Raw genomic sequence first — 121896 nt, forward strand, 5'->3', positions numbered from 1 at the left:
TAGCCGCAACATACAATGACGCAGGGTTACTCTAAACACCGGTCCTCTTCAAGCCACGCTGGCTGGGCACCTCACTGGAGGGGATATCTTTAACATAAGCCAACACTTGGCTATACCGCTTGTCTTCTAGAATAACTCGTAGTATCACTAGGGTTGTTCAGTGGGGACATACAACACGCTACTACGCTTATATTTCTGATATAACCCGTAATATACTCTCGTCAGCTTCTATCCCCAGGCCATCAGGCTGCTAAACGAACAATAAACACTATGCAACAACCATCAAATGCACACAGCACACACACCCACACGCACACACTCACTTAAACAAACAACACACTGCAGCACCCACTCTCCACACTTTAGATCACACAAACACACTTTATATTTATTGATAAAGGATTTGCACTACAACTCGTACGCCTACTGTAAATTGTACCTAAATTGCACCTCATCCCATTTCTGCCTTGCACTATATAGTATTGTATATTAGTACACTGCATAGTATTGTATATTATATGGTAACTCAGTTACGTCTATTCTGCATCGAACATTGTACATTATGTCTATACTGAACACTGTGACCTAATTTTTTTACTTCTAATTTACATGCTATACTATGCTATTTTATTTCATACTTATCTTGTCTTGCACAGTCTCTGGAGCGTAACAGTAAGAAGCATTTTGTATAAAAGTATTCTGTACTTCTGTATGACAACTATTAAAGAAACTTGAAACTTGAACTTGAACAAGTTCAATACGTTCACCCGTGTGGTCCACAACGGGGCTCAACGACACGTCCTTCTCGGTTCACGTTCAACGCTGAAGAGGCTGGCCCTCCTCACTTCCGTTCCTGTTGACTTGCTTCCTTCTCCGTCTCTCTCGTACGCTCCGCCTGCCACCGCCGCCCCCTGCTGGTACCGCCAACTAGCCCCACAGGAAGCACTGGGTGGATAGAATATGATTCGGTTTACTGTTTATAATCCATATTCCAGACGGTGAGAGAAGGAGAAACCCGCGTCATTGTTCGAGGGAATATCAATGGAAACTAGTTAATATGTCTTTGTGCACAAAGGGGAGATAAAAGGCTGAATAATAAATTCTGAATAATAGCCACATATTCAGGGTGCTACATTATGTAGTGTGGTAGTAAAAGGGTTAAACCCAATTCGGTTGTTGTCTACATGATAAAGACAAACCAAGTAGATAATTCATCTATGACCACAAAACTGTTTAGCTTTAGCTCATTATCCTCACAACGAAGATATTGTAGAGAAATAGAACAAGGGGCTTCGCGTTTTTCCTTCAAAATGGATGGACATTGAAGGCTAATGTATGCCTTTCTGGCAGTGACAGTGAAAGGGTTAACCTTATGTATTGTCGTGGTGAAAGGGTTAACCCTTTGGTAGTGTGGTAGTGAAAGGGTTTGTAGTATTATTGATATCCATAAATCCTAAAATGTTCCTAAAAGAAAAGGTTTAAGCACAGAAGGTCAGAAGACAGCTGTCCTCTGCAAGTCGTGAAAGATCACTAGGTTGCAAAAACCCTCAAAGCTACATTCTGCCTGAAACTTGTGTTCAAATAGATAAGAGAAAAGGATGTCTGTTACCTTGGGTTAAGGAATTCAGTAACTAATCATTATCATGTGTTTAGTCTTATAGAAACAGTCAAAGTGTAACAGTTGGAGATCAAATAAACCTGATTTGACAAGAGTGACTTAGCTCATAGATTGTGTGTGTTTACAGAGACTTGGGCTCACAACAAGGTAGATTTACATACAACTGTCAACAAGAAGACAATAGGGGGAGAGTCACATATCTGTGGTATCTGTGAAACTGGCCCTGTGAGCACATCATGTTGGAACAGCTGCAGAGGAGGGACTAGGATTCACTATCTCGGTAACTCAAGTACACTTTCAAATGTCTGTTTCTATACTTAAATTAGCTTACAATGAACTGCAAATATTCCTGTTAGGTTGTGGTAATAATCCTGAATCTAATGATATGAAATATGCAATGTTTATGATTAAGAATCACAGAGTTTGAAATTAAGCCACTTCTGAACTACATTGGAAAATACTCAAAGTGCTGTATAATAACTGTATAAAATAGATATTGATTTAAGTTAAAAGAATATGATTAGGAAACAATATACGTGGAATTAATGATAAAAGACTGTGATTCTGGTCAAGTATAAAGCTGTTTTGAGTTTAAAATGGTAGCTATGTGTTCATCTGGTTATCCCTGATTCAAAAATATACATCTTGAATTGTAAAACAAAACTATAAAGTAAATTTAGACAGTAAAGCTATTCTTTGATTGGAAACAAAGGAGAACAGCTATTGGGCTCAAAAGGACAGCCCTTATTTCAAATTCAAACTTAGAGAGCCTGTGATTGGAGGAAAACATCTTCTTGACGTCACTCCTGTGACATCACGCAGACCCGCCAGGCTCATTGATAAAAAGGGGGGTGCTGTGACTGTGAGGGAGACACACTGAAACGGAACCAACACAGGAACACACCCACCTTCACACAGAGGACGGCGCGAGCAGAGGAGAACACGCTTTTGGAGGGAGAAAAGACTTTCTTTGTTTGTCAGCAGAGAACAAAGACAACTCAACAACTACCATTCTTTAATCTACTTTCTTAGGCTAGTTTGGATCGCAGACGGCATAGTGTCTAGTGATCCGACTATAGCGTTCTTTATTTTAATTGAAACAGATCATTTTTGTAACTTTGTGGATTTTATTAAAACCACTACTTTTGAAATAACTACATTCTCCTCTTTTATTCTCCTGCATAGCTGCCGTCGAACAAGGCCAGTTTAATGGTCTTTGAAAGTAGTACAAGGGAAGTAGGACGGACAATTCACAACGCAGAGTGCTGGTTCTGATCTCATCAGAACAGAACATAGAACCCTTGTGTACTTCAGGTTAACATTATGTATTGTCACAGTGAAAGGGTTGACCCTTTGGTCGTGTGGCAGTGAAATGGTTACCCTTCTGTATTGTCGCAGTGAAAGGGTTAACCCTTTGGTAGTGTGGCAGTGAAAGGGTTAAAATGTTTGGTGAGTGGTGTTTGTTGCTCCGGCCCCACGACCCTCCAGAAATGCCAATGCACCACTGTAGCCGGTCTGAGCTTCACTCGCTGTGCTTCCTGCCCCGAAAGGAACCTCCAGTCGCCTTCCTCACCGAGCATCACGACAGGGAGAGAGCGGGACTCAGACCCACGTCCTGGTCCAGACAGAACGGGGGGGGAAGAGGCTGCGGAACACAACTCTCCCTCCGTCACCACCATGCTGCTCCAGTCCTGCCCCCCCCCCTGGTCATGACGTGCCTTCACTAGACATGTCATCTATGTTGGGAGAGACTGTGACGCATAACCCCCCCCCACCCCACCCCACCCTTTCAGTAGCTGGACATAAATCACAGTGGAACCAAATTAGAATCTAAATAAGGAAGAGCGTTAGGGGGGTATTTTGGTTAAGCACCAGACAGTCCCCGGCTGCAGGTGGAACGGTTTAGATGGCATCATATGAAGCTGTCACCGTTAAAGGAACACGCCAACGGGAGTCCGACAAGAAGATAGATACCAATTTGCTCTCTGTGCGTTCAGTAGAAAGCTAGCAAGCTTGCCTAGCTTAGCACAAATGAATGGAAGCGGATATGGACCATCTCCCAGAGTTTTAAGCTAGGCTAGTGGTCCGTATCCACTTCCATTAATTTGTGCTAAGCTAGGCTAGCTTGCAGCCAGATAGCTTTCTACTGAACGCACAGAGAATAAATTGGTACAGTAAGCGCATTTCCCACAATGTTGGCGTGTTCCTTTAATGCAACAACAATTTGATTAAATAATTCAAATTATTTAGGGAGTGATTTGGTGCATCATAAAACAGTGTTGTGTTTGAAATAAATGAAATAGATGAACAACCCTTTAAGCATATCCCACATTTAGCATTAAAGGCCTGACGATTGCACACCCAAAGTAATTTGCGATTTATTATACTTTATACTTATAGCACATGCATGAGTCTGGTCTCGTTTGAAATGTAACATTCTGAAGTTTCTTACACAATAAAAATCACCTTGAGTGCTAATGCAATAGAGAAACAGATGTTTGAACAAACTGAAATAAAATATTTGCTCCTTACTTTTGTGTTGACTGGTTGCCAGATGCCTGTTTTTGGGTTCCAGCTGAGAGGTAGGAGCTGGAAAACATAACGGTTCCATAGAAGTCTTATAGTCATACAGGTCCAAAGGTTTTACAAAGGTTTTTGTAATGTGTGTACCGCAATAATTCAGCGTGATTATCCAAAATGTCCGTCCGCTGCCATTCATTCAGATACACGAGTCAAAACAAAGAGCTTGTTCTCTTCTTCTGCCCCTTTATCTTGCAATCAGTGCTCGTCTGGGATCGCTTTCGGAGCAGACGCTCCTTGGCTACAACGGTGGTCAATCATTTTTGCCATCAGCGGTGACTGGTCAGATCAGGATTGTTCACAACCGGACGTGGTCACTCGTCCAAACGGCTTGTCAAATGACGCTTGCCGGATATTTCGTCTTGTAACTCGAGACCCAAAGCACGCAATAGGTTGAGTGCGTGATGATTGAAAGGCGGCAAATTCAACTTTCCAACAATGTATTGGTTGCACGGCAAAAAATGCAGCCCAGAGCCGACAGACGAGGGCAAAGTGCCATGAAGTGCGCACAAGTGCAAAAACAGTCAGCCATTAGATGTCGCACTAGAGCACCAGCATGTCATTTTGATTTATCCAATCCATTCAGATTCAGATTCCTTTATTTAGCCATTTGTGTAAACACAGGTAATTGTTGCGGCATTTTTTTCACAATAACAACAACAACAACAACAGCAACAATAACAACAGACACAGGACAAAAACAGTGCAGTGGAGGATTAACTCATTCCCCGCCAACGACGAGTATACTTGTTATTGGGCCTCAATCGTTGAACGCCAACAACGAGTATACTCGTTATTTGATCGTTCGATATTTCTATTCATTACAGGTGCGCGGACTCAGGGTTAACATGGGGAATCCTCATGAGAATGTAAAAGTGCAATACTGGCCGCATCACGCTAGACGGCGGTATCGAGCACCCTTTCTACCCTTGTATCTTTCTCTGTGGGACGGCCCCAGGTCTCGGGTTTAATTTTTCCTTGTTGGGCTAGGCGAACGGTTCTCCCGGTTTCATCGAAGCGAGTAAAATATCTCCGATATGTTGTGGTGAATTATGCCGTAGACGAAATGGACATTGGATATACCAGATGGCGATCAAACAATTGGAATATTCTTTTTGGATTACTCCCGGCTACAGGTAAGGGCGATTTGACGTAAATTTTAGCTTGATCCTGCAATGCTTTCATACCGATCGGGCTGATAACCGCTTTTAGTGTTCAATGCGAATGCCGTTACTGACAATCAAATAATCAGAAACGCCCCCCCCCCCCCCCCCCCCCCCCCTTTCATGCATTCATGATAGAACATAATAGCTATGATCTAGATTTTATTTCGGGATAATAGCGTATACAGACAAGACATGGCAACGTCTATAGTGGAATCGACGTATAACGAAGGGGCCTTTAACGAAGGTTATCCTATAACCCTAGTTATATGAGTATAGCGAGCGCTCTGCTCTATTGGAACTGTCCCTTTAATCATAATATGCTATCATGAAAACTTTCAACCACATGCACGCTCCTCACCTGCCTGGCCACGCCCACATCCGCTCACACATAAGCTGGGCCATGGCCATACTACCAGCTCCTTCCCCAGTCTTTCACTGCCGAAACGGAAGACACGTGGGGTCCTCATTGAGTCAGAGCAGAGCGCTCGCTATACTCATATAACTAGGGTTATAGGATAACCTTCGTTATATTTCGTTATAGCTTTGCGCTCTGCTCTATTGGAACACAAGAGTGGAGCAGAGCGGAAAGCCCGACAGATGTACCCGCTGAGGTCCCCTACAACCATCAGAATACCGGGGAGGATCCGGACCCCCCCGCCCCCCCTAGTGAGGGGCGGGAGGGAGACCGGATCCGAACTGTGCAAAGAGGGAACAGTACCTCAAACGCACAGGGTGAGCAGACCGTGGGACTTACCTTCATATAGAAGGGCCCGCAACTACTCGGACACGCATCCCGCACGCCACCAGGGAACGGACGTGAAGCAAAGAAAAAAAACGTCACAGCCCCCAACATTGCGTGGTCGCGGTCAAAAAGCCCCAACCCCGTGGCAAGGCCGTAGCAGCGGGGCGCAGAAGAGGCCCCAGCCCCAGGCCACATCTTGGGGGCCAGGACCCCCTGAAAAAGGGGCCTGGCGAGGTCAACGAGGCCACGGCATCGAGACCCCACCAGACGGTCACTGGTGACACCAGCGTATCGGACAGGGCCTAAAATAGGTGAAGGCCCTTCTCCCCCTGGCACGCCACTCCGAATCGCTCCAAGGAGGCTTCCCCCCCACAATGTCATGGTTGAGGTTGATCCCTCCCCCTGATTGAGGTTGATCCCTCAATCCAGGTCGACAGGTCTTAAGAGCAGAACTCGACCTGCGCCCGGAGCACTGCGGACTAGACAGGCGCCTAAGGGGCTTACTGTAAGAACAGTATCCCGGCGGAAATGGTGTTCGGTATGCCGTGCACCATGCCACAATCTCATGGGGCCACGAACCTCGCGGAGTCAGAGTTAGCCAACTCCGCCAGTGAACAGATTCCACCATGAACCCTAACCCTGCCAATTTATTAATCCCGCGGGTCGAGGTTCAGAGAAAGAGTTTGACACAATTGGCAGACGTCACAAAACATGCGGGGGCATACTCTCGGGCAGCCGGGGTCAGACCCGGGCTCAACCAGAGAGTCGACTCTGCTACCAACACACCGGGGAGACAACCACCCCCCTATGTTTATTAACAGAAAATGGTTGCTCCCTTAACCCATTAAGAAACCCCGGAAACATAACTGCGCATATACACAGGCTATACAATGCAGTTCAAGGCGTTTCAGGTTTAAAAAGGGTTAACCCAGGCCAACAGGTCAATGTGGGCAAGGCCTGGAGGACCGGGACCTACACAGGGATGCATAGAGGAGTTGACAGAAGTAGCCTCCCCGACAGCCCCCTCCCAACCCCGGTTTAGCAGGGAGGGAGGGGTGAAATGAATGGAGAAGGACCAACCCACCTAACATTGTGCAAAACAACATAGTATGGACCAATGCACACCACTGTTAAGGGCAACTCGTAGTGGCATCTATATGACACACACATTCATGACATCAACCCCTGTGACGTCCGGCCCGCCCAGGCATTTTCCCCCCGGAAAAGCTCAGGGTCCTTCGGGGTACCAGAACATGTCTGCGCCCCCCTGCCAATGTTTGATCTACTCCGTCATCTCCCCCCGGAGATGTACGCAAGTCCTTGAGTCTAACCTAGTTCACTGGCACTCGGTAGAGACAAAAATCTCCTTCCCAGCCGACTGCATAAAAAACGCTGTTTTTATGATGTTGGGCAACCAAGGCGCGCCGGTCTCAAAAAGCGGATTCAATCATTGAAAAACACCCTGGGCCAGCGCTGATCGGCCTTGTAAGACCAAACGCTGATTTATGAAACAGCGTGTATGCTCGCAAAGAACCCGAGAACAGTGACGGCGAATTTCTAACAAGAAAGAGCCCCACAATGTTTCCCCTCGCTGTCTGGGATGAGCAGCATGTAGCCGGTACTAGAGACACAGACACAGGCTCTTATATGACGAGCCTGGGAATAACAACCGTGTCAATTCTGCTCTTTATGTAAGAGGGGAAGACAGCGGTTTTCCCAGAGAGACCTCAACGTGAGTAAAACAATTGAAAAAGGTTCATGTAACAATTGGACTAAGTAGACTAAGACTCTCTGAGGAGAAGGCTCCTCTGAGGAGGCTCTTTCACTAAGAGGGAGGCTCTAAAACTCTCTGAGGAGGCTCTGAAACTCTCGGAGGAGGAGGCTCTGAAATTCTCTGAGGAGGCTCTGAAACTCCCTGAGGAGGAGGCTCTGAAACTCTCTGAGGAGGAGGCTCTGAAACTCTCTGATAAGGAGGCTCTGAAACTCTCTGAGGAGGCTCTGAAACTCCCTGAGGAGGAGACTCTGAAACTCTCTGAGGAGGCTCTGAAACTCTGAGGAGGCTCTGAAAACTCAAAACGGCCCAATATACACTACTGGTAGGGAGCAGAGCAGAAAAACCAATAGTCTCGACTGCATTGCATCACCTATCCTACAATGACAGCAGTCTGTAGCACAGGCCCTGTAACTCACGGACATGTCTCTTGGCCAATAAGAAAACACACCTGTGACGTCTTCAAATGGCCGGGGGAATCCCGTGTCCCACCTATCCTAATTTGGTGTGGGAGACAGGGAAATCCCCCTCCCCCTCCCTGTGACGAGAGAGAGAACACCCTCGTCAGGGAGACTGATAGGTAGAAAGGCACAACCTCTCGGCCAATCAGTTTCGTAAAGGATATAACTATATCCGGGGGAGGAGGTTTATTTTGTCCACCCCCCTCAACACCTCACCAAAAAGCGGTAACGTGTCCTACCTGACCCCCGGGCGCAGGACGATTGGCCGCAACAATGGCTGGCCTCTTGCTGGCGGGGCCAGTAGTGGCGACGGCTGGAGTCCTGCTCCGGCGTTTCGCCCACATCCTGCGGCCAGCGGTGGTGCAGGCTGACGACATCCTCTGCCAGAGATGACGCCGAATCAGAATATCCAGGGCCCGCTACCTCCCCATGGCTATCGCTAACGGTTAGATTTGATTTGATTGATTTGACTTTTATTTAGTACATACAATTTATACAAAAGTATAAAAACAAGGGGTACAAGGATAACATGTGAAAGTCTGTCGACTTGTTTCCAACATGGTCCCAAGAAGAATACAATAAATCACAAAGAAAGAGTTAAGAAGATAAGATAGATATAACAAGTAGATAAATTAGACAACACAATTTTCTGAAAGAGCATGTCATTAACATATAGTGAAAAGAGCAATGGAGCAAGGATGCTGCCTTGCGGCACCCCACATGTTATTTCATTATATGAAGATGCGACACCATTTATGTTCACAACCTGGGTCCTCCCAGTCAAGCCTGATGAATTGAAAATGGGGGACCCTGATGTAAACAAGACGAAAGTCTTTCTCTGGTCTGCATCCCCTTAACAATTGTGTGTATTGAGCTGTACTGTATTGTACCCATTCTGCAATCTGTTAATAAAGTTTTCAATCAATCAATCAATCAGCCTCATTACAGCATGTCATGTTCCTGTTCTTCAAGAGTGGTGGCCAAGCACCCACTGCAACCTATTGTTGCAGATGTCGCTTCACACCCCTCTTGAAGACAGCAATAGTTGGGGAGTTTTGGATGGCCCTGGGCAGAGAGTTCCACAGCCGGCAGGCTGTAGACAGAAAGCCATTCTGTGAATAGGAACCCTTTCTAGGCTCATAAACTGAGAGCTGTCCAGACCGTAACTGTCGTCCGTGGACCTGGCCACGCAGGACAATGCGAGAGCATAAATAACTGGGGGCAGATCCATTTAACATTTTATACATATGTCCCAGTTTCAGAAAGGAGACCCTCAAGAGCGGCTAAGTGGCGCAGTGGGCAAGGCGCTCGCCACTAACGCAGGAGATGCTGGTATCGAGCCCAGCTCTCGGCGTTGCTACCGGCTTGGCCGGTCGTCATACTAACACAATTGGCAGTGTTAGGGGTGGGAAAGCCGGTGGGTGGGGATTGGACGTTGTGGACAGCGACTCCTACAGGTCGGTTGGTGCGCCTGTACAGCAGAATCAGGAAGTATCGGGGGCAGCGTGAGCCTCCACCACACGTTACTCCTCGCCACTGAGAGATCGCGCTGTTCAGGTGAAAAGATGCGACAGCTGCCTCCTCGTGTACCGGAGGGGACACGTGATGCAAGGCTTGGTCCTCACTGCAGCCGACCAGTGGGAGGCATAGTCTAGCAACATTCGAGACAGGGGAGGGGAGAATTGAAGGGAGAATTGGCGAGGTGAAATTGGGATGGGAGAAAAATAGAAAATAAGGAGAAAAAGTGGATAAAAAAAAGGGGGGTAGATATTAACAGACAATATCAACACTTACAAAGCAAGTAGGAGTAAAAAGTAAACAAGTGGTTAGAAACTGTAGAGGACATATTGTGAGGTTTGGTTGGTTCCCCGCCACACGCTCTCCTGAGGTATGGTGCTGATTGGTGCATTCCCCGCCACACGCTTTTTGAACGATTGCCACTTTCATCACGCAGCTGTCATAGTTTGTGATTAGCGCCCCAGAGGGCTTTATATACCAGGACCTTCCTTCTATCGTTGTCGGGTCGTTCTGGAATACAACTGCATTTGCCTGCTTTTCCCCGTTGCTGTTCCTGGTCTACTTTCTCTCCAGGACCTTTCTGTGGAGAACCGCTGTGGAGAACCTTGTTCCCCGTTTGGAGCTGCGCCTCGTTTTGCCCGCTTTACGTGTTGCGCTTGGGTGAGTGGAACCAAACCCCTCTGGATTATTCTGATTGTGTGTCTTAGAAGAGACAATGAAGACTTCGTTTTGTTGCACTAACTCGGCTAAATTGTGTGTTGTGGGGAACACTGAGGACTGTCACTGTCAATTGGTTCTGGACCCAGCTAGGGAGGAGGGAACCACACTGCCTCTGTGTTTCGTTGGACTGTTTCTGATATCTCTCTCTCTCTCTCCGTTTTCCACCTTGAGTGAAAGCTGGGAGTATCTGCAGAGCCGCTACAACGTCACATGCCAATTCCCCACCACTATCTGCTGGGAGTATCTGCAGAGCCGCTACAACGTCACATGCCAATTCCCCACCACTATCACCAGGAGGATTCTGCAGAGCGGCAGATGACTCTGCCGAAGGCAGTCTCCCCGTTTGTTTGATTATTGTACTTTATCCTTCTTTTGACTCTGTAAATAAATACGCCCTAGCATTTGGCTAAACTCTGAACTTCCTGTCTGTGCCGTTGCGTTTGAGGTCGGTTACAAACCATAACATTACGACCCGACCATGACGACCTCAGCCGACACAGACAGGGTCAGAACAGCGTTGGCGATTGAGTTAACCAACGACCACAGCCTACAGCTAGGTGCGGCTGCGGCTGCTGTACAGGAGCTCCGAGACCAGGTCCTGCCTATTCAGGAGTCCCTTGGCTCTCTGGCTAGCCTGCAGACAGCCCAGGGTAATCAGCAGACTAATATTCTCCACCAATTACAAGCGCTGAGTGAAGCCGTTAACACCTTGCTTGTAACCCCACCTACTTCAGGAGCCTCGGCCGGAGCATCACCCGCAGCCGTGGCAGGCCCCGGGCCTCCCGATCCCGCACCTCGGGAGCCCCGTCTCTCCGAACCACGGTTGTTCGATGGTAACTTCGAGGATTGTGCCACATTCATCATGCAATGTGAGTTGGTTTTTCGTCATCAACCCAGCCGATTCACTTCAAGGGGAGCCCGAGTGGCTTACATGACTAACCTGCTCTCAGGCCGGGCAGCCCAGTGGGTTACTGCCTCCTGGGCAATGGGGGCTGATTTCTGTTTTTCCTACTGTCATGTACGAAGGTCTAACGACCGCACCGAATGGTGTCTGGAGCAGGCTGTACATGAACAGAAACAGCCTCTCTCAGTAAATGCTTTCAAAATTGTCCCGGGCAGGTAGGTAATAACAAACACAAGACGTTGTTCCAAAAATAGTAAATAATATTTATTATTCCGGGTAGGAATTGAAACCTCCACTGATGGTTAGATCGGCCACAAAGGGAAAAAACAACCCACAAACAATTAACAAACAGGGAGAGGGATAAGGGGAGAACAAACAAGGGAAGTATAATAATAGACAAGTCTGGACAAACAAAGAAACACCACTCTAACCATGCCGCTCACAGTTTAGGATGAACACCACTCTAACCCCTATGTCTGGAGTGTAGGATGAACCACCACTCTAACCATACAGCTCACGGTTTAGGATGAATCTAGGAAGGCCAACAAGATCTACATATATATACTTAAACGTACAAGCTCACCTTCTTAAACAAAGAAACACCACTCTACCCATGCCGCTCACAGTGTAGGATGAATCTAAGGTGGCCAACAATATATCTATCTCCCACAAACATGTAAAGAACAATGGCAACCTCACTCTACTCATGCCACTCTACTCTGTCGTTGGCAATTGACTGAGAATGAGGCGCCCAGACGTGTGTGTGCTGTCAGGTATTTGGCTACCCATCCCTCTCGAGGTGATTGCCAATCAGCTGTCATTCATTAGGCAATCAGCACTCTTCAGTAGGGATGGGCAGCACCTGACAGGGAGAGAAGAGACAGCATTAGCTCTCATGTTCACACACACACACATCATATACAAAACATAACACATTAAATATACTAACCTGATGTTCAGAAGGTGTCATAAATACAGTAATAATGGCAATGACCAACCCACGTACCCAGGTACGTCACACCTACCCAGACTTTGTGGCTGAGCTCTGCAGGGTTTTCCACCACCCAGCCCGTGGCCAGGACCCTGGAGCTCGGTTGGGCACCTTCCGGCAGGGCAGTGGCGGGGTCACCAACTACGTGCTGGAGTTCAGACTGGCGGCAACGGAGAGCGGTTGGAACGATCAAGCGCTTCGTCTCACCTTCATGAGGGGGCTCAATGACGCTGTCAGGGACCAGCTCGCAACCCGTGAGGAACCTGAGTCCCTCGAAGACCTATTCAGCCTCGCCATTCGCATCGACGGACGCCTCCAGGAGAGAAGACGTGAGAGAACCCGACAGGGACCTCCAGAGGTTCCCCAGACCCCCCGTACTCGTGACGGTACTGCGGTCCGCCCTGCTCCCAACACGACTGGTGGTTCCTTCCCCTCCCGTTCGGTGCCAGGGGAGGAACCCATGCAGCTGGGACGTTCACATCTTAGCCAAGCTGAACGGGAGGCGAGGTTCAGGTCCGGCCTTTGCCTCTACTGCGGTCGGGATGGACACCGTATCGCCAACTGCCCCACCCGGCCAAAAGACCAGGCTCGCCGGGACCCCGGGAGATCCTGGTGAGACGTTTTTCTTGTTCCCAGAGCCGTGCACCACCTAGCCGTCTGATGAGCGTCACCCTGGCCTGGGCGGACCAACGGGCCACGGTGGAGGCACTCATTGACTCGGGTGCTGACGAGAGTTTCCTAGACTTCGAGTTTGCTACCCGGGCCAACATTCCACTAGAGGACCTCGTGAGGCCATTGGAGGTGTTCGCATTGGACCAACACCGCCTGGCTGACATCACTCAACGCACCTGTCCTGTCCTGCTCACCATTGCTGGTAACCACGTTGAGAGACTCCAGTTTTTTATCACCAGATCCCCTCTTGTCCTAGTAGTCCTGGGCCAGCCCTGGCTCACGCTGCACAAGCCCCACATCGCCTGGTCCTCCGGTACCATCAGGGGGTGGAGCTCCTCCTGTCATGCCCAGTGTCTTCAGGCGGCGTCCTGTCCCTCGCCCCGGAGATCCGTTTGTGAGCCGCCTCCGGACCTCTCGACCATACCCCCCGAGTACCACGACCTCGAGGAGGTTTTCAGTAAGTCCAGGGCTCAGGCCCTTCCGCCTCACCGGCCTTACGACTGTGCCATCGACCTCCGCTCAGGGGCTCCCCTTCCCGGTAGCCGCCTCTACAGTCTGACCGTCCCTGAGAAGGCAGCGTTGGATCAATATATCTCGGAGTCCTTGGAAGCAGGACTCATTCGGCCTTCCTCCTCCCCTGTGGAGGCCGGTTTCTTCTTTGTTGGGAAGAAGGACGGAGACCTTCGACCCTGCATTGACTATCGCCAGCTCAACGAGATCACCATTAAGAACAAGTACCCTCTTCCTCTCATGAACTCCACCTTCGAGCCTCTCACCCAGGCTACCGTCTTTACCAAGCTGGACCTCCGGAGTGCCTACCATCTGGTCCGTATCCGAGAGGGCGATGAGTGGAAGACCGCCTTCAAGACTCCCAGGGGCCACTACGAGTACCTGGTAATGCCGTTCGGCCTCACCAACGCTCCGGCGGTATTCCAGGCGCTCATGAACGACGTCCTTCGTGACATGCTGGAGGAGTTTGTGGTAGTATACCTAGACGACATCCAGCATGTCCGCCGTGTGCTGGAGCGCCTCCTCCACAATCGGCTCTTCGTCAAGGCAGAGAAGTGCCGATTCCACTCCGACTCCGTCGATTACCTGGGCTTCATCGTGGAGAGAGGCTTGACCTGAGCTGACCCTCGCAAGATCCGGGCCGTGGAGGAGTGGCCGGAACCCACCTCTCGGAAGGAGTTACAGAGCTTCCTCGGGTTCGCCAACTTCTACCGAAGATTCATCCGGAACTACAGTCAGGTGGCGGAACCGCTTACCAGGCTGACCTCTCCCGCCCTGCCGTTCGACTGGTCCCCAGCGGCGTGTGCTGCGTTCCGCTCCCTCAAGAAGAGGTTCACTTCCGCCCCGATCTTGCTCCATCCAGACCCCAAGAGACAGTTCATCGTAGAGGTGGACGCCTCGGATACTGGACTAGGAGCTATCTTAACCCAGCGGTCGGCAACGGACCAGAAGGTACATCCGTGCGCCTTCTACTTGCGTCGTTTCCTCCCTGCCGAGAGGAACTACGACATCGGCAATCGGGAGCTGCTGGCGGTTGTGGCTGCCTTGGAGGAGTGGCGTCATTGGCTAGAGGGGGCCGAGGAGCCATTTACCATTTGGACGGACCACAAGAACCTGACGTACATCCGTGCTTCCAAGCGCCTCAATGGCCGGCAGGCAAGATGGGCCAGCTTCCTCAGTCGGTTCGACTTCTCGCTGATGTTTCGCACTGGTTCCCGCAACACGAAGGCTGACTCCCTGTCCCGGTTACACTCCAAGGGGGCTCCAACCACTGAGGACCCGACTCCCATCCTCCCAGAGGCCAGGGTGGTAGGAGTAGTCACCTTGGGCATCGAGGGGGTGGTAAGGCGTGCCCTACGCTTCCATCGCGCTCCAGGCAATGTACCGGTTCATCGTCTCTTCGTCCCCGACTCAGTCCGGTCCCGGGTCCTCCAGTGGGGCCATACCAGCCGGTTCGCCTGCCACCCAGGCGTTCATTGCACGTTCTCCTTCCTGGCTCGTCGATTCTGGTGGCCCACCATGAGGAACGACGTCAAGGAGTTCGTACTGGCCTGCGCAGTCTGCGCCCGCAGCAAGGCCTCCCACCAGGCACCCTCCGGGCTATTGCAGCCGCTTCCCATTCCGAGCCGCCCTTGGTCCCATGTGGCGTTGGACTTCGTCACGGGTCTTCCTTCTTCCCAGGGGAACACGTGCCTACTGACCGTGGTGGATCGGTTCAGCAAGGGGGTTCACCTCGTGGCCCTTCCCAAGCTTCCCTCGGCGGCCGAGACGGCGGACCTCCTGACACGCCACGTGTTTCGCCTCCATGGGTTTCCCCAGGACGTCGTCTCGGACCGGGGGCCCCAGTTCACTTCCCAGGTATGGCGGGCTTTTTGCAAGGGATTGGGGGCAACGGTCAGTCTTTCCTCTGGTTATCATCCCCAGACTAACGGACAAACGGAGAGGATGAACCAGAGTGTGGAGTCTGCTCTTCGGTGTGTGGCTGCCGAGAAACCCGCTTCTTGGAGCCGTTTCCTTCCCTGGGTCGAGTACTCCATCAACTCCATGGTCAGTTCCGCCACCGGCCTCTCACCCTTTGAGGTATCCCTGGGCTACCAACCCCCTCTTTTCCCTGCACAGGAGTCGGAGGTGGCAGTTCCCTCCGTACAGGACCACCTCAACCGGTGCCGTCGGGTCTGGGAGATCACCAGGACTGCGCTGCTCCGGTCATCGGAGCGCGCCAGTCGTGGGGCTGACCGGCGCCGGGTTCCTGCGCCGACGTACCACCCTGGGCAGAGGGTGTGGCTTTCCGCAAGGGACCTTCCGCTTCGGTCCTCAGCCAAGAAGCTTAACCCCCGGTTCGTCGGTCCTTTTGAGGTTCTGAAGGTACTCAGTCCGGCGGCGGTGAGTCTTAAGCTTCCTGCGTCCATGCACATTCACCCCGTTTTCCATGTGTCCCGGGTTAAGCCTGTCTCTCTCAGTCCCCTGATGCCTCCTGCTCCGGAACCACCTCCTCCCGCGATGGTGGACGGTCACCCCCAGTGGCAGGTCCGCCGGTTGATGGGCGTTCGACGGCGGGGTCGGGGGTTCCAGTACCTGGTGGACTGGGAGGGGTACGGCCCGGAGGAACGGAGCTGGGTCTCCCGCCATCTCATCGTGGATCCCGGCCTAATCACCGACTTCCATCATGCCCATCCGGGCGAGCCGGGTCGGGCTGGTCGCCGGGTGGCTCCCGTGGAGGGGGGGGTACTGTGAGGTTTGGTTGGTTCCCCGCCACACGCTCTCCTGAGGTATGGTGCTGATTGATGCATTCCCCCGCCACACGCTTTTAAAAACGATTGCCACTTTCATCACGCAGCTGTCATAGTTTGTGATTAGCGCCCCAGAGGGCTTTATATACCAGGACCTTCCTTCTATCGTTGTCGGGTCGTTCTGGAATACAACTGCATTTGCCTGCTTTTCCCCGTTGCTGTTCCTGGTCTACTTTCTCTCCAGGACCTTTCTGTGGAGAACCGCTGTGGAGAACCTTGTTCCCCATTTGGAGCTGCGCCTCGTTTTGCCCGCTTTACGCGTTGCGCTTGGGTGAGTGGAACCAAACCCCTCTGGATTATTCTGATTGTGTGTCTTAGAAGAGACACTGAAGACTTCGTTTTGTTGCACTAACTCGGCTAAATTGTGTGTTGTGGGGAACACTGAGGACTGTCACTGTCAATTGGTTCTGGACCCAGCTAGGGAGGAGGGAACCACACTGCCTCTGTGTTTCGTTGGACTGTTTCTGATATCTCTCTCTCTCTCTCCGTTTTCCACCTTGACTCTGTAAATAAATACGCCCTAGCATTTGGCTAAACTCTGAACTTCCTGTCTGTGCCGTTGCGTTTGAGGTCGGTTACAAACCATAACACATATAGTATGGAAAAGGTAACTTACAAAATCAACAACAATGAAAATATGTTGGAAAAAATATGGGGTTTCTTTAAACTATGGAAAGGTATTTGACAACATGGACAGATCAGGCTTTGAGGATTTAAGTAATACATGAAACAGTAATAGAAAACTATAGTAGTAGTAATAGGCAGAGCGTTCTCTTTGATCTACTACTCAACACCCTGCAGACCTACACCTATAATGACAATTCTAATGTTTTGTATTTGTTTTTTCTTCTTTGTAACTATTATTAAAATAAAATGTATTTATAAAATGATTTATTCATCTATCTATTTTTTATTTGATATGTATGTGGGACGGTATGTATGGATATTGGATGTATACTATGGATGGATGGATAGATATTGTTGTGAAGGATCAGATTAAACCGAATATATATGTTTATTTATATATATATATTTAAATAGTATTTGTATATCGTTTGATATCCCCTGTATATTCCTTGTACAATATGCACTGAATATCCCTTTAGTCTGCTAAACAGCCCATAATAGTTTCATTCTACCATTGGACGAGAACCTGGCGCCAGCAGCCATACCCCTAGGTTCAAGTTCAATCGTGCCGCCCAACATGCCGAGGCAAGCCCGGTTCCGCGTAGGAATACGTCTGGCGAAATACGAATGGTACTATTTGTTCACAGCGCATATATATATGGCGCAAGTAAAGTAGAACTTTCTTTTAGTCCAGTTCTTTACCCTCCAACCGAGTAACAGACGCGAAGCCTCACCCACGACGCACGTGTGGTGCAGTAAGGCCTACTTGGCCTCAGAATAGGCATTGAGATATCATGTGGATTAATAGTTGAATAGTCATAGTTTGGCACTATACCGTCGAGTTGGACGTATTTCTATTAAGCTAATAATAGTCTATTATGTATGGTGCATCGTTCGGTTAGAGTTATAAAGTTATCAGTACCCCCATCGTTCCTGACGTTATCTGGAGTCTTAACCAGGCTGGGCAGACCACTAGTGGTGCTTGCATCCGAGGAGCTCCGGGCCAGGGCGACTGGACCTGTATATTGGATTACTCTACCCGGACGACGGCGAGCCTTCCATGGCTTGGATTATGCTTTGGGTGCTTTGATTATTCCATGGATAACGGCCAACACTGCGGAGTGTTGGAACTACCCCCCGGAGAGGAGCAAGGTGAGACGGCGCTCTACACCAGTGAGGTCGCCTCACGTCTCTCCGTTGTGGACCGGCAGCTACCGTCCACCAGAGGGTCCAGCTGTATTCGTCTGCGGACCGAGGTTCTGTGGGCACCGTGTTCAAGACTTTGAATTCTCCCAAGAAATCGTCGGCCAGATGGGATACCGCCAGCGGCTTCTCTAACCCCCCCCCCTCCTACTGTCTTACAACCAGCGGGACCCCCCCCCCCTTAGTGTATCCAGCTATAATCATTTAAGTACCATCGCTATAGTTTCCTAAAGAAACGGGTTGTATACTTACTCCCTGCGTAACCAGAGATTGGACATTCAATGTTGATTTACCTACGAATACTCATTTGCCATACAAGTGCATTTCAAATCATAAGTGGAAACAAGTGAACGTTGTATATACCTTTTGCTATATTAAATATTCGATTTGTACATTTGTGTGGACTTCGTTTCATCAGGTGGGAAAGTGTTCATCATATTTATATCATGTACTGGATGGCCAGAAGTTAAAGTACAAGAGGTAGTGGTTTAATATTACCATACTTAACAATACAGTCAGGGAATTGTACCCCTCAGTTACAGATATACTAGACTTTGCAATCTTCTTTGAGGAAAAAGTGGGAGAACATCCGCAGCTCCTTCTCCCAACTCCCACAATCGAGAACCTCACTCTGTCATCTTTCTCTCCCATTATAGAAGTCGAGATCCTGACACTGGTAACGTCGAACCGTCCGACTACATGCCAGCTGGACCAGCTACCCTCCCCACTCCTCCAGACCATAGCACCAGACATCCTCCCATTCCTAACTGCAACCATCAACTCCTCCCTCAACTCTGGGGTGGTCCCCACCTCCCTAAAATAAGCCAGAGTCACACCGCTCATAAAAAAACCAACCCTGAACCCCACCGTCATAGGCAACTATCGTCCTGTCTCTCTTCTCTCCTTCCTTTCTAAAACACTTGAACATGCTGTATCCAACCAACTTACTGCTTATCTCTTACAGAATGACCTCCTAGACCCTAATCAGTCAGGCTTCCGGACTGGCCACTCCACAGAAACGGCCCTCATTGCGGTCACAGTGGCACTTCACTTAGCAAAAGCGAAAGGCCTCTCCTCTGTCCTGATTCTCCTAGATCTATCTGCAGCCTTCGACACAGTCAACCATCAGATCCTCCTCATGGCCCTCACAGGAATGGGAGTGGCTGGCTCTGTGCTGACATGGCTGACATCATATCTCAATGACCGCTCCTACCAAGTGTCATGTCGGCCACCCGCGCCCTGCAGATGGGTGTCCCCCAGGGCTCGGTCCTAGGACCCCTTCTCTTCTCCCTCTACACTAAATGACTGGGTAACATTATCACGTCTCATGGCTTCTCGTATCATTGTTATGCCGATGATACTCAACTCTTCCTCTCCTTCCCTCCCTCAGATATCCACGTCTCTGAGCGGATCTCGGTCTGTCTGTCCGACATTTCCGCCAGGATGAAGACCAACCACCTCAAACTGAACCTAAGCAAAACAGAATTGCTCCACCTGCCGGCCAAATCCTCCCCCCTAACCGACCTTTCCATCACAGTCGAGAATGCAGCTGTGACCGTGTCCCCGACCGCCAAGAACCTTGGTGTTGTCCTCGACGACCAGTTGAACTTTTCTGCTCACATCGCAGCGACAACCAGAACCTGCAGATTCCTCCTGAGCAACGTCAGAAGGATCCGCCCCTTCCTGACAAAAGAAGCCACCAAACTCATCCGGGAGGATGCAACCCTATCTACGCCGCCCCTTCGCCTCAAATAGATACGCTATCAGCTCTATCTTTAATCTTTCAAAAATGTTCAGTTGCTATCAGCTCTATCTTTCATCTTAATCTTTCAAAATGTTCAGTTGCTATCGCTATCAGCTCTATCTTTAATCTTTCAAAATGTTCAGTTGGTATCGCATGCACTTATCTGTGTTTTACTACACACATGAGTGCATGCCTACCAACTGTTCAACTTCACCTGTTTTATTGCAACACTACTATCACCGACATCTAAGAAGGGAGATCCCCCCTTGAATGGCCCTTCTAAGGTTTCTCTCCTCCACATTGCCTGTGGTGCATTTTTTCCTATTGCTAGGTTTTAGTGAGTTTTTCCATACCTTCGCGTGGGGTATGTCTGGGAGTGTTGCATTTATTTATTTTGCATTTATTAAAAAAAAATTGACTTTATGGTGTTCTTGTTTTGTTCTTGACTTATTGTGATGTTTCTTCTTGACTTGTTTAAAGAAGACGTGTCCGGCCCATGGGGACATTAACGTGTGTTGTCGGGCCTTACAAATTAATTTGATTTGATTTGATTTGATTTGAACTCCTCGTCCAATCAACAGTCATCTCCCGCCTCAACTACTGCAACGCACTGCTTGCTGGCCTCCCGGCCACTGCCACCAAGCCTCTTCAACTCATTCAGAATGCAGCGGCCCGCCTGATCTCAAACCTACTGAAGTCGGCCCATGTCACCCCACTTCTTAGGGACCTGCACTGGCTCCCCATTGCTGCACGAATCCGCTTCAAGGCCCTCGACCTGGCATACCATGCGGCAAAGGGAACCGCTCCCGCCTACCTCCAGTCAATGGTCTCTAACTACACACTCTCAAGACCCCTACGCTCTGCATCTTCTGGCCGCCTCAGACCTACTCCTATCTAAGCTCCGGGAGGGTCATCAAAGAGAAGTCGCCTATTCTCAGTCCTTGCCCCACAATGGTGGAATGAACTACCCACCCCAGTTAGGACAGCCGAAACCCGTCCAATCTTTCATCGTCGACTAAAGACGCACTTCTTCAACCATTATCTGAAAAAATATATATATATATATATTAGGGCTGTCAGTTTATCGCGTTAATTAGATTAATTAATTACACAGCAAATTATCGCGTTATGAGAATTAACTCAAAATTAATTTAATTTTTTTTTTTTTTTTTTTTTTTAATCTCATTCATTCCATAAGAACGTAGAATACACATTTACAGACTTTGTTTTAAATATGGTCCATTTGCATGTTCTTGGTATCTGATTCTAGGGACATCTATGGATCTCAGGGAATGTATTCCCAGTGTCAGAAATACTAAATTGTAATGAACCAAATTAGAATATCAATAAAACATTTGTTATCTTTGACTGAATAACACCAAGCAAAAATTGACCAGACCTGAAAAATCTAAGCAAATTACTAAATGGAAGATGATTAAACAGAAGGTTTTGTAGATAGTACTGAATTCTGCCATCCGGACACATGCAATTTGAAATATGACTATAGAATATCAGGCATAAAATGGTCATGCGATTAAAATGTGATTAATTAATTACAAATTCTGTAATTAATTAGATAAAAAAATGTAATCGCCTGACAGCACTAATATATATATAATCTAACCTTAACTAACCTTACTGTCATGCACTTGTCCTAATAAACTAACCTACACTGTAGCACTCAACACTTTGATGAACATTGTTACTCAGCTGATAGAGTTGTTCCCTTCCTGATGACCTGTCATACAGAACTTGTAAGTCGCTTTGGATAAAAGTGTCAGCTAAATGACTAAATGTAAATGTAGTCCAGGATCAGTAACATCTATACTGGTAGCCTACTGACTTTGTTTTTGTATGGGTGATGGGTACACATATGTACATTTGTGTGTGTATGTATGTGTGTACAGTATGTATGCATACATGCATGGATAAGTGTGTATGTATCTATGTATGTGTGTATGTGGGTACATATACTACACCTAAATGTATAGTGACTTCATTGACACAATAAAGTATAACAAAAACAAAAAAACAAAGCAAGTAGGAGTAAATGCATTTATATATATATATATATATATATATATATATATATATATATATTAAACTAAACTAAATTTGAATAAAAATACAATATAATATAGGACAGGGCTGTACAACTGTGCAAGATTGTTGTAGAATATATACACTAAATTAGAATAGAAATACAGTGGAATAGAATATACAGAATATTACAGAAGGACCCCAGCCCCACTCCACCCCATCACCCTGTGTGACTCCCCAGTGGACACTGGACACTGTGGGGGCCCTTCCGATTCTTGGGAACCACCATCTCCCATGACCTCAAGTGGGAGCTGAACATCAGCTCCCTCATCAAGAAAGCACAGCATTTCTTGATAATTGGACCTACAGTAATAATGTCAATTTAATTAGCTGGAATGTGAAAGGTATTTCAAACAAAACTAAAATATATAAAATTATTACATATGTGAAATCCCTATCATGTGATTTGGCAATGCGTCTAGGAGACCCATCTAAATTAAATAGAATCAGTTAAATTGAGACAAAGATGAATGAATGAATGAATGAATGAAAACTTTATTTAACAGATTGCAGAATGGGTACAATACAGTACGGCTCAATACATACAATTGTTAAGGGGATGCAGACCAGAGAAAGACTTTTGTCTTGTTTCCATCAGGGTCCCCCATTTTCAATTCATATAGACATTTATGACATACACAACATACATGACATTTATGGCATAGGGACATATAGGTATTTAGTACTGATACATTTGTGACATAAACGGTATTCCAATATACAGTACTGTTACCCCTAGATCCTGACAGAGTATATACATATGATGGGGAGGGGACTGTACATTAGGAGGGGGTGGGTGGGTGGGAGAGAAATATACATACGGCGGGGAGGGAATATATACATGCGGTGGGGAGGAGACTGTCTATTAGGAGGTGGTGGGGGTTTTGGGCATTTACGGTGGCCAGTTTCGAATTGCAGCCTCCCGTAGGTGCTCGTTAAGAGCGGTTTTGAATGTGGGCAGGGATTCACATTCCTTTACAGCTTTGGGTAGGGCGTTCCACATTGTTGTGGCATAATTGCGAAACGTGTTTAGTCCCTTGTTTGAGCCGAATCTGGGTTTAACATGATTTGGGTAGGTCAGGTTTTCTCAGCACCAGGCAGTGGAGCTTCTAGAGGGGTAAGTATCCTGATTTCAAAGAGAATATCATTTAAACTTTCAAAACAAATAGTTGATGAAGATGGTAGATATATAATTTTGTCAGGTCAGAATACTTTTTTTTGTCAAAACTGAATCTGGACTGAATCTGGTGCTGGCAGAATTAGTAGATTATCCCATTCTGATGGGTGGGGACCTAAATTTGGTTAGCAATGCTTCGATTGATAGGTCTGGGCGCCCCCTCCCATTAGACGGAGCATTGTCAAGTGCACTTAAAGAAATGCAAAACTCACTTGCATTATCTGATATTTAACGTGTTTTATATTTAACCATGCGGCAAGCTACTATTTTGTTGATTCCAAAACCTGACAAGGACCACTTGCAAATGTGTAATTTTAGGCCTTTGACTATTTTAAATACTGATTATAAGTTGCTTGCGAAGGTCCTTGCAAGGCGATTGGAAAATGTTATAACCTTATTGATTTATATTGATCAGGCTGGCTTTGTACAGGGTTGCCTAGCTTCAAATAACATGAGGAGGCTAATGCATGTTATGTCAAGGGCAGGGACCTCCCAGCATCCAGCGATGGCAGTATCACTGGATGCTGAGAAAGCCTTTGATCGAGTGGAGTGGAAATATCTGTTTTATGTACTTCCTAAATACGGATTTGGACCGGTTCTTATGAACTGGATAAAGGCACTTTACCATGAACCGGTTGCATCAGTCAGAACAAATGGTATAAGGTCTGATCCATTCCATCTCTATCGATCTACCCGCCAAGGTTGTCCGGTTTCAGTGGTATTCGTATTGGTAGTTGTGAGTATAAGGCCAGCCTGTTTGCTGATAACATATTATTAACACTAACAAATCCTAGCCATTCCATCTCTCAAGTGCTAAAGTGTATAGATACATTTGTAAATTTTTCACGCTATAAAGTGAATTATAGTAAAAGTGAAGCTATTCCACTTAACCACCTAACTTTTCAACCACATCTGGGTTCTGCTCCTTTCAATTGGAAGCCAAAAGGAATTAAATATCTGGGAATTAAAATCCGATCTCCCATTGAAAGAAATGGTTGAGGTAAATGCATCAGACTTATTTTTTTTTAACTTAAATTTTTATTTGCAGTTTTAGTTTTAGTTTACAAACATACATCAGACAATACATTCAAATAACAGAAATAATAAAGAAATATCCCCATTTTCCCACCATCCACCCCGAGAGATAGGGCTCCCCCATATCCCAGGACCTCTATACACGGAGCCGGGCTCCAGCGACACGGGTCCCTTGAATCGACTGGGCCTGGCCCAGTAGAGGGGAGTGCAGGGGGCTCCCCCCCACCGAGCCAAGTCCGCCACCTCCCATGTCCCAAAGAACCCCACCCCCCGCACATCGACCCCACAACACACAAGACCCCACTCTCCGGGTAAAAACGATGGTCGCCCCCCCCCCCCCCCCCCGAGCTAAGCCCGTTTGGGACTCTCCTATATCCCAGGTCCGCTACGCGCGGAGCTGAGCCCCCAGCGACACGGGTTCCTTGAATTGTTTGGGCCAGGCTCAATAGAAGAGAGGATAGGGGACTCCCCCCCACCGAGCCCAGCCCATTACCTCCCATGTCCCCAAGAATCCCACCCCACGCACACCGATCCCACAACACACAAGGCCCCCCTGGGCAAAGCTCATCCGCTCTGACCCCCCCAATAGGCCTCCCCAAGAATCAGAGCACCCCCATATCCCAGGCCCACTAGTAGGACTCCCCCATATCCCAGGACCTCTATACACGGAGCCGGGCACCTGCAACACGGGTCCCTTGAATTTGTTGGGCCAGGCCTAGTAGAGGGGAGTGCAGGGGGCTCCCCCCCACCGAGCCCAGCCTGTTACCTCCCATGTCACAGATAACCCCCCCCCGCGCACACCGACCCCGCAACACGCAAGGCCCCCCTCTCCCGGGTCGATCCGCCGATACTATAATGTGTTCACCTTGTCTGTATTCCCAGTGGTCTGTGTGTTATCTGCAGTGTGTCTCGAATCATAACATCCATTCACTATCAAATAATATGTATATATGGTATTGAATCTTGGTCATTGTGTGTGACCTCAGTGCTCGAGTCCTGTTTGGTGTGTGAGATCTCGTTATTTGGATCCTGGCTGGTCTGGTTGATCTCGGTGCTCGGCTCCCGGTTGGTGTGTGTGGCCTCAATGCTCGCATCCTGGCCGGCCTGGGCGACCTCCGTGCCCGAGTCCTGGTTGGTCCGGTTGTATCCAGCGTCTCTTTGTCCCTCTTTTGGAGGTCGTCCGTTCCACTTCTCCATGCTCCTCTGAATATTATGTATTGCATCTAGTCCAGTCTGCGTGTTGGTTTGCACGTTAGCATCGCTAGCCTTCTGTATTGCTTCTAGCCTGATCCGGATGCTAGCTTGCATATTCATCATGTTAGCTTCCATGTTAGCTTGTAGCTTCGTCTCCAGCCTCGCTGTTGTCTAACATTTTTATTTCTTTTGAATTAGCCTCCATGTTCCTCTGAATATTCTGTATTGCATCGAGTCCAGCCTGTGTGTTGATTTGCATGTTAGCATCGTTAGCATTCTGTATTGCTTCTAGCCTGATCCGAATGCTAACTTGCACATTCATCGTGTTAGCTTCCATGTTAGCTTGTAGCTCCGTCTCCAGCCAGACCTTGCTGTGGTCTAACGTTATCGCATCAGACCTTTTAAAGAATATAAAGGAAGACATCAAAAGATGGACAGTCTTGCCTTTATCCCTATGGGTTATCTGATATTATAAAAATGAATTTGTTACCAAGGCTAGCTTAACCACTAAATTTCCCTCCTAGTTGGTTCAAATAAATAAATAAATAAATACATTTCCGGCTTCCTATGGAACAATAAAAAACCTAGAATCAGCCATAAAAGATTTATGAAACCGAGAAGTAGTGGAGGAATAGGACTACCAGATCCAACAGTATTACATAGCATATAACTCAAGATGCCCCTTGCAGTGGGCTTACAATAGTGTGAGACAGATTGGCAGCTGGGAATGGCTTGAAGAACAAATTATAGAAGAACATAACAAAGATCTATCTCTTTCGATGTTGTGGTATAGCCCAAAAATCACTCCCAGACTGACAATCTGTTCGAATTTTCATGTGAAATAGTGAAAATCTTACATAAACGCCTGGCTTTTAGTGGATATTCCTTACCATCATGTCCATTATGGAAAAACCCTTTGTTTTCTGCAGGAGGTAAAACCCTTCAAAATAATGTATGGCAACAACATAATATAACACAGGTGGGGCAAGTGATGGAAAGTGGAAATATTTATATAACACAGTTTGGTACTGAAAGACACTGAATTTTTATCTCATTTAGAAATACAATCTGTTATTAAATAATTTTTGTCTAAAGGCATAGATATAGGAACAAATAGAGTCTTGGAAGAGACATTAAGGGGAATTACAGGCAGGAAAGGCATTGTCTCTGCAATGTATAAGCTATCATGTTCAACCACCCCTGATACCAATACCCAAACTAAAGTCCAATGGGAGTGAGACATGGGTATACCCATATCCGAAACACAATGGGAAGCAGCACTTAGGAATAGTACTAAAATATCTAAATGTGTTAGATATAACATTTTACAATTAAAGATACTACACAGGGCCTATATAACACCCTGTTCATTGAATGCAATTGATCACACACTACCCAAATTGTGCTGGCATGGGTGTGGAGCAGAGGGTACACTCATGCACTTGCTGTGGTACTGCCCACTTGTTAAGCAATTTTGGTTTGACATTGCTGAGGACCTGTCAGTTGCTCTCCAAATTGACATTAATCCTTGCCCTATAACTTATCACTGCTCAAGCAAAGATTGTAAAAAAAAATATTGTAGCATTGGCCTTTTTAGCATCCAAACTGATTATTTTATTGAACTGGAAAGAAGAACGCAAACCGAACTGCTTCAGTTTGGAGAACTGGCGCAAATACTTCCTGGACTTGCTATCAATGGAACAGGCTGCTCTATCACTTCAAGAGTTTGTGTACTACTGAACCTTTGTAACACTCTGCAACCACCATCCCCCCCCCCCCACCCCCCTTATTATTATTATAATAAAAAAAATGTGTTGGTCCTGTCATGTTTGTATTGTCTTGTTTGTGATGAAAAATTTAAATAAAAACTTTAAATGCCAAAAAAAGAAAGCACAGCAGAGGATGTACTTCCTGCAGCAGCTGAAGAAATTCAACCTGCCAAAGACGATGATGGTGGACTTCTACACAGCCATCATCGAGTCCATCCTCACCTCCTCCATCACAGTATGGTACGCTGCAGCCACGGCCAAGGACAAAGGCAGAGTGTCATCCACTCTGCTGAGAAGGTGATCGGCTGCAATCTGCCATCCCTCCAGGACCTGTACGCCTCCAGAACCCTGAAGCGTGCAGCAGGTAAGATGGTGGCCGACCCCTACCACCCCGGTCACAACCTGTTTGAGACACTCGCCTCTGGCAGGAGGCTGCGGTCCATCAGGGCCAAAACCTCACCCCACAAGAACAGTTTCTTCCCCTCTGCAGTGAGCCTCATCAACAAGGCTCGGGACCCTCACTGACACCTTACATTATCACACCCCTACTGGACTATACTTGCATAAACAATCAAAACATACCTGTTCATACTTCGCTGATTCATACTCTTTGCACTTAACTGCCCAAATGCACAGCCCTGCTAATTATCCCATCCCACTGTATTGTTATTTCCTTCTAATTAGTTTATATACTTGACCACATCTTGCCCAGTTGTACAGCCCTGGCCTATTTCTATATATATATTTTTTTTTTATCTACTTTTTCTCCCCATTTTTCTATTTTTCTCCCGTCCCCAATTTTGTATTGTCCAATTTTACCCTCCCCTGTCTCGAACTTTGTTAGACCATGCCTCCCACAGGCTGGCTGCAATGTGGACGAAGCCTTGCATCACGTGTCCCCTCCTGTACTCGAGGAGGCAGCCGTCACATCTTTTCACCTGCACAGCGCGATCTCTCAGCGGCGAGGGTCTGCATGGGAGGGGCACGCCGCCCTCATCGCTTCCTGATTCTACTGCACAGGCGCACCAACCGACCTGTAGGAGTCGCTGTCCACAACGTCCGATCCCCACCCACCAGCTTCCCACCCCCTAATACTGCCAATTGTATTAGTATGAACGACCAGCCAAGCTGGTAGCAACACTGAGAGCTGGGCTCGAACCCAGCATCTCCTGCGTTGGTGGCGAGCGCCTTGCCCACTGCGCCACCTAGCCGCGCCTATTCCTATTTTATTGTTTACTTATAATTGTACTATATTATATTGTGCTATATGTAATTTAGTTTATATCCCATTTAATTTGATTCAACCTCTTTATGTTAAGTTGTACAGCCCTGGCCTATATTTTAACCCTTAACCCTTTCACTGCGACAATACATAAGGTTAACCATTTCACTGCCACATGACAAATGATTAACCCTTTCACTACCACACTACAGAAGGTTAACCGTCTGTAGTGTGGTAGTGAAAGGTTAACCGTCTGTAGTGTGGTAGTGAAAGGTTAACGTTAGGTTATGACTATAACCAAGTTCTGTTAGTATAGCGACGCTCGGCATCGCTCTCTGCACTATCTCGCATACGTGCACGCGCACTGAATAAAGACCACAATGTACCTTTAATCCCAATATTCGTCTGACCACACCCCTATCAGCTTACCCATATAAGCAGGGGTGGGGCCACCCACTCTCCTCCTTCCCAAGCTTTCGCCACAAGGCGAGGTCAAAGGCTGCAGCGGCGTCGGATGCCGAGCGTCGCTATACTAACAGAACTTGGTTATAGTCATAACCTAACGTTCTGTATCGTATCGCTCTCGCTCGGCATCGCTCTCTGCACAAGGGAGGCCGAGCGAGAGCCAACGGCCGACAAATACACCCCGCTGACAGCCCCCCACAAACCATCAGAACAGGGAGGGCCGAGCCCCCCCGACCCACCCTAATGGCGGGCACCCCCCCTATTAGGGGCTTCACGGGAGGGCGACGGACCCGACCGTGCGAAGAGGCACTCAAGCAACTCAACGCACAGGGTGAGCAGACCGTGGCTTGACCCCACGACTACACACACGCACAACCCGCATGCCACCCGGGAACGAACGGAGGAACAACCTCGTTACTGCCCCCAGAATCACAGGGTCAAGGGCAAACCCAACCCCGTGGCAAGGCCGTAGCAGCGGAGCACGAAGGAAGACCCAGACCCACCAAAAGGACTGGACTCCCTAGAATGGGGGCCCGGAGAAGTCCATGATGCCAGCATCAAGACCCCACCAGGTGGGCATGTAGTGCCCCGCCCCCCACATCGCCAGCGTATTCGGACAAAGGCCCCTCAGTTACTGCACCTGGTATTCCCAGGCGGAATCCCATCCAAGTACTAACCAGGCCAGAACCTGCTTAGCTTCCGAGATCGGACGAGATCGGGCGTGTTCAGGTTGGTATGGCCGTAAGCCGAGCGGGCCCTGTCCCCCCAATAGTACACCGCCTGGCACACTGACCCTGCAGAACAGGCAGTCAGCATGGCCGTAAGCACACAAAAAAGGTTAACCAACGGAAGCAGGCAGCGCACCGGGGAAAAACCAGGCAACAGGCTGTTAACCCTAGCCTGGAGACTGCGGACGAGACAGGCGCCAGAGGGGACAGCTGAACACAGCCGCCCCGGCGGAAGGAGCGTAAGCTGGCGGTGTTGCATGACCAAGCCTCCATTTAAAAACCCCCACCCAGAGGGGTCGAGGCAGAGAAGGCTGACACGATTGGCAGACGTCATGAACGTGCAGGGGCACCCTCAAACGGTGAACCCGGGAGTTGACACTGCTCCAACACACCAGGGAATCAACCACCTCGGTGTTACCCAATGCGGTGGTTGTTCCTATAACCCCTCAAGAAAAAACTCCAAAACACACCTGCGGGTATACACCGGCTATACCGCAGTACAAGTGCTTCAGTTTCCAAAAAGGGTTAACCCAGGCCTACGGGTCGCAAACATCACTTCGGACCGGGCCTGGCGGTACGGGAAGCACAGGGTCACCAGAGGAGGTCAAAAAACCACCCCCACAGGCCCCTCTTCGCCATGCGTGAGAGAGGAGCGAAAAATAATGGAGAACCAGCCCCTAAGCACACCGTACCTGGTATTCCCCGGCGGTCTCCCAACCAAGTACTAACCAGGACCAACCTGTGTAGCGGCCGAGATCCGACGAGATCAAGCGCGTACAGAATGGCATGGCTGTAAGCCATGACGACAGTGCTGAGTAAAAACATACCCAACCAGGGTCTCCATAGCGCTTAACCCTGTGACACCCAGACCGACCTGGCATTTTTCCCCCTGAAAAAAGCCCAAGTCCCTCAGGGTACCAGAACAGCAGATCTGCATCCCCGGCGGACAACGGGTTCAACTGATCTGGACCAGCGTGACCAGAACCAGTCCCGTGCCCTAACCACGCCGACATGCCTACTCCAGGAGAAGGGCAGATATGCGTGTTGATCTTAACATGAAAAGAAGGCGCCACCCAGACGTTCGGACGAACCGCGCCTGGTGGCCCACCCCAAGGGCGTGAGACCCCACCACATATGTTCAGATCCATCCCGTCATCATCCCCCAGACATGAACGAGAATCCGTCGACAACCCACCCAGGTCATGGGATGTGGTCGTCGGAAGAGGAAAAACCCCCATCTCAGTTGCTTTATAAAAACGCTGTTTCAACCACAAGCAACCAAGGCGTGCCAGTCAATCGCCTGTTTACAGCGAGCTAGCACTATACGTGCGTCGGGACACACCCCCATCAATGAACAGGCTATTTAGACCTGTCATTGAATCCCCAAGGCGCCCAGGGGAACGACAAGAGGGGTGTGACACTCCCTAACTCCAACACTTCTGGAATAGAAAGAAGGAAGCATCAACAGTATGTATCCCAGTCTACACAGCCGGGGTAAAAAATGTTCACATTTTTACATCCCACCACCCTCCCATAGGAAAGAGACGGGGATACCCAGAGAGACTTCCCACGCGAGCTGTACAGATTGAAAAGAATATATTGCACCTTGAGCCATGTAAAAAACTGGTTTTAGGGCCTCCGGGGAAGAGGCACTGAACCCATACACACTCAATAAACGAATTGAATCGAATATACATACAATAGAAAAGGACCCTTCTAGAGGGTCCACTCACTTTGACAATCTGAGGAGGAAGGCTCTGTACTCTGATGGAGGCTTCCTCACATGGAAGAAGGAGTCCGAACTCACAGAAGGCCTGAATAGGCGCTTGGTGAGGAGGAGCCCTGACCACCCCCCCTGAAAACAGATCCATCACATGGACCTGAACAGCACACGGAAGTCCTACCAACAGAGACGCGCACGGTGACGTACTCTATGGCGGGGGAATTCCTGCGGTGCACACGCCCAATATACCAGGCCGTGGGACCAGGAACTCCCTCCCCCCCCCCCCCCCCCCGTAACGTGCCGAACCGCCACGTGACGGGAACCTTGAAGGACAGGGGGTGTACCCCTGACCGACAGAACAATGGGGAGAGGAAAGGTTACCAGTTCACCCCTTTACGACCCCACACCCATGATACGATGTAACGACAAAAAGAGAATATGACACAGTCATAGTCAGCTCTATGAAGCGTTTCACAGCTCCACACAGCGCATGAGCTAACCTGCTATCTGATTTTTACTAAGGAAAAACACAGAATAGAGAGGGCTCTAAGAACCCCGGTCCAACATACACATGTGCTTCTGTGGCCAGTACAACCCAGTTGTAGGTCACATGACACACACAACCCATCATCACCTACAAAAAATGGCAAAAACACTCAACAGAGGAACGCCGTTTTTTTCACAATGAGAGAATACATCATTCTTGATTAGTATCGACCACAGGCCTTGCTAAGCACACATGACAGCAACCAAACCAATTTCCCTTTAGGAAATAAGTTTCTCCAGCAGATTTAGCACAACCTCAGCAATCAAGCTAAGAGTTACATCGTATCCCTACCACACAAAAGACACAATTAATGCACAACATGTCTGATAGGAGGATGAAAAAGTCCCCAGGGAACCGGGGGGGAAACACAATCCTCCTATTTTACCCTCAAAACGGCCAGTTAAAACAGGAAAACCTGTTAATGTGTGAACACACTGTTCATTGTCATTACAGTCTGAGAAAGAACATTCTTTTACTCACTTGTCACCAAGCATAGCTTCATAGGTTAGTTGCCTTAGTAGTGAGTACACGGTACATATAAACACCATGATGTTTCTCACACAACAACCAGATCATTACATCACGATTTGCACGGAGAAGCTAACTGCCAGTGACAAAAAACAGCTCACACATAACCTGCAACGTATCCTAAATGCATTGCAACAACACACGTTTTGGGAAAAAACACCGTTATTCACAATACATTTAGCAAAGTAAAACCAGAAGACGTGTTATGAGGTCTGGTCAACCCCGTTCCTACCCGGAACGCAGATCAGCGAAGTGCAGTCACAGACACCGTAGGAACACAGCCGTCCTGTGTTGTCCGAACTGGGTAGCGTCACCGCCCCAACCCGTACTACAGTCCCCCGTTGATGCAACCTTGCCGTCCAGGCTCAGGGCAGGGTCGACGAAACATCCCCTGTCAAGGATGACGTCGCGGTCAAGAGTGTAAAACATGTTAAAATCAAAGCACGTTCAACAGAATAGCATCAAGCTAACGGCGATCAGAAGCGAGCTCACGGCGGCGCGCGAGAAGCTAAGCTACCCCGCGCCAGCCATGGCCATAGCAGCAAGCTAACGTTACCTAGCGACCACGACATGCTAGCCCCGCAGCTAACAGCTGACTGGCTAATAGTAGGCCCTAAGCAGGCCATGCAGCGATCCAGCAGGCTAACGCAGCAGTTAACAGCTGACTGGCTAACCGTAAGCTATGAACATGTAAACAATGACATAACACTCACCCAGACAGGCCGCCGTTCTGAACCTCTCCTCACTTTTTAAGAGAAAAGAGAAAACAAGATGTCAACACCGCTTCACAACGGTGACTTTACCACATCCGACGGAATCAGCACAGTACCAACTGGCCTGTGTAGCTGACTTTGAACATGAATCTGCCGCTATCGCACATTACATGCACATATCCCCTCGTGAAGGAATACTCTCATTTGGATATGAAAGATGGGGCCTTAACACGGTGACAGAGAGAATCCACTCGTCCAGAACACACAGGGATCACCAGTGTCAATGGTCGCGGCCCACTAGTTAAAACTATAATGGTCTTCAGACCAAGGCCTCCTGTCGCCTAGGTGGCTGAACAAAGGACCCTAGCCTGGGGCCGGTTTCCATAAACTTTGTCAAGTAGCCCCCATAGCACTAACAGACAAGTGGAGCCCGCCAGCAAACACTACTCACCCAACCTGGAACGCACCGCTTCTCACAACAGCGGCATGTCCGACAGTTCAGCTGTGGCCTGACAGGTTTCACCCCAACAAACACAGCAAGGAACTGCAGTTGAGAAGCATGCAGCGGCGTGCTCCCTATACGAAAACCGGTGGAGGGTTTTTAGAATGATCATCATCTTCCAGACACTCCAGTACGAAGACAATATCGCCGTATTTTCTCGAAAATAGTGAGAGAGAAAATAAAGATATGATGTCAACGTATCCTTGTTTCCCAAAGCTGCTCCTAAACCTTTCTTCCATCATGGTGTCAAGTGTGGGGATCTACCGAGGCACTTCTTCCTTGTGGTGAAAGCGAGAAGGAGGAGAGTGGGTGGCCCCACCCCTGCTTATATGGGTAAGCTGATAGGGGTGTGGTCAGACGAATATTGGGATTAAAGGTACATTGTGGTCTTTATTCAGTGCGCGTGCACGTATGCGAGATAGTGCAGAGAGCGATGCCGAGCGAGAGCGATACGATACAGAACCTTCTGTAGTGTGGTAGTGAAAGGGTTAAAGGGGAACTATACCCATTTTCAGAATTCACATGTTATTCCTATGGTAGAAGATAAGTACAAAAATATTGTATTAGTGAACAAGAACAACTCTCACAATAATCCAAAAACTAGAACTAAAACTCTCAACCTGTGTGATGTCATCAGCTACATAGTTGCAAGCTGCTCCAGACATGAGGGATCGTAAAAGTGACACTGAGAGAACACCCAGGGGAATGTTCTGATGGGTACATTCTGTTTCAGAACTGAGGACACTTCTATAGAATAAAATAAATAAAATACACATTCTGTGGGTCCACACATTCAGTCTCCCATTCATTATCAATGGTACAGGGGTGAGGAAGGGATTTGACATTCACGGGTGTTTACATTTTTATTTGATTTCTTTCATATTTTACATATATAGTTTTAGTTTTGATGATGACACCACAAGTCAGAGGGTCATAAACTCGGCACAGAGAATCATCGGCTGCCCCCTCCCCTCCCTGAAGGACTTGCACAACTCCCGCTGCCTCAACAGAGCAAAAAAACACATTACGAAGGACAGCTCACACCATGGCTTCCACCTGTTCGACCTGTTGCCATCGGGCAGGCGTTACAGATGTATCAGAGGCAGAGCCAGAACAAACGGGCTCAGAGACAGTTTCTTCCCCAGAGCCATCACCACCTTGAACTCTAATATGCACCAATAATTCACCCCTTCCCCCTCCTCCCACACTGTGCAACATCCTACCCCCTCAAGTGCAATATCCACAGAGCAATACCCACCCACTACCGTCTGACACTGTGATTGTTATTTTGTGTATTGTTATTTTGTATATTGTTGTTATTTTGTATATTGTACAGTATTGCCTTATTGTATAGTATTTTATGTTTCTGTATAGTATTTTATGTTTCTTGTATAGTATTTTATGTTTCTTCAAGTCAAGTCAAGAGTTTTAATTGTCACGGCATACAGGTATACAATGAAATGCGGGTGGTCTTGCCCGCAACGATGTGCAATACAGTGGTGTACAACATATAATAGAATCAAAAAATGAAAAAACAACATTGTGCAGTAAACAGGTAACAGGTAACATGGAGTGACATCTCGGTATCTGTACATAGTTATTTACAGAGCATATGGGACATGCTAGTTAGTATAGTATAGTAGTATAGTATTTTATGTTTCTTGTATAGTATTTTATGTTTTTGTATAGTATTTTATGTTCTCTTTTATTACTTGTGTGATTGTATTACTGCACCTTACATTTGAGTCCCAAATCTTGTTGTATGCTAATATAATAACATTAAAGTACAATCTAATTTAATCTAATCTAACAAGTTTGATTATCTCTTCTCTGGGTTTCTGGCTTTGGGAGAGAGCGTAGCTCGTGTTCCAGGCCATGGAAAGAACCTATAATCCAATATAGACTTCCCCCATTTGTTTGTGGTCACTGGGTCAAATTAAACTATGACAACCTTTTCACCATTAGAGGGGTCTAATATCCTTCTGTGAGACAAGCATGCAGAAAATCAAGTCACTTTGCTTTTAAAATTCTTTTTTGGGGAGTAAAACCATGTCAAACTGGAATGCATGGTTTGCTTCAAGCATCAATGTTTACCCACTGCTAATGCTAAAAGAATGGGAAATCATGACAGCTTTCATAATTCTTGGTCAAATCAAATAGAAAAATGTATTCAACGTGGGTTGGATGGAGGGGATGTAGGTTTCTGCTTTATAGGTTAGCATCAAACTTACATACCAAGTAATGTATAATATTTGTAAGGATGTTTGTGTACATGTTTCTTCTGTATGTTGTGAACCCCAGGAGGAGCTGCCGCCACTTGTAGCAGATAATGGGGATCTTAATAAACAATAAATGATAAACAATAAACATCCCACAAAATATCTCCTATATTCTACATGTTTAATATGGCTACAGAAATGTGACTGTCTACTAAATGTTCTTTAAAACGTCTGTGGCAATATGTTACCACCTTGCATTTGCCTCCCTCAGGCCTAAATAAAACAACGGAAACGAATATTGGCAAATTTGAAGGAAAATGTCTATTTTTGCAGAAGTACAAGTCAATTGTGGTGGAATTCCCCTTCAAGAGTGCTTTGAAAAGCAATCTGACAGAGTGTAGTTACGATTGCCGACACTAGAGGGAGGCAACAGTAGGACGGGCAACCATCCAAGTTTATTTTTATTCCTCTAGAATTGTCTGTAAGTCTCAACAAAAGACAGCATCATTATTTATGTATATGCCATAGTAGTAGAGTATGCATGCTTTAATGTACCACTGTATTTTTCCTTCATGAAAACAGATTAGAAATTATACGTATCCCCCCCCCCCCCATGTATTTTTCATTTGTTTGGACTTGCTGAATTAGAAAAAACTTTAAATCTTGTGGTTTCATTCACACTAGGGCCACACAAACTACATATCAACCACCTCCAATGTACAGTCCCCCCCCCCCCCACCCCACCTACCCAACCACCTCCAATGTACAGTTCCCCCCCCACCCCACCTACCCAACCACCTCCAATGTACAGTTTCTACGTCAAATGTATATACTCTCTTTTTTAGACTATTTTTGTATCACAAACAGTAATGTATTTGTAAATCTGGTATGCGACCCGGGTTCGATTCCCGAATCCGTCGTTATTTCCCGAATGTCTTCCCCCCACTCTGTCTCCCATTTATCCTCTGTCTCTCCCTACTGGACTGCCCAGTAGTAATAAAGCGATAAAACGCAAAAAAAAAATAAAAAAATTTGTGTTAGTCCAGAATCCCATAACAAATCCATATGCCTACAGTTGGTGGGGAGGGAGATAACAGTGGAGTGTAAAAACCTCAGAATAGTCATTCATTCATATACATGTTGTCATTGGAGTCTAACATCCAGTCTATGTGTAATGTAAACTATTCCTCATTTTGCTGGGGATCCCCTGGAACCCCCTCAAAGACCCCCGGACCCCTGGTTGACTACCACAGTGTGGTCAGTCGAAACTGGCCCCTGGAAATGTCCTAACCCAACCCCCTCCAATGTACAGTAAATTACCTAGTATGGTTTTGTCAATATTCCAATGTACAGTTTTGCTTGTTTGTACAGTGTTTCCCCCCCCAACCCCCTCCAATGTACAGTAAATTACCTAGTATGGTTGTCAATATTCCAATGTACAGTTTTGCTTGTACAGTTGTACAGTGCCCCTACCCCTCCTACCCAACCCCCCCCCCCCCCCCCCCCCCCCCCCCCAACCCCACACAACCTCCTCCAATGTACAGTTTTTACGTCAAATGTATATACTCCCTTTTCTGGACTATTTTTGTATCACAAACAGTACTGTATTTGCAAATCTGGTATGTCATAAATGTATAGATGTAGCAGTAGGCTACTGTCTATCTGTATGTCATATATGTCCTGATGAATTGAAAATGGGGGACCCTGATGTAAACAAGACGAAAGTCTTTCTCTGGTCTGCATCCCCTTAACAATTGTGTGTATTGAGCTGTACTGTATTGTACCCATTCTGCAATCTGTTAATAAAGTTTTCAATCAATCAATCAATCAATCAAGTAGGCAAACACTGACCTAACAGTTGTTGGAGCCTTTACTCTGGGCTATTATTGTGCCGCTGAAAGGCTACAGGGTCAAAACATCTGTGACATAAACATTTATATCCTAAAGGTATCGTTTGCAACAGGAGGGGTCATGTATCTAGCAGGAATAGAATACCTGATAGGAGCAGGTGGTATAGGCTACATGCTCAAATGACTTATAGTGTGAATTGAGCTTCCTCCTCTAAATATATTACAAATGGCTCATACAAACATGTACATGTGTGTGAGTGTGTGTGAGTGAGTAATCGGAACATGTTATATAACACACAAACTCTCGTGTCGCCCCCCCCCCCACACACACACACACGTAACAGCAATGACAATCAATATTATAGCAGTTTGAATCGTCGTCTTGCATGATCCTCTGTGGCATGAATGAATGAATGAATGAATGATTGATTGATTGAAAACTTTATTTAACAGGTTGCAGAATGGGTACAGTACAGTACAGCTCAATATACACAATTGTTAAGGGGATGCAGACCAGAGAAAGACTTTCGTCTTGTTTACATCAGGGTCCCCCATTTTCATTTCATATTGACATTTATGACATACACAACATACATGACATTTATGGCATAGGGACATACAGGTATTTAGTACTGATACATTTGTGACATATACGGTATTCAAATATACAGTACTGTTACTCATAGATCCTGACAGAGTATATACATATGCTGGGACAAGGAGGGGGTGGGTGGGTGGGAGAGAAATATACATATACGGCGGGGAGATAATATATATACGGTGGGGAGGAGACATGTCTATTAGGACGGGGTGTGTGGGGGGGGGGGGGTTGGACATTTACGGTGGCCAGTTTCGAATTGCAGCCTCCCGTAGGTGCTCTTTAAGAGCGATTTTGAATGTGGGTAGCGATTCACATTCCTTTACAGCTTTGGGTAGGGCGTTCCACATTGATGTGGCATAATTGCGAAACGTGTTTAGTCCCTTGTTTGAGCCGAATCTGGGTTTAACATGATTTGTTGAGCTTCCTCTGGTGTTGAGGCAGCTCTCAAGCACACAACCAGGCGCTTTCCCAGACATAATTAGTTTACAACTGTATATTGATGTACTTGTTTATAGTTTACCACCCACGTCCGGGACGTGCCTCTTGTTTTTCTTTCTCCCGAAGCAGCTGAGAGAAACTTTCCTGTCAGTATGTTGTGTATGTTTTCTTGGTTGCTAGGGGGTGGAGCGAACAAGCAAATTTTTTTTATATATTGAATTGAGCGCCTCCTCTAACATTGAGCATTATTTTCATCCATGCTTATTACAGTACGTCTGGGACGATGGTTCCGCATTCCCTGCTCCCTCCCAGCAGTATTTAAACGGGCTGATGCAACGACCCTTTAGTCCCGAAACCTACATCCGATTCACAACACTCGCTTTTGGACGCATAACAGGTAGGGTTTATTATATGATCTATTGCCAAAATGTACGATTAGAGACTCCCTCTCTCTCTCTCTCACGTTTTTGGTATCGAGTGATCGAGAGTTTGTTTTCATATGTTTGAACTTCACCTCCAGTTTGTCATTACATATTTAGATTTAATAGGCGAAGTTATTATATTTATAGACGAGTTATAATCAGATCAGTCTATGCTATTCGGCCGGGGGGGGGGCAGTGATCGAGTGAGAATGTGTAAGAATAGTTTACCACAGTAATCGATGTACAGTAAAACATTATTTTGGGTTTACTCCTAATACAGCGGGCTTGTTTGTTGCTGTCCGACACTGTTACATTGTTGTTACAACTGTTGGGTCACAACAACTCACGGTTGTTTTACCAAATACAAGAACTGTCTCTCGTGCGAAACCGGGAGGTTAGAATTATGAACGGAATTATGGCTCTTTGTTACAATGTTGCAAAAAGCACGTGAAAGTGTGAGAGAGTTATGTAACCCCATGCACGCACGCAGCAGTGTTGGTTTTCGGGAAAAGTCTAGACGACCAATCGATATGAGTTTATGGCGAACTGGTGGAAACTTCTTTTATTTTTTATTTTTAATACAATCATTATTAGTTATTACTAACAGTATGCGGAATTAAGGCACTGCTTACAACTGCAGAGGCTCGACTGTCCCTTACTTTATGAACTGGTTCAACTGATTAATTGGTTGATTTAGCTAAATGTTAAACTTGAGGTGCACCCTGTGTATGGTACTTACTGATCTAACTCTCCATGGCTCTACAGCGTCCAAACAAAACTGCACCACTGCTAGAAGAGGATTCCCAACTTCTCTCTGAGTAAGTAGGCATGTCATACATCTCTCAGCTGTGTGTGAATGAATGAATGAATGAATGAATGAATGAAAACTTTATTTAACAGATTGCAGAATGGGTACAATACAGTACGGCTCAATACACACAATTGTTAAGGGGATGCAGACCTGAGAAAGACGTTTGTCTTGTTTCCATCAGGGTCCCCCATTTTCAATTCATATAGACATTTATGACATACACAACATACATGACATTTATGGCATAGGGACATATAGGTATTTAGTACTGATACATTTGTGACATAAACGGTATTCAAATATACAGTACTGTTACCCCTAGATCCTGACAGAGTATATACATATGATGGGGAGGGGACTGTACATTAGGAGTGGGTGGGTGGGTGGGAGAGAGATATACATACGGCGGGGAGGGAATATATACATGCAGTGGGGAGGAGACTGTCTATTAGGAGGTGGTGGGGGTTTTGGGCATTTACGGTGGCCAGTTTCGAATTGCAGCCTCCCGTAGGTGCTCTTTAAGAGCGGTTTTGAATGTGGGTAGGGATTCACATTCCTTTACAGCTTTGGGTAGGGCGTTCCACATTGATGTGGCATAATTGCGAAACGTATTTAGTCCCTTGTTTGAGCCGAATCTTGGTTTAACATGATTTGTTGAGCTTCCTCTGGTGTAGTGGTTGTGGTATTCACTGACCTTTGGGAAGTATTTTGACATGTACATGGGTACCTTAGTCGTATAGTGTATCTTGTAGACCAGGCCCATTGCAAGTTGCTGTACTCTGTCGTCTACTCTAAGCCATCCTAGGTTGTCAAAGTGGGCAGGGGTGAGGTGGGTTCTGCGGGTAAGGTCAAGTAGTAGTCTGACCAGTTTGTTTTGTGATGTTTGTAATTTTGTTTTAAGCGCCTTTGAGGTGCTTTGGTACCATGAGGTGCACGCATAGTCGTAGTACCCTTGAATGAGTGCTCCTGCCAGAGTCTTCAGGGTATTCTTGTTTACCAGAGAGGAGATCCGGTACAAGAATCTAGTTCGTTGGTTGACTTTTTTTTATTACATTGGATGCCATTTTGTCACAGGAAAGATTTGCCTCTAGGATGGAACCCAGGTAGGTAATTTCGTCTTTCCTTGTGACAATATTGTCACCCACTGCAACTGAGAAGCCGTCGGTCTTGCTGAGTTTGTTATTTGAACCGAAGAGAATGGACTCTGTTTTGCCCATGTGTAATGATAGTTTGTTATCAGCGAGCCATATGCAGATTTTGCCTAGTTCCGAGCTGAGGGTTTTTTCAACCTGCAACTTGTTCTTGTCAGAGACCAGCAGGGCTGAGTCGTCCGCAAACAGGAACAAGTTGCAGTCACAGGCTGACGACATGTCATTTGCATAAATTAGGAAGAGTAGCGGTCCTAGTATGCTTCCTTGTGGAACACCACAGCTCACTGTGAGGGGGGGGGGGGGTAGAGTACCGTTTACCTCTACCATCTGTTCTCTCCCCTCCAGGTAGGATTGCATCCAGCTCACTGATAAGCTATCAAAACCAATTGCTTTTAGCTTGTCAATCAGAATGGAGTGATTGACAGTGTCGAAGGCCTTTTGTAGGTCCAGAACTTAACTGTGTAACTGTGCATGTTGAATTGTCAAACATAGGGAATAGCCTTGCATTGGTCATCATGCACTGCTGCATTGCAATCTCTTTTATTCTTATTTATCAGATATGCCATTAGCCTCGGGTAGCGTCATTATTTGAACTTAACAGTTGACATAAGGGAACATATTTGGCTCAGTGTGTGAATACAGTTCAGACTTATTGGAGTTGTGCCTAAATTGGCTCAACATTGTTGGTCAACCTATCAGGTTGGTCAACCTGTTGTGGTGCATATCCACAGCAATGGAAAATTAAACTTTATAATAATAATAATAATAATAATAATAATAATAATAATAATAATAATAATAATAATAATAATAATAATATTAGGAAGCAAAGTTGGAAGAGGAAATAGAACTGCGCAAGAACGAGTTGAAAGTGAAAATTAAAAACAATAAAACAAGATCTTTTTAACACTTTGGACGCCAGACCCGATGATAGTCGGGTTAACTCGCCAGCGGTTGAGTATAGTCAGGTTTTCGTCATTAGTTCTTTTATTCGATTTTTTTTTATTCATTTCAGGTTCATGGATCTCTGTGTTACCATAGGAAATCATTCTGAGATTGCTAGAGTGCAATACCGGCCGCATCCTGCTAGGTGGCAATATCGCCCACCCTTTGAAACCTTATTGCACACCGTGTGTTACATCTAAACCCCTCCAGGCGCAGCATTTTGGTTCAGGCAAGTCTAGCGGTTCACCCGATCACATTGAAACAAGTCCAATGCTCCTCGATGCATGTGTTGTGCCGGATTATGTCGGGGACCCAATGGACACCAATACTGGAAATCGCGATCAGACAATTGGAATATTCTTTTTGGAATACCTCCTAGTAAAGGTAAGGACTATATGATCCAACCATGATTTCACATCGATCGCAATGATCAGTAACGTACTCCAAAAAGTATGCCGTTGCTGACGATAAAAGCATAAAAAAATACCCCCCCCCCCCCCTTTCATGCATTCATGATGAAACATAATACCTATTATATACCTTTGAATTGGAAATAATAGCGTGTCCAGGCGAGCAACGCCAACGCTTTTAGAAAATTCACGTATTGCTCCATAGCGCCGTTTTCAGGAATTAGTCAGGATCACTCTGAAACTATACAATATTCACCACGGTATAACACGCAAACGTATACATGAACACATTTATTCTTTTTCACATGTTGATAGTTGATGGATAGTTGATGTCAAATGAGCCATAGTATTGTCTCCATAGCTATAATATAGAATATAGATATAGCCCTGCAAACACCGCCACGCATCCCTATCTCTTAAGGCGAGACACTACAGGTGAATAGGGTAAAAGATTTAACTAATAGATATCACAATGAAACTTCCCCAGTTGATTACTTATATTAAGACAAGACTTTTTTGTATTACACATTTTCTGAAATTGTATGTTTAAATATGCAAATGATGCATTATCTACTTAAATATGCAAATAATTTGCATATAATTCCAGGACAGAAATCTGAACATTGGATAAAGCCATTTTCAAAATTATAGTTTCATTTTGTTGACATATTAGAGCCAAAGGTTATTACAGAGGGGATTTTGGATATCTCTTTTTATCACTCCATAAATCAGAAAATACTCCATTCAGTCAATTTGTATGGTAAAATTCCATATTTCGCCATGTTTTTAGGAATACAATGTGATATAAATCAGGGTATGAATGCGATATCAACAAACCCTTCTGTAAATACCTTCAGAACATAGATATGAATAGAACTGGAAGGTTTGGTGTATGTGAGTGCTAGTGAAGTGGAGATTTCTGGCTCAGAGTATGAGGAAAAACTCTTAAAACTCATTTTTGGGAAAACGCCTTCAAAGTTCTGTATTGTAAAATGCCATACTTATTTTTTAAACAGATATTTACAAACACAATACCTAATCAAACCATTAGTAATAGACAACCTAAACACATGCCTGATAACTGAATAATAATAATAATGATTTTATTGAACTGAACAGAACTACACACAGGCTACAAACAGTGTAGTACAGTGTAGTACCCCCTAATAGGCAAAACATATTTGAATAGATATCACTATGAAACTTTCCCAGTTTGTTATGTACATATAAACTAAGAAAAAATATATTGCAAGTTTTCTGAATTGTATGTTTATATATACAAATGAGGCACTTCCCCATTAAATATGTGCACATTTATGGATGCAATAAGGCAAAATGAAGTAAAATAAACAACTAAATGTGTGTTATTGATGTTTTATTGTCATTAGTTGCATAGAAGACATGTTTAGGAAGCAAAATATAACAAAATCTCAAAATCAACAAAAAAAGTATTTGCCTATTCACCTGGGATGTCTCGCCTTAAAGCGGTGGCCCATTGAGTACAAGGATGGCTTACACCGCTGGCGTCCAAAGTGTTAATAGAGACATTATAAAAATAAAAATCCTTTTACATTTATTTATTTAAAAAAATATAAGTAAATGTTGAAGAGTGATTTAAAAGATGAAACTGATTTGACTAACTGTAGATTTTCAGGCTGGGTGTTCCAGAGACCAGGGGCCCTGATGGCAAAAGTGCGGTCCCCTCTAGTCATTAGCCAGGACTAGAAAGGGTCCTGCCTGATGATCTGAGGCTTCCAGCTCACAAGGGGTTAAAATGTCAGTGATGTAGTTAAGGGCCAGAAGGTGATCAGTGGAATCTAACCAGCAACCAGTGGAGAGAGGCTAGACTAGTGGTAATACGGTCCTGTCTCTTAGAATGACTTAAAGGAACACGTCAACATTATGGGAAATGCGATTACTGTCTTCTCCAGAGTCAGACAAGAAGTTAGATACCAATTTCCTCTCTGTGCGTTCAGTAGAAAGCTATCCGCTGCAAGCTAGCCTAGCTTAGCACAAATTAATATGGACCAGCTAGCCTAGCTGTTCGCCAAAAACACCTCCCAGAGTTTTAAACTAGGCTAGTGGTCCGTATCGGCTTTCATTAATTTGTGCTAAGCTAGGCTAGCTTGCAGCCGGATAGCTTTCTACTGAACGCACAGAGAGGAAATTGGTATCTAACTTCTTGTCTGACTCTGGAGAAGACGGTATAAGCGTATCTCCCATAATGTCGGCGTGTGCCTTTAAACGTCTTGCTTCTGTATTTTGCACCAGTTGCAGTGGACAGGTGAGGGAACAAGTGGTGTGTATGGGAACAAGTTACAGTCTAAACGACATGACAAACAACACCTTATTTTGGAAATGTTCTTCAGTTGGAGAAGTGCTGCACGCAGCACGTCACGTCACAACCCTCTTTAACTTGATCGTCAAAATGGAAGTCCGGATCAAATGTCACACCCAGACGTCTTGGTTGACCTGCGGGGGCCACAGAGTGTGAGCCCTTCTCAGAACGCTACAGCAATGCTTTGTTGTCCTTTGCATATTTTGTATAACTATTAAATAGCCTATCGTGTTAGGTCTGCACCTGGGTCTCTGAAAAGATCTCTACGCTATCCGTTACAGTATCTCTATGTGGGTTAGAGGTAACTTTGGTTGTGTGGCCCAGATCTTGGCCTTGAGAAGAATCATCGAGGAGGTTAAGAAGAACAACCTGACAGCGGTACTGTGCTTTATCGACTTCAAAAAGGCTTTTGACTCGATACACAGAGCCGTGATGATGAGGATACTCAAGGCCTACGGAGTCCCTCCCAATCTACTCCGGGCCATAGGGACCATGCACACGGGTACAAGGGCCAAGGTGGTAACCCCAGACGGCAACAGTGAAGAATTTGACATCCTGGCTGGAGTGATGCAAGGGGACACCCTTGCCCCCTTCCTTTTCGTCATAGTCCTCGACTATGCGCTCAGGAAGGCCATCAATGGACGGGAGCAGGAACTTGGTCTCACAATAACCCCAAGGAGATCGAGACGGCACCCCGCCATAGTCCTAACAGACCTTGACTACGCGGACAACATCAGCCTGCTCTCTGACCAGGTGGAGCAGGCACAGGAACTCCTGTGCAGAGTGGAGACGGAGTGCGCCAAGGTTGGCCTTAGGCTAAATGCCAAGAAAACCGAGGTCATAATGTATAACATCCTCCCGGATCATCCACCTCTAAGGACAACAAGAGGCTCTGCTCTAAAGGAAGTCAGTGATTTCAAGTACCTGGGCTCGTGGGTCAACTCGTCCGAGCAAGACCTTAAAGTGAGGAAGGCACTTGCGTGGAGGGCTCTGAACGGCATGACCAGTGTGTGGAAATCCAACCTCCCCCGTCAAATCAAGCTCAACTTCTTTCATGCAACAGTTGAGTCTGTCCTTTTGTATGGCAGTGAATGCTGGACCTTGAAGCCCACCCTGCAGAAGTCCTTGGATGGGTGCTACACCAGAATGATGCGTGTGGTGCTCAACATCAACAGGGATGAGCATGTCACTAATGCAAACTTGTATGGGGGGGTGCTAAAGGTGAGCGATAAAGTGGCAGTCAGGAGAATGAGGCTGGCAGGTCACTGCCAGAGACACCATGAGATGCCAACCAGCAAACTTGTGCTGTGGGAACCAACACACGGGCATCGATCACGAGGACGTCCCACGTTAACCTACGTGGACGTACTCAGGAGAGATGTGGGAACAGAAAGCACCGGCGAGCTAGCCAGATGCATGGAGGATCGGGATGACTGGAAGCACCGATGGAGGGCCCGTCCGAGGACGACCTAGATAGATAGATTGGTTGTGTGGCCTCAGTGGCCCACAGGCCATAGGCCAGTAATGGGGATGGAGAACATGACGCGCTCATGCCATTAGGGGTGGTGTGTGTGTGTGTGTGTGTGTGTGTGTGTGTGTGTGTGTGTGTGTGTGTGTGTGTGTGTGTGTGTGTGTGTGTGTGGGGTTGTGAATGCCTCCCCCTACACACAGTATATGACCGCACGCACGCTTTCCTGTTGGTGCAATGTTTGTGTGTACAAGCCGAAGTACATGCCATTGCAACGCAGACATTTCTGCATGTTTGTGTGTGTGTGTGTGTGTCTAAGTGATGGAGAGTGTGTTTCGGGGTGGGCGGGGGGGTAAATGCCCCGGTGCCTGTCCGGGCACATCCGTGTGGGATGGTTTCCGCATAAATGGAACGCTGCTGTGGATTAATGGGGAAGGGCTGGGGAGCCGACAGGCAGCGCGCGGGCCGACGGGGCTGAGAGGCTGGACGTGGGCGCACAGGGTTTATTTTAAGTAGAAATGCCTTCCAGTGCGTCTCGGGAGAGCTCTTTGCCAGGCTCGCACCCCCAGCCAACTGAATAGACAGTAGGAGACGCATTGCAGGCAAAGCTAAACCGGCCTTGCGACGGCTAGCTCAGTGGTACTAACACTATAACCGCTGGAGAAACAGTCACTCCTGTGGTGCTCTGCGGCCTATATCACATTGTTGTTTTAAAGTCCCCATAAGCCATATCCATATGGCATGTAAAAACATTGTAGTGTATGGAGGCAGGCTGAATGCATAGGAGTGAACGGCCAGACATCTAATGGGTGTAACCTAGCAGAGAAGAGGGGGGGGGGGGGGGGAAACTGAAAGGACCTTAAAAAATAGAGGGGTGGTGGCTTGAAATAGTTATGACTTCCAGATTTCCTGAATTCCTTTGTTGTTTTGACATTTTAGAAGTGAAACCAATTTGCTCCCCATGCACACACACAATACAAGCGGTTGTCGCGTGGTGTCAGCCTATATTTGGACTCGCTTTGCAACCGCTTTCCTCTCAGAGACAAACAAAAGGATCGCTGATCGGTGGTCGCCTGATCACAGCTAAAACGTCTCCCTGACGTGGAGCAGATGAGGAAATATCGGAAGAGAGACGCTGAATAGCGAAACCGCAGCTCGCTCAATAAGAGTTCTGACTGCTTCGAGACGGGCTGCGTTACATTTATTTCTCTTGACAACATCAAGGATTTCTCAAAATTGGTGAAGGGCTCTGTCATGCGGTAGAAACGCCATACATTCTAAAATGTTTTGTCTGCACTTGTCGTGTAATCCATGATGGAGCCCGAGCCAAATCTATGTCATGCGTAGTCTGGCGTTTGTTTTTTAGAAGTTTGGGAGAAAAAAAAAAAAAAACACACACACACACACTTATACTGTAAATACATATACTGCATATATATATGTAGCCTACAGTGCTTTACCTGGGGTTACAGCTTTAACCACCTTTCAGTCACACAGTGCAGTCATACGATCTCTTACATGTTCTAAAACCCCAAATTGTGATGTCATAAAAAAGTATAAAGTCTGAAGCTGCTCCATAGATAATGAATTGGGAAACATTTTATATAGATGAAACTAAGAGCACCCAGGAGAATGTTTACAGTTCATATACACGTACATTTTGTGTTTCAGAACTGAGAACACTAGTATAGAATAAAGCTCATTTGGATATCAAATTTGCTTTATTCACGGTTCCACAAAATCAGTCTCCCATTCATTGTCTATGGAGCAGCTCCAGAGTTTATGCTTGATGACATCACACATTGGATTCCTACTTCTCAGGTCGCTGGCTTTGGGAGAGAGTAGCTCATGTTCACAAACATTGATTGAACTGAATTTTTTATTTGAGTGGTGTTAACCTTCTGTAGTGTGGTAGTGAAAGGGTTAACCGTCTGTAGTGTGGTAGTGAAAGGGTTAACCTTCTGTAGTGTGGTAGTGAAAGGGTTAACCCTTTGTCGTGTTGCAGTGAAATGTTTAACCCTCTGTATTGTCGCAGGGAAAGGGTTAACCCTTTGGTAGTGTGATAGTGAAAGGTTTAACATGTAGAACATTGCTTGACTGTATGTATGGCTTCTATGGCACAGTCTGAATGAATGAATTAATGAAAACTTTAATTAACAGATTGCAGAATGGGTAAAATACAGTACGGCTCAATACACACAATTGTTAAGGGGATGCAGACCAGAGAAAGACGTTTGTCTTGTTTACATCAGGGTCCCCCATTTTCAATTCATAGTGACATTTATGACATACACAACATACATGACATTTATGGCATAGGGACATACATGACATACAGGTATTTAGTACTGTTACATTTGTGACATATACGATATGCAAATATACAGTACTGTTACCCATAGATCCTGACAGAGTATATACATATGATGGGGAGGGGACTGTACATTAGGAGGGGGTGGGTGGGTGGGTAGGAGAGAAATATACATACGGTGGGGAGAGAATATATACATGCGGTAGGGAGGAGACTGTCTACTAGGAGGGGGTGGGTGGGGGTGGGGGGTTTTGGACATTGATCACATGATAGACGTAGTATTTATTGGCTCGAGTGAAGCATTTTCAACAGTCACTTCTCAATCTCACACTATCTCATTTTACTGTGGGGTGACAGTGGCTCAGGAGTTAGAGTGGTCATCTGGTAATCAGACGGTTCCCGGTTCCCAACTCCTTCCGGCAGCATGTCGGAGTGTCCTTGAGCAAGACACTTAACCCCTAACTGTCACCTTGCATAGTCGCCTCCACCGTCGGTGCGTGAGTGAATGTGAGGCATAAGTTGTAAAGTGCTTTGGGTAAAAGTGCTATATAAATGCAGTCCATTTACCATTCATGTGTACTTAAAATAATGTATATTTAAAAATGCCCATATTGCAGGCTTCATGATATGGATATTGCATTATTTCACATTGCGATATAAGTATATGAATTTGATATATACTTCAGCCATAAAGTACATAATATTTAAACTCCCTGTAAGCTTGAATAATACCATTGGGAACAAATATATGGCACATTCCAACTTATTATTGAAGACCTACAAGCCTAGACTGAGATTCAGTTTAGTAATGACCTACTAGGGGCATAACAATCTCAATATTACAGAGTCAGGCATTTTAAAAGAATGTATGTTCAATACACAGTATATTGAATTTTTAAATAGATTCAACTTTACTTGTTCTCTTCCTTATAGGTCTCTCATTGTTTTCCTCTCAGTTTAGGTATGGTGTGGCTGATCAGCATAACGATCAAGGCTCAGTTTCACTGTTTACATTGCATTTGTCTGAGCCAAACCAAGCTGTGTAGAGTGTGTGTGTATATATATATATATATATATATATATATATATATATATATATATATATATATATATATATATATAATAATAATAATAATAATAATAATAATAATAATAATAATAATAATAATAATAATAATAATAATAATAATAATAATAATAATAATAATAATAATAATAATAATAATAATAATAATAATAATAATAATAATAATAATAATACTACTACTACTACTACTACTACTAATAATAATAATAATAATAATAATAATAATAATAATAATAATAATAATAATAATAATAATAATAATAATAATAATAATAATAACTTTATTTGTATAGCACCTTTCATACTGGGGGGTTCAAAGTGCTTTACATCAGTAAGAAATAAGACATAAAATCAGTGTAAAACAAGCAGCAAGAGCAAAGCATAAAGTGGGATAAAATAATGCAGATATATTAATCTCCAATAGGCTTCTTGAATTTCTGTAATCTGTTACAAAACACGATAAAGGTCATAGTATGCACCCAGTGGATAGTGGGGCGTAGAGATAAAAGTAAAAATAAGTCAAATAATAAGGGTAAACTGAGCAGACATATACAATCACAGTTTTTCACATTAGGATCTAACATCCCAACAGGCCACCTTGTTTATGGTTTGATTCAGTTTTAGTAGAATAGAAAAGACATGAATGATGAAATTAGCACATAAAGTGCAGACATACTATAAAATCACAGTTTATTTTTTACCGTGCAATAAAATAGTTCTGGATTACTGTTTAACAGTTAAAAGTCATCTTTACCTTCTGTTTGGTATCCACAGTTTAAAACCTGACAGTCTTTCCTCTTGTTTGATACCCACTTTGACCCTTCAAACCTCCCACTCAGGGCAAACCTCCCTCTCAGGGCGCAGTTCCCTCTCTCAGGGCGCAGTTCCCTCTCTCAGGGCGTGGTTCTAGGCCTGGGTCTCAGTTTTAAAGCCTGACAGTCTTTCTTGCTTGATACCAACACAGTTTAATACCCAACAGTTTGGAACCTGTAATAAAAGCAATAGACAGAGCATAGACAGTAAAATTGCTAGAGATCAATGATTTGTTTTAGGTTTTTTTTTTATCCACTTTTTCTCCTCCTGTTTTTCTGTATTTTTCTCCCATCCCAATTTAGTCGTCATGCCAATTCCCCCCTCCCCTTCCTGGTCGTTGCTCGCATGTGCCCCCCACTGGTCGGTCTATGGAGGGTTGATAGATACTATCACATGTCCCCTCCGATACATGCAGAGTCAGCCAGCCACTTCTTTTCACCTGCCAGCGCGGACTCTCATTGGTGAGGTGTAACATGTGGGAGGCTCACACTACCCTCACCATCTCCCTTCCCCGCTGTGCAGGTGCCCTGACCGACCTGTAGGAGTCGCTGTTTACAACGACCAGATTACCACCCACCGGCTTCCCTCCCGCTGACTCTGCCAATTGAGCCAGTATGACGGCCGGCCAAGCCGGAAGCAACGCTGACAGCCGGATTCGATACCAGTGTCTCTCGCGTTGGTGACGAGCACTTAGTCCGCCGCGCCACCCAGCCGCCTGATTTGTTTTAGTTTTTATATTGTTTGTTTACATGTTCGAAATAAAGATTTAAAAAAAATTATAATAAAATGAAATAGTGCAGTGCAATAAAAATAATAGTACACCAAGACTTGGTCTGTATAGCCTTTCAGTAATTGACTAATACGGATGTCCAGCCTCGGATATATAAAATAAAATATAATAAAAACATGAACTACACAGCATTTATAGACAAATAAACATCATGGCTCATCTCCTACTCTGGGTATTCAGTAGGTGGTGTCAAAGAGGCAACTACCCATGTGACCTGAGGATACTAGTAAAACATTTAGAAATATTCAATTGCAAATAGAATCAATTGTTGTTGTTCTGGTAAATTAATAAAAATTTATAATCAACTAATCGATAAAATAATCGACAGATTAATCTATAACAAAATAATCGTTAGTTTCAGCCCTAGTTATCACAGCCAGGTAACGCAGCCAGGTACCACAGCCAGGTAGTCAGGTACCACAGCCAGGTAGTCAGGTATCACAGCCAGGTACCACAGCCAGGTAGTCAGGTAACACAGCCAGGGAGCCAGGTAACACAGCCAGGTAACACAGCCAGGTAACACAGCCAGGTAACACAGCCAGGTAGCCAGGTAACACAGCCAGGTAACACAGCCAGGTAACACAGCCAGGTAGCCAGGTAACACAGCCAGGTAACACAGCCAGGTAGCCAGGTAACACAGCCAGGGAGCCAGGTGACACAACCAGGTAACACAGCCAAGTAACACAGCCAGGTAACACAGCCAGGTAACACAGCCAGGTAACACAGCCAGGTAACACAGCCAAGTAACACAGGCAGGTAGTCAGGTAACACAGCCAGGTAACACAGCCAGGGAGCCAGGTAACACAGCCAGGTAACACAGCCAAGTAACACAGGCAGGTAGTCAGGTAACACAGCCAGGTAACACAGCCAAGTAACACAGGCAGGTAGTCAGGTAACACAGCCAGGTAACACAGCCAGGGAGCCAGGTAACACAGCCAGGTAACACAGCCAGGTAACACAGCCAGGTACCACAGCCAGGTAACACAGCCAGGTAACACAGCCAGGAGCCAGGTAACACAGCCAGGTACGTACTATAGCCAGGTAACACAACCAGGTAACACAGCCATGTACCACAGCCAGGTAACACAGCCAGGTAACACAGCCAGGTACCACAGCCAGGGAGCCATGTAACACAGCCAGGTACCACAGCCAGGGAGCCATGTAACACAGCCAGGTAACACAGCCAGGGAGCCAGGTAACACAGCCAGGTAACACAGCCAGGTAACACAGCCAGGAGGAACCTCTCTCAAGTCTTCTGATAACTCAACAATCCCAGCTCCTTCATCTTACAATACTGTCAATGGTGATGATAGATTATTTATGCTATATGTTCAAATGTAATCACCACAGAGCTCTAATTATAGATTATATATGTGAGTGTGTCTACATTATTTATATATACTACTGTATATATGCACTATTCACTAATGAAGTGAAATATTTCAAATGAATAGGAAGCCAGTGTAGGGAGGACAAGGCTGGTGTGATATGATGTTTCTAGTTATATTTCGTATTGCATCGCGTCCCGCTCTGAGCCTTACGAGATACTCATATCTCCTGTGATACCTAATGTATCTCCCACGAACAAAAACACATGCACCCCACCTGTATGGGGCCCCGCCCCTTATGGTGGCCACCGCCCATATAACCATGACCCTGGTCATGAAACACCCTTCCTCTATTTTCGTCCCAGCGTGTTGGATGCGTGCACCATACGAGCTAGCGGAATGAAAAGATTAAGGGAGATTAATAATGTTGGAAGCTTACCGGAGGTTGCTGGCCCCTGGCATCTTCGACGCATGTTTTCGGCGACACGACGGGCCTGTGATGTTCCTCGTTTGATGACTGCACATCGAGGTTCAGCTGTACAAGGCTGGCTGTCGGGCCAGCTTGTACTCAGGTAGGCCCTGTGTCTTCAGGCATGGGTATTAGTGTTAGTAATGCTGGTTTGTGTTGTTAACACAACCTTGTTGTGTGTTGGCGCCAGGGGCAAGATGGTTTGGTGAACGTTCTCTGCAGGGAACGGTTTCCAAGCTGTCTTGGGCGTGCTGCTAAAACATCTAAAGCTATGCTAACATGCTATCGCTACTGCCGCATGCTATCACTACTGCTAATTGCTATGCTGTTTTAATGTCTCCGCCGTGAAATGTTGTCACTCTCCCGCCTCTTGCCCGGTTCATCAATGAAGGTCAGTCGGTAGCTGTTGTGGGGTTTTGAGTTCTATTTACCTTTTTCGGGTAAATGGGTTGACAACGGGGTAGGTCGTGGCTAGGTTCTAGCCAGGTATTACCTTGTGTTCCGGCGGGGTTTGTTGAACGGTGTTCCCATCTGGGTTGGCGTCGGGTAGTGGGGCTATGGGTCCAGCCGACATGGTAAACATGTTGCGTGTCTGTGCACAGGCAATTGTTGTCTTGGGTTCCACATTGCCTGGCGTTAGGCTGCAGTAGTATAAGGGCAGGGCCGCTTGGGAGAAATGTGAGGCCCTGTGCGTTTTTAGACGCGAGGCCCCCCATCTCCTGGGGCGGCCCTGTGTAGGGGGCTATTGTTTCATTTTGTCACTCTGCTATGAGAAGGTCTGTCTTGCTACAGCTTTCTCTCCTCTCAAACCATTCATACTGACGGTCAATCGGTATACTGGGGGAGTAGTGCGGGGGGGGGGCTTTGTTTACCTTTTTTGGTAAATGGGCTAAACTAGGGCTGGTGTTCTGTTGTGAATATTTTGAATGAAGACGGGTCTGGTCCGTCTCCCCTTAAACTTTGTGTGTATGGGTTTGCTCATTCTACAGTTTTTGTGGTTTAGCTCTTTTATTCATTTAACCTTTTCATGGTCCACACCACAGTGGAGGGTGCTGTTTGCAATCACCACTGGTGTTCCATGTTAACGTCAGTCCTTTGTTTTTGATATATTGAAACAATGCCCCGCCCGGCCGACACCATGGGTCGGCCTGGCGAGTGGCTGGTGGGCTGTTAAGGCTTGTACCGCCACGGTATGGAATTGGCAACGATTAGAACTGTGTTCGAATTGGTGTTTTTTCTATTAAAGAAGTGGTGTCTGGTGGAGGGGCCTTGAGGGCCGGCCGACGTCGACACATCGCGCAAGGTTGTTGACGTTATTAGCTTTGACCCAGCCGCAAGCTATAACCGCTCAGGGTTCCCCTCTCCGCAGGGGATTTTGGTCTTCTGCTGGAGCGCGGGCGGTTTTGTCCTAGGCCCTACACCGCCTCACACCGCGCAGCCAGAAGAAGAGAGAGCACGGCCTCGTCAGCGGCGATGACGGGGCCCTCGACAGGCGGCCATGTTTCCCCCGCCAGTGGTGCCCTGGTTGGAGAATCGACAGGGCATCGCGAGGCCGACAGTCTTGGCGGCCGAGGGATCGGCCATTTTGGGTGATTTCGGTGTTGGTAAACCACTCCGTCGTCATTTTGCCGCGAGCAGCCCGCTCCCCGTTCAATCCTCTCTCTGGTATCCCCAGAAGCGGGGCTCTGAGCGTTCTCCTTTGGCTGCGGGCCGCGAACCTTCATTGAAGCGTATGCGGCCCCATTCTTCGCTTCTCATGGAGACAGGGGCTGACACCCAGTTGATGGCTGAGCCTGGGTCTGTCCGTGAGAATGTTGTGCTGTCAAGCGGCTCCCACACCTTGAACTGTGTTGGTTGAGCCTGGTGTTACGTCTGTCAACTTAAGTGTTGTCAGCAGGGGGGCTCGAAACCTTTTGAGGCACACAGTGCGGGCTTCCCCGGCCTCGCCTTCGCCAGGCCAGGTATCATGTTGGTGCTCCCACTCCTGGAATATTGGCAAGTGGTCGCAGCTCACATGGTTTGGGGTGGTAGTGATATCACTGCAGGGCTACGGTGTGTAGGAACCCATGGGGGCCTTACACCTTGCATGTCCGGCTGCAGAACAACTCCTTCAGCATGTTCTGGAGGGGTGTTCAGTGGGGGGGCTTTTTTGATCGGAAGCCCCCCGTATCAGACAGGCCCTTTTCTGTCGGGGTTCCCCCTTGGGTGCGATTGCCTCGTGGGTGGTGTCAGGGTCAGGTGTTCCGACACGGAACGCGCTCCTCGCACGATTCCAGGGTTGTCTTCGCACAGCGGGGGGGACCGGGCCAACTATCTACAGTTCCTGGCGGACCTGCGCCACGTGACGGCGGGTGCGTTGGGAGTGTCGTCACATATGACTACGGCAGTACCATATGTCGAGGTAGATGGAGAGAATGGTGAGGCGGGGACTTGTGTTTACACAACCCCACCCGTTTTCAGGTTTGGTACAGACCCTGTTGTCGGGGTCTCCAGCAGGGACAGCTCTGGTCGACGAGATCCAATCTCTGTGGACGAAGCAAGCCATCGTCGTGGCGTTCTCCTCCCGGTGTTCTCTGCCCGAGAAGTCGGGAGGGAGGGGTGTAAGACCCAGGCTGGACCTGTCCCATGGGAAGGTTCAGCATTTTTTGGATCGTCTCCTACCTGTTGAACACTGTCAGGTGGGGGTCTGGTTCTCCTCCATAGACCTGTAGGATGCGTATGCGCATCCCCGATCTTCCATCCTAGGGCTTACCTACGCTTCCTTTGCAGGGTTAGCGTATGAGTACCAGAGGCTGCCGTTCGGTTTTCTCTGGCTCCCCGCATCTTCACCAAGTGCGTGGAGGCCGCACTGGGGCCTCTGCGTCATCCGGGGTTACGGAGTGTTCTGCCCTGATGACGTTCTGGTCCTTCGCGGTCAAGGTGGATCGTCAGGTCTCGTACCAGGCAGGTCTCTACCAGCCTGGGGTTGCTGTAGACTGGATGTAGAGTATTCCTCTTCCCAGTCAACGGTTGGAGGGCTATGGGCATCCATCTCGGAGCGTGTTGTCAACACGCTCGGGAGGTTCCGTCCTAGGACGGTTACGGCGCTGTCTCACGTCGCGTTTTCACCGACGCCTCCCTCGCTGGTGATGCGTCGGGCCAACGCAGTAGGGGGCAGCTGGCAAACCATGCTGCCCGGTCTGCGCTACGTTCAATGTGTTGGTGTTGAAAGCGGTCCACAAATGGTGTTGATCAGGACGGACGATACGACGTCAGTGTCGTGTATCGACAGACAGGGAGGAGTACGCTCCCCCTGTCTGCACCAGGCGGCGGGCGGCTGGCTATGGGCGTCCTCCATCTGCGCGGCCTAAGGGCTCCCCACATCCCCGGCAGGGAGAATGTGGGTGCAGGTGTACTGTCGCGGGGCGGCCCTCATCCTGACGGGTGAGGATTGCGTCTGGACATGGCCAGGCAGGTCTGGGACCGATGCCGTGCCGCCAGGGATTCTTCCCCATACATCTGTTAGGTCAGTTGTTGGGACGGGTACGTTGAGGGGCGCAGGTTCTTGATCCTGATGGTGTTACCATCTGGAATGCGCATGCTCCCTCCACTGTCGCGCTTACGCGGGCAGATGACGTATGTTCCAAGTGTGGTGTAAGGCGGGGGGCCAGGACTCAGTCTCCTGCCCCCTGGTTGCTGTCCTTAGTTACCTCCAGTCTCTCCTTGATAGACTGTCGGCTTCGACGGTGAGGGTATATGCAGCAGCTATATCCTCCTATCATGAGGGGTTTGAGGGGATGTCTTGTTCAGCCACCCTCTTGTGAAGCGTTTCCTGCTTGGCGCTCGACGCGTTAAGCCGGTGCAACGCTCCTTGGCTCCGACTTGGGATCTTCAATTGGTCCTCGGTCGGTTGTCCTTGGCCCCGTTTGAGCCGCTCGAGCGGGCGCCGTTGGGACAGCTGTCCTTCAGGACCGCGTTCCTTCTGGCTGTCACTTCCGCTAAACGCGTAGGTGAGCTCTGTGCTCTCTCGGTACATCCAGAGTGCCTGTCTTTTCGGACCGATTGCGGTGTCACTCTGCGACCTAATCCTGCTTTCGTGCCTGAGAATATCCGGAGTTCCTTCCGCTCCCGGGATATTGTGGTTCAGGCGTTTCGTCCTCCTCCTCACACTGGTGAGTTAGATGCGGGCCTTCACCTGTCATGTCCAGTCCGTGCTTGGGGATTTACCTCAGCCGTACTCAGGATTTCAGGGTTACCGACCAGCTTTTTGTCTGTTACGGTGGGGCTCGTGCTGGTAAGGCACTGTCGGAGCAGCGCCTGTCCCATTGGTTGTGCGAGGGTGTTACCCTCTGCTACACGCTGGCTGGGCAGGATCCCCCTGGGGGCGTCAGGGCGCACTCCACTCGTGGGGTGGCTGCCTCTGCCGCTCTCCTGGGTGGGGCCTCGGTGGAGGCCATCTGTGCTGCAGCTTCATGGTCCTCCCCGGGCTCCTTTGTAAGGTTTTTCCTCATGGACATGACCGGGGGTTCTGTCTCCCAGGCGGTTCTGGGGTCTGTGGCCTTTCCTGCTTCCCGTCCTTTGGTCGGGTAGCAGGAGTGTATGGGTATGGGCCGCAGTGTGTTGAGTCACACGTGGTTCCGCCTGTACGGTGTGTTCAAGGGGTTCTGGCTCCCTCTTGTTCGCATTCAGGTGGAGTTGACTGCGCCCCCCCTTCGTTAGGAAGGATGGGGTGACAGGGCTCCCTGCACCCCTTGATGTGGGCTTACGGGTCCTCAGGGGGTACATCTGTCGGGTCTCGCGCCCGCTCTTCCCCATTATCTCGTAAGGCTCAGAGCGGGACGCGATGCAATACGAAATATAACGATAGGTTATGTAGATAACCTAGTTATATTAGTATTGGCTAAGCGTCCCGCTCTGCGCGCCCTGAGTTCCCTCTTGAGGGATCTTTTCCTGGGACGGGTTTTGGCGAGGAAGGGTGTTTCATGACCAGGGTCATGGTTATATGGGCGGTGGCCACCATAAGGGGCGGGGCCCCATACAGGTGGGGTGCATGTGTTTTTGTTCGTGGGAGATACATTAGGTATCACAGGAGATATGAGTATCTCGTAAGGCTCAGAGCGGGACGCTTAGCCAATACTAATATAACTAGGTTATCTACATAACCTATCGTTTTAGTTAGTATCCGTGCAGCCCAGTTGTGTTAAGTGGTTGTGTTGACTGATTGTGTTAACTGGTTGTAGTCAGTGGTTGTGTTAACTGGTAGTGTTGTTAAGTGCCTCTGTTTACGGTGTTGTATTAGGTGGTTGTGTTAAGTGGTTGTGTTACTTAATTGGTTGTGTTAAGTGGTTGTGTTAATTGGTTGTGTTAAGTGGTTGTGTTAAGTGGTTGTGTTAACGGGTGCATCATGCCTCCCAGGCCTGCTACGCTCATGAGACCAGAGAGAAGTGAAAGCTGTGAAAAATAAATGTTCTGTCCTGACGCACACACATCCACATCCGCACACACACACACACACACACACACACACACACACACACACACACACACACACACACACACACACACACACACACACACACACACACACACACACACACACACACACACACACACACACACACACACACACACACAGTCAAGCATGCAAACACACATACACACACACACATACACACACACACACACACACACACACACACACACACACACACACACACACACACACACACACACACACACACACACACACACACACACACACACACACACACACACACACACACACACACACACACACACACACACACACACACACAGTTGAATGACCAGGAATGGCCGTAGCATGATCAGATCAGTCATAACGGGTGTCTCCTCCCCCGACTGCGTCTCATCTCATCCGTCCAATGAAAACATAACTGGCGGGTCGAGGGAATGTTGATACCGTATCGTTGGGCCGTCCTGTCTTTGTGGATAACTGTGCCAAATTCCCTGGCCTCTCTAGAGGGTTGCGAAAGGCTGTAACTTAACACACGGCCTGACGGATTACAGGCGGTAATGATGATCACTCAGACCTTGGCCCGGGTTCTAGAAAGCGTGTCTTGGCCCAAGGATGGGCGGCCTCTTATTGTTAATTTTGTAGTAGAGGTGGAACGTTCAGGGTTGCCGGTAAGTCTGGGAGAATGTTGCAAGATGCTGGTGGCGACTGTGTGGGACAAGCAGTGGCCTCAGTTCAAAAGACAATGTGTGAGTTAGGGTTAACTATGTGTGAGCTAGGGTTAGCTATGTGTGAGCTAGGGTTAGCTATGTGTGAGCTAGGGTTAGCTATGTGTGAGCTAGGGTTAGCTACAGTATGTGAGTTAGGGTTAGCTATGTGAGTTAGGGTTAGCTATGAGTTAGGGTTAGCTATGTGAGCTAGGGTTAGCTATGTGTGAGCTAGGGTTAACTATGTGAGTTAGGGTTAATAATAATAATAATGCATTCTATTTATAAGGCGCCTTTCAAGGCACTCAAGGACGCCGTACAACAATTTAAAAACAGTTAAATTCATAATCACAGTACATTAAAATAAGAAAAATAAAAATATATAAAATCAGACAGAAAATAAAATCAGACATACGCCTGCCTAAAAAGGTGGGTTTTGAGGTGGGTTTTAAAAGAAATGATGGAGTCAATGTTCCTGATGTCGGGGGGGAGGGAGTTCCAGAGGCGGGGGGCAGAGCAGCTGAAGGCTCTTGACCCCATGGTGGACAGACGGGCTGGGGGGACGGTCAGGTTGATGGAGGAGGCAGACCTGAGGGACCGGGTGGGAATGTTGATATGAAGGAGGTCGGACAGGTATGGAGGGGCGAGGTTGTGAATGGCCTTGTATGTATGGAGGAGGATCTTGTAGTCTATGCGGAGTTTAATGGGAAGCCAGTGTAGTTGGCGTAGGACGGGGGTGATGTGACTGATGACAGGGGTTCTGGTGATTATGCGGGCAGCAGCGTTCTGGACCAGTTGGAGCTTATGGAGGAGTTTGTGGGGGAGACCAAAGAGAAGGGAGTTGCAGTAATCTAAGCGGGAAGTGACGAGGGAGTGGACCAGGATTGTGGCGCTGTTGGGAGTGAGTGAAGGGCGGAGGCGGTTGATGTTGCGAAGGTGGAAGTAGGCGGACCGGATGATGTTATTGATGTGGGAATGGAATGATAGGGTGCTGTCGAGGACGACACCCAGACTCTTGACCTGGGGGGAAGGGGAAACCAAGGAGTTGTCTATGGTGAGGGTGAAACTGGGGTGCTTGGTGAGTGTGGACTTGGAGCCAATGAGGACTACCTCTGTTTTGCCACTGTTTAATTTCAGGAAATTTGAGGTGAACCAGGATTTGATTTCCTTTAGACAGGCACAGAGGGAAGAGGGAGGGAGGGTGGAAGTGGGTTTGGAGGAAACATAGAGCTGGGTGTCGTCCGCGTAGCAGTGGAAATTAATGCTGTATTTTGCGGAGAATCCGACCGAGTGGGAGGAGGTAGATAATGAAGAGGATAGGACCAAGGACAGAGCCCTGGGGAACACCGGAGGAGAGGGGGGATGGATGGGATGTGAATGCTTTTAGCTGAATGAACTGAGTACGGCCAGAGAGATATGAGTGGAACCAGTCTAGGGATGTGTGGGAGATTCCAATGGAGGCTAGTCGGTTAAGGAGGGTGGAGTGAGATATGGTGTCAAATGCGGCGCTTAGATCGAGGGTTAGCTATGTGTGAGCTAGGGGTAGCTATGTGTGAGCTATGGTTAGCTATGTGTGAGCTAGGGTTAGCTATGTGTGAGCTATGGTTAGCTATGTGTGAGCTAGGGTTAGCTATGTGTGAGTTAGGGTTAGCTATGTATGAGCTATGGTTAACTATGTGTGAGCTATGGTTAGCTATGTGTGAGCTATGGTTAACTATGTGTGAGCTAGGGTTAGCTATGTGTGAGCTAGGGGTAGCTATGTGTGAGCTAGGGTTAGCTATGTGAGTTAGGGTTAGCTATGTGTGAGTTAGGGTTAGCTATGTGTGAGCTAGGGTTAGCTATGTGAGCTAGGGTTAGCTATGTGAGCTAGGGTTAGCTATGTGTGAGCTAGGGTTAGCTATGTGAGCTAGGGTTAGCTATGTGTGAGCTAGGGTTAGCTATGTTTGAGCTAGGCGATCAAAGTGTTAATATTGCGATATATTGCGCTTTATTACCTTTTTTCAACTGCAAAGTAAAACTTTGTCGACATGTTTTATCTAATAAAATAAAGTTCAGTCTGTTCATCTCACTTCAATCATTTTTATTGCAGAACATGGTATTTTCTCAAGCAGACAGATGTAAACACTGTAATCTGTGTTGCATGTACCTGACAAACTGAACTGTTTGTATTACAGTCATATTCCAACTTAACTGAATGCACACATGCGTGTGGACTACTGTACTATTACAGGTATTGAAATGAACAATGCAACTTCCATATAAAAAAAAAAAAGCAATTAAAAAAAAAAAAAAAAAAAATTAAATATCGATACTTGGCGTCCCTGTATCGATACAGTATCGCCACGCAAAGTATCGCGATACTACTACGTATCGATTTCCCCCCCCCACCCCTACTACTACTACTAGTACTACTACTACTACTACTACTACTACTACTACTACTACTACTACTACTAATACTACTGCTACTGCTACTGCTGCAACTATTGCTACTACTACTACTGCTATTGCTACTGCTATAGATCTACTGCTGCTGCTAACGTGCTTTTCAAGGGACTCAAAGACACTTAAGTGACAGAAAGATCTCACTCCACAAAATCGTGACCATGTGATGTGCGTGCCACTGCCAACATGCTGTGGGCCACCAGGATGCTCCCATCGTGACTTTTTGCTCTCATTGTGACCATTGTGAAGATACAAGCTTCAGCAGGAGACCAAGGCATTCACTCTCCAACCCAAGGCCTTCATATCACCTAGGGCTGACCTCGAATAGTCGACTAATCGATCGAAAGGAGCCGTAGTCGACTGCCAACCTCTTAGTCTAATGCAAAAAAGAAAAAAGAAAAAAAGGATAATATATATATATATATATATAGCAGTTATATATCTTTATTTTTTTATATATATCATTCTTTCCAAAAGCCTGAAGGCCTAGAAGCGTGGCTAACGCTAATGACGCGCATACCAGCGATGCTAACTGCCTAAGAAAACGGGCACAGAAGCACTGAAAGAGGATTTCACCCGTCTAATGAACACACTAGACAAATATCAAGATGTATCCATCAGTGGACCAATTGCATGCTTTCGCAGAGGACCAGAAGCCTTCAGTCGACTCCTTCAGACACTAAGCACCCCCCACAGCCCAAATGGAATGATAAAAAAAATTAAATAATAATAATAATAATATTTTGGCTGATCAAAGTCGACTATACAAATCCTTAGTCCTTTAGCACTTTGCTATGGTGATGACAATGTTGCCTTTGGTTTTAGCCAGTCAGAATACAACTTTGGACTCCTGACTTTAGCCTCTATAAGAAGTGTTCTGGTCGGGGTGAAAGCTATACCAACCATTTCGAACCACCACTATGTTTCATTAGAAGACACATTTGAAAAAGCTAATAAGCTAAATAATGACGGACCTTTGCCAAGCTTCAGTATGTGTGTGTGACCCCCCCTTCACTCCTGTTTGTCACTCCTTTTACACACACACACACACACACACACACACACACACACACACACACACACACACACACACACACACACACACACACACACACACACACACACACACACACACACACACACACACACACACACACACACACACACACACACACACACACACACACACACACACACACACACACACACACACACACACACACACACACACACTTCCTTCAGGGGTGCAGAGGATAATAGGTCCTCCATTCGTGCTGTTGGCTATTGGTAGAGGACTGAATTCCTCAAGCCTGGAGCTGCTAATTGCCCTCAGGAATGAGTCAGGAAATGGAGCCATTTGGTCCTGAAGACAGATAGAGCAACCAGGGGGTCAGAGCCCGTATGTAAACATATAGAATATAGAAATATCATACCACAGGACACACGCTGGCACGTGTCTGCCTGCATGCACATAATGAATCCATGCACACACACACACACACACAGGCACACACTTCGACACACACACACACACACACACACACACACACACACACACACACACACACGCACACACTCACACACACACACACACACACACTCTCACTCTCTTTCCCTCCCTCTCACCCTCTCTCTCACACACACACACACACACACACACACACACACACACACACACACACACACACACACACACAGACACACACACACACACACACACACACACACACACACACACACACACACACACACACACACACACACACACACACACACACACACACACACACACACACACACACACACACACACACACACACACACACACACACTCTCTCTCTTTCCCTCCCGCCAGTGGCGGCCGCTGCCGCTGGTGCCTTGTGGGTCGCAGTTCACGTTAATAGGTCGAGTTGAAAATGTAATGCTCTGAGATGCTCTGGAGCAATCTCTCTCTGTCTCTCGGATCAATCAAATCAAATAATTAACACATGTATGTTGTCATTTTAAACAACTCACCATTCATTCATTATGCATCAGCAGCAGCTAAATAAATGTTATAGTTCACAACACAGCAGCGCGTTTTGAATCGCCAGCCTATTATCGTCTCAGCAAGCACAGTCAATACTTTTTTCCGTAGCCGCATTTCGCGGAGACAGCTGTGTATAGCGAGAGAGAGAGAGAGAGCGAGAGAGAGAGAGAGAGTTACGTATCATGTATTAAACTAGAGTTAAGATCGCTAATCTACCTTGTTGTTGGCTTGTTGATAAAGTATATCCACTCTATGGCATTGTCCATCCAGCCTGTGTTGATGTCCATCCATTGTGCGCATCCATATAGCTTGTTGTTAGCCAACAAGCTGTGTGAAGAGCTGTGTCTTTGTCCATTTCCGCCTCGAACAGCCTGCAAACTACCTGGCGTTCTATCGCCATGCTCTAAGACAAACTCTAACCATAACCAACTTTGAAAGAGTGCCTAAGCTTAACAGTCTAAAGAACTTGCAGTCACGGTACGCTCGTCTAAGACAAACAGCTGCCTGCATCATTCTCACAACAACACTATCTCCACCGATCACCAACCTAGGAATAATAACCTAGAAATTGGATTCGGCCAATGATTTGTCCGTCTTTCAAACGGTGTTGATTTGATGGATTTAACAGAATTATCCAATTCCATGGTGGTAGCTTTAGCTAACTATAAATCGAAATGAAAATACTCAGTCCTTGAATAAACCTGGCGCATTCTCTCTCTAAGCAAGAACCCGAGAAATGCGGCTATGGAAAAAAACTGGCATCGCGTCGGCCAATCAGAGCGTCTCCACGAAAATGCGGCTATGGAAATTCTTCACGGAAGTTCACGCTGCTGGGCTAGACCGCTTCAAATTGCGCTCGGATTCCAACATAATAGTCATATTTCAACGCACAACGCCGTATGCACTGATTGGCTGTGACGGAGACAGCGATCAAACTGTGACGCGCACTCAGAGCGCGATCGCTTCTAGCCCTCGGGCGAGAAATACGAAAAAATTAAAAAAACGTCACTTCCTGCTCAAGAAAACGATGTTTTTTTAATTTAGATAATAACGTTATATTGTGCATTGGAAATACAAACATACTTAAAATGAGTAAATAGTATTCATTTTAAACATGTTTATATTATTTATAGGGCTATAAAACACAAAAACGAAAAAGTTTTATTGTCTTCTTCTCTGATTTAACAGCAGCTGGCCAGCAGGTGGGTCGGCGCCCTTGCGCCCACTAGTGGCGAGCCGCCACTGCCTCCCGCTCACCCTCTCACTCACACACACTCTTTTCACAGTCACACACACATACACCACCTAGCTACGGCTCACATGCGATTGGATTGGTCTTGGGCCATGGCGTGCCCCGAGTGCAGTTCTATATTTCATAGCTAATACATGACATTTCCTCTCCCCCTCCCTTGGCTCCGACCCGGGCCCGTCTCCTCTTGGCAGGCCTGGCGAGCTGCAGCAGTAGTGCCCACTATGGCTGCACAGACGTATCAGTCAGCCCACATTATCCACCCATATTAGCCTATTATTACCGATATATCATTATCAGCGAAAGTACCACTGATATAATGGTGTTCCATGTTTTTTGTTTGTTTTAATAGAACACACCTGCGTCTATGAGCCTATTGGTATGTTTGACGTAAGGTGACAATTTAACCTTTATTTAGCCAGATAAAACATTAAGAACAGGTTTCTTATTTATGTCTGGTCCAAGAGACCCCAACAGGAGTACAAATATACATATATACTTGTGTGTGTGTGAGACAACAATCTTTTTCTGATTTGTTTGAGGTCAAAGCAAAAATAAAAGGCTTTAAGCCTCTGGCTTTTTTACATACAGCCTTAGAGAAAAAGTATTTTGGTAGATACTGTATATATATATATATATATATATATATATCGGTTATCGGAAGTTTAAGCTCCCAAATATCAAAATGGGTATCTGTGCCAAGATTCTTCCATGGGTCTGGCTGCGGTGCCCACGCTGTGGCCAGCCTGCCGGGCCTGTGTGGGTGTCTTTGTCTGCGGGCCTCGCTGGGCCTAAAGCCTGCCACTGGCTCTTCTGCTCCACTAGGAAAACACTGTGGAGGCGTTGCATCATCAACATGCTGCTGACAACTAATCCTGTGCAGCAGGCTTCTGGTGACAAAAAAAGAGGGAGAGAGGGAGAGGGAGAGAGGGAGAGAGGGAGAGAGAGAGAGAGAGAGAGAGAGAGAGAGAGAGAGAGAGAGAGAGAGAGAGAGAGAGAGAGAGAGAGAGAGAGAGAGAAAAAGAGAGAGGGAGAGTGATGAAGACGGGGTAGAGAGAGAGAGAGAGAGAGAGAGAGAGAGAGAGAGAGAGAGAGAGAGAGAGAGAGAGAGAGAGAGAGAGAGAGAGAGAAAGAAAGAGAGAGGGAGGGAGAGTGATGAAGACGGGGTAGAGAGAGAGAAACATGGAGCAAGACAGAATGAAAGAGAGATGGAGAGAGAAAGAGAGAGAGGGAGAAAGACAGGGAGAGAGAGAGAGAGAGGGAGAGAGAAAGAGGGAGAAAGGGTGAAAAAGAGAGGGGGGGTTACCCGCCCTCATTTGAAAAGTGCTAAATCTCCTCGGCTATTCTGATGCTTTTGGACCTGATTTTCTTAATCCAGCAGAATGCATTGGCTGAGTTTCTCTGAGTTGTACAGATGAGAGTTCATGTCTAGGTTGGGTTTCATGTCTTGACTTTGGGATGCAGCGATTTTAGTTTTTTCTGTCCTCTCCATATTGGCCGATGCAGATTGTTTAAAACAATCCTATATTCAGATAATGAAGTGATATCACAAGTGCTGGCGGGGGTTACAGCACAAATAAAGGACACGATCATGTAAATGAATGGATGAATTACCTAAATCTATTTGTTCTTTAAACAAAGGTCTTTGTCAGTTATTTATGCATTTATTCACTTGGTTAACCCTTTCACTACCACGCTACAGACGGTTAACCCTTTCACTACCACACTACAGAAGGTTAACAGTCTGTAGTGTGGTAGTGAAAGGTTAACCTTCTGTAGTGTGGTAGTGAAAGGGTTAAAAGTCAAACGGGACCTTTTACCCGACTTAAAAGTAGAGAAGAGGAGCTCCCATGCAGGAACTTTGCCAAACGGCGCACTGTAACAGCTGATCTGTTTGCCCCCAGGTGATCATAAGACCACCTGACTTAAAGATTCTAATGGAGAAAAAGTGCAAAAGAAAATGCTAAACACCACCAGCAACAGTCTAGTCCAGTATTATGACACGTCTGGAATGTGGCGTCTTTCACTTTTATGTCTCATAATTGTAAGTAGTATCGGGGGCTGTATACTTAATGTGTTCCATTCCATCTGAGCTTTTTCTCCCCTCTGGCCAATCTACCTTTTATTCTGTGGGGGTTTTAAGTTGTGTGATCTCATCAATGGAATGTAGACGTATAGTCCTCGCAAGTACAGAAATACACGACTGTGTGTGTGTGTGTGTGTGTGTGTGTGTGTGTGTGTGTGTGTGTGTGTGTGTGTGTGCGCGCGCACTGGCAGCAGAGGTGGGCTGATTCAGACTAGCATGTTTGAACAGGCGATACCCAAGAGAGGGGGCTTTCCCTGCAATAGCATGTCTCTCTGTCTCCGTGTTATGTCTGTCAGGGAACATATATAGACTGTATTATAATGTATATGAATCGGTGCCGGGTTCAATAAAGTTTCACCTTCAGCTGACTAACAAAAATTATGTTAGTCCAGGGACAAAGGCTTAATCCATGTCTAGAAAACCGGCACTTACTGTCTGGCCAATTCGGGTTATCGGACTCCATTTTGGCTCTCCGGGGGAGCGTTTGGCTCAGTCATCCCCTGTGGGTGTTTTAGTTCTTGCGGTCGCTCCGTTGGCTCAGGTGCCAAGGTTGCCTTTCTAGCTTTTCTGAATTCCTCCAGCGCAGTTATTGGTCACAGCGGCGAGCGGTTGCTGTTAGAGCAGAACACGGCTCGTGTCCTGAGTCACATGTCAACAACTCAGCCAGTCGCGTTTCAGCTGCTTTTCTTGATGCATGGAGGGGAATTACACGTTTACAGCTTAGCCCTTTCACTACCACACTACAGAAGGTTAACCCTTTCACTGCGACAATACAGAAGGTTAACCCTTTCACTACCACACTACAGACGGTTAACCCTTTCACTGTGACAATACAGAAGGTTAACCCTTTCACTGCGACAATACAGAAGGTTAACCCTTTCACTGTGACAATACAGAAGGTTAACCCTTTCACTGTGACAATAAAGAAGGTTATATTTCGTATCTGGCTTATCGCGTCCCGCTCTTAAGCCTATTGAGATACCCCTTATCTCCTGTACCTACTGTACTCCACCACGAAAACAACTTGTACACCCACACCTGACCGGGTCCCGCCTCTATGGAGGCGTAGCCTATAAGACCATGGCCATGGTCACCAACAGACCCTTCCTCTATTTTCGTTCCATCATATTGGATGCAGTGCACCTTATGTAACTAGTAGTATGAAAAAGATTGGAGGAATTGCGTAATGTTGAAAGCTTACCGGAGGTTTGCGTGCCCCTGGCATCTTCGAAGCATGTTTCAGCGACACGACGGGCCTATGTTGATGTTTCCTCGTCTGACGACAGCAGATCGAGGGGCAGCGTACATGGTTTGGCTATCGGGCCGGCTTGTACAACGGTGAGCCCTGTGTCATCAGGCACGGGTATTAGTGTTAGTAATGCTGGGTTGTTTGTTACACAACCATGTTGTGTGTCGTCGCCAGGGGGGGATGGTTTGGTGAACGTTCACTGCGGTGAACGGGTTCCAAACGGTCCTGCAAGCGTGCTGTTAAACAACTAATGCTAGCTACATGCTAATACTAATGCTACATGCTGAACTCTACTGCTACGCTGTTCTAATGTCTCCGCCGTGAGATGTTGTCACTTCTCCCTCCTCTTGCCCGGTTCATCAATGAAGGTCAGTCGGTAGCTGTTGTGGGGGTTTTGCTGAGTCCTATTTACCTTTTTACGGGTAAATGGGTTGACAACAGGGTAGGCCGTGGCTAGGTAGCCTAGCCAGGTACGTTACCTTTGTGTTCCGGCGGGGTCTGTTGAACGGTGTCCCCATCTGGGAGCCGATACGTGAGCTCGGCGGTGTAGCAGTAGAGCTATACTACTGCAGGATGGGACTTAACGGCGGGTTAGGGCTCAGCTGGCTAGTTCCTATCCACATTGGCGTCGGGTAGTGGGGCTATGGGTCCAGCCGACATTGTAAACATGTTGCGTGTTTGTGCGCAGGCGGTTGTTGATCTGGGTTCCACATCGCCTCACGCTAGTCTGTAGTAGTGTAGTGGGCTACTGTTTCGTAGAGCCATATGAAATCCGTTTTATTATTTTCCAAATTCCATTTTATTTTTTCCCAAATTCTGTTTTTTCCGTTTTAATATTTCAGAATTCTGTATTTTGCTTTTTATGCTCATTTTACCATCAGAAATAGTGTCTAATAAGTGGGAATGAATAAATGTCTACAATTGAATATGACATAACAGTCCATTTAATGTTTTTAAGTGCTGCAACTCAGAAATACAGTTACATTTTACACAATACTTTTCAAATAATATTGTGACAAAATAAAAATACACATTTCAAGTGTAAACAATAGATACAGCTAGCTACTACTGACATTATCACAATGTCAGTAGCCTAGCTATATCTATTTTATTGTGATGAAATATAGTAATGCATAATTTAGGCACCTTTAGTTTAGTTTATTTCGTTTATAAAGGACAGTGTATAATGACAATCGTTTGCATTAAACAAATGGATTGCACCAGATTTAGCAAGAAGCTATCATTTCCATCTATAGTCCTATGTACTGTAAAACGTTTCATAGCTATTTAAGTTTATTTCGATTATAAAGGGCAGTGTATAATGACTCGTTTGCATTAAACAAATGGATGGGTGCACTAGATTTAGCAAGAAGCGATCATGTCCTAACGTTATTTAATCACAATAGTGTCGCAAGTGTTTTTGTGGCTCCAGTCCACGGAACGTTGACAGAATTAGCAAAACACCTTATCGTCGGAGGCATAAAAGTCATTAGGATACTGCTCTGCTCTGAATTGAGGGCTTATTGGGGAATTTATTAGCTTCTTGACGATGTAAACACCGAAGCAGCGAGACGCTTGGGAGACTGCCTGTGTTGTGTGTAACCCGCTCTAGCGTCCGCCTCCCCGGTCGCGTGTGCACCAAGCGTTCCACCCAAAAACGGAATTTCAGTCCAGATTAGGCCAAATTCTGCAATATTCCACGTTTTGCAGTTGATTCCATTTTTATTGGTCAATTCCGCGATTCCGTCCGCGATTCCGTGAACGCGGATTTCATATGGCTCTACTGTTTCGTTCTGTCACTCTGCTATGAGAAGGTCTGTCTTGCTACAGTTTTCTCTCCTCTCAACCATTCATACTGACGGTCAATCGGTATACTGGGGGAGTAGTGCGGGGGGGGCTTTGTTTACCTTTTTTGGTAAATGGGCTAAGCTAGGGCTGGTGTGCTGTTGTGAATATTTTGAATGAAGGCGGGACTAGTTCGCTCTGGTCCGCCTCCCCTTAACGTTGTGTGTATGGGTTTGCTCATTCTACAGTATTTTGTGGTTTAGTTCTTTTATTCATTTAACCCTTTCATGGTGCACACCACAGTGGAGGTTGCTGTTTGCGACCACCACTGGTGCTCCGTGTTAACATCAGTCCTTTGTTTTTGACATATTGAAACAGTGCCCCGCCCGGCCGACGCCATGGGTGGGTCGGCCTGGCGAGTGGCTGGTGGGCTGTTAAAGCTTGTACCGCCACGGTATGGAATTGGCAACGATTAGAACTGTGTTCGAATTGCTGTTTTTTTCTATTGAAAAAATGGTGTCTGGTGGCGGGGCCTTGAGGGCGTTATTAGCTTTGACCCAGCCGCAAGCTATAACCGCTCGGGGTTCCCCTCTCCGCAGGGGATTTTGGTCTTCTGCTGGAGCGCGGGCGGTATTGTCCTAGGCCCTACACCGCCTCACACCGCGCAGCCAGAAGAAGAGAGAGCACGGCCTCGTCAGCGGCGATGACGAGGCCCTCGACAGGCGGCCATGTTTTCCCCCGCCGGAGGTATCCTGGGCATTGATTCGACAGGTGTCCACAAGGCCGACAGCCTTGGCGGCCGAGGGATCGGCCATGTAGGATGGGTTCGGCTTGAACAAACAAGCCATCACCGTCCTGCCGCGAGCAGCCCGCTCTCCGATCACTCCCTTCCCCAACACCAGCGGGAAAAGTGGGCTCTGATTGTTTCCTTTGGCTGCGGGCCGCGTGCCTTCGTTGATGCGCGGGCGGCCCCACTTTTCACTTCTCATGGGGACAGGGGCTGACACCCAGTTGATGGCTGAGCCTGGGTCTGTCCATGAGAATGTTGTGCTGTCAAGCGGCTCCCACACCTTGAACTGTGTTGGTTGAGCCTGGTGTTACGTCTGTCAACTTAAGTGTTGTCAGCAGGGGGGCTCGAAACCTTTTGAGGCACACAGTGCGGGCTTCCCCGGCCTCGCCTTCGCCAGGCCAGGTATCATGTTGGTGCCTCCCACTCCTGAAATATTGGCAAGTGGTCGCAGCTCACATGATTTGGGGTGGTAGTAATATCACTGCAGGGCTACGGTGTGTAGGAACCCATGGGGGCCTTACACCTTGCATGTCCGGCTGCAGAACAACTCCTCAGCATGTTCTGGAGGGGTGTTCAGTGGGGGGGCTAGTGGGGGGGCTTTTTTCATCGGAAGCCCCCCGTATCAGACCGGCCCTTTCTGTCGGGGTTCCCCCTTGGGTGCGATTGCCTCGTGGGTGGTGTCAGGGTCAGATGTTCCGACACGGAACGCGCTGCTCGCACGGTTCCAGGGTTGGCTACGCACAGCGGGGGGACCGGGCCAACTATCTACAGTTCCTGGCGGACCTGCGCCACGTGACGGCGGGTGCGTTGGGAGTGTCGTCACATATGACTACGGCAGTACCATATGTCGAGGTGGATGGAGAGAACGCTGAGGCGGGGACTTGTGTTTACACAACCCCACCCGTTTTCAGGTTTGGTACAGACCCTATTGTCAGGGTCTCCAGCAGTGACAGCTCTGGTCAACGAGATCCAATCTCTGTGGACGAAGCAAGCCATCGTCGTGGCGTTCTCCTCCCGGTGTTCTCTGCCTGAGAAGTCGGGAGGGAGGGGTGTAAGACCCAGGCTGGACCTGTCCCATGGGAAGGTTCAGCATTTTTTGGATCGTCTCCTACCTGTTGAACACTGTCAGGTGAGGGTCTGGTTCTCCTCCATAGACCTGTAGGATGCGTATGCGCATCTCCGATCTTCCATCCTAGGGCTTACCTACGCTTCCTTTGCAGGGTTAGCGCATGAGTACCAGAGGCTGCCGTTCGGTTTTCTCTGGCTCCCCGCATCTTCACCAAGTGCGTGGAGGCCGCACTGGGGCCTCTGCGTCGTCAGGGGTTACGGAGTGTTCTGCCCTGATGACGTTCTGGTCCTTCGCGGTCAAGGTGGATTGTCAGGTCTCGTACCAGGCAGGTCTCTACCAGCCTGGGGTTGCTGTAGACTGGATGTAGAGTACTCCTCTTCCCAGTCAACGGTTGGAGGGCTATGGGCATCCATCTCAGAGCGTGTTGTCAACACGCTCGGGAGGTTCCGTCCTAGGACGGTTACGGCGCTGTCTCACGTCGCGTTTTCACCGACGCCTCCCTCGCTGGTGACGCGTCGGGCCAACGCAGTAGGGGGCAGCTGGCAAACCATGCTGCCCGGTCTGCGCTACGTTCAATGTGTTGGTGTTGAAAGCGGTCCTTCTGGTCCACAAATGGTGTTGATCAGGACGGATGATACGACGTCAGTGTCGTGTATCGACAGACAGGGAGGAGTACGCTTCCCCTGTCTGCACCAGGCGGCGGGCGGCTGGCTATGGGCGTCCTCCATCTGCACGGCCTGAAGGCTCCCCACATCCCCGGCAGGGAGAATGTGGGTGCAGACCTGTCGCGGGGCGGTCCTCATCCTGACGGGTGAGGATTACGTCTGGACATGGCCAGGCGGGTCTGGGACCGATGCCGTGCTGCCAGGGATTCTTCCCCATACATATGTTAGGTCAGTTGTTGGGACGGGTACGTTGAGGGGCGCAGGTTCTTGATCCTGATGGTGTTACCATCTGGAATGCGCATGCTCCCTCCACTGTCGCGCTTACGCGGGCAGATGACGTATGTTCCAAGTGTGGTGTAAGGCGGGGGGCCGGGACTCAGTCTCCTGCCCCCTGGATGCTGTCCTTAGTTACCTCCAGTCTCTCCTTGATAGACTGTCGGCTTCGACGGTGAGAGTATATGCAGCAGCTATATCCTCCTATCATGAGGGGTTTGAGGGGATGTCTTGTTCAGCCACCCTCTTGTGAAGCGTTTCCTGCTTGGCGCTCGACGCGTTAAGCCGGTGCAACGCTCCTTGGCTCCGACTTGGGATCTTCAATTGGTCCTCGGTCGGTTGTCCTTGGCCCCGTTTGAGCCGCTCGAGCAGGCGCCGTTGGGACAGCTGTCCTTCAAGACCGCGTTCCTACTGGCTGTCACTTCCGCTAAACGCGTAGGTGAGCTCTGTGCTCTCTCGGTACGTCCAGAGTGCCTGTCTTTTCGGACCGATTGCGGTGCCACTCTGCGACCTAATCCTGCTTTTGTGCCTAAGAATATCCGGAGTTCCTTCCGCTCCCGGGAAATTGTGGTTCAGGCGTTTCGTCCTCCTCCTTACACTAGTGTCATGTCCAGTCCGTGCTTGGGGATTTACCTCAGCCGTACTCAGGACTTCAGGGTTACCGACCAGCTTTTTGTCTGTTACGGTGGGGCTCGTGCTGGTAAGGCACTGTCGGAGCAGCGCCTGTCCCATTGGTTGTGCGAGGGCATTACCCTCTGCTACACGTTGGCTGGGCAGGATCCCCCTGGGGGCGTCAGGGCGCACTCCACTCGTGGGGTGGCTGCTTCTGCCGCTCTCCTGGGTGGGGCCTCGGTGGAGGACATCTGTGCTGCAGCTTCATGGTCCTCCCCGGGTCCCTTTGTAAGGTTTTACCTCATGGACATGACCGGGGGTTCTGTCTCCCAGGCGGTTCTGGGGTCTGTGGCCTTTCCTGCTTCCCGTCCTTGGTCGGGTAGCAGGAGTGTATGGGTATGGGCCACAGTGTGTTGAGTCACACGTGGTTCCGCCTGTACGGTGTGTTCAAGGGGTTCCGGTTCCCTCTTGTTCGCATTCAGGTGGAGTTGACTGCGCCCCCCCTTCATTAGGAAGGATGGGGTGACAGGCTCCCCGCACCCCTTGATGTGGGCTTACGGGTCCTCAGGGGGTACATCTGTCGGGCCTCGCGTCCGCTCTTCCCCGTTTCTCATAAGGCTCAGAGTGGGACGCGATAGGCCAATACGATATATACGATAGGTTATATCGGTCTCTTTTGAAAGATAACATTCTGAAGTTACTAATGCAAAAAAGGAAAATCACTTTTAGTGCTAATGAAATAGAGTAACATAGGGCTGAACTTGAGTTGAACTTGTGTACAAAATTTTTCTGTAGCAGTTGCAAAACAATATATAAAAATAGAAGAGAATAGGTATAAGCTGGAAAACACCACAGATCCATAGCCTGAAGTCTTATGGATTACAGGTCCTAATTTTATAAAGATCCGTTCAGATATTAGTCTTCTAGAGAGACTTGGGTAAACCGTGTGCCAAAAACAAAGCTCTCCGGTATTCCATTTCCTCATCCACGGCCATTCATTCGGAATCGTTTTTCACTTCTGGTTTTTGCTCATCAACTTTCACCTAGATCCCTTATTCGCACACCCCACGTGGGGTATCATTGGAAAGCTACACTCATTGGCTACAACCCTGATCAATAATTTTCGCAATCGGCAGTTCTAGAGTGTCGGGAGTCTGGGGTGGTAATCTGACGCTCACGCATAAAAAGTTGCACGCCTGACATATCGTCATGTAACTCGAGAACCGAGGCACGGATTTGGTAGAGTGAGGTGACATTCGAACGGCAACAAATAGAGCTTTAGTTTAGTAATTTATATGTTTGGCGAAAAATGCAGCCTCGAGGCGCTAGATGCTCGCAAAGTGCCGTGACTTTGTACGTTCCACCGGCGGGCACGTCGGCCCGTATATGGGTCCTGAGGGAGAACCAGTGGTTCAACTGCAGCAGTTCATGAAGGTTCATGAAGCATTGTGTGGCTATTTTTCAACCTTGCTAGGGCCACCCACTGCCATTTTACTAAGCATATGGTTTTGCCTTGTTCATAGACATAGTCTTCCTGGAGAATGAGTAGCTTTGGCACCCTCCATTCAAATGGGGGGGGGGGGGGGGGGGGGCGTAGTCGAGAGAGAGAGAATTTTTGTGTCTGAGACAGATTTTCGCCAGGGCTGTCTTGTTCTTTTCCTCTCCAGAAAAATAACAGAGTGCTGCCAAGTGCACTGTAAATGAGAGTATACATACAGTGAGGGAGAGAGAGAGAGAGAGAGAGAGAGAGAGAGAGAGAGAGAGAGAGAGAGAGAGAGAGAGAGAGAGAGAGAGAGAGAGAGAGAGAGAGAGAGAGAGAGGAGAGAGAGAGAGAGAGAGAGAGAGAGAGAGAGAGAGAGAGAGAGAGAGAGAGAGAAAGAAAGAAAGGAGTAGTGAGGAGTTAAATAATAAAATGGCTGGCTGGAGACCGGCTCCACACGGCTGCTTCTCTTTAACGCCAATAAATCACGCGGGGTGAAGAGGCGACAGACGACAGATCTGGGGAGTGTTGTGTTGGGAGCTGAACTGAGGAGTCTTTGACCAGAGATGTATAAATACGTCTTTGATAGATTTCATCTAGATCACTGGTTCACATAAGATTTTCAATACAAACGACGCCCAGATAGATTAAGATTAGGCCATGGATGTCCATTTGGATTAACTCGTTGTCCCACGCCCTGATAAGATTCATGTTGTGATTTAGTACAGAATTGCAGAACTGTCCTTCCCGACCTCAATTGGCTCCTGTGAAAGAATGTGCAGATTAAAGCCGTAATAACTTACTCAGTCAATACAATTTATTAACTCGGAATGAAAATATCAAATACAATTTACTCAGAGATATATGGCTTGATTGCTCATCACCAAACAACTAGCTATGGCATCTGGAAGAGACCGATTCAGAGAAAAGGGACCTCATTATACCCAGGAGAGGAAGGAGACACGACACGTCGTAGGAGAAGACAAGTCTGTTATCGCACACACACCCAATCAAATACAGGATACACTTCTTATCAGTTTCAAAGCACTCAACAACCTGCCCTCCCCTACCTCTCTGACCTCCTCCACCACCACACCCTACCTCTCTGACCTCCTCCACCACCACACCCTACCTCTCTGACCTCCTCCACCACCACACCCTACCTCTCTGACCTCCTCACCACCACACCCTACCTCTCTGACCTCCTCCACCACCACACCCTACCTCTCTGACCTCCTCCACCGCCACACCCTACCTCTCTGACCTCCTCCACCACCACACCCTACCTCTCTGACCTCTCCACACCACACCCTACCTCTCTGACCTCCTCCACCACCACACCCTACCTCTCTGACCTCCTCCACCACCACACCCTACCTCTCTGACCTCCTCCACCACCACACCCTACCTCTCTGACCTCCTCCACCACCACACCCTACCTCTCTGACCTCCACACCACACCTACCTCTCTGACCTCCTCCACCACCACACCTACCTCTCTGACCTCCTCCACCTCCACACCTACTCTCTGACCACCTCCACCACCACACCCTACCTCTCTGACCTCCTCCACCTCCACACCCCTACCTCTCTGACCTCCTCCACCACCACACCCTACCTCTCTGACCTCCTCCTCCTCCACACCCCTACCTCTCTGACCTCCTCCTCCACCACACCCTACCTCTCTGACCTCCACCACACCCTACCTCTCTGACCTCCTCCATCACCACACCCTAACCTCTCTGACCTCCTCCTCCACCACACCCTACCTCTCTGACCTCCTCCACCACCACACCATACCTCTCTGACCTCCTCCATCACCACACCCTACTCTCTGACCTCCTCCTCCACCACACCCTACCTCTCTGACCTCCACCACACCCTACCTCTCTGACCTCCACCACCTCCACTACCCTACCTCTCTGACCTCCTCCACCTCCACCACCCTACCTCTCTGACCTCCTCCACCACCACACCCTACCTCTCTGACCTCCCTCCACCACCACACCCCTACCTCTCTGACCTCCTCACTCCACCACCACACCCTACCTCTCTGACCTCCTCCACCTCCACACCCTACCTCTCTGACCTCCTCCACCACCACACCCTACCTCTCTGACCTCCACCAACACCCTACCTCTCTGACCTCCACCACACCCTACCTCTCTGACCACCACCACACCCTACCTCTCTGACCTCCTCCACACCCTACCTCTCTGACCTCCTCCATCACCACACCCTACCTCTCTGACCTCCTCACCACCACACCCTACCTCTCTGACCTCCTCCACCACCACACCCTACCTCTCTGACCTCCTCCACCACCACACCCTACCTCTCTGACCTCGACCTCCTCCACCACCACACCCTACCTCTCTGACCTCCTCCACCACCACACCCTACCTCTCTGACCTCCTCCACCACCACACCCTACCTCTCTGACCTCCTCCACCACACACCCTACCTCTCTGACCTCCTCCACCACCACACCCTACCTCTCTGACCTCCTCCACCACCACACCTACCTCCTGACCTCCTCCACCACCACGCCCTACCTCTCTGACCTCCTCCACCACCACAACCTACCTCTCTGACCTCCTCCACCTCCACACCTACCTCTCTGACCTCCTCCACCACACCCTACCTCTCTGACCTCCTCCACCACCACACCCTACCTCTCTGACCTCCTCCACCACCACACCCTACCTCTCTGACCTCCTCCACCACCACACCCTACCTCTCTGACCTCCTCCACCACCACACCCTACCTCTCTGACCTCCTCCACCACCACACCCTACCTCTCTGACCTCCTCCACCACCACACCCTACCTCTCTGACCTCCTCCACCTCCACACCCTACCTCTCTGACCTCCTCCACCTCCACACCCTACCTCTCTGACCTCCTCCACCACCACACCCTACCTCTCTGACCTCCTCCACCACCACACCCTACCTCTCTGACCTCCACCACCTCCACACCCTACCTCTCTGACCTCCTCCACCACCACACCCTACCTCTCTGACCTCCTCCACCACCACACCCTACCTCTCTGACCTCCTGCTCCACCACACCTACCTCTCTGACCTCCTCCACCACCACACCCTACCTCTCTGACCTCCTTCACCACCACACCCTACCTCTCTGACCTCCTCCACCACCACACCCTACCTCTCTGACCTCCTCCACCACCACACCCTACCTCTCTGACCTCCACCACCACCACACCCTACCTCTCTGACCTCCTCCACACCCTACCTCTCTGACCTCCTCCACCACCACACCCTACCCGTCACCTCAGGTCTGCTGACGCCAACCTCTTACCTCCCATCAGGACCAAGCTCTGGATCTGGGGCGACAGGACAGCTGCCCCCTCCCTCTGGAATGCCTCTCCAGCCCCATCTGCAATGCCAGCACCCTACCGTCCTTTAAATTAGCCCTCAAAACCCACGTTTTCACTCTTGCTTTTGACATAGCTGTTTGTTTTATTTTGCTTTGTTTCGCTGTTTTTCTTTTTGATCACATCCTACATCATTTAAAACAGCCTCAAAACACACCTGCCAACACCCTACTGTCCTTTAAAACAGCCTCAAAACACACCTGCCAACACCCTACTGTCCTTTAAAACAGCCCTCAAAACAAACCTGCCAACACCCTACTGTCCTTTAAAACAGCCTCAAAACCCACCTGCCAGCACCCTACTGTCCTTTAAAACAGCCTCAAAACCACCTGCCAGCACCCTACTGTCCTTTAAAACAGCCTCAAAACACACCTGCCAACACCCTACTGTCCTTTAAAACAGCCTCAAAACACACCTGCCAACACCCTACTGTCCTTTAAAACAGCCCTCAAAACAAACCTGCCAGCACCCTACTGTCCTTTAAAACAGCCCTCAAAACCCACCTGCCACACATCCTACATCATTTAAAACAGCCTCAAAACACACCTGCCAACACCCTACTGTCCTTTAAAACAGCCTCAAAACACACCTGCCAACACCCTACTGTCCTTTAAAACAGCCCTCAAAACAAACCTGCCAACACCCTACTGTCCTTTAAAACAGCCTCAAAACCCACCTGCCAGCACCCTACTGTCCTTTAAAACAGCCTCAAAACCCACCTGCCAGCACCCTACTGTCCTTTAAAACAGCCTCAAAACACACCTGCCAACACCCTACTGTCCTTTAAAACAGCCTCAAAACACACCTGCCAACACCCTACTGTCCTTTAAAACAGCCCTCAAAACAAACCTGCCAGCACCCTACTGTCCTTTAAAACAGCCCTCAAAACCCACCTGCCAGCACCCTACTGTCCTTTAAAACAGCCTCAAAACACACCTGCCAACACCCTACTGTCCTTTAAAACAGCCTCAAAACACACCTGCCAACACCCTACTGTCCTTTAAAAAAGCCTTGAAATCCACATTTTCACTCTTGCGTTTGACCCATAGCTGTTTGTTTTATTTTGCTTTGTTTCGCTGTTGTTTCTTTTATCACCTGGAAACCCTGCGAGGACTCTGTTGGGTCCCCAAATATTATAATGTCTTTGAACAACAAGCCTTGGACTTAGTTACTGGGTGTAAGGAGGGTTAAAGGAGAGGCTCATGGTTTTTAGTGATCACCTGCCACGCCCCCCAAGTCATTCAAAACGGCTCCTTGTTTCTGCGAGCCTGGCACTAGTAGTCTGCCTGTTAGCATCTGTTAGCAATGCTAGTGCAAGTCATTGGGTTATGAAACCGTTGCTCTTTAAATTGCGATCCACGCCGTCAATACCCCCATAGCTGTAGCATTAGCAAGAATGAGTACCGTTTCCAAAGAGGTTTTATGTGATTCTGAGAGCAATGGTTACCCTTTTGACGTTGCACTGGCACCACCGGCGTGTTGACGTTTCAGATTACAAAGCCGTAGCGTGAGCGTTTTGTTAGCTTCCCAAAGAGCTTGATAAGGTATTAATAGCGTAAGCTTCATAAAAAAAAAACTGAATATCCAAACTGCTGATGAAGGATTGTGTAATTGCTTATTCAACAAAATGGCTACTGAATATGATTCTGAAAGAATTGGAGCCACTGATGTTCCTCACCGTCCTTACGTTCCTCCCTCATCTTTCCCCCGTAGAGACTATCGAATGTTACAGCTCCCCTCCGTTTCACAGAGAAGGGTACAGACAAAGGAAGATGATTTCAGACTATCTCTGATATGACTATAAGAGAGAGAGAGAGAGAGAGAGAGAGAGAGAGAGAGAGAGAGAGAGAGAGAGAGAGAGAGAGAGAGAGAGAGAGAGAGAGAGAGAGGGAGAGAGAGAGTTTATTTATCACATACATACCAGGGCATACAGTGAAATGAGGTTGGCCATGCCCGCTACAATTGTGCAATAATACAATAGTAATAATAGTAAATAGTAATAAAAATAAGTAGAATAGACAAGATGATGATGAGAGAGAGAGAGAGAGAGAGAGAGAGAGAGAGAGTTCACTTCCCCCTGTTAACAGTGAGCTGACTTGGTCTCTTACCACCAGTGCTCGACAGTGAACCGCAGAGAGCAGTCCTTCAGCAGGGTGGAGTAGGTTAGAACACAGTTACATAACGCTGCTTTTTCATTACCCCTCCCTTTTTGGCTTTTGTAATAAACCAAGTCTTTCAGCATGGCAAAAATGTATATGTATATGTCACGGGGAAGCCCGTGGGTATGTCCACAGTCACGGAAACAGGTGTGTTGACGAGTGACTGTGGCAGTGCGGGCTGGTAAATTAAACTCGCTTCCCCATAACAGGGTTAACAGACGCATAGGTACGGTAGTTAGGAGTGAATTCACTTCTTAGAGCAGCGGCCTGTGTCGTCGGACGCGGGAGCCCCCTGTTCGACTCCCCCTCGGGACATTCTCATTTAACATCAAACACAACGCAGTTTGTGTTCCGTCACATATATATATATTTCACTTGGAAAGAAAGAGTGTGTTTTAACAATACAGCCAGCCTGTCAGCCGCACGGTCGGTCACCCCGGCAGCGCAGTCAGCGGCTCTCCAACACTTCATAATACATGTCTTTGTTGGTCTCGTGTGAGGGGGGGGGGGGGGAGGGGCTTTGTACAGTTTGTGATCAACCTGTGGATTCCATGCCATCGCAGAGCAACATGGGAGGCCCATGTGAATTGGCACCTTTTGCAGATATAACTGCCTGGCCCTGTACACAAAGGAGCCATTAAGAGTAGTTTAAGTTAAGTAAACATGTTGTCATCCATTTTCGGTTGAACATTTATTTTTATTCCGCATTTTATCCATCAATCAAAAATAGTAGTAGACTTGCATGGAATGTTTGTGTAGTGCTCTTTCTTCCAACATGGCTGCCTGTAACAATTGGTAACCCCTTTTTGAAAGAAAATACCTAATTTGGAAAAGCATGATATTACTGTACCACTGCGACGTGTTTACAAGATCCAGTAATAAAACACCCAATTATAACATTTTTGTTGATATTTTCTTTTTTATTTAACCTTTATTTAACCAGGAGGAGTCCCATTGAGATACAAGATCTCTTTTGCAAGGGAGACCTGGTCAAGATAACAGCGATAGGGCGGTCAGGTGGCGTAGCGGAGATTGCGTTCGTCACCAACGCCGGAGATGCTGGGTTCGCGTGTTCGAATCCAGCTCCCGGTGTTGTCACCAGCTTGGCTGGCCGTTCACACTAATACAATTGACAGTATTAGAGGGTGGGAAAGCTGGCGGGTGGGTCCTGGGCGCTGTGGACAGCGACCCCTACAGTTCGGTCGGGGCGCCTGCTCAGCGAGGGTAGGATCTGGAGAGAGGTAGTGTGGCCTCCCACACGTTACACTCTCCCAGTAAGAATCTGCGCGGCCAGGCTGGCCTGCCGGCTGGCTGCACATGCGTCGGAGGAAAGCATGTGACAGTCTCCGGTCTCTCGGACCAACAGTAGGGGAAAGTGCGCAACAACCAGGAAGGGTGGGATGGGAGAAAAAAAATCAACATTAGCGATTAGGGATGGCCGATATTATCGGCCGACCGATATTATCGGCCGATATCGGCAGTAAAATGTGATATCGGAAAATATCGGTATCGGTAAAAAAATAAAAAAAAACAATAGCAATATTGCATCCAGTGACATTATTAGTTACCTGAAATTATTCCGTTTTTTTGGGGGGGAAACCCTGCATATATCGGTATCGGTTGATATCGGTTGATATCGGTATCGGAAATTAAGAGTTGGACAATATCGGAATATCGGTATCGGTAAAAAAGCCAATATCGAGCATCCCTATTAGCGATACATCACAGCAATAAAATGTGCGATACATCACACAAGAACATAATAAAAGTATACAATACATCACATGAAAACACAAAAACACAAAACAGAATAGTCTACATCAGGGGTAGGCAACCCTAGGCACGCGTGCCTGCATAGGCACGCGGGGGCATTTTCATAGGCACAGGGGGCAGCAGTAAAAAAAAAAATAATAATAATAATATATATACTTTTTTTTTGCTTTGAAATATTATAGTGAAATATTTTGCACTGTTGTCGCATTTATCTTGTTGAAATCCTCCCACAGGTTCTTTTTACTACCACATATTTAATTGAGACCCTTTATTTGTTTATTATTTCAATTTAGCTGGAAATACATTGCTACATCATTCAGTAACATTTGCAGAGCCTTATAACATTATTACGGTCACCATTGTGACCAGTGGGATTAATCAACGCATTTTATTATAAATCTTTCTATTTCATTGAACATTGCACATGTTAAAAGCCATTTTTTTTACTCAAAATGTGAGTATTACCAAGTCAACTTGTGTTCTTAAAACAATGACAATAAACATAGTTTTATTAGGTTGAAATAATGTGGTTGTGTACTTGATTTTCTGTTAACTTATTATGGGTTGAAAACTGAAAACCTTAATGCACAGTAACTGAACTCAATATTTTTAAGTTCTGGTAACTTATTATAATTTTTTTTACAGTGTAGTCTTGCGATCAATCAAAACTTATTTACACGATATACCTCACATTCACCCTCCATTCACATCCTGGTTTTCTCCATTAGGCCTGTAGGTGGAGCTATGACAGCACACGTACAGTACACACACTGATGGTGTGTGATGTGTCCAAAAATGAATGGGCAAATGTGAGTGAAATGGTCGCACTGTATGCAGCTGTTTGTCTGCATTGCATTCCCCCCCCCCCACTCAGATTTAGGGTTGATACAACCATCATAATAATATTGTTAATAATAACAATAACTATAATGATGTAATAATGTAAAGATTATCATTAAAAATACCTGATTATGAGAAAAAGAATGTACGATACATGGAATATTGTTGAGGCACACTAGTTACAAGTTCAACTATATTTCAAACAGGCACTCCATGTCAAAAAGGTTGCTGACCCCTGGTCTACATGATAGTAAAAGTGTATGACAGTATAAATGACAGTATAATACAGGGTAATTATACCAAATTAATACAGGTTGTTGATACTGTATATGATATGTTTTTCATATATCAACACATAGACCAAAACCGTTGTTTTGCACATAGCAAACTGCTGTTTCTTCCAACATGGAGGACAAATCTAGACATTCTGTGAAAGGCCTCTGCTGCCTCTATTCCCTCCTCTTTTGATCATTGGACATGTTTGACGTCCATTAGTGTTTATTTTTCTACCAGAAGATGGAGTTTTTAATTGCCTCTCTCCACAAAGAGCGCACTGGGCCAGAGGGCGCGGGGACGGCTCGTGTTCCACTGGTCCCATCTGTAACATTTGTTTTTTATTTGGCCATCAAGAAGGTTTCCAAGTCCTACTGTAATTAGAGAGAGACGTCTTAATTCTCCAGCCACTTCCTCCAGGCCTGCACAACCTCTCCTCCTCTCCTCTCTCTCCCGCCCTCTCTTTTCTCCCTCTCCCTTTTCCTTGCTCTCTCCTCTCACCCCCCCCCCCCCCCTCCCTATTTCTCTCTTTCCCCTTTTCCTCTCTCCCCCTTGCCCCCCCCCCCCCCCCCCCCCCCACCTCTCCTCCATTCCTCCCTGATTACATTAAAAAAGCACTGTGGTCAAAGTAACCCGCTGAATTGCCCAAACTGTTCTTTGGGAGGTCGGTGTCGGTGGAATGCACGAGTCCTCTTCACCGTATGTGAGCGAGCATCCAGTCTGTTTAAAAATGCATTCACAATAATTGGGAAAATAATAATTCACGTTAAATTAATTCAACACAACATGAGAATCTTGTATAAATGCCAACGGTGACCCTCAGTTTATCTGATACGACAGAGAAACAGCGTCTCCCTCGCATATAGCTTTCCTTTTCATAGGAAGCCAGAGAAACAATTTTTCATAAAAAAAAAGCGAGACGGCTCAACTCACAACCGTTTCTTGTATTGTGTGACGTGGGTTTCACTGTTTCCATTCTCCCCAATGGGAGATGTGAGTTCAACTGAATATGACTCACTCTTTCTGCCCCCTTTGACATTTTGTTAAATATCGAAAACAAACGGTATTCCAAACATTGCGAAAATGCGTTGACATTTTCCCCCACGTGTAGAATTAGCCAAATAAAACGACTTGCATTTGAGACTGGTTCAGCGATGTCAGCGAGCCCCACGACAGGGACCTGCGTGTGCAGCTTGTAGTGCATCATCTTCCTCCACATCCAATATCTTTGGCAAAGCCACATAAATGAGCGTGTAGCTGTGGGCAGTGTTGTTATGTTTGCCTTGTTGTTGGATGCTGACTGTGAGGATGACATACAGCTATGTGTCACAAGTATGAATGTTGTTTTGTAGCTAACACCCAGTAGCTACAAAGAGAGAGGAGGATAGAGAGGAGGGGTTGCTATTATTGATCACACCTCACTAGGCTCTGCTAAGAGAGGTCTGGAGAAATCCACAGTATAATAAGTTACTAAACTCCAACAGAAATGAACCCTTTCACTACCACACTACAGAAGGTTTAACCTTTCACTACCACACTACAGAAGGTTTAACCTTTCACTACCACACTACAGAAGGTTAACCTTTCACTACCACACTACAGAAGGTTTAACCTTTCACTACCATACTACACAAGGTTAACCGTCTGTAGTGTGGTAGTGAAAGGGTTAACCTTCTGTAGTGTGGTAGTGAAAGGGTTAACCTTCTGTAGGGTGGTAGTGAAAGGGTTAACCCTTTATCGTGTGGCAGTGAAAACCTTCTGTATTGTCACAGTGAAAGGGTTAACCCTTTGTCGTGTGGCAGTGAAACGGTTAACCTTCTGTATTGTTGCAGTGAAAGGGTTAACCCTTTGGTAGTGTGGTAGTGAAAGGGTTCATCAATAGTGTGCTGCGAGCGTTGTTGCAGGCTCAGACCTTAAAGGTCCCACATTATACTCCTTTTCAACAAGTTAATATGTCTCTGAGGTCCCCAGAACACGTCTTTGAAGATGTCTGCTGAAAATACCACTCAAGGTATGCATTCTAGCAGCCTCTATAGGGAGGTGTAGTGGTTCGTGTTCCACCCTCTGTCCAACGCAATGTATTTCCCCATGGCCCATTTCTAAATTGTGCCGTTTAAAACAAATAAAGCATTAACATTTGCATGGTGTACCTTTCTGTGCTTATTCATCCACAATCTATAGCTCAACATGATGAATATATTCGCAATAATCATAGAAAAAAAAAATCGCCAAATTGTATTTCAACCAAAAATGCTTAAACAATAATGTTAGTGATAGAAGGGAACTCATTTTGTGCAAAAATGGAAAGCTTTTCAATTTCCATGTGGCAGAATTGTTACAATAGCCGATGATCCATTTCCCCAATGATAAATCCCTATACGGGTGGAACGACCAGTGACGTCAGACTACACCTCCCTGTACCCCTCTGTTTCAGTCCTGTTCTCAACGGGCTGTTTCTGTGTCTGTAACTATAAATACAAACAACAACAGAACTGCATGTGAACGATCAAATTCAATTCGGATCAAACTGTCATACTAGGCGTCGCAGTTATAATAGGACTCAAGAGGGCGGTCAGGTGGCGTAGCGGAGATTGTGTTCGTCACCAACGCTGGAGACGCTGGGTTCGCGTGTTCGAATCCAGCTCCCGGCGTTGTCACCAGCTTGGCTGGCCGTTCACACTAATACAATTGGCAGTATTAGGGGGTGGGGAAAGCTGGCGGGTGGGTCCTGGGCGTTGTGGACAGCGACCCCTACAGTTCGGTCGGGGCGCCTGCTCAGCGAGGGTAGGATCTGGAGAGAGGTAGTGCGGCCTCCCACACGTTACACTCTCCCGATGAGAATCTGCGCGGCCAGGCTGGCTGCCGGCTGGCTGCAAATGCGTCGGAGGAAAGCATGTGACAGTCTCCGGCCTCTCGGACCAACAGTAGGGGAAAGTGCGCAACAACCAGGAAGGGGGTTGGGAATTGGCATAACGACTAACAGTGGGATGGGAGAAAAATCAAAAAAAAATATATATAATAATAATAATAAAAAAATTAAAATAAAAAATAGGACTCAAGATGCAACAATTTCATATCATACTTAACCACTTAAAATGTTGTCAGAAACATATTAGGTAGAAAAGAGAAAGTTTACGAGCAAGCTGCCATCTTGTGTACATGCAAATTTTTCACACACACAAGTCGAGGACGCGCATTTGCAATGAGCTTTTTGGTGTGACATCACATGAAGACGGAAGTCCAAACGACCCGTTTAGAGGCACCATCTCTGAATACGGGCTGGGTGCAAAATCTGACTGGGTTGTCTTGTTTCACAGCTTGTGTTTTATGAAGCACAAGCACTGGAGTTTTTCCACAATATGGGACCTTTCATTCTTTTTTTCACAGCACACATGTTGCCTTGCAAACTAGTTGCAAACTGACGGAACCAGTGCAGCTCTCAATGTTTACGTCCCATCTTAAAACACATTTATTCTCCCTAGCATTTAAAAAGATTTACAGTCTGCTGCCGTAATTTTGTTTGTAGTTCTGTGTGCATAAATAATAATAATAATAATGGCTTGGATTTATATAGCACTCTTCATGACACCCAGAGCGCGTACAGAGTCCATTATTCGTTCATACACAGTCATACCGGTGGTGGTAAGCTACAATTGCAGCCAGAGCTGCCCTGAGGCAGACTCACGGAAGCGTGGCGAATAATCATCGTCTACGGCCCCTCCGACCACCACCAACATTCATTCACATGCATACACATTCATACGAGGCAAGTAGGTTAAGTGTCTTGCCCAAGGACACAACGGCGATGGGATGGACATGGGCTTGAGCGGGATTCGAACCACCAACCCTTCGATCATTGGACGACCCGCTCTACCCCTGAGCCAAAGCCGCCCGCATTGTATTGTGTTTATGTGTTTCTTACCATATTATGGTTTGATTATGAAGCACTTTGGTCAACATATAAATAAAGTGGGATTGGATTGGAGCATCCCCTGCAAAACGCAGACAAAACTAAACTGTGCTGCTGCTTACATCTCTCTCTCTCTCTCTCCATAGCAGTGGTGGGCGCTGGGCTGGACATGATGCCGGGACAGATCCCCGACCCCTCCCTGGCAGCGGGCTCTCTCCCCGGCCTGGGCCCGCTGGCGGGCATCTCGGCCACCACGCTCACCGACCAGCTGAAGCTGGCCGACTTCCGCCAGCTGGGGGCCATGCTCTCCCTCTCCCCGCTGCACCTCCTGGGGAGGCTGGGGAAGAGGCCGCTGGCCATCAAGACAGAGGTGAGGAGGAGGAGGAGGAGGAGGAGGAGGAGGAGGAGGAGGAGGAGGAGGAGGAGGAGGAGGAGGAGGAGGAGGAGGAGCAGAGATAATGAATGGATAAAGAATTTGTCTTGGTCACAATGGTGCAAAGACAAATAACAACAGTACAGCACACACGTTCCCAGGAAGACAGGAGTAAACAACATACATACTCTCCATATATACTGTGTGTATATATATATTATATATATATATATTTAATATAATATAATTATAATATATTATATATATTTAGGGATATTTAGGGATGATGATGATAATAATAATAATAATAATAATAATAATAATAATAATAATAATAATAATAATAATAATAATAATAATAATAATAATAATAATAATAATAATAATAATAATAATAATAATAATAATAATAATAATAATACATTCAATTTATAGTGCACTCTACATTTGGAAACCAAATCTCCAAAAAAGTATATATCGGTGACCATATCGGTATGGGCTGGTATCTGTGATTTTTTCATATTATTGGTATCGGTCCGATATATTGGGCAGATACCTGTATATATCTGCATACATATATCAGCTGGTGATAGAGTTTTTTATTGATTGGATCGGTCCGAAGAGCAAAATTATTTTATTATTTCTCTGTTTATTATTCAGCATTATGTGGCGGACTGTAGGATGGTAGCGGTGGAGGACAGTGTAGTGAGAGTCAGAGGCGTGACGGTCTGTAGGAAGGTAGGGGAGGACAGTGTAGTGAGAGTCAGAGGCGTGGCGGTCTGTAGGAAGGTAGGAGGACAGTGTAGTGAGAGTCAGAGGCGTGGCGGTCTGTAGGAAGGTAGGAGGACAGTGTAGTGAGAGTCAGAGGCGTGGCGGTCTGTAGGAAGGTAGGAGGACAGTGTAGTGAGAGTCAGAGGCGTGGCGGTCTGTAGGAAGGTAGGAGGACAGTGTAGTGAGAGTCAGAGGTGTGGCGGTCTGTAGGAAGGTAGGAGGACAGTGTAGTGAGAGTCAGAGGCGTGGCGGTCTGTAGGAAGGTAGGAGGACAGTGTAGTGAGAGTCAGAGGCGTGGAGGTCTGTAGGAAGGTAGGAGGACAGTGTAGTGAGAGTCAGAGGCGTGGCGGTCTGTAGGAAGGTAGGAGGACAGTGTAGTGAGAGTCAGAGGCGTGGCGGTCTGTAGGAAGGTAGGAGGACAGTGTAGTGAGAGTCAGAGGCGTGGCGGTCTGTAGGAAGGTAGGAGGACAGTGTAGTGAGAGTCAGAGGCGTGGCGGTCTGTAGGAAGGTAGGAGGACAGTGTAGTGAGAGTCAGAGGCGTGGCGGTCTGTAGGAAGGTAGGGGAGGACAGTGTAGTGAGAGTCAGAGGCGTGGCGGTCTGTAGGAAGGTAGGAGGACAGTGTAGTGAGAGTCAGAGGCGTGGCGGTCTGTAGGAAGGTAGGGGAGGACAGTGTAGTGAGAGTCAGAGGCGTGGCGGTCTGTAGGAAGGTAGGAGGACAGTGTAGTGAGAGTCAGAGGCGTGGCGGTCTGTAGGAAGGTAGGAGGACAGTGTAGTGAGAGTCAGAGGCGTGGCGGTCTGTAGGAAGGTAGGAGGACAGTGTAGTGAGAGTCAGAGGCGTGGCGGTCTGTAGGAAGGTAGGAGGACAGTGTAGTGAGAGTCAGAGGCGTGGCGGTCTGTAGGAAGGTAGGAGGACAGTGTAGTGAGAGTCAGAGGCGTGGCGGTCTGTAGGAAGGTAGGAGGACAGTGTAGTGAGAGTCAGAGGCGTGGCGGTCTGTAGGAAGGTAGGGGAGGACAGTGTAGTGAGAGTCAGAGGCGTGGCGGTCTGTAGGAAGGTAGGAGGACAGTGTAGTGAGCGTCTAGCAGCACTAGACCAGCGCAACAAGAGGTTGTCATACAAGGAACACAAAGAGTAGCATGAGATGCTGTCGGTCATGAAAGTTAGAGTGTTGTTGCAGCTCCTGAGCTGAAGGTAGAATGCAAACGCTCTAATGTGGGGACAGGCTGTACAGACAATACCATGCATTTTAGGAATGTGCAAACACACACACACACACACAGAGACACACACACACACACACACTTCTGGGTAATAATATAAGCTACTGTATACCAGCAGAATCCGAATGCTGGCAGTACAGATATAAATGAACATGAACTGAACTGACACTAACTGACACTTGTTAATACGTGACTGTCCTGTATGTATTTCTGTATTTATTGTGGAGATTGGGAGGTGGGAGGGGGGCGTTTGATGTTCCATGTTGATGTCGCAGTGCTTAAATAACATGCTGTACCGCAAATGATTACCACCAACCATATATAGTTGTGTGGCATTAAAGTATCTTGTATCTTGTGAGGAAATGGCAGTAGATTAGAATACTTTCAATATCCTCATCTCAGTGGAAAAAGCTGACTCAATGAGTCGTATCAGCAATCAGCGCCTCGGTTACATCACTCACATAAAGGAAGCATCACGCGGCCCAAACAACGGCAGGGCTGAGGTGCATTGTGGGATATAGTCAAAGGGATAAAGGTGACAAAGGTCAGCCAGTGTAGTGGTCCTTTTTCACTATGAGTTTACTATGTGAACTGAATGCATATTGTTTGTCGTGTGCGCACGGGGGGCGGGCGGGTACTAATTTAGCTCTTTGAAGTCAGCAAGCATTTCCAAGCAAAGGCCTTTGGTAACGATTGCCAAATCATAACACATTTTCTTCATTTGGGTCATAGAGATCAGTTGTTAAAACGTAATATCTAAGCCATGTGTTTTTACCAAGCAGTTATCACATACAAATAGAGGGTGGAAAAAAAATCCCTTTTAATTGGCTAGACATTTCCTTTACTTGTGATTGGAGGTTGAAGAAAAGAGGATGGGGCTTGAGATAGGTCAATCGATCTAGGAAGTCATGTAGTTGTTGACCTCAGAATACAAGGTAATCTAGTCCAGTCGGTTCTCAATGTGGGGTCTGGGGTCCCCCACGGGTCCTTGCAGGGTTTCTAGGGTTCCCAGAATAGTTTCCTTTCATTACTTTATTCGCCCCAATGAGAGAATATGAGTGACTACTCCGATCACAGGTTTCACTCTCTCCACTGTTATCTCCTCTGGAATTCTGGTCTAAATAATATTTAACATAAAAATAAAAACCGCTGTCTAATATGTATCAATTTGGGGGTTCTTGACATGAAAAAGGCTGAAAAAACCAATGATGCAGTCCAATGATATTATTCTACTTCCATCTGTTTAGATTGAAATAAATAAATTTGGAGTGTCATGCGAGTGAAAGTACCAGTGGACCACAAGTGAGTCACAGGAGAGAGGTGTTTACAAAGTCACTCTTCTTGTGCTTCACAAACGCCTCCACGACTTGGGGTTTATTCCAGTCAGCAACTGAAAGCTGTGTGTAGTAATAGCAGCAACCTCAGTCTAGCTTACCTTTATCGCCCTCTAGTGGTTAATAAGAAGCCCTACATCTGGGTGTTACACAACATGAATTCCTGTCTTGTTCTTTCCATTTATCTTCTGATGAAAAGCAACTCTGGATAAATAAACAGATAAATATGGATGATCTGTTACAGATAGTGATTGTTCCCTTCGGGATCATTTCTTTTTCACTTATAGTCAAGATGAGAACTAGCACTGGTTTTTCACACTGATAAAGTTATATGCATTTCTTTGTGGAAATGTAATACAGGAGGGGGGGGGACTGCCTAATAGAGATACAGATGGATTATCTGTTATTATAGATAGTAATTGTTTGTGCCAGGGTTTTGATAAATTCACTTTCAATTCAGTGAATTCAGAACTTTCAAATTAGAACATTGAACAACGTTTCGCATGAAAAGGTTGTATACTTGACAAATAAGTGAAAGAAAATGTTTATTCTGAACTAACTAATTGTCATTTAAATGTACACTGTACATAATCCTTTACTGTAAGAAAGAAAACAACTAACACTATAGGGATGCACTGATATTACGATTTTGGTCGATACCGATAATCGATAATACATTTTCTGTTATACCTGATAACCAATATTTACTGATATTGATATGATGTGGTCTGTATAAATACAGGTGCCCATGGTAAATCCAATTGTGTACCGAGAGTGATAATAAGACATGAAAACACGGCCAAAGAGAAAACAATCTGTCTTTATTTCTGTTTCTGCTGTCAATTCCAGTGCTGTTGATTTATTGATAATTATCTGCCCAGCTAAGTCAAGAAATCACCAATATCGGTCAATAACCTATACGTCGGGCAATACATTGTGCATCGCAACACTAACGCCATTATTTCCCTCTGCAGATGGACGAGGATGATGACAGGAGGAAACGAAGGAGAGAGAAGAACAAAGTAGCAGCGGCGCGATGTCGAAACAAAAAGAAGGAAAGAACGGACTTCCTTCAAAGGGTGCGTTCACAGCGGCAGGACGGCCGACATGTAGACGAGCAAGTCGATATTACACACACACAATTGCATTTTTTTTTTTTTTTTATCTCTAGTAAAGTAAAATGTATCTAGTTCAAATGAGTCTTATTAAAATGTAGTTTTCTTAAGAATATGCCAATGAGTTGAGATAATTTCGCTTGTTACAATATGACGATCAACGCTTTTCTCAAAACAAGCAACGTTATCTTCAAACGGGTGGAGTGATCTGCCTTATTTTATATAATATAACATATTGTCACTCTTTTTATTTTCGTTTCAGTAAATTTCTTAAAGGAACACTCCAACATTTTGGGAAATTAGCTTATTTGCCATCTACCCTGGAGTTAGACAAGAAGATACATAACTTTTTCTTCTCTGTGCATGCAGTAGGAGTAGGAAGACACGCACTGTTAGCCTAGCTTAGCGTCAGTCACTGGAAGTAGGTTCCTCCATTAGCCTAGTTCCCAACGTCTTCCTACTCCTACTGCATGCACAGAGAAGAAAAAGGTATGCATATTCTTGTCTAACACCAGGGTTCCCAAAATGTTGGAGTGTTAAGATACATACCGTTTTCTTCTCTGTGCATGCAGTAGGAGTAGGAAGACGCGCACCGTTAGCCTAGTTTAGCGTCAGTCACTGGAAGTAGGTTCCTCCATTAGCCTACATTTACATTTACATTTAGTCATTTAGCTGATGCTTTTATCCAAAGCGACTTACAAGTTCTGTACGACAAGCCATCAGGAAGGGCACAACTCTATCAGCTGAGTAACAATGTTCATCAAAGTGTTGAGTGCTACAGTGTAGGTTAGTTTATTAGGACAAGTGCATGACAGTATGGTTAGTTAGGGTTAGATTTTTTTTCTTTTTTTAATTCAGATAATGGTTGAAGAAGTGCGTCTTTAGTCAACGGCGAAAGATTGGATATGTTTCGGCTGTCCTAACTGGGGTGGGTAGTTCATTCCACCATTGTGGGGCAAGGACTGAGAATAGGCGACTTCTCTTTGATGACACTCCCGGAGCTTGGATAGGAGTAGGTCTGAGGCGGCCAGAAGATGCAGAGCGTAGGGGTCTTGAGGGTGTGTAGTTAGAGACCATTGACCGGAGGTAGGCGGGAGCAGTTCCCTTTGCCGCACGGTATGCTAGGTCGAGGGCCTTGAAGCGGATTCGTGCAGCAATGCAGGTCCCTAAGAAGTGGGGTGACATGGGCCGACTTCGGTAGGTTTGAGATCAGGCGGGCCGCTGCCTTCTGAATGAGTTGAAGAGGCTTAGTGGCAGTGGCCGGGAGGCCAGCGAGCAGTGCGTTGCAGTAGTCGAGGCGGGAGATGACTGTTGATTGGACGAGGAGTTGGGTGGCTTCTTTTGTCAGGAAGGGGCGGATCCTTCTGACGTTGCTCAGGAGGAATCGGCAGGTTCTGGTTGTCGCTGCGATGTGAGGAGAGAAGTTCAACTGGTCGTCGAGGACAACACCAAGGTTCTTGGCGGTCGGGGACGTGGTCACAGCTGCATTCTCGACTGTGATGGAAAGGTCGGTCAGGGGGGAGGATTTGGCCGGCAGGTGGAGCAATTCTGTTTTGCCTAGGTTCAGTTTGAAGTGGTTGGTCGTCATCCAGGCGGAGATGTTGGACAGACAGGCCGACATCCGCTCAGAGACGTGGATATCTGAGGGAGGGAAGGAGAGGAAGAGTTGAGTATCGTCGGCATAACAGTGGTAGGAGAAGCCATGAGACGTGATAATGTTACCCAGTGATTTAGTGTAGAGGGAGAAGAGAAGGGGTCCTAAAACCGAGCCCTGGGGGACACCCGTCCGCAGGGGGCGAGTGGCCGACAGGGTCCCTCTCCATGACACTTGGTAGGAGCGGTCATTGAGGTATGATGACAACCATGTCAGCGCAGAGCCAGCCACTCCCATTCCTGCGAGGGCCGCGAGGAGGATCTGGTGGTTGACTGTGTCGAAGGCTGCAGATAGATCTAGGAGAATCAGGACAGAGGAGAGGCCTTTTGCTTTTGCTAAGTGAAGTGCCTCTGTGACCGCAATGAGGGCTGTCTCTGTGGAGTGACCAGTCCTGAAGCCTGACTGATTAGGGTCTAGGAGGTCATTCTGTAAGAGATAAGCAGTAAGTTGGTTGGATACAGCACGTTCAAGTGTTTTAGAAAGGAAGGAGAGAAGAGAGACAGGACGGTAGTTGCCTATGACGGTAGGGTTCAGGGATGGTTTTTTTATGAGGGGCGTGACTCTGGCTTGTTTTAGGGAGGTGGGGACCACCCCCGAGTTGAGTGAGGAGTTGATGGTTGCAGTTAGGAATGGGAGGATGTCTGGTGCTATGGTCTGGAGGAGTGGGGAAGGTAGCCGGTCCAGCTGGCATGTAGTCGGACGGTTCGACGTTACCAGTGTCAGGGTCTCGGCTTCTGTAATGGGAGACTAAGATGACAGAGTGAAGGATGAGGTTCTCGATTCAGCATTTGGAATGGGTGGGGGTTGGGAGAAGGAGCTGCGGATGTTCTCCACTTTTTCCTCAAAGAAGATCGCAAAGACTTCGGCAGAGAAAGATGAGGGAGGGGGGGGTGGGGGGGGAGTGAGGAGGGAGGACATGGTAGCATGCAGTTTGCGAAGATTCTTGGCAGAGGCCTCGATCCTATGGTGAAAGAAAGAAGCTTTGGCATTAGTAATGGTTTTGGAGAATGTTAACAAGAGGTTGTGATATGTGTCGATGTCAGCAGTGAGGCGTGACTTTCTATACTTCCTTTCAGCTGCTCTCAGGACCTGTCTTTGTTCTCTCACTGGATCTGTCAGCCATGGACTGGGTGGGGAACGGCGGGCAGGTTTCTCAACGAGGGGACAGAGCTTGTTGAAGGAGGTTGCAAGGGCTGAGAGGAGGGTGGAGGTTGCCATCTCTGTGGAGAGAGCAGAGAAGGTGTCACTCAAAGGTAGAGCGGATAGTATGTCAGAGGAGAGGGTGGAGGGGCATAGGGAGGGCAGGTTGCGTCTGAGTGAGACGGTTTGAGTTGGGGTGAAGACCTTTCGGTTAAGCATGAGAGTTAGTGAGAAGGATATGAAGGAATGGTCAGATACATGTAGGGGAGTTACCGTGGTGTTAATGATGCTGGAGTTACGGGAAAATATGAGATCCAAGGAGTTGCCTGCTTTGTGGGTGGGAGGCATGGCAGTGGGAGTCAGGTCAAATGATTGTAGGAGGGAGACTACTATGACTGACTGAGATGAGTCAGGCAGGTTGAAGTTGCCCAATAGAAGGAGAGGGGTACCATCTTCCGGTAAGGAGCTTAGAAGCATGTCCAGCTCATCTGTGAAGTGATCGAGCGGACCTGGAGGGCGGTAGAGTGTAACAATGGTGAGATTGAAAGGATTAGAGACAGATACTGCATGATATTCAAAAGAGGAGAGTGACAGTGCTGGGAGGGGTGTTAAGTTTGTAGTCCATGAAGAAGATGTCATGAGGCCAGTGCCTCCACCCCGTCTGGAAGGTCAAGGTGTGTGAGTGAAGTTATAGTTTGTAGATAATGCTGCAGGTGTTGATGAGTTATTGGGGGTTATCCAGGTCTCAGTTAGAGCCAGGAGCTGCAGATTTTGACTATGGGCATAGGCAGTAATGAAGTCAGCTTTCTTGACTGCTGATTGACAATTCCATAAGCCTCCCCGTACTGTGACAGGTGTATTAGTGGCTGTAGGAGGGTAGGATAGATTAGCCGGGTTGCTAGCAAACTGCCGTGGGTGGGTTGAATCTGTTCTGGAGGAGCAGATTGTGGATATGAGACACATTGTGGTGTCAAGAGTGGCAGGGAGGAAGTAGAGAAATAGCAGAGTGGGAGGGAAAGGGAGATTTTTCAGAGTGGAGTGTAAGATAGGACTAGGGTGTACTTAGCACTAGGTGGATCGGTGGATCCCTCTGCGGATAACTCCAGGAAAACTCCAGGAAAACTCCTCTCTAAACTCCTCTCTTTGTCCCTCTTCGTTTCTCGACGCTTCGCTGACGCTAAGCCAGCAGGCCTTTAAATCCCTATCACTAATTAGTGCTGTCTAACACCTGGCCCTTAATGGGTCACTTAAGGAAACAAAATGGCCGCTTTAAACACGCCCCTTAATCAAGTCAGCTGGTCAGGTCAGCAATCAAGTCTCAGTTTAAAGATATTACTAAATTACTTAAAATGTCTTAGCCTGATGCAGTGTACGTTTCTCAGTGAATGAGCTGTCCTTCCACAACAGAATGTAGTACAGAGTGATTCCAGGAGAGGCTGAGGTTCTGCTTTTAAGCAGTGACAGGGCTCTGAGATCACACTCAGTACACAAGTGCTGTATTTAAGCCTAGTTCCCAAGCCTAGTTCCCAACGTCTTCCTACTCCTACTGCATGCACAGAGAAGAAAAAGGTATGCATCTTCTTGTCTAACTCCAGGGTAGATGGCAAATAAGATAATTTCCCAAAATGTTGGAGTGTTCCTTTAAAACAAGTATTTAAATTAAATCGTCTCACCCCATTGTTAATAAAAGAAAAGAAAATATATATATATCTAAGAAAATTATATATTATAAAATAATATCAAATAAACAACACCTAGATTACAAAATAATGTTGCCCTTATTTACTTTTAAATATGAGGTAGCTTAGGGAAAGGTTGCAAATCAAATCAAATCAAATCAAATGTATTTGTAAGGCCCGACAACACACATTAATGTCCCCATGGGCCGGACACGTCTTGTTTAAACAAGTCAAGAAGAAACATCACAAGAAATCAAGAACAAAACAAAAAACACCATGAAATCCAAAATAAAATGTAAAATAAATAAATGCAACACTCCCAGACATACCCCCCACGAAGGTAAGGAAAAACTCACTAAAAACCTAGCAATAGGAAAAAAGAGAGAAACCTTAGAAGGGCCGTTCAAGGGGGAATCTCCCTTCTTTGATGTCGGTGATAGTAGTGTTGCTATGGATGATCAATGGGTGGAGAATAAAACAGGCGAAACAGTTGGTATGTATTAGTCGACTAATCGATCGAAAGGAGCTGTAGTCGACTGCCAACCTCTTAGTCGAATGCAAAAAAAAAATATATATATATATATTTTTTTTTAATAAATCTTTTTTTAATTACATTTTTTTATCATTCTTTCCAAAAGAAAAGAGGCCTAGAAGCGTGGCTAACGCTAATGGCATGCATACCAGAGGCTAACTGCCTAAGAAAACATGCACAGAGGCACTGAAAGAGGATTTCACCCATCTAATGAACACACTAGACCAGGGGTGGCCAACCCGCGGCTCGCGAGCCGCATGCGGCTCTTTGCCCGTCAATGTGCGGCTCTTCCATCCATAAAAAAAAATTAAAAAAAATTAAAAAAAAATATTTTTTTTTATTTTTTTTTTACTTTTTTTTTTTTTTTTTACTTTTTTTTTTTTTTTGTATGTCACTCATTCCATAAGGACGTAGAATAAACATTTACAATTTTTTTTAAATGGTCCATTTGCATGTTCTTGGTATCTGAATCTAGGGACATATATGGATCAGTGTCAGAAATAGTGTGTCTGTTACTAGGCTTGAGTAAATTGTAATGAACCAAAGGAGAATATCAATTCTATTTAAAAAAAAAAATTATCTTTGACTGTAAATAACACCATGCTAAAATTGACCAGACCTGAAAAATCTAAGCAAATGAATAAAGGGAAGATGATTAAACAGAAGGTTTTGTAGATACAGTACTGAATTCTGCCATCTTTTTTATAATGTAAATTTCTCCACCATTTTTCATCATATTGCAACACCGTTTTTTGCAAGACATTCACAGAAAGGTAGAGAAACTAACTGCGTTCTGTTTTATGGCAATAACGTTCAGGTTTGTGGGAGATCATCCCAAAAAATAAGAGAAATTAAAAAGTAAATCCAGAAGTCAGATGATTGACGGGCTGGTGTGAGCTGGGTAGGGTAGTTTTTCGAAATTTGAAAGCCCTGAGTCTCTTCCTTCAAAAGACTACACTCACTTTTGGCTGTGCCACTTCCTCCTGTCAATATGCACCGGTTTCCGACTCAATGCCCTGAGATTTCTATAATCTTATATTTCACTAATAACAGTTAAAATAATTGGTAAACAAACATAATGCTGAAAATATACACTTTTACTGTATATCTCGGGCTTAAGAGGTTAACCCTGTGAGGCCCAAATTAAAAAGAAATTAGCAACTTCAGAGGCCAGAGGGTGGGACATATAAACACATTTACTATCAAATAGCATTGTGAGGCTGAACAACAGGACCAATTGACTATACATGTGCTTAAAGGGGAACTATCTTATAAATGGCTTTTTTCAGTGTTTACCATTGTTTCTTAGCTATGTGGACTTATATTAATAGGATATATGTCTCTAATTCTCATATTGGCGAATTCTTCAAATTCTCCTCTCACAATATTCACCCTCACTGAACTGAGTCATCTGAAAATGTGCATATCTGTGATGTCAGAGATTTCTCAGCTGCATAATAATGTGGCAGTTGATGTGGCAGTTGGCACCAGGCCACACAGTGGTTGGAGCCCAGCCTCAAAACGGCTTAAGATCTTGAGGTAGAAAAATGCGGTTTTTAGTACTTGATTAGACATACAAAACAATGAATTTTTTTTGAAAAAAAACCTAGGTGTTCCATAGACTCACAGGAATTGTGTAAAAGTGCCCAAATAGTGAAAGAAATAGTAAAATAGTTCCCCTTTAACATTTTTTAAATAAACATTATTTTTTTAAATGGCTAAAAGTGATTTTGTAATTTTGCAACCGTGGGTCTCACAGGGTACTTTTAACCCTGTGAGGCCCAAAATAAAAAAGACATTAGCAACTTCAGAGGCCAGAGGGTGAGACCTATAAACACATGAAGGGTGCCGTGACTGAAAAAAAAGGTTGAGAAACGCTGGTATATGGTGTGGCTCTTTGTGGTACCACAGTAATTTTTTTGTGGCTCTTAGTCTCTGACTGGTTGGCCACCCCTGCACTAGACAAATATCAACATGTATCCATCAGTGGACCAATTGCATGCTTTTGCAGAGAACAAGAAGCCTTCAGTCGACTCCTTCAGACATTAAGCACCCCCCACAGCCCAAATGGAATGATACAAAAAAAGAAAATTTTTTTTAATATATATATTTTTTTTTATTCATTTTTTTTATATGAATGAATGAATGAATGAATGAATGAATGAATGAATGAATGAATGAATGAATGAATGAATGAATGAATGAATGAATGAATGACCTTTATTTATATAGCACCCTTCACAGCACGAATACACAGGGTGCTTTACACTACAGCTTAATATAAAAACACAATAAAACAAAATCAGAAATAAATGACAACAAACAAACAGCAGTTAAAAACAGTGAAACCAGATAGAAAAAGTAGAATAAAAGATTTTGGATAAAATCATGAGTCACTAATTAAAACAAAACTATAGAACAGTGAGGACAAGAAAAGGCGCCTATGCATGATCAAAGGCCTGTCTGAACTAATAGTCGACTATCGGCTAATTTCGGCCAATCATAGTTGACTATCCAAATCCTTAGTCGGGGACAGCCCTAGTATGTATGTACATATACGGCGTGTAATAAAACACAAATATGTACATGCAATAGCAACTGGGGTACACATAAGAACATTTGAAAGATTGAAAATAGAATAGAGCTAATAACGGATGCATTTGAGGTATGGGGAAGAAAGATGGTGCAAACACATTCCTCACATTTCCTCAGCTACTGAAAACCTCTTTAAAGGAACATTATAGGAACATTCGCTTACCGTCTTCTCCAAATGAATGGAAGCGGATATGGACCACTAGCCTAGCTGTTTTACCATACAAAGAAACATCCTCTAAGAAGCTCAATGTTATGTTGGTAACTTTAAAAGGGTGATTTGTGTCAAGATTTTAATGAATATTCAAGCATTAACTAGTTATTGTAGAGATAATTTATTCTTCTCAAAACTACATGGTGCAACTTAAAAAGAAAAAGGAAAAGAAAAAATACTACTATACTGTAATAAACAAAACAAACATTTGGTTCCCCTCTTCAAAGCTGATCGTATTCCAGTTAAGCGTAGAACATTTGAGTGCTAATCCGGTTTCGAATGTTCACCTCCTTTTATCCGCCCCCCCTTTCTGTGCCAGGAGTCCGAGCGTCTGGAGATGGTGAACTCGGACCTGAAGGCCCAGATCGAGGAGCTCCGCATGGAGCGGCAGCAGCTCATGGTGATGCTGAACCTCCACCGGCCCACCTGCATCGTGAGGACCGACAGCGTCAAGACGCCCGACGGCGAGGCCAACCCACTGTTGGAACAGCTGGCTGCGGAGGACAAATGAAACCTGAAGAATATCTGGGATCACAAACGAGCACATGGCAGCCATTTAGAAAAACAACAAAGAAAAAAACTGGCAATGTATTTCTAAAAAAAAAATATTTTTTCAAAAAGCACTTGAGCTCCGAGCTGGAGACTTTCGGAGACTCTTTGCCCACACGCCTGGGGTTGTACAAGGGCTCCCTCAGTATTGCTACATGAGCTGAGCTCTATCCATGGGAAGAAGGCTGGAAGAATCCGCTTTCACTTCTACATTTAGCGTTGCTTTCGTTGACGCCCACTGTGCCTCCGTGTTACTGCAACCACCTCGACCGAAAAAAGGGACCGACAGGACTAATGGACTAGTGTACAACTGGAAATGACACAGAGGGAAACACACACTACCCACCAACACGGTGTTCTGGTTCAGCAACCCCCCCCCCCCCCCCGGGACGAAGCAAGGTGGTTGTGTGGCATCGTTTCCACGGTCACGCACACACAGGTTCATGTTCTGCAGTTTGCCAATGTATATTAGTTGGAATATACAGGTGTAGTGTTTCTGTGTTTTTTTTTTTTTTTTTTTTGGATACTCATTACATGTACACCAGTTGGAATAGAGTTTTTGTTGAGTTTTTTTTACGATACTCATTACATGTACACCAGTTGGAATAGAGTTTTTGTTGAGTTTTTTTTACGATACTCATTACATGTACACCAGTTGGAATAGAGTTTTGTTTTTTTATATAACGTTGATCTTTTTATACCCTGCCTTGACGATGGCAGTTACCGGTTGATCCGATCTGTGGTGACGCTGGCGTCATGAAAAAGCACATATATATATACACACAAAATGTTTACACACTTTTGTCATTTTATTTTTGCCTTGTTGACTGTCCATCATTGTACTTGTTTTATACTGCTTTATATATAATACATAAACGTGTATGAAAATGCTTGTTAATCACTCGCCGTGGTTCTTGTTACTACGTTGTCCGGTCTGTCCACGTCGTATTTTGCCGCTAAAAACGTTGGTGAAAACAAGTGGAAATCGTATCGGATGAGCAATACTTCAGTGTCTATTTTAGAACTGTACCACTACCTACTGTGTACGACTATTTTACCCTGTATAGATAGCCGAGATAGATATAATAGCCTACTGGTACACTGCAATTCGATGTGATAGGGATAGAGTAGCTGGGGAATCCCTCCGGATATGAGATCATGACTGTCATGTCCATGTGAAGGTATTCTTCATTGAAACCCTGGGATTAGAGAGAGAGAGAGAGAGAGTACAGAAGACACTGGAGAGAAGGTCTTCGTGGGATTCCACCCGAGTGTGTAAGAGAGACACAGAGGAGAAGGTTCTGGCAGGACTCGATACCAGGCCAGCAGGGGAAGGCTGCTTGTGGTTCCATCCCCACTGAACACTACCAGAGTGATCGGCCTCCTTATACTGTATATTACACGGTCTCTACATGCGTCCCGTTTAACATCACCGACAGTATAGCAGTGGTTGGTATTGGTAAACACAAGTTTAAACCTCCACAACATGTAAACACAAGTTCTGTATCGTTAGTGGCTTAGCTTGGCATCACTACTGCACTATCTCGCGTACGTGCACGCGTACTGAATAAACCACAAATGTACCTCTAATGCCAGTATTAGTCTGACCACACCCCTCATCAGCTTACCTTCATAAGCAGGTGTGTGGTCACCTGCTCTCCTCCTTCTCGCTTTCACCACAAGGAAGAAGTGCCTCGGTAGATCCCCACACTTGACACCATGATGGAAGAAATTGGATTAGGAACAGCTTGGGAAACAAGGATACGTTGACATCATATCTTTATTTTCTCTCTCACTGTTTTCGAGAAAATACGGCGATATTGTCTTCGTACTGGAGTGTCTGGAAGATGATGATCATTCTAAAAACCCTCCACCGGTTTTCGTATTGGGAGCACGCCGCTGCATGCTTCTCAACTGCAGTTCCTTGCTGTGTTTGTTGGGGTGAAACCTGTCAGGCCACAGCTGAACTGTCGGACATGCCGCTGTTGTGAGGAGCGGTGCGTTCCAGGTTGGGTGAGTAGTGTTTGCTGGCGGGCTCCACTTGTCTGTTAGTGCTATGGGGGCTACTTGACAAAGTTTATGGAAACCGGCCCCAGACTAGGGTCCTTTGTTCAGCCACCTAGGCGACAGAAGGCCTTGGTCTGGAGACCATTATAGTTTTAACTAGTGGGCCGCGACCATTGACACTGGTGATCCCTGTGTGTTCTGGACGAGTGGATTCTCTCTGTCACCGTGTTAAGACCCCATCTTTCATATCCAAATGAGAGTATTCCTTCACGAGGGGATATGTGCATGTAATGTGCGATAGCGGCAGATTCATGTTCAATGTCAGCTACACAGGCCAGTTGGTACTGTGCTGATCCGTCGGATGTGGTAATGTCACCGTTGTGAAGCGGTGTGGACATCTTGTTCCTCTTTTCTCTTAAAAAGTGAGGGGAGGTTCAGAACGGCGGCCTGTCTGGGTGAGTGTTATGTCATTGTTTACATGTTCATAGCTTACGGTTAGCCGGTCAGTGGCCTGGCGCGGGGTAGCTTAGCTTCTCGCGCGCCGCCGGGAGCTCGCTTCTGATCGCGTGCGTCGTTAGATCGGCGTCTCGCGAGCGGAAGCAATAGCACCCGAAGGGTTGGAGCAGCCGTTAGCTTGATGCTATTCTGTTGAACGTGCTTTGATTTTAACATGTTTTACACTCTTGACCACGACGTCATCCTTGACAGGGGATGTTCGTCGACCCTGCCCTGAGCCTGGACGGGGATTGCGTCAACAAAGAGGACTGTAGCGACTGGTTGGAGCGGCGACGCTGCCCGGATCGAACAACACAGGACGGCTGTGTTCTACGGTGTCTTGTGACTGCACTTATGATCTGCACTTATGATCTGCACTTGTGATCTGCGTTCCGGGTAGGTACGGGGTTGGCCAGACCTCATAACACGTCTTCTGGTTTTACTTTGCTAAATGTATTGTGAATAACGGTGTTTTTTCCCAAAACGTGTGTTGTTGCAATGCATTTGGGATACGTTGCGGGTTATGTGTGAGCTGTTTTTGTCACTGGCAGTTAGCTTCTCCGTGCAGATCGTGATGTATTGATCTGGTTGTTGTGTGAGAAACATCATGGTGTTTATGTGTACCGTGTACTCACTACTAAGGCAACTAACCTATGAAGCTATGCTTGGTGACAAGTGAGTAAAAGAATGTTCTTTCTCAGACTGTAATGACAATGAACAGTGTGTTCACACATTAACAGGTTTTCCTGTTTTAACTGGCCGTATTGAGGGTAAAATAGGAGGATTGTGTTTTCCCCCCCGGTTCCCTGGGGACTTTATCACCTCCTATCAGACATGTTGTGCATTAATTGTGTCTTTTGTGTGGTAGGGATACGATGTAACTCTTAGCTTGATTGCTGAGGTTGTGCTAAATCTGCTGGAGAAACTTATTTCCTAAAGGGAAATTGGTTTGGTTGCTGTCATGTGTGCTTAGCAAGGCCTGCGGTCGATACTAATCAAGAATGATGTATTCTCTCATTGTGAAAAAAACGGCGTTCCTCTGTTGAGTGTTTTTGCCATTTTTTGTAGGTGATGATGGGTTGTGTGTGTCATGTGACCTACAACTGGGTTGTACTGGCCACAGAAGCACATGTGTATGTTGGACCGGGGTTCTTAGAGCCCTCTCTATTCTGTGTTTTTCCTTAGTAAAAATCAGATAGCAGGTTAGCTCATGCGCTGTGTGGAGCTGTGAAACGCTTCATAGAGCTGACTATGACTGTGTCATATTCTCTTTTTGTCGTTACGTCGTATCATGGGTGTGGGGTCGTAAAGGGGTGAACTGGTAACCTTTCCTCTCCCCATTGTTCTGTCGGTCAGGGGTACACCCCCTGTCCTTCAAGGTTCCCGTCACGTGGCGGTTCGGCACGTTACGGGGGGGGGGGGGGGGGGGGGGGGGGAGGGAGTTCCTGGTCCCACGGCCTGGTATATTGGGCGTGTGCACCGCAGGAATTCCCCCGCCATAGAGTACGTCACCGTGCGCGTCTCTGTTGGTAGGACTTCCGTGTGCTGTTCAGGTCCATGTGATGGATCTGTTTTCAGGGGGGGTGGTCGGGGCTCCTCCTCACCAAGCGCCTACTCAGGCCTTCTGTGAGTTCGGACTCCTTCTTCCATGTGAGGAAGCCTCCATCAGAGTACAGAGCCTTCCTCCTCAGATTGTCAAAGTGAGTGGACCCTCTAGAAGGGTCCTTTTCTATTGTATGTATATTCGATTCAATTCGTTTATTGAGTGTGTATGGGTTCGGTGCCTCTTCCCCGGAGGCCCTAAAACCGTTTTTTTACATGGCTCAAGGTGCAATATATTCTTTTCAATCTGTACAGCTCGCGTGGGAAGTCTCTCTGGGGATCCCCGTCTCTTTCCTATGGGAGGGTGGTGGGATGTAAAAATGTGAACATTTTTTACCCCGGCTGTGTAGACTGGGATACATACTGTTGATGCTTCCTTCTTTCTATTCCAGAAGTGTTGGAGTTAGGGAGTGTCACACCCCTCTTGTCGTTCCCCTGGGCGCCTTGGGGATTCAATGACAGGTCTAAATAGCCTGTTCATTGATGGGGGTGTGTCCCGACGCACGTATAGTGCTAGCTCGCTGTAAACAGGCGATTGACTGGCACGCCTTGGTTGCTTGTGGTTGAAACAGCGTTTTTATAAAGCAACTGAGATGGGGGTTTTTCCTCTTCCGGCGACCACATCCCATGACCTGGGTGGGTTGTCGACGGATTCTCGTTCATGTCTGGGGGATGATGACGGGATGGATCTGAACATATGTAGTGGGGTCTCACGCCCTTGGGGTGGGCCACCAGGCGCGGTTCGTCCGAACGTCTGGGTGGCGCCTTCTTTTCATGTTAAGATCAACACGCATATCTGCCCTTCTCCTGGAGTAGGCGTGGTTAGGGCACGGGACTGGTTCTGGTCACGCTGGTCCAGATCAGTTGAACCCGTTGTCCGCCGGGGATGCAGATCTGCTGTTCTGGTACCCTGAGGGACTTGGGCTTTTTTCAGGGGGAAAAATGCCAGGTCGGTCTGGGTGTCACAGGGTTAAGCGCTATGGAGACCCTGGTTGGGTATGTTTTTACTCAGCACTGTCGTCATGGCTTACAGCCATGCCATTCTGTACGCGCTCGATCTCGTCGGATCTCGGCCGCTACACAGGTTGGTCCTGGTTAGTACTTGGTTGGGAGACCGCCGGGGAATACCGGGTACGGTGTGCTTAGGGGCTGGTTCTCCATTATTTTTCGCTCCTCTCTCACGCATGGCGAAGAGGGGCCTGTGGGGGTGGTTTTTTGACCTCCTCTGGTGACCCTGTGCTTCCCGTACCGCCAGGCCCGGTCCGAAGTGATGTTTGCGACCCGTAGGCCTGGGTTAACCCTTTTTGGAAACTGAAACACTTGTACTGCGGTATAGCCGGTGTATACCCGCAGGTGTGTTTTGGAGTTTTTTCTTGAGGGGTTATAGGAACAACCACCGCATTGGGTAACACCGAGGTGGTTGATTCCCTGGTGTGTTGGAGCAGTGTCAACTCCCGGGTTCACCGTTTGAGGGTGCCCCTGCACGTTCATGACGTCTGCCAATCGTGTCAGCCTTCTCTGCCTCGACCCCTCTGGGTGGGGGTTGTTAAATGGAGGCTTGGTCATGCAACACCGCCAGCTTACGCTCCTTCCGCCGGGGCGGCTGTGTTCAGCTGTCCCCTCTGGCGCCTGTCTCGTCCGCAGTCTCCAGGCTAGGGTTAACAGCCTGTTGCCTGGTTTTTCCCCGGTGCGCTGCCTGCTTCCGTTGGTTAACCTTTTTTGTGTGCTTACGGCCATGCTGACTGCCTATTCTGCAGGGTCAGTGTGCCAGGCGGTGTACTATTGGGGGGACGGGGCCCGCTCGGCTTACGGCCATACCGACCTGAACACGCCCGATCTCGTCCGATCTCGGAAGCTGGGCAGGTTCTGGCCTGGTTGGTTCCGCCTGGGTATACCAGGTGCAGTAACTGAGGGGCCTTTGTCCGAATTCGCTGGCGATGTGGAGGGCGGGGCACTACGTGCCCACCTGGTGGGGTCTTGATGCTGGCATCATGGACTTCTCCGGGCCCCCATTCTAGGGAGTCCAGTCCTTTTGGTGGGTCTGGGTCTTCCTTCGTGCTCCGCTGCTACGGCCTTGCCACGGGGTTGGGTTTGCCCTTGACCCCGTGATTCTGGGGGCAGTAACGAGGTTGTTCCTCCGTTCGTTCCCGGGTGGCATGCGGGTTGTGCGTGTGTGTAGTCGTGGGGTCAAGCCACGGTCTGCTCACCCTGTGCGTTGAGTTGCTTGAGTGCCTCTTCGCACGGTCGGGTCCGTCGCCCTCCCGTGACGTCCCTAATAGGGGGGCTACCCTCCATTAGGGGGGGTCGGGGGGGCTCGGCCCTCCCTGTTCTGATGGTTTTGGGGGGCTGTCAGCGGGGTGTATTTGTCAGCCAAGTGGCTCCGCTTGGCCTCCCTTGTGCAGTAGCGATGCCAAGCTAAGCCACTAACGATACAGAACGTTAGGTTATGACTATAACCAAGTTCTGTTAGTTAGGGGCGATGCTTGGCATCGGACGGCCGCTGCAGCCCTTGTCCTCACCTTGTGGTGAAAGCTTGGGAAGGAGGAGAGCAGGTGACCACACACCTGCTTATGAAGGTAAGCTGATGAGGGGTGTGGTCAGACTAATACTGGTATTAGAGGTACATTTGTGGTTTATTCAGTACGCGTGCACGTACGCGAGATAGTGCAGTAGCGATGCCAAGCATCGCCCCTAACTAACAGAACTTGGTTATAGTCATAACCTAACGTTTTAACCTCCACAACATGTAAACAAGTTTTAACCTCCACAACATGTAAACACAAGTTTTAACCTCCACAACATGTAAACACAAGTTTTAACCTCCACAACATGTAAACACAAGTTTTAACCTCCACAACATGTAAACAAGTTTTAACCTCCACAACATGTAAACACAAGTTTTAACCTCCACAACATGTAAACACAAGTTTTAACCTCCACAACATGTAAACAAGTTTTAACCTCCACAACATGTAAACACAAGTTTTAACCTCCACAACATGTAAACACAAGTTTTAACCTCCACAACATGTAAACAAGTTTTAACCTCCACAACATGTAAACACAAGTTTTAACCTCCACAACATGTAAACAAGTTTTAACCTCCACAACATGTAAACAAGTTTTAACCTCCACAACATGTAAACACAAGTTTTAACCTCCACAACATGTAAACACAAGTTTTAACCTCCACAACATGTAAACAAGTTTTAACCTCCACAACATGTAAACAAGTTTTAACCTCCACAACATGTAAACACAAGTTTTAACCTCCACAACATGTAAACACAAGTTTTAACCTCCACAACATGTAAACAAGTTTTAACCTCCACAACATGTAAACAAGTTTTAACCTCCACAACATGTAAACAAGTTTTAACCTCCACAACATGTAAACAGGTTTTAACCCCCACAACATGTAAACAAGTTTTAACCTCCACAACATGTAAACACAAGTTTTAACCTCCACAACATGTAAACACAAGTTTTAACCTCCACAACATGTAAACAGGTTTTAACCTCCACAACATGTAAACAAGTTTTAACCTCCACAACATGTAAACACAAGTTTTAACCTCCACAACATGTAAACACAAGTTTTAACCTCCACAACATGTAAACACAAGTTTTAACCTCCACAACATGTAAACAGGTTTTAACCTCCACAACATGTAAACAAGTTTTAACCTCCACAACATGTAAACACAAGTTTTAACCTCCACAACATGTAAACAGGTTGTAACCTCCACAACATGTAAACACAAGTTTTAACCTCCACAACATGTAAACAAGTTTTAACCTCCACAACATGTAAACACGTTTTAACCTCCACAACATGTAAACAAGTTTTAACCTCCACAACATGTAAACACAAGTTTTAACCTCCACAACATGTAAACACAAGTTTTAACCTCCACAACATGTAAACACAAGTTTTAACCTCCACAACATGTAAACACAAGTTTTAACCTCCACAACATGTAAACACAAGTTTTAACCTCCACAACATGTAAACACAAGTTTTAACCTCCACAACATGTAAACAAGTTTTAACCTCCACAACATGTAAACACAAGTTTTAACCTCCACAACATGTAAACAAGTTTTAACCTCCACAACATGTAAACACGTTTTAACCTCCACAACATGTAAACACAAGTTTTAACCTCCACAACATGTAAACAAGTTTTAACCTCCACAACATGTAAACAAGTTTTAACCTCCACAACATGTAAACACAAGTTTTAACCTCCACAACATGTAAACACAAGTTTTAACCTCCACAACATGTAAACACAAGTTTTAACCTCCACAACATGTAAACAAGTTTTAACCTCCACAACATGTAAACACAAGTTTTAACCTCCACAACATGTAAACACAAGTTTTAACCTCCACAACATGTAAACACAAGTTTTAACCTCCACAACATGTAAACACAAGTTTTAACCTCCACAACATGTAAACACGTTTTAACCTCCACAACATGTAAACACAAGTTTTAACCTCCACAACATGTAAACAAGTTTTAACCTCCACAACATGTAAACAAGTTTTAACCTCCACAACATGTAAACAAGTTTTAACCTCCACAACATGTAAACAGGTTTTAACCTCCACAACATGTAAACAAGTTTTAACCTCCACAACATGTAAACACAAGTTTTAACCTCCACAACATGTAAACAAGTTTTAACCTCCACAACATGTAAACAAGTTTTAACCTCCACAACATGTAAACACAAGTTTTAACCTCCACAACATGTAAACACAAGTTTTAACCTCCACAACATGTAAACACAAGTTTTAACCTCCACAACATGTAAACAGGTTTTAACCTCCACAACATGTAAACAGGTTTTAACCTCCACAACATGTAAACAAGTTTTAACCTCCACAACATGTAAACAAGTTTTAACCTCCACAACATGTAAACACAAGTTTTAACCTCCACAACATGTAAACACAAGTTTTAACCTCCACAACATGTAAACACACGTTTTAACCTCCACAACATGTAAACAAGTTTTAACCTCCACAACATGTAAACACAAGTTTTAACCTCCACAACATGTAAACAGGTTTTAACCTCCACAACATGTAAACACAAGTTTTAACCTCCACAACATGTAAACAAGTTTTAACCCCCACAACATGTAAACAAGTTTTAACCTCCACAACATGTAAACACAAGTTTTAACCTCCACAACATGTAAACAAGTTTTAACCTCCACAACATGTAAACACAAGTTTTAACCTCCACAACATGTAAACACAAGTTTTAACCTCCACAACATGTAAACAAGTTTTAACCTCCACAACATGTAAACACAAGTTTTAACCTCCACAACATGTAAACAAGTTTTAACCTCCACAACATGTAAACAAGTTTTAACCTCCACAACATGTAAACAAGTTTTAACCTCCACAACATGTAAACACAAGTTTTAACCTCCACAACATGTAAACAAGTTTTAACCTCCACAACATGTAAACAAGTTTTAACCTCCACAACATGTAAACAAGTTTTAACCTCCACAACATGTAAACAAGTTTTAACCTCCACAACATGTAAACACAAGTTTTAACCTCCACAACATGTAAACACAAGTTTTAACCTCCACAACATGTAAACAAGTTTTAACCTCCACAACATGTAAACAAGTTTTAACCTCCACAACATGTAAACAAGTTTTAACCTCCACAACATGTAAACAGGTTTTAACCTCCACAACATGTAAACAAGTTTTAACCTCCACAACATGTAAACACAAGTTTTAACCTCCACAACATGTAAACAAGTTTTAACCTCCACAACATGTAAACAAGTTTTAACCTCCACAACATGTAAACACAAGTTTTAACGTTAGGTTATGACTATAACCAAGTTCTGTTAGTTAGGGGCGATGCTTGGCATCACTACTGCACTATCTCGCGTACGTGCACGCGTACTGAATAAACCACAAATGTACCTCTAATACCAGTATTAGTCTGACCACACCCCTCATCAGCTTACCTTCATAAGCAGGTGTGTGGTCACCTGCTCTCCTCCTTCCCAAGCTTTCACCACAAGGTGAGGACAAGGGCTGCAGCGGCCGTCTGATGCCAAGCATCGCCCCTAACTAACAGAACTTGGTTATAGTCATAACCTAACGTTCTGTATCGTTAGTGGCTTAGCTTGGCATCACTACTGCACAAGGGAGGCCAAGCGGAGCCACTTGGCTGACAAATACACCCCGCTGACAGCCCCCCAAAACCATCAGAACAGGGAGGGCCGAGCCCCCCCGACCCCCCCTAATGGAGGGTAGCCCCCCTATTAGGGACGTCACGGGAGGGCGACGGACCCGACCGTGCGAAGAGGCACTCAAGCAACTCAACGCACAGGGTGAGCAGACCGTGGCTTGACCCCACGACTACACACACGCACAACCCGCATGCCACCCGGGAACGAACGGAGGAACAACCTCGTTACTGCCCCCAGAATCACGGGGTCAAGGGCAAACCCAACCCCGTGGCAAGGCCGTAGCAGCGGAGCACGAAGGAAGACCCAGACCCACCAAAAGGACTGGACTCCCTAGAATGGGGGCCCGGAGAAGTCCATGATGCCAGCATCAAGACCCCACCAGGTGGGCACGTAGTGCCCCGCCCCCCACATCGCCAGCGTATTCGGACAAAGGCCCCTCAGTTACTGCACCTGGTATTCCCAGGCGGAACCAACCAGGCCAGAACCTGCCCAGCTTCCGAGATCGGACGAGATCGGGCGTGTTCAGGTCGGTATGGCCGTAAGCCGAGCGGGCCCCGTCCCCCCAATAGTACACCGCCTGGCACACTGACCCTGCAGAACAGGCAGTCAGCATGACCGTAAGCACACAAAAAAGGTTAACCAACGGAAGCAGGCAGCGCACCGGGGAAAAACCAGGCAACAGGCTGTTAACCCTAGCCTGGAGACTGCGGACGAGACAGGCGCCAGAGGGGACAGCTGAACACAGCCGCCCCGGCGGAAGGAGCGTAAGCTGGCGGTGTTGCATGACCAAGCCTCCATCTAACAACCCCCACCCAGAGGGGTCGAGGCAGAGAAGGCTGACACGATTGGCAGACGTCATGAACGTGCAGGGGCACCCTCAAACGGTGAACCCGGGAGTTGACACTGCTCCAACACACCAGGGAATCAACCACCTCGGTGTTACCCAATGCGGTGGTTGTTCCTATAACCCCTCAAGAAAAAACTCCAAAACACACCTGCGGGTATACACCGGCTATACCGCAGTACAAGTGTTCCAGTTTCCAAAAAGGGTTAACCCAGGCCTACGGGGTCGCAAACATCACTTCGGACCGGGCCTGGCGGTACGGGAAGCACAGGGTCACCAGAGGAGGTCAAAAAACCACCCCCACAGGCCCCTCTTCGCCATGCGTGAGAGAGGAGCGAAAAATAATGGAGAACCAGCCCCTAAGCACACCGTACCTGGTATTCCCCGGCGGTCTCCCAACCAAGTACTAACCAGGACCAACCTGTGTAGCGGCCGAGATCCGACGAGATCGAGCGCGTACAGAATGGCATGGCTGTAAGCCATGACGACAGTGCTGAGTAAAAACATACCCAACCAGGGTCTCCATAGCGCTTAACCCTGTGACACCCAGACCGACCTGGCATTTTTCCCCCTGAAAAAAGCCCAAGTCCCTCAGGGTACCAGAACAGCAGATCTGCATCCCCGGCGGACAACGGGTTCAACTGATCTGGACCAGCGTGACCAGAACCAGTCCCGTGCCCTAACCACGCCGACATGCCTACTCCAGGAGAAGGGCAGATATGCGTGTTGATCTTAACATGAAAAGAAGGCGCCACCCAGACGTTCGGACGAACCGCGCCTGGTGGCCCACCCCAAGGGCGTGAGACCCCACTACATATGTTCAGATCCATCCCGTCATCATCCCCCAGACATGAACGAGAATCCGTCGACAACCCACCCAGGTCATGGGATGTGGTCGTCGGAAGAGGAAAAACCCCCATCTCAGTTGCTTTATAAAAACGCTGTTTCAACCACAAGCAACCAAGGCGTGCCAGTCAATCGCCTGTTTACAGCGAGCTAGCACTATACGTGCGTCGGGACACACCCCCATCAATGAACAGGCTATTTAGACCTGTCATTGAATCCCCAAGGCGCCCAGGGGAACGACAAGAGGGGTGTGACACTCCCTAACTCCAACACTTCTGGAATAGAAAGAAGGAAGCATCAACAGTATGTATCCCAGTCTACACAGCCGGGGTAAAAAATGTTCACATTTTTACATCCCACCACCCTCCCATAGGAAAGAGACGGGGATCCCCAGAGAGACTTCCCACGCGAGCTGTACAGATTGAAAAGAATATATTGCACCTTGAGCCATGTAAAAAACTGGTTTTAGGGCCTCCGGGGAAGAGGCACTGAACCCATACACACTCAATAAACGAATTGAATCGAATATACATACAATAGAAAAGGACCCTTCTAGAGGGTCCACTCACTTTGACAATCTGAGGAGGAAGGCTCTGTACTCTGATGGAGGCTTCCTCACATGGAAGAAGGAGTCCGAACTCACAGAAGGCCTGAATAGGCGCTTGGTGAGGAGGAGCCCTGACCACCCCCCCTGAAAACAGATCCATCACATGGACCTGAACAGCACACGGAAGTCCTACCAACAGAGACGCGCACGGTGACGTACTCTATGGCGGGGGAATTCCTGCGGTGCACACGCCCAATATACCAGGCCGTGGGACCAGGAACTCCCCCCCCCCCCCCCCCCCCGTAACGTGCCGAACCGCCACGTGACGGGAACCTTGAAGGACAGGGGGTGTACCCCTGACCGACAGAACAATGGGGAGAGGAAAGGTTACCAGTTCACCCCTTTACGACCCCACACCCATGATACGACGTAACGACAAAAAGAGAATATGACAGTCATAGTCAGCTCTATGAAGCGTTTCACAGCTCCACACAGCGCATGAGCTAACCTGCTATCTGATTTTTACTAAGGAAAAACACAGAATAGAGAGGGCTCTAAGAACCCCGGTCCAACATACACATGTGCTTCTGTGGCCAGTACAACCCAGTTGTAGGTCACATGACACACACAACCCATCATCACCTACAAAAAATGGCAAAAACACTCAACAGAGGAACGCCGTTTTTTTCACAATGAGAGAATACATCATTCTTGATTAGTATCGACCACAGGCCTTGCTAAGCACACATGACAGCAACCAAACCAATTTCCCTTTAGGAAATAAGTTTCTCCAGCAGATTTAGCACAACCTCAGCAATCAAGCTAAGAGTTACATCGTATCCCTACCACACAAAAGACACAATTAATGCACAACATGTCTGATAGGAGGTGATAAAGTCACCAGGGAACCGGGGGGGAAAAACACAATCCTCCTATTTTACCCTCAATACGGCCAGTTAAAACAGGAAAATCTGTTAATGTGTGAACTCACTGTTCATTGTCATTACAGTCTGAGAAAGAACATTCTTTTACTCACTTGTCACCAAGCATAGCTTCATAGGTTAGTTGCCTTAGTAGTGAGTACACGGTACACATAAACACCATGATGTTTCTCACACAACAACCAGATCAATACATCACGATCTGCACGGAGAAGCTAACTGCCAGTGACAAAAAACAGCTCACACATAACCCGCAACGTATCCCAAATGCATTGCAACAACACACGCTTTGGGAAAAAACACCGTTATTCACAATACATTTAGCAAAGTAAAACCAGAAGACGTGTTATGAGGTCTGGCCAACCCCGTACCTACCCGGAACGCAGATCAGCGAAGTGCAGTCACAAGACACCGTAGAACACAGCCGTCCTGTGTTGTTCGATCCGGGCAGCGTCGCCGCTCCAACCAGTCGCTACAGTCCTCTTTGTTGACGCAATCCCCGTCCAGGTTCAGGGCAGGGTCGACGAACATCCCCTGTCAAGGATGACGTCGTGGTCAAGAGTGTAAAACATGTTAAAATCAAAGCACGTTCAACAGAATAGCATCAAGCTAACGGCTGCTCCAACCGTTCGGGTGCTATTGCTTCCGCTCGCGAGACGCCGATCTAACGACGCACGCGATCAGAAGCGAGCTCCCGGCGGCGCGCGAGAAGCTAAGCTACCCCGCGCCAGGCCACTGACCGGCCAACCGTAAGCTATGAACATGTAAACAATGACATAACACTCACCCAGACAGGCCGCCGTTCTGAACCCCTCCTCACTTTTTAAGAGAAAAGAGAAAACAAGACGTCAACACCGCTTCACAACCGTGACATTACCACGTCCGGCGGAATCAGCACAGTACCAACTGGCCTGTATAGCTGACTTTGAACATGAATCTGCCGCTATCGCACATTACATGCACATATCCCCTCGTGAAGGAATACTCTCATTTGGATATGAAAGATGGGGTCTTAACACGGTGACAGAGAGAATCCACTCGTCCAGAACACACAGGGATCACCAGTGTCAATGGTCGCGGCCCACTAGTTAAAACTATAATGGTCTCCAGACCAAGGCCTCCTGTCGCCTAGGCGGCTAAACAAAGGACCCTAGCCTGGGGCCGGTTTCCATAAACTTTGTCAAGTAGCCCCCATAGCACTAACAGACAAGTGGAGCCCGCCAGCAAACACTACTCACCCAACCTGGAACGCACCGCTCCTCACAACAGCGGCATGTCCGACAGTTCAGCTGTGGCCTGACAGGTTTCACCCCAACAAACACAGCAAGGAACTGCAGTTGAGAAGCATGCAGCGGCGTGCTCCCAATACGAAAACCGGTGGAGGGTTTTTAGAATGATCATCATCTTCTAGACACTCCAGTACGAAGACAATATCGCCGTATTTTCTCGAAAATAGTGAGAGAGAAAATAAAGATATGATGTCAACGTATCCTTGTTTCCCAAGCTGTTCCTAATCCAATTTCTTCCATCATGGTGTCAAGTGTGGGGATCTACCGAGGCACTTCTTCCTTGTGGTGAAAGCGAGAAGGAGGAGAGCAGGTGACCACACACCTGCTTATGAAGGTAAGCTGATGAGGGGTGTGGTCAGACTAATACTGGTATTAGAGGTACATTTGTGGTTTATTCAGTATGCGTGCACGTACGCGAGATAGTGCAGTAGTGATGCCAAGCTAAGCCACTAACGATACAGAACCTCCACAACATGTAAACACAAGTTTTAACCTCCACAACATGTAAACACACGTTTTAACCTCCACAACATGTAAACAGGTTTTAACCTCCACAACATGTAAACAGGTTTTAACCTCCACAACATGTAAACAAGTTTTAACCTCCACAACATGTAAACAAGTTTTAACCTCCACAACATGTAAACACAAGTTTTAACCTCCACAACATGTAAACACAAGTTTTAACCTCCACAACATGTAAACACACGTTTTAACCTCCACAACATGTAAACAAGTTTTAACCTCCACAACATGTAAACACAAGTTTTAACCTCCACAACATGTAAACAGGTTTTAACCTCCACAACATGTAAACACACGTTTTAACCTCCACAACATGTAAACAAGTTTTAACCCCCACAACATGTAAACAAGTTTTAACCTCCACAACATGTAAACACAAGTTTTAACCTCCACAACATGTAAACAAGTTTTAACCTCCACAACATGTAAACACAAGTTTTAACCTCCACAACATGTAAACACAAGTTTTAACCTCCACAACATGTAAACACACGTTTTAACCTCCACAACATGTAAACAGGTTTTAACCTCCACAACATGTAAACAGGTTTTAACCTCCACAACATGTAAACAAGTTTTAACCTCCACAACATGTAAACAAGTTTTAACCTCCACAACATGTAAACACAAGTTTTAACCTCCACAACATGTAAACACAAGTTTTAACCTCCACAACATGTAAACACACGTTTTAACCTCCACAACATGTAAACAAGTTTTAACCTCCACAACATGTAAACACAAGTTTTAACCTCCACAACATGTAAACAGGTTTTAACCTCCACAACATGTAAACACACGTTTTAACCTCCACAACATGTAAACAAGTTTTAACCCCCACAACATGTAAACAAGTTTTAACCTCCACAACATGTAAACACAAGTTTTAACCTCCACAACATGTAAACAAGTTTTAACCTCCACAACATGTAAACACAAGTTTTAACCTCCACAACATGTAAACACAAGTTTTAACCTCCACAACATGTAAACACAAGTTTTAACATCCACAACATGTAAACACAAGTTTTAACCTCCACAACATGTAAACAAGTTTTAACCTCCACAACATGTAAACACAAGTTTTAACCTCCACAACATGTAAACAAGTGTTAACCTCCACAACATGTAAACACAAGTTTTAACCTCCACAACATGTAAACAAGTTTTAACCTCCACAACATGTAAACAGGTTTTAACCTCCACAACATGTAAACACAAGTTTTAACCTCCACAACATGTAAACACAAGTTTTAACCTCCACAACATGTAAACACAAGTTTTAACCGCCACAACATGTAAACAAGTTTTAACCTCCACAACATGTAAACAAGTTTTAACCTCCACAACATGTAAACACAAGTTTTAACCTCCACAACATGTAAACACAAGTTTTAACCTCCACAACATGTAAACAAGTTTTAACCTCCACAACATGTAAACAAGTTTTAACCTCCACAACATGTAAACACAAGTTTTAACCTCCACAACATGTAAACACAAGTTTTAACCTCCACAACATGTAAACACAAGTTTTAACCTCCACAACATGTAAACAGGTTTTAACCTCCACAACATGTAAACAGGTTTTAACCTCCACAACATGTAAACAAGTTTTAACCTCCACAACATGTAAACAGGTTTTAACCTCCACAACATGTAAACAAGTTTTAACCTCCACAACATGTAAACAAGTTTTAACCTCCACAACATGTAAACAAGTTTTAACCTCCACAACATGTAAACAGGTTTTAACCTCCACAACATGTAAACAAGTTTTAACCTCCACAACATGTAAACACAAGTTTTAACCTCCACAACATGTAAACAAGTTTTAACCTCCACAACATGTAAACACAAGTTTTAACCTCCACAACATGTAAACAAGTTTTAACCCCCACAACATGTAAACAAATTTTAACCTCCACAACATGTAAACAAGTTTTAACCTCCACAACATGTAAACAAGTTTTAACCTCCACAACATGTAAACACAAGTTTTAACCTCCACAACATGTAAACACAAGTTTTAACCTCCACAACATGTAAACACACGTTTTAACCTCCACAACATGTAAACAAGTTTTAACCTCCACAACATGTAAACACAAGTTTTAACCTCCACAACATGTAAACAGGTTTTAACCTCCACAACATGTAAACACAAGTTTTAACCTCCACAACATGTAAACAAGTTTTAACCCCCACAACATGTAAACAAGTTTTAACCTCCACAACATGTAAACACAAGTTTTAACCTCCACAACATGTAAACAAGTTTTAACCTCCACAACATGTAAACACAAGTTTTAACCTCCACAACATGTAAACACAAGTTTTAACCTCCACAACATGTAAACACAAGTTTTAACATCCACAACATGTAAACACAAGTTTTAACCTCCACAACATGTAAACAAGTTTTAACCTCCACAACATGTAAACACAAGTTTTAACCTCCACAACATGTAAACAAGTTTTAACCTCCACAACATGTAAACACAAGTTTAAACCTCCACAACATGTAAACACAAGTTTTAACCTCCACAACATGTAAACACAAGTTTAAACCTCCACAACATGTAAACACAAGTTTTAACCTCCACAACATGTAAACACAAGTTTTAACCTCCACAACATGTAAACAAGTTTTAACCTCCACAACATGTAAACAAGTTTTAACCTCCACAACATGTAAACAAGTTTTAACCTCCACAACATGTAAACACAAGTTTTAACCTCCACAACATGTAAACACAAGTTTTAACCTCCACAACATGTAAACAAGTTTTAACCTCCACAACATGTAAACAAGTTTTAACCTCCACAACATGTAAACACAAGTTTTAACCTCCACAACATGTAAACAAGTTTTAACCTCCACAACATGTAAACACAAGTTTTAACCTCCACAACATGTAAACAAGTTTTAACCTCCACAACATGTAAACAAGTTTTAACCTCCACAACATGTAAACAAGTTTTAACCTTCACAACATGTAAACACAAGTTTAAACCTCCACAACATGTAAACAAGTTTTAACCTCCACAACATGTAAACAAGTTTTAACCTCCACAACATGTAAACAAGTTTTAACCTCCACAACATGTAAACACAAGTTTTAACCTCCACAACATGTAAACACAAGTTTTAACCTCCACAACATGTAAACACAAGTTTTAACCTCCACAACATGTAAACACAAGTTTTAACCTCCACAACATGTAAACACAAGTTTTAACCTCCACAACATGTAAACAAGTTTTAACCTCCACAACATGTAAACACAAGTTTTAACCTCCACAACATGTAAACACAAGTTTTAACCTCCACAACATGTAAACACAAGTTTTAACCTCCACAACATGTAAACACAAGTTTTAACCTCCACAACATGTAAACACAAGTTTTAACCTCCACAACATGTAAACACAAGTTTTAACCTCCACAACATGTAAACAAGTTTTAACCTCCACAACATGTAAACACAAGTTTTAACCTCCACAACATGTAAACAAGTTTTAACCTCCACAACATGTAAACAAGTTTTAACCTCCACAACATGTAAACACAAGTTTTAACCTCCACAACATGTAAACAAGTTTTAACCTCCACAACATGTAAACAAGTTTTAACCTCCACAACATGTAAACACAAGTTTTAACCTCCACAACATGTAAACACAAGTTTTAACCTCCACAACATGTAAACACAAGTTTTAACCTCCACAACATGTAAACAAGTTTTAACCTCCACAACATGTAAACACAAGTTTTAACCTCCACAACATGTAAACACAAGTTTTAACCTCCACAACATGTAAACACAAGTTTTAACCTCCACAACATGTAAACACAAGTTTTAACCTCCACAACATGTAAACAAGTTTTAACCTCCACAACATGTAAACACAAGTTTTAACCTCCACAACATGTAAACAAGTTTTAACCTCCACAACATGTAAACAAGTTTTAACCCCCACAACATGTAAACACAAGTTTTAACCTCCACAACATGTAAACAAGTTTTAACCTCCACAACATGTAAACACAAGTTTTAACCTCCACAACATGTAAACACAAGTTTTAACCTCCACAACATGTAAACAAGTTTTAACCTCCACAACATGTAAACAAGTTTTAACCTCCACAACATGTAAACACAAGTTTTAACCTCCACAACATGTAAACACAATTTTAACCTCCACAACATGTAAACACAAGTTTTAACCTCCACAACATGTAAACAGGTTTTAACCTCCACAACATGTAAACAAGTTTTAACCTCCACAACATGTAAACAAGTTTTAACCTCCACAACATGTAAACACAAGTTTTAACCTCCACAACATGTAAACACAAGTTTTAACCTCCACAACATGTAAACACACGTTTTAACCTCCACAACATGTAAACAAGTTTTAACCTCCACAACATGTAAACACAAGTTTTAACCTCCACAACATGTAAACAGGTTTTAACCTCCACAACATGTAAACACAAGTTTTAACCTCCACAACATGTAAACAAGTTTTAACCCCCACAACATGTAAACAAGTTTTAACCTCCACAACATGTAAACACAAGTTTTAACCTCCACAACATGTAAACAAGTTTTAACCTCCACAACATGTAAACACAAGTTTTATCCTCCACAACATGTAAACACAAGTTTTAACCTCCACAACATGTAAACACAAGTTTTAACCTCCACAACATGTAAACACAAGTTTTAACCTCCACAACATGTAAACAAGTTTTAACCTCCACAACATGTAAACACAAGTTTTAACCTCCACAACATGTAAACAAGTGTTAACCTCCACAACATGTAAACACAAGTTTTAACCTCCACAACATGTAAACAAGTTCTGTATCGTTAGGGCTCAGCTTGGCTTCGCCTTCTGCACTATCTCGCGTACGTGCACGCGTACTGAATAAACCACAAATGTACCTCTAATACCAGTATTAGTCTGACCACACCCCTCATCAGCTTACCTTCATAAGCAGGTGTGTGGTCACCTGCTCTCCTCCTTCTCGCTTTCACCACAAGGAAGAAGTGCCTCGGTAGATCCCCACACTTGACACCATGATGGAAGAAAGGTTTAGGAGCAGCTTGGGAAACAAGGATACGTTGACATCATATCTTTATTTTCTCTCTCACTATTTTCGAGAAAATACGGCGATATTGTCTTCGTACTGGAGTGTCTAGAAGATGATGATCATTCTACAAACCCTCCACCGGTTTTCGTATTGGGAGCACGCCGCTGCATGCTTCTCAACTGCAGTTCCTTGCTGTGTTTGTTGGGGTGAAACCTGTCAAGCCACAGCTGAACTGTCGGACATGCCGCTGTTGTGAGGAGCGGTGCGTTCCAGGTTGGGTGAGTAGTGTTTGCTGGCGGGCTCCACTTGTCTGTTAGTGCTATGGGGGCTACTAGACGAAGTTTATGGAAACCGGCCCCAGGCTAGGGTCCTTTGTTTAGCCGTCTAGGCGACAGAAGGCCTTGGTCTGGCGACCATTATAGGTTTAACTAGTGGGCCGCGACCATTGACACTGGTGATCCCTGTGTGTTCTGGACGAGTGGATTCTCTCTGTCACCGTGTTAAGACCCCATCTTTCATATCCAAATGAGAGTATTCCTTCACGAGGGGATATGTGCATGTAATGTGCGATAGCGGCAGATTCATGTTCAAAGTCAGCTATACAGGCCAGTTGGTACTGTGCTGATTCCGCCGGACGTGTTATTATCACCGTTGTGAAGCGGTGTTGACGTCTTGTTTTTCCTTTTCTCTTAAAAAGTGAGGAGGGTTCAGAACGGCGGCCTGTCTGGGTGAGTGTTATGTCATTGTTTACATGTTCATAGCTTACGGTTAGCCGGTCGGTGGCCTGGCGCGGGGTGGCTTGGCTTCTCGCGCGCCGCCGGGAGCTCGCTCCTGATCGCGTGCGT

The 121896-nt window shown here is 46.4% G+C and overlaps 1 protein-coding gene across 2 annotated transcripts; it reads left to right on the top strand.

The window, feature by feature from the left end:
- Positions 1-39103: 39103 nt before the first annotated feature.
- Positions 39104-101506, top strand: jdp2b (Jun dimerization protein 2b). Of its 2 annotated transcripts, none has more exons than XM_084314602.1 (5): positions 39104-39224; positions 40015-40067; positions 87583-87806; positions 92108-92212; positions 100379-101506. In XM_084314602.1, exons 3-5 carry the CDS (start codon positions 87606-87608, stop codon positions 100568-100570), a joined length of 498 nt encoding a protein of 165 aa, XP_084170728.1. In that variant the 5' UTR covers positions 39104-39224; positions 40015-40067; positions 87583-87605; the 3' UTR covers positions 100571-101506. The 2 variants fall into 2 exon arrangements, with proteins under 2 accessions (XP_084170728.1, XP_084170727.1); XM_084314601.1 differs by having other exon boundaries at positions 87586-87806.
- Positions 101507-121896: the final 20390 nt, after the last annotated feature.

This window comes from Notolepis coatsorum (genome assembly GCF_963971535.1).
Source record: "Notolepis coatsorum genome assembly, chromosome: 5".
Lineage (NCBI taxonomy): Eukaryota > Metazoa > Chordata > Actinopteri > Aulopiformes > Paralepididae > Notolepis > Notolepis coatsorum.

Excerpts from the sequence above, each read along its gene's own strand:
- jdp2b (XM_084314601.1), top strand. Across the intron at positions 87,807-92,107 it reads CGCTGGCCATCAAGACAGAG|ATGGACGAGGATGATGACAG; the intron begins GTGAGGAGGAGG and ends TTCCCTCTGCAG. Across the intron at positions 92,213-100,378 it reads GAACGGACTTCCTTCAAAGG|GAGTCCGAGCGTCTGGAGAT; the intron begins GTGCGTTCACAG and ends TTTCTGTGCCAG.